This window comes from Oncorhynchus mykiss, chromosome 9 (genome assembly GCF_057628025.1).
Source record: "Oncorhynchus mykiss isolate SJ-2025 chromosome 9, ASM5762802v1, whole genome shotgun sequence".
In the NCBI taxonomy this organism is placed as follows: domain Eukaryota; kingdom Metazoa; phylum Chordata; class Actinopteri; order Salmoniformes; family Salmonidae; genus Oncorhynchus; species Oncorhynchus mykiss.
This window is the reverse complement of record NC_143030.1, coordinates 59,308,685-59,452,863: the sequence shown is the minus strand read 5'-3', so window position 1 is coordinate 59,452,863 and position 144,179 is coordinate 59,308,685. Positions and strand designations below refer to the sequence as shown.

Sequence of the window (144,179 nt, the reverse complement as noted above, 5' to 3'; positions counted from 1 at the left end):
TCACACAACTTTCCTAATCTCTTTATGTTAATTTTTAAACCTGCTGGAATGAGAGTACATAAAGCATCAGCGCCAGCGCTTCTAGGTTTGTTTTATAGTGAAATTAAAGTGTAAATAAATAATATTAATGAGCGAGCATCACCGGTTTAAGCCTGAAAGCTCTTCAGATTGTGACACAACCATAGGCCTCTCTGTTCTCACTTGTCAACCCATAGGCGTAATCCAGCCCCTCCACCTAAGAGCTTAGTTTTAGGTGTGATTCTGCCTCAGAATGATTTCGTCTAGGTTTGACTTAGCATACATCAGCCTCATTTTACACTACTCTTTTCGCTCTCTTTTTCACCCTTTCATCTTTTTCTGTAGATCCTGTTTTTCATGTTTTTGACACATTTTTCTTTACACATCGTTATTTAAACGTGGTACAGTAGGATATAGTTTGGTTTGACATATGCTTATCTTTTTGAACTGTTTGACTTGAGGCATAAAAGATTTTGTAATGGATCCCCATAATGCAATGTCCTTTGCCACTCACGTAAAGCAATTGTTCAGGTTAAGAGCTATCTAAGCTCATGGCTCTGGGTTTGAAATCCACCCAGGTGGTGTAACTCTCAGCTCAAGTTAGTGAATCAATTACATGTAAGGTTATCACCATGCAAACACTCAAAAGCCATTTCATATTGTCTTCAAATATCATTCCAAATACCATAACAACCATTTTTTTTGCTCATCCTCTGAAAGAAATGATGGAGGCAGAGGATCTTGCCAAGTGCTTTATTGTCTTCCTCAGAGTGCTAGGAGCGAACGAGTGTTGGGGACACAGTATTGATTTATAAACTCAATGTTCCTGCAGAAATAGAAAAGCTCAGAGTTGAAAAGCCCAAAAGTTTGTACATTTTGCTGTTTTATTATTATGGTATGTCACTACTGTACTGAGCATTTTGGGACAAATAAGGTAATGGACTATATTGGAATAATCTGTCAACACAACATCCCAAATGTTATAATGTAGACAATTTAGCATTACTGATTGGAATTTAATTACATTTCTATGATTAGCCTACAATAGAGGTATTCATGGGACCAGGGGGAACCAATATACCCGGGACCCGACCCAGGTCCGAGCTGACTACACTCTAGCCTACACCAACCTTTTTACTTCTTTAACTGCTGCAATACTTCTTTATCTTCTTTTTTTAAAATTTTTATAATAAACAAATCATATAACACACATTTATGAGACTTAGTTGGAATGACACCAATACATTAACATGATTGCCCCTAGTCATTTCAGTGTTCAGGGGAAGTTATTCTGAAAAGGTTTGATTCAACGCAAGCAACACCACTGAGAAAATATGTTTCATGGAGCAATGTCACAGCCACGTGGACATGAATAGTATTGATGAAACAACATCTCCTTCAGAATAGGCCCATGGGAGCTTCTCCAGGCGATAAATGAATTAATGAGGAAAAAGACAGGCATAGACATCCTCCCAACTTTATGACAAATGCAGTCTAATTACTTGAGCGTCATAAAGAGCACACTTGACTGTAGCGGCCCATCTCACCTAAACTCAGCAAAAAAAGAAACGTCCCTTTTTCAGGACCCTGTCTTTCAAAGATAATTAGTAAAAATCCAAATAACTTCACAGATATTCACTGTAAAGGATTTAAACACAGTTCCCATGCTTGTTCAATGAACCATAAACAATTAATGAACATGCACCCGTGGAACGGTCGTTAAGACACTAAGAACTTACAGACGGTTGGTTATTAAGGTCACAGTTCTGAAAACTTAGGACACTAAAGAGGCCTTTCTACTGACTCTGAAAAACACCAAAAGAAAGATGCCCAGGATCCCTGCTCATCTGCGTGAACGTGCCTTAGGCATGTTGCAAGGAGGCACGAGGACTGCAGATGTGGCCAGGGCAATAAATTGCAATGTCTGTACTGTGAGACGCCTAAGACAGAGCTACAGGGAGACAGGACAGAGGGCTGATCGTCCTCGCAGTGGCATGCCATGTGTAACAACACCTGCACAGGATCGGTACATCCGAACATCACACAGGCGGGACAGGTACAGGATGGCAACAACAACTGCCCGAGTTACACCAGGAATGCACAATCCCTCCATCAGTGCTCAGACTGTCCGCAATAGGCTGAGAGAGGCTGGACTGAGGGCTGTGGGCTGTTGCAAGGCAGGTCCTCACCAGACATCACCGGCAACAACATCGCCTATAGGCACAAACCCACCGTCGCTAGACCAGACAGGACTGTCAAAAAGTGCTCTTGACTGACGAGTCGTGATTTTGTCTCACCAGGGGTGATGGTCGGATTCGCTTTTATCGTTGAAGGAATGAGCATTACACCGAGGCCTGTACTCTGGAGCGGGATCGATTTGGAGGTGGAGGGTCAGTCATGGTCTGGGGCGGTGTGTCACAACATCATGAGCTTGTTGTCATTGCAGGCAATCTCAAACCTGTGCGTTACAGGGAAGACATCCTCCTCCCTCATGTGGTACCCTTCCTGCAGGCTCATCCTGACATGACCCTACAGCATGACAATGCCACCAGCCATACTGCTTGTTTTCTGCATGATTTTCTGCTAGACAGGAATGTCAGTGCTATGCCATGCCAGCGAAGAACCCGGATCTCAATCCCATTGAGCACGTCTGGGATCTATTGGATCGGAGGGTGAGGGCTAGGGCCATTCCCCCCAGAAATGTCTGGGAACCTTGGTGCCTTGGTGGAAGAGTGGTGAAACATCTCACAGCAAGAACAGTCAAATCTGGTGCAGTCCATGAGGAGGAGATGCACTGCAGTACTTAACGCAGCTGGTGGCCACACCAGATACTGACTGTTACTTTTGATTTTGACCCCCCATTTGTTCAGGGACACATTATTCCAATTATGTTACTGACATGTCTGTGGAACTTGTTCAGTTTATGTCTCAGTTGTTGAATCTTATGTTCATACAACTATTTACACATGTTAAGTTGGCTGAAAATAAACGCAGTTGACAGTGAGAGGACATTTTATTTTTTCTGAGATTAGATATAAACTCTCTCGCTGCTAAAAACACTCGGCCATTCACTACTAAATGTAAACTTTACAACCCACACTGAGAACATGTTGTTGAGTGTTTTTCAGTGTTTGTTGGCGGCTTGGTGTTATCCACTGGGTACAAACTGGTTCAATCAACATGGTTTCAACGTCATTTGAAACTGTACAGTGAGTGACATGGAATATACTTCGAAAATACATTGGATTTGAAAAAAGTAAATTTGGTAAAATTTAAACCACAGGATTAGAGTGGCTTGTGAAAGTATTCACCCCCTTGACATTTTTCCTATTATGTTGCCTTACAATCTGGAATTAAAATAGATTTTTGGGGGGTTTCATTTACAGAACATGCCTACCACTTTGAAGATGGAAAATATTTTTTATTTTTTATTAAAAAAATGAAAACTTGAGCGTGCTAACTATTCAACCCCCTCAAAGTCAATACTTTGTAGAGACACCTTTTGCAGCAATTACAGCTGCAAGTCTCTTGGGGTATCTCTCTATAAGCTTGGCACATCTAGCCACTGGGATTTTTGCCCATTCTTCAAGGCAAAACTGCTCCAGCTCCTTCAAGTTGGATGGGTTCCGCTGATGAACAGCAATCTTTAAGTCATACCACAGATTCTCAATTGGATTGAGGTCTGGGCTTTGACCAGGCCATTCCAAGACATGTAATTGTTTCCCCTTCAACCACTTGAGTGTTGCTTTAGAAGTATAATTAGGGTCACTGTCCTGTCTCAAATCTCTGGAAGACTGAAACAGGTTTCCCTGCAGAATTTGCCTGAATTTAGCATCATCCATCATTCCAGTTTCCCATTCCCTGCCGATGAAAAACATCCTCACAAAATTATGCTGCCACCACCATGCTTCACTTTGGGGATAGTGTTCTCAGGGTGATGAGAGGTGTTTTGTTTGCGCCAGACATATCGTTTTCCTTGATGGCCAAAAAGCTTAATTTCAGTCTCATCTGACCAGAGTACCTTCTTCCATATGTTTGGGGAGTCTCCCAATTGCCTTTTGGTGAACACCAAATGTGTTTGCTTATTTTTTTCTTTAAGCAATGGCTTTTTTTCTGGACACTCTTGTGTAAAGCCTAGCTCTGTGGAGTGTACGGCTTAAAGTGGTCCTATGGACAGATACTCCAAACTCCGCTGTGGAGCTTTGCAGCTCCTTCAGGGATATCTTTGGTCTCTTTGTTGCCTCTCTGATTAATGCCCTCCTTGCCTACAAAACAGGTGTACCCAATTACCCAATAACCAAAACAAACAGAAAGGGAATCGATGGCAGCTAATAGGCCGGCGACAACGACCGCCGAGCACCGCCCGAACAGGAAGAGGCACCATCTTCGGCGAGGTTCGTGACAGTACCACCCCCCCATGACGCGCGGCTCCCGCAGCGCGCCGACAGGCCTCGAGGACGACCCGGAGGACGAGGCGCAGGGCGATCCGGGTGGAGGCGGTGGAAATCCCTCAAGAGGGAAGGATCTAAAATGTCCCTCCCCGGTACCCAGCACCTCTCCTCCAGACCGTACCCCTCCCAGTCCACGAGGTACTGCAGGCCCCTCACCCGGCGTCTCGAGTCCAGAATAGCTCGTACTGTGTACGCCGGGGACCCCTCGATGTCCAGAGGGGGTGGAGGGACCTCCGGTACCTCACCGTCTTGTAGGGGATCAGCTACCACCGGCCTGAGGAGAGACACATGAAACGAGGGGTTAATACGATAATAAGAGGGAAGTTGCAATCTATAACACACCTTGTTTATCCTCCTCAGGACTTTAAATGGCCCCACACACTGCGGCCCCAGCTTCCGGCAGGGCAGGCGGAGGGGCAGGTTTCGGGTCGAGAGCCGGACCCTGTCCCCTGGTGCGAACACCGGGGCCTCATTGCAGTGGCGGTCAGCGTCTCTCTTCTGCCGTTCACTGGCCTGCCTGAGAGAATCCTGGACTGCCCGCCAGGTCTCTCTAGAGTGCTGTACCCACTCCTCCACCGCAGGAGCCTCGGTCTGACTCTGATGCCACGGAGCCAGGACCGGCTGGTAGCCCAGTACGCATTCGAATGGCGACATGTTCGTGGACGAATGCCGAAGAGAGTTCTGGGCCAACTCTGCCCACGGGACGTACCTCGCCCATTCTCCTGGCTGGTCCTGGCAATACGACCTCAGAAACCTACCCACTTCCTGGTTTACTCTCTCCACCTGCCCATTACTTTCGGGGTGATAACCAGAGGTAAGGACCGAGATCCCCAGACGCTCCATAAACGCCTTCCAAACCCGGGACGTGAACTGGGGACCCCGATCGGAGACGATATCCTCTGGAACCCCATAGTGCCGGAAGACGTGGGTAAATAGAGCCTCTGCAGTCTGTAGGGCCGTAGGGAGACCAGGCAATGGGAGGAGACGGCAGGACTTGGAGAACCGATCCACAACGACCAGAACGGTAGTGTTCCCCTGAGATGGGGGAAGATCAGTAAGGAAATCTACAGAGAGATGGGACCATGGCCGTTGTGGAACCGGGAGGGGCTGTAACTTCCCTCTAGGAAGGTGCCTAGGAGCCTTACTCTGAGCGCATACCGAACAGGAAGAGACATAGAGCCTCACATCCCTAGCTAAGGTGGGCCACCAGTATTTCCCCCTAAGACCCCGCACCGTCCTATCAATCCCCGGATGACCCGCAGACGGTAGTGTGTGGGCCCACCGAATGAACTTATCACGGACACCAAGCGGTACGTAACTTCGACCAGTCGGACACTGTGTAGGCGCAGGTTCAACCCTCAACGCCCGCTCGATGTTCACGTCCACCTCCCATACCACTGGGGCCACCAGCCGAGAGGCTGGAAGGATGGGAGTGGGTTCGATGGACCGGTCCTCGGTGTCATAGAGACGGGACAGCGCGTCGGCCTTAGTGTTGAAGGAACCTGGTCTGTAAGAGATCGTAAATCTAAAACGTGTAAAGAACATGGCCCACCTAGCCTGACGCGGATTCAGTCTCCTCGCTGCTCGAATATACTCCAGATTACGGTGGTCAGTCCAGATTAGAAAAGGGTGTTTAGCCCCCTCTAGCCAGTGTCTCCACACCTTCAGGGCCTTTACCATAGCTAGTAACTCCCGGTCCCCCACATCATAGTTCCGCTCCGCCGGACCCAGCTTCTTAGAAAAGAAAGCGCAGGGACGGAGCTTCGGTGGCGTGCCCGAGCGCTGAGACAGCACGGCTCCAACCCCAGCCTCGGACGCATCCACCTCCACTATGAATGCTAACGAACGGTCCGGATGCGCCAACACGGAAGCCCCAGTGAACAGTGCCTTCAACTGGTTGAAGGCTCCATCAGCTTCTGCTGACCACCGCAGACGCACCGACCCCCCCCCCCCCTTCAGCAGTGAGGTAATGGGCGCCGCTACTTGGCCAAAACCCCGGATAAACCTCCGGTAGTAATTGGCAAACCCTAAAAACCGCTGCACCTCCTTTACTGTGGTCGGAGTCGGACAATTACGCACGGCGTTAACGCGGTCACACTCCATCATCATCCCCGAGCTGGAAATGCGATAACCCAGGAAGGAAACGGCTGGTTTGGAGAACACACATTTCTCAGCCTTGACTTATAGGTCATGCTCCAGCAGTCGCCCAAGAACCTTGCGCACCAGGGAAACATGCGCGGCGCGTGTGGCAGAATAAATCAAGATGTCATCAATATAGACTACCACACCCTGCCCGTGCAAGTCCCTGAGAATCTCATCTACAAAGGATTGGAAGACGGCTGGAGCATTCTTCAACCCATACGGTATGACGAGGTACTCATAGTGGCCTGATGTGGTACTAAACACTGTTTTCCACTCGTCTCCTCCCCGAATACACACCAGATTATACGCGCTCCTGAGGTCCAGTTTTGTGAAGAAACGCGCTCCGTGGAATGATTCCACCGCCGTAGCGATGAGAGGTAGCGGATAACTAAAAGCCACTGTGATCGAATTGAGACCTCGATAATCAATGCACGGACGCAGACCTCCCTCCTTTTTCCTCACAAAAAAGAAACTCGAGGAGACGGGTGACATGGAGGGCCGAATGTACCCCTGTCCCAGAGCTTCCGTGACATATGTTTCCATAGCCAGCGTCTCCTCCTGTGACAGTGGGTACACATGTGTCCTCTCCGTCCACAATAGGAGCAGGAGGAGTCCCCTCTGATCTCCCTAGATGCAGCTCCTCCCAACTCCATAGTGGGAGTGGGAGAGCTGGAAGGTGGAATTAACAGGACCCCTTCTGAACGCCCGCGGGCAGCTAGCAGGTTGTCCAATCGAATAGACATGTCTATTAGTTCATCCAGGGAGAGAGTTGTGTCCCTGCAAGCTAGCTCCCGGCGGACGTCCTCCCGGAGACTACACCGGTAATGGTCCATCAGGGCCCTGTCATTCCACCCAGCACCAGCAGCGAGGGTCCTAAACTCCAACGCGAAGTCCTGCGCGCTCCTCGTCTCCTGTCTGAGGTGGAACAGTCGCTCACCCGCCGCTTTACCCTCTGGTGGATGATCGAACACAGCTCGGAAACGGCGGGTGAACTCAAGGTAGTTGTCCCGAGCCGCGTTAGCCCAGTCCAGGGCCCTGCCCGTTAAACAGGAGACGAGGAGGCTCACACTCTCCTCACCCGAGGGAGCCGGACGCACGGTAGCCAGGTAGAGCTCTAGCTGGAGCAAAAATCCCTGGCACCCAGCCGCCGCTCCATCTTACTCCCTCGGGGGGAGAGATGCAGTGCGCCGGACCCAGAGGACGACGTAGGTGGAGTAGGTGGTGTCGGCAGTGGGGGAGCTGGGGTAGACGTCGGTAGACCACTCCTCTCCCATCGCTCCATCCTCTCCATCATCTGATCCATCGCGGTACCAATCCGATGGAGGACAGCTGTGTGGTGACGGACGCGCTCCTCCATAGTGGGGAGAGGGGTGGTCGCTGCTCCTGCTGACTCCATTTCTGGTGGTGTGGGCTTCTGTTACGATCAACTAGGAGTAGTGGGTGGAATCAGGCGCAGAGAGCAGAGTTCTGTCGTTTGTCAAATTTATTCACCAGCGCAACAAAACAGTCACGCCAACACACAGGGCGTATATAAGTTGCCAGTCCAAACAACAGGACAAAAATAGTCCGGAGAATAAAGACTCAAATAAATCACACCATCAAACACAGAGTAACAAAAAACAAGCCCGCACAAATACCGAGCGGGCCTAGTGTCCTTAAATACCCTACAAACAAACCCTAATTCAAAACAGGTATACCCAATTACCCAATAACCAAAACAAACAGAAAGGGAATCGATGGCAGAGCCGAGCACCGCCCGAACAGGAAGAGGCACCATCTTCGGCGAGGTTCGTGACAGTAGCACCTCGTACTGGAGAATCCACAGCTATCCTTTGGTCTCCCATGCTGGGTTTTAACCAAGTCCAGCCATGTTTAGCTATGATGTTTGTCGCAGACTATTAAAATAAAATAAAATGTTATTGATCACATACAGCACATTCAAAAAGCATTCCTTCCTTTTTATTACATTTTATTACATTACAACCTTATTCTAAAATTGATTAAATTAAACAAATTCCTCATCAATCTACACACTATACAAAGAGAAAAACGGTTTTTAGAAATGTTTGCAAATTAGTAGAAAAACTAAAACTGAAATACCTTATTTATATAACTATTCAGACCCTTGCTACGAGACTCAAAATTGAGCTCAGATGCATCCTATTTCCATTGATCATCCTTGAGATGTTTCTACAACTTGATTGGAGTCCACCAGTGGAAAATGTAATTGATTAGACATGATTTGGAAAGGTACACACTTGTCTATATAAGGTTCCACAGTTGAGAGTGCATGTCAGAGCAAAAACCAAGCCATGAGGTCGAAGGAATTGTCCGTAGAGCTCCGAGACAGGATTATGTCAAAGCACAGATCTGGGGTAGGGTATGTCTGCAGCATTGAAGGTCCCCAAGAACACAGGGGCCTCCATTTTTCTCAAATGGAAGAAGTTTGGAACCACCAAGGCACTTCCTGGATGTAACAAAGACGCAGGGAGTCAAGCAGCAGGTGCAGATGGTGAGTTTAATAATAACGAACATGGAGAGTTACAAAACAAGTGATGCATCTGGACATAAAAACAGAACCAATAATGAGTGATGCTAGGGAGTGCTAGATAAAGGGGGAGAAATTAGGGTAGTAATGAATTCCTGGTGTGCCTCATGATGGTGTGTAGGTGTGCATAATGAGAGTTGCCAGGTGTGCGCAATGATTGGATTCCAGGACCGGTGGTTAGTAAACCGGCAAAGTTCTCTGGTCTGATGAAACTAAGAGTCTCTTTGGCCAAGCTTCATGTCTGGAGGAAATCTGGCACCATCCCTAAGATGAAGCCTGGTGGTGGCAGCATCATGCTGTGGGGCTGTTTTTCAGCGGCAGGGACTGGGATACTAGTCAGGATCGAGGGAAAGATTAACGGAGCAAAGTACAGAGAGATCCTTGATGAAAACCTACTCCAGAGAGCTTTTAACAGGACAACAACCCTAAGCACACAGCCAAAATAACGCAGGAGTGGCTTAGGGACAAGTCTCTGAATGTCCTTGAGTGGCGCAGCCAGAGCCCAGACTTGATCCCGATCAAACATTTCTGGAGAGACCTGAAAATAGCTGTGCAGCGACTCTCCCCATCCAACCTGACAGAGCTTGAGAGGATCTCCCGAGAATGGGAGAAACTCCCCAAATACAGGTGTACCAAGCTTGTAGCGTCATACCCAAGACGACTCGGGGCTGTAATCACTGCCAAAGGTGCTTCAACAAAGTACTGAGTAAAGGGTGTGAATATTTATGTAAATGTATTATATCATATTTTACATTTGCAAAAATGTCTAAAAACCTGATTTTGCTTTGTCATTATGGGGTATTTTCTGTAGATTGGTGAGAGAAAAAAAATATTTAATCCATTTCAGAAAGGCTGTAATGTAACAAAATGTGTAAAAAGTCAAGGGGTCTGAATTCTTCCTAATGGACTGTACATTGGGGTGGCAGGTAGCCTAGTGTGGTTAGAGCGTTGTGCCAGTATCAAATGTTTGCTAGATCGAATCCCCGAGCTGACAAGGTAAAAATCTGTCATTCTGTCCCTGAACAAGGCAGTTTCTAGGCTGTTATTGTAAATAAGAATTTGTTCTTAACTGACTTGCCTAGTTAAATAAAGGTAAAAAAAAATAATTGAAGTATTATTTGCAATTGTCACTATGACATTATACAATGGGTGGGTATAATCCTGAATGCTGATTGGTTAAAGCCGGTGTCTATTCCACGTTACCACTGGCTAAATCTATGACCTTAAACTGCCTATTTACTCTGTTCCATCTGACTGAGCAATCCACTGTCTCATCAGCCCAGCCAGGCAATTTGTTCACTTGATTTAAACTATATAAAACTATATCTCACATTTCTTTTAGACTACCATTTAGTTTTAAACAACGGAAATTTGTATAAACCTTGCTGTTTCTCTATCTGACATTTGCAACATTGTTTCAATATTCAAATTCAATCTCCAGCTGTCCCATAGTAATTAACGTGTCGGGATGAGGCAGACAGACAGGCAGCTTTTCTCAGCCAGTCAAAATCATGAATCAGCATCATTTCTATGGATATAGCTAGTTAGTTGTTTGCTGTCTTTGCAGCTTCAGTTTGAAGTGATTGTGTAAGTTGTGTTGTTGCCTAGCTCCTCTGAACAACAGTGTTCTGATGAGGGAGCATATTTACTATGCCATTAGCTCATTGTTATGTATGTATCCAAATAAATGTCACTAGAAAAGTTTAAACAAATGCAGCTATTTTGCTGTTATTCTGCCTGCACTGTTTGACATGATTGTAAATTAGCCATAGTTGGCTAACTAGCAAGCAAGGGATAAGAACGTTGCCAGCTAGCATGGAAATTGAACATTTAGAACAATATAGAACAGAAAGACTAGGACTGGGTCGTGTCTCTGGCAACTGAAAGGATAGAACGAATGACCAGCCGGCTTTGGTAGCGACCCTAGATTTGTGTCGGGACTATATCTTGTGGAAGGATAAAATAGTATGAATAAATTAATCAAAATAACGTTGTTAATGAAAATATGTCAACCATTATTTGAAAATATTGGCCACCCGTTGTTTAAATTGATAATGGTTGGTAACACCGGCACGTGCAATAGGGAAGTAAAGTGGAATTCGAACCCATCACCTCCATTGTTTGGCTGTGGCCATAGCAACGTTCTAAAATGAGGTGAACAGATAGTGGAGGGAAACTCACCTCAACTCCTCTAGGCCTACTTTGACACACATGCAAAACAGACTAGACTAAATGAGGTTTATTCTAGGGATACAAAATGGTTTGAACCAAACAATTCCAGTCCCGTTAAGTATTTCTGTAGCCTAATAACTGAGGAGCAGTTAATTTGAACATCCTGACATGTGCATCATTGAACCAACAGCTGGAGGCAAATGATGGAACACCTGTTGCTAAGCAACCACCAGTCCGTTCTTCAGAGAGGGCCACATATTTGACCACATATCTTGTTGAGAAACTAGACCCTGGCTTTGAAGCCAACCCGCTCACATTAATTTTGTCAACTGTAAGGTGTATACATAACATAAATATTTTGTTTAACCAGTCCAGCGAGTTTAGCTAGTAGCCTAGATCCATAGATAGCTATATCCAGCTTTGTTATGGATGTCGGAGATGTATACAGTCCTGGAATCGAGGGGCCTCATTCCAACACTAGGTCTCAAGACTGCGCTCCTCTCCTCGCCCCTACCTGGGCTCGAACCAGCCACCCTCAAAGCATCGTTACCCATCGCACCACAAAAGCCACAGCCCTTGCAGAGCAAGGGAAACAACTTCTTCAAGGTCTCAGAGCGAGTGACGTCACTGATTGGAACGCTATTAGCGCGCACCCCGCTAACTAGCTAGCCATTTCACACCAGTTACACTGGTTACACTCACTCCCCTTTTGAACTCCTCCTTTTCCACAGCAACCAGTGATCCGGGTCACAGTACCAATGTAACAGCATAGCTTCTGTCCCAACCTGGGCTCGAACCAGGGACCCTCTGCACACATAAACAACTGACACCAACGAAGCGTCATTACCCATCGCTCCACAAAAGCCGCGGCCCTTGCAGAGCAAGAGGAACAACTACTTCAAGGTCTCAGAGCAAGTGACGTCACCGATTGAAACGCTATTAGCGCGCACCCCGCTAACTAGCTAGCCATTTCACACCAGTTACACCAACAAGTTTCAATCAGCCTAATCACCGGACAGAGATCAGAGGAGGTGAGTTTGTTGCCTACGACCTTGCGAGAGCATGCACTCATCAACAGATCACTAGGGATGGGTCTGCTTTTTTGAACTGATCTTTTTGGTGAACGTGTTCATTTTTCTCCCTGATTTGCATAGCCTACTGCAACTACATTTTTGTTGTTACTAAAATAAACGTTTTTCTACAGATAAGTTACAACATAATCATTTTAAGAGGGTCCTCACTGTAGAATCAATAAATAGTCCTAGTGGGGAAAGCACGTCAGTCTGGTCCATGCTGATATTTTCAGTGCAGGCCATCTAATAATTTGGCCAGGTAAAAAATGATTTGATTTCACATTTCACGATCTGGTAGCCTACATTTAGGGCTTTACGTTGTAGATTAGAATTCATTTTATGGTTCTAGGTCGATTTTAAGGCGTTTTGAAAGAACAACTATTTGAGAGCCAAATAAGCCGGCTCTTTTAAGTGAATGAAGCAAAATGAGCCGGCTCACCGGAAAGAATCGGAATGCCCATCACTACAGACATCTGAAATTCAAACTGTTTTGACATTTTTGCAGGAATGTGGTGGTTTTCGTTGTGATTGTCCAGTTTCACATTCCTAACGTATCTGATATGATTGATTAAGTACAGTGACTTACAATGGCAGAAGCCAAAGGGTTATCATCCTGGATTCACTTGGATGCTCTAGCTGGTCTGTGTCTTGCAGTTGTCATTCGTGTGAGTGGCTTATGCAAATGTCATCATAATCATCATCATATAGAAATGTGCCAGAGGTGACCAGTATCTGCCCTTTACTGTTATTCTCCACTGTATAACATTTTCTTACTAACTTTTTCAGTGAAGAGAGAGTTAGCCTTCCCCAAGTACCACTTCAACATTATCATCATAATCCTCTGCTGTAAGAAAATGAATGTCTATTTTGGACTGGGAAAGGATTATGCACACAGGGTAGGTTTTACATCTTCAGCTAGAGTAGGAATGTGGTATTGAAACTACCTGACAGTAGTGAAACTACCTGACAGAGATTTACTACAGTGCATTTTCCTCATCCATGGTAAATGACAGGTGTACAACAAGGACTTTGAGGAGACAGAGAGGGCGACCATGGAGAGCTGCAGTCTGGTCACTCACCTGCTCTTCAACCCGGTCAAGAATGAGCTCATCACATGTGGTGACTGTGTCAGGGTAAACCAATCAGCTCTCTCTGTGTTCAGTTAGGGTTGAGTACAGAGACTCGGCCAGAATCACTGCATTATTGTATAGATAGCACCAGGGGCTGCATTCATAACCACAGATAATGGGAATACCATTTTTACCACCTGTATTTTTCACTCTAGTGTTGGAGTTACCAGCAAATGGAGACAAATATGTTCAATCAACATGTATCAATGGCAAATTATGGCCTCGTTCTCAGGTGAAAGGAAATATGTTGAGTTGTATTATTATCTCATGTAAATGGAATGCCATATTCTAAACCTCCTACTGTATTACCTCTATAAGATGAATTAAAGGATTTGGTTTTGAGGACCAATGTTAGTGTAACCTAAGGAACCCGCTCCCATCCCTTTTTTACATTTTTGTAAAAACTTTTTTACACCTTTTTCGTGACATCCAATTTGTAGTTACAATCTGTGTCTCATCGCTGCAACTCCCAAACGGACTCGGGAGAGGCGAAGGTCGAGAGCCATGCGTCCTCCGAAACATGACCCTGCCAAGCCGCACTGCTTCTTGACACACTGCTCGCTTAACCCGGATGCCAGCCGCACCAATGTGTCAGAGGAAACTCAGTACAACTGGCGACAGTGTCAGCATGCATGCGCCTGGCCCGCCAAGGAGTCACTAGAGGGCAATAGGACAAGGACATCCCAGCCGGCCAAACCCTCCCAGACCTGGACGACGCCAATTGTGCGCCGCCTCATGGGTCTTCTGGTCGCGGCCGGCTGCGACACAGCCCGCGATCAAACCCGTATCTGCAGTGACGCCTCAAGCACTGCGAAACAGTGCCTTAGACCGCTGCGCCATTCGTGAAGCGCTCCCATCCCTTTCTGACCTCTGATTCCTGCAGGCAGGAGTTTCTGCTGGCCCAGGGGTGCTGGTGTACCCGTATGGACCTGGACGTGGCCCACCAGCACCTCTACTGCTTCTCAGACCTTGGTCTGCTGTGCTAAGACATGGAGGGCATGACAATTAACATAGGAGTTGGGAAGAGAGCACAAACACATCTGGTACCAGGCTATAGCCTCAGCCCACCAACCAGGTCTGCTGTTCTCAAATGAGAGTGGAGTAAAGTTACAACATCAAATCAGATTTTATTGGTCACATACACATATTTAGCAGATGTTATTGCGGGTGTAGTGAAATGATAACACCGTAGTCAGTGATCTGTGGTTTGTAATCCATCGCTCTCCCACCCTGTTCTCTCTGTAGTCAAAGCGTGGAGCAAGGCCGCCCATCTCCTCCATGTGTTTGAGGGCCATAACCAACCTGTCACCAACCTGGTCCTGCACCCTGACACCCCCTCCATCTTCATCTCTGGCTCTCTGGACGGTACTATCCGCCTCTGGTGCCTGGACACCCTGACCCAGCTCTGCAGGTGACCCCCTGCTCCCTCTACCCTGATCCTCTCACTCATATAGACTCTGAATTGTAGTTCACTGAAAGGTTGGCATGTAGTATATTTTGTGAACACTTGAGGGCGGGCATTCATAAATGGACACAGTGTGAATAGTGAGGTCCCTTCAGCCTTCACTTTCTCTTCTCTTTCCGTCCACTCTCCCCCACATTTTTTTCAGATAACTTTCTATTTTCCATATTCCTCATCTTACTTTCTGTACTTCATGTTATCACCCCTCCATCTGCAGTGTAACATGTGTGAAGGGGGTTCTGGGACCGGGGCTAACAGAGGAGGGGCTGCTGAATGCCTGGTCTCTGAGGAACATGTAGCTCTACCAACCTAACTACTTCCTGGACTTCTGGAGCCACCTGCGCTGCCTAGCCCTCTCCTTCACACTGTGCAAGGCCCTGGACAAGACCACATGCCTTCTCACCCTGGGGGAGGGCAACAGGTCCGCTATGTTCACCAGGTTTTATCATCTTCAATCTTCTTCATACAGAGTGTATTGAAATGACATCTGTTTCCTTGTAAAGTGTTCCATTCCTGCATTTCATGTTTAGATGTTTAGATAGAACATAAAAGTGTGATATATTTTATTGAAGTCTTCCATAGATCTGCATCTGTCTACTATACAGCCTCCACATCTTCTCCTGTACAGATGGTAAGAAGCTGTGCATGATGCCCCCACACCCCTTCCACTCACTGCTGAAAGTCCTGCCTAACTTTGCCTATGGCCGGGCCAGTCGGGCCATCGCCCTCCTGCTCAGCTCAATGGGAAATCTGGGTCTACACAGCCAGGTAAGTGGGTCAGAACAGGTGCTGCTGGGAGTGGCTTGAGTCATTGTAGTTGTTTATATGACACTATGAAATCATATGATCAGATGTGATCAAAGGGTTTGAGCAAAGTATTTTCCCCTGTAATCTCTGCAGGACTGACCGAGTGTTCCGTGTGGCTAGGTTGGAAATCAGGGAGATGTAGCAGCTCATTGCTTACATCATGCCAAAGGACAGGGCATGTGTAAAGAGGTGAGGGATTGACGAGGGGCTCCGGCTTAAGCATGGTCAGGTTTTCAGTGGAAAAGTGTAGTAAATGCATGCATGTTGTTTATATGTTTATATAATGTTTATACACAAAAAGGGAAAAGGCATTTGCATTGGCACCGGAGGTGCACCTTGTGACTACAGCATCCAGTTTGGTGTTATTGTCCAGTGGTCAAGGGGTCTGTGCACCTTCATTAGACGTCTCCTGTGAGAAGAGACAAATCTGGGTGTGTTGTAGCCTGGGATTTCTCATCTCTCCTGTCTGCTACTGGACTGATGAGGGAATGGTCTGTGCAGATGCCATCAACTTCATACTGTGTGGCATGTAGGTATCTACACCCCAATTTCCATTTGTCTGCCTGCCTTTTTTATGTCTACTGTATCAGTGTGTCATTTCTCACCGTCCTTCGTGTATCCATATCTTTTGAAAATTGTCTTTTCAGGACGGAAGAATACTATTCATGGATGTCATCATTCGAAATCTGAAATTCTGTGAGATTAAAGTCCACAAAGATCCCGTAAGTATTCCACTACAAACTTCCCTTCAGTTACATATACCTTACCAGGGGGTTGACTTCACTAGCCAGTTCACTCTTCAGCCACTAAAGGGCCTATATTTCTCTGAGGAGGATGGGCAGGAGGTGGGGGAACTCGCTCTCTCTCAATTCAATTTCAATTTAAGGGGCTTTATTGGCATGGGAAACATGTTTACATTGTCAAAGCAATTGAAATTGATAATAAACAAAAGTGAAATAAACAATAAAAAATGAAAAGTAAACATTACACTCACAAAAGTTCAAAAATAAAGATATTTGAAATGTCATTTTATGTCTATTTACAGTGTTGTAATGATGTGCAAATACGTTTCTCTCTCTCTCAAAGCTATCTGTGTGTGTACACATTTATTTTTGTTTTTCTCTCTAGGACTCAAAGTCCAGTGTGGATGAGATGATACCAGCTCCCTCCCTAACCTACCAGTCCCTACCAGTCCCTGCCCAGTCTCATCTCCTCTCTGTCTGTCCTTCAGAACCCTGCTCCTCACACATGGACAGTGCACCACTGACCTCATACAGACCCTGGGTGAGACATAAGCCAAGGAGATCGTTCAATCATACTTTTTTTTTTTTATTGACCATCTACATTTTAGTCATTTAGCAGACGCTCTTATCCAGAGCGACATACAGTTGTTGCATTTATCTTAAGATAACTAGGTGGGACAACAACATGTCACAGTCGTAGTAAGTACACTTCTCAATAAAGTCAAAGTTGGTAAGAAAAAAAAAAGAAGAAATAAAAAAAGAAGTGTGTGTTAGTTCACAAAAGGGTGGGTTCGAAGAGGTAGGGTTTCTGATGTTTTTGGAAGATGGGCAGGGACTCGTCTGTCCTAGCTTCAGGGGGAAGCTGGTTCCACCATAGGGGTACCAGGACAGAGAACAGCTTGGACCTGGCTGAGCGGGAGCTGCCCTCCTGTAGGGGTGGGAGGGCCAAGAGACCAGAGGTGACAGAACGGAGTGCTCGGGTTGGGGTGTAGGGTTTGAGCATTGCCTGAAGGTAGGGAGGGGCAGTTCCTCTTGCTGTTCCGTAGGCAAGTACCATGGTTTTGTAGTGGATTCGACCTTCAACTGGAAGCCAGTGGAGTGTGCGGAGGAGCGGGGTGACATAGTGTTTTACATGTGTATCTTGTATTACAATTAGCTTCAATTCTCTTTCAGTAGTTTATTTAAAGGTATGTTTTAAAGCCGTGTTTCATCTTCACACACTATGGTCCAAAACATGAGCGCCAGTCCAATGCTGTCATTACAGTAAACCTCAGGAAGGCTTTCCAGACCTCCAGCATGTGGAACTACTCACTGACAGCACAACCATCTCTCCATCTGCAAAACAGCAATTAGATAGTCAAAGATGGGTGTTTGAGCAGGCTCAGCTGTGTACAGTATGCACGACTGTGGAGCTACAAACGTTTGAGTTGACATAAAAAGGATCTCTAAGGTCAGGGCATGACACGACTACAGTCATTCAGTGTATACCTTATCACTGACATTGTGTTTAAGGTTTAAGGCAGGTATTAAGATTTTCAAATTGGTTTTGAAATCGCTATCATCTGGTCAGGTTCCTCGGAAAGCTTGGCAGCCTGTGGTCTCCTGCCCACGTTCCTCACCAGGGACTGGCAGTGGGAGGCAGGCTGCTGTTGTCTCTAAGAGCAGGCCGGAGAGAGCACATCTGACCTGAGACGGCCCTCTCAGGGGCCTCAGAGGAGAGCAAGCTCTCATAGGCCACCTGCAGTCAAAAGTCAAAAGGTCAAGGTAGATAATAATAATAATGCTTACATTAGTTAATTGTTGTGATGACGTACAAGTAATAGTTACGCTTACAGGGTGTACCTTATCAACTGTAAATACAGTGCCTTGCGAAAGTGTCCCACTTGTTGTTGATTCTTCACAAAAAAATACAGTTTTATATCTTTATGTTTGAAGCCTGAAATGTGGCAAAAGGTCGCAAAGTTCAAGGGGGCCGAATACTTTCGCAAGGCACTGTATCAATTTATTTTCCAGGATAAGCCACAGCATCATTCTTCTTGTGCTGAAAAAAATGCTTGTTAGATGTGCTGTATGTGCCTGTTACCTTGATGTACATTTTGTTTTGTGAGCAGCAGAAGGAGAGTGGGGATAGGACTCCCAAAAAGACAACCTCTGCATCTAGAAGGGAGTCCAGCCACACCCCCAGCTCTGTACCTGACAGATGACCCAGCACTGTGACCAATAGATTACCCAGCCCTGTGACTGACCCACCCCCAAACGACACCCTTACCGCAGGTAAAGCACCCATCAAAGCTCACACTCGGTAAAGCACCCATCAAAGCTCACACGCAGACTCGGTCCCATGGATAGGCAGACCATTCCATAAAAATTGAGCTCTATAGGAGAAAGCCCTGCCTCCAGCTGTTTGCTTAGAAATTTTAGAGACAGTAAGGAGGCCTGCGTCTTGTGACCGTAGCGTACGTGCAGGTATGTACGGCAGGACCAAATTGGAAAGAAAGGTAGGCGCAAGCCCTTGTAATGCTTTCTAGGTTAGCGAAATCAGCCCTAGCCTTAACAGGAAGCCAGTGTAGAGAGGCTAGCACTGGAGTAATATGATCAAATTCTTTGGTTCTAGTCAAGATTCTAATAAACTGAAGTTTATTTAGTGCTTTATTCAGGTAGCCGGAAAGTAGAGCATTGCAGTAGTCTAATTTAGAAGTGACAAAAGCATGGATTAACAGAAGATCTCTTTGTTTCTTGGGACCTAGAACTAGCATCTCTGTTTTGTCAGAGTTTAAAAGTAAAACATTTGGCGCCATCCACTTCATTATGTCTGAAACACAGGCTTCCAGGAGGGCAATTTTGGGGCTTCACCATGTTTCATCAAAATGTACAGCTGTGTATTGTCCGCATAGCAGTGAAGGTTAACATTATGTTTCCGAATGACATCACCATGAGGTAAAATATATAGTGAAAACAATAGTGGACCTAAAACGGAACCTCGAGGAACACTGAAATTGACAGTTGATTTGTCAGAAGACAAACCATCCACAGAGAAACTGATATTTTTCTGACAGATAAGATCTAAACCAGGCCAGAACTTGTCCGTGTAGACCAATTTGAGTTTCCAATCTCTCCAAAAGAATGTGGTGATCAATGGTATCAAAAGCAGCACTAAGGTCTAGGAGCACGAGGACCGATGCAGAGCCTTGGTCTGATGCCAAAACTTCTTATGGCTGGGGGGCAGTATTGAGTAGCTTGGATGAATAAGGTGCCTAAAGTAAACGACCTGCTCCTCAGTCTCAGTTGTTAATATATGCAGAGTATTAGTATTGGATAGAAAACACTCTAAAGTTTCTAAAACTGTTTGAATGGTGTCTGTGAGTACAACAGAACTCATATGGCAGGCAAAATCCTGAGGAGAAATCAAAACAGGAACTGAGAAATCTGAGCTTCGTATGTATTCACCACAGTTCCCAATGAAATCCCCTTGAGATATGAATGATTTTGCACTTCCTAATGGTTCCACTAGATGTCAACCATCTATAGAAATTTGAATGAGACTTCTACTGTGTTGTGGGACTGAATGAGAGCAGAATCTATCAGGTGACTGGCAGTCAGCCATTTTCTGATCACGCTCATTCCTCATGGTATCCACTTGCGTTCCATTGCTCATCAAGACACAAAGGAATACTCCGGTTGGAACTTTATTGAAGCTATATGTTAAAAACATCCTTGATTCTGTACTTAGTTTGAAATGTTTCTTCGACCTGTAATATAACTTTTTGAAGTTTTTGTCCGACGTAACGCTGACCAGAATGAGTGTTTGGATATGTATACCAAATGCGCTAACAAACGGTTAAAAGGTATTTGGACATAAATAACGGACATTATCGAACAAAACAAACATTTATTGTGGACCTGAGATTCCTGGAATGCTTTCTGATGAAGATCATCAAAGGTAAGGGAATATTTATCATGTAATTTCTTGATTATGTTGACGACAACATGGCGGCTATTGTGACCTTTTCTTCTGAGTGCCGTCTCAGATTATTGCATGGTTTGCTTATTCTGTAAAGTTTTTTTGACACAGCGGTTGCATTAAGGAGAGGTATATCTATAATTCCATGTGTATATGTATTATCATGTATTATCGTCTACATTTATGATGAGTATTTCTGTTGAATGATGTGGCTGTGCAAAATCACTGGCTGTTTTTGGAACTAGTGAATGTAACGCGCCAATGTAAACTCATATTTTGATAAATATGAATTTTATAAAACAAAACATGTATTGTGTAACATGAAGTCCTATGAGTGTCATCTGATGAAGATCATCAAAGGTTAGTGATGAATTTTATCTCTATTTGTGCTTTTTATGACTCCTCTCTTTGGCTGGGAAAATGGCTGTTTTTATTGTGGTTTGGTGGTCACCTAACATAACCGTTTGTGGTGCTTTCACCATAAAGCCTATTTGAAACCGGACACTGTGGTGGGATTAACAACAAAACTACCTTTAAAACGGTATAAAATACATGTATGTTTGAGGACTTTTAATTATGAGATTTTTGATGTTTTGAATTTGGCGCCCTGCACTTTCACTGGCTGTTGTCATATCATCCCGTTAATGGGATTGCAGCCATAAGAAGTTTTAAAAGGTATTTTACCACCTTCACGAGTGCAGTGTCAGTGCTACGATGTGCGTTTGTTTCGAATACATTCTTTGTCTTCAGGAAGGCAGTGAGTTGCTGCGCAACAGATTTTTCTAACATTTTCGAGAGGAATGGGAGAGTCGATATAAGCCGTTAGTGTTTTATTACTGCCACTTTTAGTGAGTTTGGTACACATCCGATGGATAGGGAGCCGTTTATTATATTCAACATAGGATATGACTTGACCATGATAGCTGACTATCCAATATTACCCCTAGAAGTTCAACTTCTTCGACTTGTTCAGTGGTCACACCCTTTATGCACAACTCCAGTTGAGGTTTAGGTCTAAGAGAATGCTTTGAACCAAATACAGTGCTTTTGGTTTTAGATGTATTTAAGACCAGTTTATTAATTACCCATTCTGATACTGACTGTAACTCCTGGCTAAGAGTCTCAGTGAGTTCACTAGCTGTAGGTGCTGATGTGTAGAGTGTGCATATGTGGTCATTTTAGTTTCTTGTTGTAAGACAAGTGGCATATAATTTGTAAAAATAGAGAAGAGTAACGGCCCCAAGGAAACTGAGGGAGAACGAACTGTACATACAGTATCTGATGTTAGAGAAGCTTCCACCCAAGAGTTCTATTGGGTAGGTAACTCTCCAACCATTTTATGGCATGTGATGTAATACCATAACAAGTTAGTTTTTTCAATAACAAATTATGATTAACATCATCAAAGGCTGCACTGAAATCTAACAATACAGCTCCAACTATCATCTTATTATCCATGTATTTTAGCCGATCAGACATTTGAGTCAGTTCAGTACAAGTTGGGTGCCCTTCACTATATGCATGCTGAAAGTCAGTAGTTAGCTTGTTCTTTGAAAAATAGCATGGTATTTGTTCAAACACAATTTTGGGCTTTAGTTTACTAAGAACATGCAGCAAACTGATTGATCGGCTCTTAGAGCCAGCAAAGGGTGCTTTACTATTTTTAGGTAGTGGAATGACTTTTGCTTTTGGACACACACTCTTTGAGGCATAGTGACCTAGGTACTGTATGAATAACAACACACTGTACTTCAAAGCATTTCGACACACTCACTAGCATTTCGCTACACCCGCAATAACATCTGCTAGATATTTGTGTGACCAATAAAATGTGATTTGATTTGATTTAAATCCACACACAGAATGTAGCCAAGAGGTGAAGGAGCAGAAGAAGAATAAAGAACAACATCTAGTTTTCTTCACGCGACACTTGACAGGAAGAGTTTGAGGCATGGCGGACAAGTGTCCAGCAGAGGAATTGTGATTGTCTCGACAGCCTCAGTCAAGCAAGAAGAACAGAGGGACAGAAGGACACTTGGAAAAGCTGAGGATGGAGGGAGTGGAGAGGAAGAGGTAGAGCGAGTGGAAGAAGAATGTGATGGGAGGAATGAGGATGTGGTTAGGGTAGAGGACATGAATGGGAGGGACAATGAAGAGAACAAGGTATATGGAAAACCTGAAGAAGCATTGAAGAACGATGAAGTACAAGAAGAAGAATGGAAAGGAGAGGATATGTTTTACAATGGTGATGAGGGAGAATGGAACAAAGCTGAAGAGTGGGATGGTAGACCTAAGGGAGAGGGCAAGATAGAAGAAAGGCCCACAGATGGAGTGAAGAGAGGACAGATCAGATGATGAAACAAAAGGCATTGTCAACAGAGGGGGAAGAAGCTTGGAGCACAGATGCTTAGCCTGATGTAAGTTCACAAACTTAGTGTAAGATGTAAGTTCAGAAAAAACCATTAGAGAGATCTGCTTTAGAAAGTAGATGCAGTCAAACAGATTCAGTCAAAACACTCATATTGACTATTCAAAACCAAAACATGATTAGTCACACTTCAGTGAAATACGTCAGTGGAGAATTCATGGAGATATTAAGCATGTCTTGGGAATTGTATGCATGATACAGTATGTTTCAGTGCAGAGTTTAGTTGGCATCATTAGATGCTTAACAGCAGAAAGGGAGAATGATTCATTCTTGGTGCTGTTAATGGGTCAATAAAACAATTTTCACACTCCAGCAATCTATTGGTGGTTTACACGATAAAATGACTAATCATGACTAATCACGCTAAACAAGTGCTTCAGCTGTAACATTGAAACAAATGACAAAACTTTGTGTAAATATTTGAAAAGGCTATCCTTAGAAATGAACTATTTATCATGATTTTTATTATGCTGGATTATATATGAGATGCGTTTTCTGTTTTCCTCCAGCGTGCTGAAGTTTCCTCAGTCCAAGAGTCAGTGGATGTCAAAGCTCAGGACAGCTACAGTAAGCTTCATAACATGATCCATAAACATACTACCTCTGTCCATCATTTACTTAAAGAGATACTTCAGAATGTGGGCGATGAGGCCCTTTATCTACTTCAGATGAACCTGTGGATACCATTTGTATGTCTCTGTGTCCAGTATAAAGGAAGTTAGAGGTAGTTTCCTATAGACCAGAAGTCATTGCGCCAGTTGGCATTGGCTCGCGAAACTACCTCAAACTTTCAGACTGCACAGACATATAAATGGTATCCACAAGTTCATCTGACTTTGGGGAAGCAGATAAAGGACCTAATGAAAGGATCTATGTATTTGGTATTAGGCAGGAGTATCCGGATCCCAGGTCCCTCTGAAGGCCCAGATATGACCATAGCGGATGAGTCTTTACTCCCATCAATCACACAACATCAGTTGTCCTCTACTTTGGTGAAAGTCAACACAGATAAGGTTGGTGACAAAACCAATAGCTTTTACCACTATAATTATATCATAGATGTCTATTCTACATGTAATACATACTATTTCTCACCCTCAGAGTTCTGCCAAAGACTCAACCAAGAAAGGCAGGAGGACACGGAGGAACTCTGCTCTATGTCAGCTGGAGGACAGTGTTGAGAGCCAGGTGGAAAAATAGCTCCCGAGGTGAGGAGGCTGATGCATGTATTACAGTATTGTGTTTGTACAGTACATATCTCACAACAATTTAATCAGATACATGTAATAATCATTTACAAATATATACTATATTTCCCTCTAACTTGTTTCCCTGCTTGGCCAATCCTAGACATGAGTACCTGCAGAAGGTGCGGAGAGAGAGAACCCGGCGGGCCCATGAGAGGAGAGGGGACCTGGAGCCCCAGCGCCTCCAGCAGTGGGTCAACCAGCCCCACCACACCCGTTGTTGGAGTGCCCACCCTGGGGGCCACGGTGAGACAACATCCTGCTGAACCATGGTGCCTTTACAGCACTCCCACTTACAGTATTGCTCACATTTACACATAGTGGCCCAACACTGCCCTTTATGATCATCATGCAATGTAGCTATTCTAACACTATTATAAACACTCTCACATTGATTCTTATAACATATGTATCGTTTGGGTGTCCTGTCCTCTACCATTTTTTTGTCAGAGAGGCATGTATTTGACACTCTAGAATCTAGGCAATGTGAGCAGGGTAGGTACCTGAGGACATGCCCCGCCATCCAGCTCCATAATGGGGGTACCCCCCACAGTCACCTGCCTCCCCCCAGTCACGCTGCATCTCCATCCCTGGTCTCATTCTGCCACCCCACAGCCAAAACCCTGCATCAGGCCTGGGACTCGGAGGAAGATCAGCCTTACAGGTAAAAGCTTCCATATGGGCATGTGTTTAGCTCAGTAGGTGATGCAATGTGTATCACAGGCCTTGTGGCCAACGTCTCTTTTTCTTACTGTTATTTTATTAAGTAATGTACAGTATGTGAGTACAGTAATGTCACATAAGTAAGTGTTGGTGTGTGCTGTATGTGTGTGCTGAAATCTGCTGTGGTTCACCTTAGGCTCCCGATGTCTCCTACATCATGGGCAAGGCCTCTCTATACTTGTCAAGTATCCCAACTCACAACTTGAAGAAAGGCTACTGAGGGACCGCTTCCCTAAACACTACCGTGCTCTATTGGCCAAATCTACTTCCCTCACACTTCTAATGTGAAGACTCTGCACACTATCAGCCAAACCTACCTCACCTACATTATATGCCCCCAAAATATACATTGGATGCTTTAACCCAAACATGGTTAACACTTAGCAGACGCTCTTATCCAAAGCGACTTACAGTTAGTGCATTCATCTTAAGATAGCTAGGTGGAACAACCACATATCACAGGCCATAGTAAGTACATTTTTCTTCAATAAAGTAGCTATCAGCAAAGTCAGAGCTAGTAAGGGGGAAAAGAGTCAGGTACGAGTGAAAAAATAGGCATTTACATTAACAAGGCATTTACATAAAGCATTTTCCAAATCAATTCCACTGCTAGTGGATTCCTGTGGCAGCTGCAGTGCAGAGGATTACCATCAAGCTTGGTCTATGAAGCCTCCAGTGCCTTCTCCTCTACATACAGCTGCATCTAAACAAAGACAACATGTTGTTATATACATGCTATAATATACACAACATCAAATGATTCACATTTAAACAATATTACTGTCTATTACTATGGGCTTTCATACAAATGTTGTAATCTTCACAAAGAACCATGCAATTGTTGACCTCTGGCTTACTTTTACAATGACTGACGTCATGGTTTTCAGGGGTATGAGTTTGGGCTCCTGCATGTGTCCTTCCCACTCATCTGCAACTATCATGGAAAATCCTGGATAGAAAAGGACAACATCACATGTAGCCCACTCATAGAAATATACACTGCTCAAAAAAATAAAGGGAACACTAAAATAACACATCCTAGATCTGAATGAATGAAATATTCTTATTTAATACTTTTTTCTTTACATAGTTGAATGTGCTGACAACAAAATCACACAATAATTATCAATGGAAATCAAATTTATCAACCCATGGAGGTCTGGATTTGGAGTCACACTCAAAATTAAAGTGGAAAACCACACTACAGGCTGATCCAACTTTGATGTAATGTCCTTAAAACAAGTCAAAATGAGGCTCAGTAGTGTGTGTGGCCTCCACGTGCCTGTATGAACTCCCTACAACGCCTGGGCATGCTCCTGATGAGGTGGTGGATGGTCTCCTGAGGGATCTCCTCCCAGACATGGACTAAAGCATCCGCCAACTCCTGGACAGTCTGTGGTGCAACGTGGCGTTGGTGGATGGAGCGAGACATGATGTCCCAGATGTGCTCAATTGGATTCAGGTCTGGGGAACGGGCGGGCCAGTCCATAGCATCAATGCCTTCCTCTTGCAGGAACTGCTGACACACTCCAGCCACATGAGGTCTAGTATTGTCTTGCATTAGGAGGAACCTAGGGCCAACCGCAACAGCATATGGTCTCACAAGGGGTCTGAGGAGCTCATCTCGGTACCTAATGGCAGTCAGGCTACCTCTGGCGAGCACATGGATGGCTGTGCGTCCCCCCAAAGAAATGCCACCCCACACCATGACTGACCCACCGCCAAACCGGTCATGCTTGAGGATGTTGCAGGCAGCAGAACATTCTCCACGGCGTCTCCAGACTCTGTCACGTCTGTCACATGTGCTCAGTGTGAACCTGCTTACATCTGTGAAGAGCACAGGGTGCCAGCGGCGAATTTGCCAATCTTGGTGTTCCCTGGCAAATGCCAAACGTCCTGCACGGTGTTGGGCTGTAAGCACAACCCCCACCTGTGGATGTCGGGCTCTCATACCCTCATGGAGTCTGTTTCTGACCGTTTGAGCAGACACATGCACATTTGTGGCCTGCTGGAGGTCATTTTGCAGGGCTCTGGCAGTGCTCCTCCTGCTCCTCCTTGCACAAAGGTGGAGGTAGCGGTCCTGCTGCTGGGTTGTTGCCCTCCTACGGCCTCCTCCACGTGTCCTGATGTACTGGCCTGTCTCCTGGTAGCGCCTCCATGCTCTGGACACTACGCTGACAGACACAGCAAATCTTCTTGCCACAGCTCGCATTGATGTGCCATCCTGGATGAGCCGCACTATCTGAGCCACTTGTGTGGGTTGTAGACTCCGTCTCATGCTACCACTAGAGTGAAAGCACCGCCAGCATTCAAAAGTGACCAAAACATCAGCCAGGAAGCATAGGAACTGAGAAGTGGTCACCACCTGCAGAACCACTCCTTTTTTGGGGGTGTCTTGCTAATTGCCTATAATTTCCACCTGTTGTCTATTCCATTTGCACAACAGCATGTGAAATTTATGTTCAATCAGTGTTGCTTCCTCAGTGGACAGTTTGATTTCACAGAAGTGTCATTAACTTGGAGTTACATTGTGTTCCCTTTATTTTTTTGAGCAGTGTATTAATTAATTAATAGATTCACTCTATTTCTATGGACCCACACACTAGAATACAACAGATGTGATTGAATGTAGGAACACAAACAAGTCAGTGTATTACAATGATGATATACAGTATTGAAATGTCAGGATTGTGACAACACTGACCTTGATGACCTGTTGCGCGTGGCTGCCTCCCTGGTGTGGACCAGCACTGTAAACGTACATCCTGGGAAAATGGAGACTACATAGACGTGTGAGTATACTATAACCCCAGCTGGACAACAAGTTAATAACCACTATTGTACATTATGTCTCACCTTGTGTTTTGACCCAGATTAATTCATTTCCAGCATCAAATAACATGAGTAGATGGGATTAATTCAGAATTGTGCTATTTATTTAGTTTGATAGATATCTTGCCCATTACTTAGTGAGAAACATTAAGTTAATTCGGAAAGTATTCAGACCCCTTGACGTTTTCCACATTTTGTTACATTACAGCCTTATTCTAAAATGAATTTATGAATCTGAAATGAATCTAAAATGAATATTTAAAATATTTTTATCCTCATCAATCTAAACATAATACACCATTATAACAAAGCAAAAACTGGTTTTTAGAAATGTTTGCAAATGTATCAAATAAAAAAAAGGAAATATCACAAGTTTTCAGACCCTTTAGTCAGTACTTTGTTGAAGCACCTTTGGCAGTGATTACAGCCTCGAGTCTTCTTGGGTATGACACTACAAGCTTGGCACACATGTATTTAGGGAGTTTCTCCCATTCTTCTCTATAGATCCTCTCAAGCTCTGTCAGGTTGGATGGGGAGTGTCGCTGCACAGCTACAGTGGCTTGCGAAAGAATTCAACCCACTTGGCATTTTTCATATTTTGTTGCCTTACAACCCGGAATTAAAAAAGATTTTTGGGGGGTTTGTATCATTTGATTTACACAACATGCCTACCACTTTGAAGATACAACATATTTTTTATTGTGAAACAAACAAGAAATAAGACAAAAAAACAGAACTTGAGAGTGCATAACTATTCACCCCCCCAAAGTCTCTTTATGCTTGGCACATCTAGCCACTGGGATTTTTGCCCATTTTTCAAGGCAAAACTGCTCCAGCTCCTTCAAGTTGGATGGGTTCCACTGGTGTACAGCAATCTTTAAGTCATACCACAGATTCTCAATTGGATTGAAGTTTGGGCTTTGACTAGGCCATTCCAAGACATTTAAATGTTTCCCCTTAAACCACTCGAGTGTTGCTTTAGCAGTATGCTTAGGGTCATTGTCCTGCTGGAAGGTGAACCTCCATCCCATTCTCAAGTCTTCCGAAACAGGTTTCCCTCAATAATTACCCTGTATTTAGTGCCATCCATCATTCCTGACCAGTTTCCCAGTCCCTGCCGATGATGACGTTCTCAGGGTGATGAGAGGTGTTAGGTTTGCACCAGACATAGTGTTTTTCTTGATGGCCAAAAAGCAAAATGTTTGTCTAATCTGACCAGAGTACCTTCTTCCATATGTTTGGGGAGTATCTCACATGCCTTTTGGTGAACACCAAACGTGTTTGCTTATGTTTTTCTTTAAGCAATGGCTTCTTTTCCGGCCACTCTTCTGTAAAGCCCAGCTCTGTGGAGTGTACGGCTTAAAGTGGTCCTATGGACAGATACTCCAATCTCTGCTGTGGAACTTTGCAGCTCCTTCAGGGATATCTTTGGTCTCTTTGTTGCCTCTCTGATTAATGCCCTCCTTGCCTGGTCTGTGAGTTTTGGTGGACGGTTCCCTCTTGGCATGTTTGTTGTGGTGCCATATTATTTCATGTTTTTAATAATGGATTTAATGGTGCTCCGTGGGATGATTAAAGTTTCATATATTTTTTATAACCCAACTCTGATCAGTACTTCTCTACAACTTTGTCCCTGACCTGTTTGGAGAGCTCCTTGGTCTTCATGGTTCTGCTTGCTTGGTGGTGGTCCTTGCTTAGTGGGGTTGCAGACTCTGGGGCCTTTCAGAACAGATGTTTATATACTGAGATCATGTGACAGATCATGTGACACTTAAATAAAGTCCACCTGTGTGCAATCTAATTATGTGACTTCTGAAGGTAATTGGTTGCACCAGATCTTATTCAGGGGCTTCATAGCAAAGGGGATGAATACATATGCACGCACTACTTTTCAGTTTTTTTTTTCTTCATTTCACTTCAGCAATTTAGATTATTTTGTGTATGTCTGTTACATGCAATCCAAATCAAAAATCTATCTAAATTACAGGTTGTAATGCAACAAAATAGGAAAAATGCCATGTCATGCAGTTAATATACTTTTTGGGAGGAAATTGATCGAAAGGTCAAATCTGACCTTTAATCTTCTAGCCATGACCGTCCCGCTTAGCGGCTTGTGTTCGCATCAGCGAACTGTAAAAGTCATATCCAAGCGACGACAAAAAACAGTGGATGTAAACAAATATACAGACAGGGTAGGTATAATTAGCATGTTACTGTGTATTATGATTAAATCCAGAACCGATTTAGAAACAACAGGGTTTTGTTTTTCAGAGGTTGGAAGTGTTGCATGTCCGCAATTCTTTCTAATTATCTTATCAACTTGTTTTTTACGTTTGGAACTAACGAAGTGGTCGGCTTAGATCAGTGGTTCCCAACTCCGGTCCTCGAGTACCTCCAACAGTGCACCATTTTATTGTAGCCCCGGACAAGCCAACCTGATTCAACTAGTCAACTAATCATCAGGCCCTCAATGAGTTGAATCAGGTATGTTTGTGCAGAGCTGCAACAAAAATGTGTGCTGTTGGAGGTACTTTGTCAGAAGGTGAGTGTAACTGGTGCATGAAGTCAAGCGCAGGAGAGCAAAATGAGTGAGCAACGTACTTTACTCAAAAATTAAAGGCACAAGGTAAACAAATACTCTTGACCAAAAAATAAAACGGAAAATATTACTCACGGGTGAACACAGCACCCGTCGAAAAACCAGCCATCGTGAACCGAACTGAACATAGAAATAATCACGCACAACAAACATGGGGGAAACAGAGGGTTAAATACATGAACCAATGTAATTGAATAATGAACACCAGGTGTGTAGAAAATAAAGACAAAACCAATGGAAAATGAAAGATGGATCAGCGATGGCTAGAAGACCGGTGAACGCCGCCCGTACAAGGAGAGGGGCCGACCTCGGCGGAAGTTGTGACAGTAACCCCCCCTTGACGCGCGGCTCCAGCTGCGCGCTGACACCGGCCTCGGGGGCCCTGCGAGGCGCAGGGCGATCAGGATGGAGACGGTGGAACTCCGGCAGCATCGATGGGTCCACACGTCCTCCACCGGCACCCAGCATCTCTTCTCCGGACCATACCCCTCCCACTCCACGAGGTACTGAAGGCCCTCGCCCGACGCCTCGAATCCAGTATGGATCGAACTGCATACGCCGGGGCCCCCTCGATCCAGAGGGGGTGGAGGAACCTCCCGCACCTCAGACTCCTGGAATGGACCAGCCACCACCGGCCTGAGGAGAGACACATGGAACTAGGGGTTAATTCGATAATCGGGGGGAAGCTGTAACCTGTAACATACCTCGGCAGGGCAGGCGGAGGGGCAGGTTTCAGGTCGAGAGCCAGGCCCGGTCCCCTGGTGCGAACACTGGGGCCTCAATGCTGTGGCGATCTGCGCAGGTTTTCTGGTGCCTCACAGCCCGCTGAAGGTGCACATGAGCGGCATCCCAGGTCTCCTCAGCACGCCTAAACCAGTCATCCACCGCAGGAGCCACGATCTGGCTCTGATGCCAAGGCGCCTGGACCGGCTGGTACCCCAGTACGCACTGGAAGGGGGAGAGGTTAGTGGAGTGGTGGAACGAGTTCTGGGCCATCTCTGCCCAGGGCACGAATGCCGCCCACTCCCCCGACCGGTCCTGGCAATAGGGCCGCAGAAACCTACCCACATCCTGGTTCACTCTCTCCACCTGCCCATTACTCTTGGGGTGAAAACCCGAGGTAAGGCTGACCAAGACCCTCAGACGTTCCATGAACGCCCTCCAGACCGTTGACGTGAACTGGGGACCTCGATCAGATACTATGTCCTCAGGCACCTCTTAGTGCCGGAAGACGTGAGTAAACAGAGCCTCCGCAGTCTGTAGGGCTTTAGGGAGACCGGGCAAAGGGAGGAGACGACGGGACTTAGAAAACCGATCCACAACGACCAGGATCGTGGTGTTGCCTTGTGATGGAGGAGGATCTGTTAGGAAATCCACCGACAGGTGCGACCACGGCCGTTGTGGAACGGCTAAAGGTTGTAACTTCCCTCTGGGCAAGTGCCTAGGGGCCTTGCACTGGGCGCACACCGAGCAGGAGGAGACATAAACCCTCACGTCCTTAGCTAAAGTGGACCACCAGTACTTCCCACAAAGACAGCGCACTGTCCGACCGATGACCAGAGGAGGGTGACGTATGGGCCCAATAGATCAAGCGGTCGCGGACAGCAGACGGAACGTACAGACGCCCAGCTGGACATTGAGGGGGAGTGGGCTCTGTACGTAACGCTCGCTCGATGTCCGCGTCCAGCTCTCACACTACCGGTGCTACCAGGCACGAGGCCGGGAGTACAGGAGTGGGATCCATGGGCCGCTCCTCTGTGTCATACATCCGGTATAGTGCGTCTGCCTTCGCTTTCTGGGAACCTGGTCTGTGGGATAGGGTGAAAACAAAACAGGTCAAAAACATGGCCCACCTTGCCTCGCGAGGATTCAGTCTCCTCGCCGCCTGGATGTACTCCAGATTGCGATGGTCAGTCCAGATGAGAAAAGGGTGTTTAGCCCCCTCAAGCTCAAGGCAGGTGAAGTGGAGGGCCGAATGTACCCCTGCCCCACGGATTCGGAGACATATGTTTCCATAGCCGCCGTCTCGTCTTGTGACAGGGGATACACGTGACCTAATTAGGACCCTAATTATACTTCTAAAGCAACACTCGAGTGGTTTAAGGGGAAACATTTACATTTCTTGGAATGGCCTAGTCAAAGCCCAGACCTCAATCCAATTGAGAATCTGTGGTATGACTTAAAGATTGCTGTACACCAGTGGAACCCATCCAACTTGAAGGAGCTGGAGCAGTTTTGCCTTGAAGAATGGGCAAAAATCCCAGTGGCTAGATGTGCCAAGCTTATAGAGACATACCCCAAGAGACTTGCAGATTTAATTGCTGCAAACGGTAGCTCTACAAAGTATTGACTTAGGGGGGTTGAATAGTTATGCGCTCTCAAGTTCTGTTTTCTTCTCTTATTTCTTGTTTGTTTCACAATAAAAAATATTTAGCATCTTCAAAGTGGTAGGCATGTTGTGTAAATCAAATGATACAAACCTCCCAAAAATCTATTTTAATTCCGGGTTGTAAGGCAGCAAAGTAGTAAAAATGGCAAGGGGGTGATTACTTTCGCAAGCCACTGTGTTCGTCTAGAATATCTTCCAATGCTGCAGGGTAAGATTTCACCTTTGGATGGTGGATCATTCTTGATACCCCTGGGAAAATGTTGAGGTTGAAAAGAACGATGCGCCTGGCACCTACTACCATACCCCGTTCAAAGGCACTTAAATATAGTGTCTTGCCTATTCATCCTCTGAATCGCACACATACAGAATCCATGTCTCAATTGTCAAGACTTTAAAATCCTTCTTTAATCTGTCTACTCCCCTTCATCTGTAGGTTTCATCAAGTGACATCCTTAATAAGGGATCTTAGTTTTCACCTGGATTCACCTAGTCTATGTCATGGAAAGTACCAGTCAAAAGTTTAGACACACCTACTCATTCAAGGGTTTTACTATTTTCTACATTGTAGAATAATAGTGAAGACATCAAACTATGAAATAACACATATGGAATTATGTAGTAACCACAAGTGTTAAACAAATCAAAATATATTTTATATTTGAGATTCTTCAAAGAAGCCATTGCCCTTGATGACAAATTTGCACACAAAGAGAAACAACAGTCCATCATTACTAAGACATGAAGGTCAGTCAATCGGGAACATTTCAAGAACTTTGAAAGTTTCTTCAACTATAGTTGCAAAAACCATCAAGCGCTATGATTAACTGGCTCTCATGAGGACCGCCACAGGAAAGGAAGACCCAGAGTTACCTCTGCTGCAGAGGATAAGTTCATTACAGTTACCAGCCTCAGAAAGTACAACCCAAATAAATGCTTCACGGAGTTCAAGTAACAGACACATCTCAACATCAACTGTTAAGAGGAGACTGAGTGAATCAGGCTTTCATGGCTGAATTGCCTCAAAGAAACTACTACTAAAGGACAACAATAATAAGAAGATATTTGATTGGGCCAAGAAGCACAAGGAATGGACATTAGACCTGTGGAAATATGTCCTTTGGTCTGATGAGTCCAAATTTGAGATTTTTGGTTCCAACCACCGTGTCTTTGTGAGATGTAGAGTAGGTGAGCAGATGATCTCTGCATGTGTGGTTCCCACCATGAAGCATGGAGGAAGATGTGTGATGAGCTGGCAGGGTAGCCTACTGGATAGAGCGTTGGACTAGTAACTGAAAGGTTGCGAGATTGAATCCCCGAGCTGACAAGGTAAAAATCTGTTGTTCTGCCCCTGAACAAGGCAGTTAACCCACTGTTCCTAGGCTGTCATTGAAAATAAGAATTTGTTCTTAACGGACTTGCCTAGTTAAATAAAGGTAAAATAAAAATTGTGCTTTGCTGGTGACACTGTCAGTATTTTTTTGTTGTAAATAATTCAAGGCACACTAAACCAGCATGGCTACCACAGCATTCTACAGGGATATACCATCCCATCTGGTTTGCGCTTAGTGGAACTATCATTTGTTTTCAACAGGACAATGACCCAGCACACCTCCAGGCTCTAAGGGCTTTTTGACCAAGAACAAGAAGGAGAGTGATGGAGTGCTGCATCAGATGACCTGGCCTCCACAATCACCCAACCTCAACCCAATTCAGATGGTTTGGGATGAGTTGGACCGCAGAGTGAAGGAAAAGCAGCCAACAAGTGCTCAGGATATGTGGGAACTCCTTCAAGACTGTTGGAAAAGCATTCCTCATGAGGCTGGTTGAGAGTCAGAGTGTGCAAAAAGTGTGCAAAGCTGTCAAGGCAAAGGGTGGCTACTTTGAAAAATCTAAAATATATTTATATATTTGTTGAACACTATTTTCGCTTACTTCATGATTCCAAATGTGTTATTCCATAGTGTTGATGTCTTCTCTATTATTCTACAATGTATAAAATATTACAAATAAAGAAAAACCCTTGAATAAGTAGGTGTTCAAACGTTTGACTGGTCCTGTATATATATCTACAGACAATTCCTTCAACCTCATGGCTTGGTTTTTGCTTTGACATGCACTGTCAACTGTGGGACCTTATATAGGCAGAAGTGTGCCTTTCCAAATGATGTCCAATCAATTGAATTTATCACAGGTGGACTCCAATCAAGTTGTAAAAACATCTCAATGATGATCAATGGAAACAGGATGAACCTGAGCTCAATTTCGAGTCTCATAGCAAAGGATCTGAATACTTAAGTGAATAAGGTATTTCTGTTTTAAAATGTTAATATATATATATATATATAGGGGTCTCATCTTAATATTGAGGTAGAATAGTAGTTGTGCAGCAGTTTTTCTCTTGTTGCGTCAGTCACTGACATCCACTCAATTAGCCGATGTGAGCAAAAACATTTTTACTTCGGTAATATAGTCTAGCCATTGATTTTGTTAGTCAGTCTCACTCAGATATCATATTTAAAACTGCAACCATTTCTCTCCACCCTATGCAGAAGTAGTAGAATTGCAGAAAATTAGCTGTTGCACTGCAAATGTTTCTCTCTGCCCCATGGCAGAATTTGTAGAATTGCATGAAATTATTTAACAAATGGCAAAATCTTCTCTCCGCCCCATGGCATTTTTTAAAAATCTCTCCTCTGTCACGAGGGTGGTCATTAAAAATGATTTGCTCGCAACAAAATTTCACTTATGGCCCCCAAAAAACTAGGGCCGGCTCTGACTGCATGTGTCTATATGGATTTGGGTATTCACAGCCGCGAGCCACTGCAGCCTCATGATGAGTTCAGATTTTTTGTGGTCCCCACCCCAATAAAAGTTGTCCATCCCTGGGTTAAGGTTAGCTAAAATGCAAAAAATTTCAAATTTGGACATTCATTTGACAAAAGCTAGATCCCTTCTGTGTAAATGAATCTAACCTGCTACTAAAAAGTGACTTCCGGTCGTAGCTGTCAAAACAAGACCTAGTCAAAACAAGACACTTCGATACAGCTACAACCGGAAGTAACTTTCCGTAGCAGGTTAGGAGAGCATTTTTGCTAACCCAAGCCTGTTTCCTAACCTTACCTAATTCCCCTAACCTGCTGCAGAAGTTCTAACCTGTAACAAAAAAGTCACTTCCGGTCGTAGCTGTATTGAAGTGGCGTGTTTTTAGGGAATATCGTAGCAGGTTTTGACTAGTGGTATATGCGCACAGCAGCTACGACCGGAAGTTACTTTTTCGCAGCAGGTTAGATTAATTTAAGCAGCATGTCAAGATAATTAGGAAAAGGGTTAGTGTTAGCTAAAATGCTCTCCTAACCTGCTACGAGAAGTCACTTCCATCCGTAGCTGTACTCAATCTAGTTACAACTATGGTCGCAGGCTGGTTAGTGCTATCCGGATTCCTTGGGACGTCCCTACCCATAACACTAACCTTACCTAACCCTTACCGTAACCATTTTAAAATTCAACTTCAATGGGGTAATGTCAGAGTTGGGATGTCCCAAGGATCCCGTCGCAGGCCTGGTCACAGGTCAAGTAATCAATCCGTCGATGACATCGATAGGTGTCCCATACAGGCATACAAAATGGAATCTGTCAAAAATGATAAATGCATCCTCTCTTCGACTGTAGCCTGCTACATAAGAGTTGAATTGGGCCAGTTGGCCCACAGTAAAAGTCTACAACAAAAGTAAAAAAAAGCACAGAATATTCAGCAAACATTGCATGGAATGGTGTTGATTAATGTATGACGCATAGCCTTTGTCTGGCAATTGCAGTTAGCACTGTAGGCTATTTCAAAACAACCAAAATAGCTAAGTAGGGAAATGTATGTAAACAAAATTGAGGTTTTAACATAGTTTCTTTTTTTTTCTTCATTTCACCACATGGCTATGAGTAAACATGTTGAACATGCCTGTTGAATTATTGACCTTTGCGATGTGAATATTCTGTATGCAGTTATCAAGAAAGATCTGCAGTTACTGTATCTGTAACCGGAGGCAAACACAGAGCACATAATTTTAATTGTGCTTTTATCATTGGAAAGAGCCATAAAACTACTATGGCCTTCTCAATTTATGACCAGGTGATGAATGCTGACTGTGATGAACTCATATATAAAGAGGCATGCCTTCTTCAACACAATATGCCTTCAGTCCTCGAAAGAGCAGTGGTGAGTAGACTGCCAGTTATTTTCTGGTTAAGTTGGGTGATTAGCAATAGGATTTGTTTATAGTTTGAGCCAGTGGTTTTGGGCAAGCTGATCAATGTCCTACAGCTCTAGCCACCTGTTGAGTTTTAATGTGTCATATAAAGACTCATTGAATGATACAATGAGATATAATCAAATAAAACAAATTCAATCATTTATTGAAATTTAAGTAAGCCTATCTGGGGGACTGAATAGGTCTAAATTGATTGTGGTAAGAAAGACCAAATGTCTTTTCACGATATGACCTATTCTATATCCATATTGTGCAACTCCATATTGTGCATCTCTATCTCATCTTTACAGGTTGTTGAAGGAGTAAGTGGTTTCTGCAGTAAATAAAATTCAGGGAAGAATGGCTTCTGACATGGACTCCAATACTGCTGGTGTGCAATACAACCGCTGGAATGAAGACAACATCAATCTGAATGTGGCTGGGACAGGTGTAACGGGGTAAGCTCTGAGGAAGACTCATGACTGGGCGACAGAAGATACAATCAGTGTTCTTACTATTATACGGTACCCGTTTATTAATCACAGGGGATAGGCAATATATATTATAGTGAATGACAATGTTTTAGGCAGTTCAAGAAACACTTACTTTCAATTAAGGTATATGAAGTTGAAAATTGTATTCAGTGCAGTGTTTCCTACCTTTAATCCTAGTTTATTAACTTTCCCAAATGATGACCCCTTGAGTTTACTGATCGTGTATGGACTGACCCCAACCTGTAATCAGTGGTCATATTATGACATGTTCTGTTCCCCAAAGGCTCTACAACAGATTCTGCACTGGCACCTTGGGCATAGCTATCAAGGTGGCCGGAGCTTTGGCTGCACTGGTGGTTGTTTACGTCATTGGATACGTCACTGGATATTACGTCCACAAATGCTGACCGGCCACTGACCGAAGGACCCTCAACAGATGGAATTATGTTGGGATTGCAGTTTGCTTGTTGTAAAGTGATTTTACAGCTTCCCACAGCTTTGTCTTATATGTGAAAAGTCATTGCAATTAAGTCTAAAAACATGAACATAATGTTTGACTTACAGTGCTTGGTATTCAATATGTTCTTGTCACTAAGTGATATCTATTTCAATTGTTTTTTCAAGATTGTACTACAGGGCTTGTTATGTTAGCCTATTCAACTGTATATCAAGGCCATGTGGATTCAATATTTTAATGAAAGGACACAGGCAATACTAATAGTAATAAAAAAGCTGTTGAAAATATGTTAATTACCTGTGTTATTCAACAAACATGGTGTGGTAAATATGCTGTCAAACAAGAGGTTTGCCTCTCTTGACAAAGACTGGATTTAAAAAATTTTAGTTGTCATCTGCAAATATATCAAACCTAATCATCCTTACAAAAATACACTTTAATATTTATTTTCTCACCTCAAATCCTCAAGTCTGTAACGAGAAATAGCTTTATAATCAAACTGTCATAGGGATAAAAAAAAGTCTGTAAATTTGAGCCCTGGACCGGGGTGTAATTTATAGCGGGAAAGGGGGGACATGGCCACCGCTCCCAATATTAGAGGCAAATGTTGTTCTCTGCAATGTTCCCCTCCCCAATGTTGAAGTCAAACCTATGCCCACTGCCCATAGAGGCTGTAATGTCCACAATGTATACTGAACAAAAAAATGAGCTTAAATAAGAGCCCAGAAATGTACCATATGCACAAAAAGCTTATTTCATATTTTGTGCACAAATTTGTTTATATCCCTCTTAGTGAGCACCTTGTACTGGGTACAAAAGAAGGCCCTTTCAAATGTTCAGTTTTGTCACAGCACAATGCCACAGATGTCTCAAGTTGAGGGAGCATGCAATTGGCATGCTGACTGCAGGAATGTTCACCAGAGCTGTTGCCAGAGAATGTAATGTTAATTTCTCTACCATAAGCCACATCACAACTGCAGACCACGTGTAACCATGCCAGCCCAGGACCTCCACATCCGGCTTCTTCACCTGCAGGATCGTCTGAGACCAGCCACCCGATGAAACTGAAGAGTATTTCCGTCTGTAATAAAGCCCTTTTGTGAGGAAAAATAATAATTCCGATTGGCTGGTCCTGGCTCACTGTGCCCTCCCAGGCCCACCCATGGCTATACCCCTTCCCAGTCATGTGAAATCCATAAATTAGGGCATAATGAATTTCAATTGACTGATTTCCATATATGAACTATAACTATAATGCTTGAAATTGTTGCATGTTGGATTTATATTTTTGTTCAGTATAAATGACAGTGAAAAAGAAAATCTCACCTAGTTGCTCGACCTCATCAAATCAGCTTTTATTACTCTCCCTCATAGATTATTTTTATGGTGGAAATATCTTGCTCCTCAACAGAATTTACGTTATGCATTTCATCATCTGATGAGGAAAATAGGGTGGAGTTCACTTTCAAGACCCATTCTGCAATTCTCTGATCCGTATAATATTCTGCATCATTGGGACAAAGACAGTCTATGCCAGTCTTGATGGTATCTTTGTCTTCAGAGTACTGGGATTCTGTTTTAATAGCCGAGTCATCAGAGAAGAAATCTCTCTGCTGTTTTGTTTCACATAGACTGGCATCATGTTTAAGCCTCTCCGTCCTCGCCCCGCTGTAGTTGGCACTAGGGTTACTCACATCATTTCTCCGTTGCCTTACTAACGGGTCTGTTGGTGAGAAACTTGATGCCACAGCTGGCTGGGCCCCAAAGGTCCCCTTGGTGCAATCTAGTCTGGAGCGAGTGTCTGGGTTCTGGATGGAATCTTTCGTAGACCTAGTCAACATGGTTAGACTCCTACTAACTAACCCAGCTTTGTTAGACATTTGACAATTCTGAGCATGTTGAGCAACCAGTACCCGAAACACTGTATTTACACTCCTTACACCAGACGTTGACAAGTGTGTGTCTCTGTTGTCTTGTAGTGACCCGGCTGGTCTTGCAGAGAGAAACGGCACATTTGAGCCCTCCGCTTTACCAGCAATGATTCTTGATCCAGTGATGGGGGGCAGAAGGATACTCTGGGTGATAGCGGATGTGCTTGCACGGCCTAGTTTATTTTGAATCATTAAATGCCTAGGACAAGTAAGATATTCAATTGGGTTTGTTATCTTTGGAGCTGGTCTCTGGTTAGCATTCGCTTGAGCAGGGTCTCCTCGTGGAGCATTCGGCCTGTCAATCCGTTGCACATTAATCTCCAAGTACCGCATGTCCTTTTCACTAATGCTTCTCCACCGTGACTTTTTCTCCCTGTTTGTATCGGACCAGGCTTGCTTCTTCTGTACTCTGTAAGTACTTTTCATAGTTCCAATGAATGGGTTGCCTTAAATGGAAGCTTGCATCTTGTGTCGAGAAGTCCAACCCGGTCCTTAACGTATAGGACACCTAACTGAAACTCACTGGCTATTCTTTTATACTGTGTGTGTGTGTGTGTGTCTGAGACATCCCTCTACACACTCCCACCAGCCGTTAATAGACACTTGATATGTAACAGTACCCCACACTTTTTAGTTAACCTGTTAATACCCAAGCAGTTTTACAATTCAGTCAAAGGGCCGTTCACCATGCATACGCATTAACTGACCAATCTCTTTGGGGTTTCCTGTGTCATTGAGGCCAAGCATTCCTGAAATTATCAAGAAAATAGGAGAAATGTTTCTACCCAGAACAAAGCATTGGCTTTCAACATGTGCAATAAAGAAATGCATAACCACTGCGGCCCTCAAGGTTCAATTTATTTGAGAGATCTTTTAAAAATGAGACATTATACACATTCCCTGCTCTTCATTTATTAAAGTGGGTAATGGAAAAAGGTTTTATACTTGTTTCAGTTCACAAATGCTAAAATGTTGTCATTAACTATGTCTACACTCTACAGACCACACAGGCTTGCTACAGACTTTACAGTTATTGTGAGTTGCCTTTAGTGTGTAGCAATATAAAAAATAAGTATACAAAAACTGCAATATTTGAGGTTGGGTAGGTAGGTAGTTGAATTATTCTATACCTTAATACAGCAGAAGCTGTTTGTACGTGCCAAATAGTAATCAAGAACTTTAAGCAAGGGCATAATTACACTATTTCCATGTTTGAGAAATTAGTGGAAGTAATCGGCTTTGCATACCAAGGGAACCCGGCAAACCAAATACATTGAACAGTGGCAACTCAGATACAGTATTGTGATTAACTGTGTGAGACCGTAAGTGTATAAATCAAAAGGCTGGATGTTGCGCAACTACCAAATGACGTTCAGGTCGCCGACATCGGTGCAGAGGTCCGTTTTGGACGGGTAGACGACCTTGAGGTTCCCGTCGGGGTCCACGGTGCGAACCTGCTGGATGACCAGCTCTCCTGAGGTGGTATCATCCGAGGCAGGGACTGGGGGTGAATCAGACTCTCCCTCTGACCCAGCCTCCTCTCTGTGCTCAAATGTGAACTTGTTCAGCTCCGCCATTTTCTGAGAAGGAAACAGAGAGATGTGTTAATTGCTGACCATTGGGACCATATAGATGAAGTCTATTTGAGAAAGTAAACTAGAGCAGGGGTCGCCGCAAATGAGTCATTTTTTAAATGTTTTTTTGGGAGGGATTTTAGTGTTTGGTCAATTTTTTTTTTACTAAAATCACCAAGAATTCCACTAAAATAAAATCTAAATAGGAAATCTGTTCACCAAGTATCCCCACCCCCCACAAAAAAAATAGTCTCAATGTAATCAAGGTATGAAATTGCTATTATAGCCTCAATCTTTACATTCTCTTAATTTTATTTCTTAAGCAATGGCGGCAAATTTTGTTGAAGGTATTGTAAACTTCTCACTAACTTGCCCCACGTTTGTTGACGCAGTAAAATATATAGGGGGAAGTATACAATCCGTCAATGAGATTGTGGAAATATAGGACACGCACTTCCAGAACAGGAAGTCTCATCAACAGTGCAACCTATACTGTGTACAAAACATTAGGAGTGCCATTTCCATTACATATATTTCACCTGGTCAGTCTATGATCCCTTATTGATATCACCAGTTAAATCCATTTTAAATCAGTGTAGGTGAAGGGGAGACAGGTTAAAGAAGGATTTTTATGCCTTGAGACATGGATTGTTGAGGTGTGGCAACTCGAGCAGGAATTAAATCAATTCCAAACTCTCATGACCTGACCTGGATTAAACCCTTATCGGCTGCTATCTTACGACAAGGCTGTTATTGAAACGTGTCTGCTGCTGTGTGTACTGGTGGGTGTATGCAGCTCTAGGGTTGCAGTCGTATTGTGAGCTGTATGTTTAGGCGGTGACACCGTACACCGCCAGGCCACTCACCCCGGGCAGATGAGCTCACTTATTCCACTGAGGGCCAGGATCCAGACGTCAAACCAGCACAACACCCTGAGACTGAGCATGACACCCGGTGTCATGACACTTTTCTGCTCTCGCCAGCCCCCGTGTGTGTCTGACTGATGCATGCATGTGTAAATGTTTAATTCATGCAATCAACAGCTGTATGTGTTATGCATGTGCATTGTAATGTAGGATTCAGTCCTACTGCATGTCTCTTTGTATACAGGGAGAGAGCTGAGCTTACCACTATGAGAGCATCCATCACATCTTTACAGATCTGCAGGCTGGTAGAACTGGTCACTTCTAAGAAAAGCTCCTTAGTCGTCTTCCTGATCTATAATACGGGACAAAGACACAATACATCACTTGTATGTAATATTGTCCCCAGCTAAAGCTGACTATTTTTTATTATCAAATGAATTCAATCTGTAAAGAGGGATGACAGGATAGAGTTGACAGTACGATATCATATCCATCCGGCATTAGAAAATAAATACATTGAATAAATGCAGTGCATTGCCTCTAAACCTATTCCACGTCATATTCCCTTGAATTTATAAGCTACTATCTCGAAATTCAGAATAAGGGATCAGAACTACATTTTAGAATCAGGAAATGTCAGGTAAGACAACACCTAGTTGCGTCATCAACTAATAGTCTTAAAAAGTCAGCGGTTGATTTCAAGGCAAAGTACTATACTCAAGATGAATTTATTGCAACCCGGGTACAAGCATGTTCTCAATTAAGCAAGCAATAAAGATACAGATTTGTTTCTTTATCTGGTGTGGCTGCAATTTAAAGCTTCCAAAGTCAAAGTGCTGGAGGTGTGCAAAGTCTAAGGGAAAGTACAACTCAGCAAGGTTTTAGACTGGATTCTACACTGCTGGGCCTCTATAGGTTGGCTAAATGTAGATACTGAGAACAAATATTTATTATAAATCATAACATTATGACATTTCTATTGGTAGCTGTATTGTGAATTCACTGCTGGATCAGCAAGTGATAAGCGGATGAGTGTGACCTGTAAGAAAGGCACCTGTCTTTGGTCTGATAAAGATCACACACACACCTTGGTTTTCTCGCTGTTGGTGATTGGTGGAAATGAGATCACATGATCCTCTGCATCCACCAGACATGGGTAGAGTTCTTTTCCATCAAGAAGCTGCAGGTATCTGAGTCAAATAAAAAAGTCAAATAACTTTAGCTGAGAAACAATGGCTAGTGTAATATTGTGTAATATTGCCCTCATGCCAACGATGGCTACAATAGCCAACATAACCTTTTCATAAGAGCCCATTGAAAGGTCTACACCCACACTCATGGTGCAGATTGAAGTGGCATTTGAGCTCTTTGAAAACTCCCCAAAATACTGTGTCATGGTATTTAGGTCAACCTTAAAGTAAATTAAAATGAGGTAAGTTATCTAACCTAATCTTGCAAATAACAATGTAATCTTTATCACTTGCCTATATCATGGCAATATCTTTACAGAAAATGGGTGAACAAAACTCAGCTGGGCACAACCATGACACGTCCTAAAAACAACAGTCCACATATTCTCATACACATAAATAAAGGAGTACATCTATTTATTTCAACATGGTTTCTGCATCAAACAGCCTTATGGCGCCCTCCTGTGTTGAATGAGCAACCTAATCATTTTGCCTTTGTTTTGAGCTCCTGAAACTACTGAAGTGCTTGATAAAAACAATGCATTATTGCATAGGACACCACACCAACATACTGTAAATGGAAAATTAAATAGGAATGAATTTATTACTACACCATAACATTTAAAGGGGCAATCAGCAGTTGGTGACATTTTTGACCGATATGTACCCATTGATACATAAAGAATATAACTTATAAATGCCTCATTTTATTTCACCTTTATTTAACCAGGTAGGCCAGTTGAGAACAAGTTCTCATTTACAACTGACCTGGCCAAGATAAAGCAAAGCGGTACGACATAAACACAGAGTTACACATGGAATAAACAAATGTACAGTCAATAAAACAATAAAAACATCTATATACAGTGTGTGCAAATAAATAGGCCATAGTGGAAAAATAATTATAATTTAGCATTAACACTGGAGTGATAGATGTGCAGTTATGTGCAGTTATTACTGCATTGTCGGAACTAGAAGCACAAGCATTTCGCTACACTCACATTAACATCTGCTAACCATGTGTATGTGACAAATAAAATTTGATTTGATTTGAAGTAGAGATACTGGGGTGCAAAGGAGCAAAAAAAATGAATAATATGGGGATGAGGTAGTTGGGTGGGCTATTTACAGATGGGCTGTGTACAGGTGCAATGATCGGTAAGCTGCTCTGACAGCTGACGCTTAAAGATATAAGTCTCCAGCTTCAATGATTTTTGCAATTCATTCCAGTCATTGGCAGCAGAGAACTGGAAGGAAAGGCGGCCAAAGTAGGAGTTGGCTTTGGGGATGACCAGTAAAATATACCTGCTGGAGTGTGTACTACGGGTGGGTGTTGCTATGGTGACCAGTGAGCTGAGAGAAGGCTCTTAGTTTGCTTGTCGTACCCCATTAGAAATCAAAATATAAACTTGTTTTAGTCCAATGTTCGTAAACAAAGTAAATGTAAACAAACACTGTATAGCATCAAAACATGGTTAACTACACTGAACAAAAATATAAATGCAACAATTTCAAAGATTTTACTGAGTTACAGTTCATAAGGAAATCAGTCAATTTAAATAAATTATTTAGGCTCTAATCTATGGATTTCACTTGATTGGGAATACAAATATGCATCTGATGGTCACAGATACCTTAAAAAAAAAGGAAGGGACGTGGATCAGAAAACCAGTCAGTATCTGGCGTGACCACCATTTGCCTCATGCAGCGCAACACATTTCCTTCGCATAGAGTTGATTGTGGCATGTGGAATGTTGCCCCACTCTTGAATTGCAGTGCAAAGTTGCAGGATGTTGCCAGGAATGTGCTGACGTACACATCGATCCAGAACATCCCACACATGCTCAACGGGTGACGTTTCTGCTGCGTATGCAGGCCATGGAAGAACTGGGACATTTTCAGCTTCCAGGAATTGTACACAGATCCTTGCGACATGGGGCCATGTATTAAAGTGCTGAAACATGAGATTATAGCAGTGGATTTATGGCAGAACAATGGGCTTCAAGATCTCTTCACGGTATCTGTGTATTCAAACTGTCATCAATAAAATGCTATTGTGTTCGTTGTCCGTAGCTTATACCTGCCCATACCATAACCCCACCGTTCACAATGTTGACACCATACACGCTGTCTGCCTTCTGCCCGGTACAGTTAAAAACCGGGATTTATCCATGCCAGTGGCCATCGAAGGTGAGCATTTGCCCACTGAAGTCAGATTGCAGTCAGGTCAAGACTCTGGTGAGGATGACGAGCAGGCAGCTTCCCTGAGACGGTTTCTGCTAGTTTGTGCAGAAATCTCTGGTTGTGCAAACCCAAGGTTTCACCAGCTGTCCAGGTGGCTGGTCTCAGACGATTCCGCAGGTGAAGAAGCCAGATGTGGAGGTCCTTTGCTGGCGTGGTTACAGGTGATCTGTGGTTGAGGCCAGTTGGACGTACTGCCAAATTCTCTAAAATGACCTTGGAGGCGGCTTATGGTAGAGAAATTAACAAAATTCCCTGGCAACAGCTCTGGTGGACATTCCTGCAGTCAGCATGCCAATTGCACGCTCCCTCAAAACTTGAGACATCCATGGCATTGTGTTGTGTAACAAGACTGCACATTTTAGAGTGGCCTTTTATTGTCCCCAGCACAAGGTGTGCGTTTCTTTTTCTTCTAGATAGCATGTGTGTAATGGTCATGCTGTTTAATCAGCTTCTTGATATGCCACACCTGATGGATTAACATTATGAGAGAAATAAGCTTTTTGTGCATATAGACAATATCAGGGATCTTTTAATTTCAGCTCATGAAACCAACACGTTACATGTTGCATTTATATTTTTGTTCAGTATATGATTTTGATATCATGGATAGTCAGTCCTTGCATCCATAGCTCTGTCTATGAACTTGAGAGGGATTACATTTTACAATTGCCATCCCTTAGTTTAAAAAAAAAAAAATCACTTTGTTATCGTTTCAACTGCTGATTGGCCCTTTAAAAATGACATTTCACGAGCATCCCCGCATATATTGCGATGAACATGATGCAAGACTTCGCTCTCACACAGTCATACAACGTGGCAGCCACTTGGGGTGTAACGGTTTGACAAACCCACGGTTCAGTAGTATTGCGGTTTGGGGTCACTGTTCGGAAAAATTAAATGCCATTCACAATGTTCCTAGAATTGTCTGTTGTGACCAGATTGTTATGTTGGGCCTCAAGTTTTCAGTCGGATGCTGCGTTTGTAACCATGTGGGAGGTGGGAATTTACCAGCTATGAAGTCATAAACACCAGTTGGATACATTAATGTGATTTGAACTGGTTGATTAACGCAGATTGGCTAATGGCCAACAAGATGCATCCACCATAAACTAAAAGTACATCTATCATGCTTGTAAACAAATGACAGTTCAGAAACCACATTCATGGACCGCTTTTTATAAATAATGTGTTGCTGCATTCAATTGCCGAAAGTGCTGTTATAGAGGACGTTTCCTTAGTAGGTGATGTCAGATGTCACCATGTGGGAGAGGTGGGTGCTCTCGATGATAGACGAGTGTCCCACTAGTAATTACCAGCTGGATGGCCATTCAAGTGGATTTTACCTAGTCGTATGTGATAAATTCCCACTTCCATCTTGGTTACAAACACATGACACTGTTTCCTTCAGTGCCATATGAGTACTTGCCCCCGTTATGAGTGTCACGTGTCTACAGCACGATACATCCCCCCCCCCCCCCCGGGGAAATGTGATGGGCTGTCACTGTTAAGTAAGCGCAAAACAGGGTGCATTGGCTTATTCATTGAAAACATTGGCTTGGCTTATTTAGAGCGGGTATCGCTATGCTGAAATTGGTGCAAGAGGAAAATTCGTAACGTGGTTTGAGCAGTTTCACAAGGTGCTCCCTGAAACCCCCCATTTTTAACCACAGAATGGGCACATATCTACAGCTATAAACCAAAAACTGTAAGAGCCTACTTATCTCTCTTGTAATTTATTTGGTCCAGTCAGAATCAGCTGCCAAGGGCCGCTTGAATGCAGAGGGGAGACGTGTTGTGTTGTTGTTTCTTTGCGTTTCCGTCTTGCTCCGGTATACTGGGGTGATGTCGGCTTAAATGTGTCAACATATTTGAGGTGTTGGCAGCTGCATAGGTTATTCTCGTTGAGTGTGGCGACATACTGTCAACGTTTTATCCACAACTCTCTGTCCATCGCCATTGTTATCTACTGGGAAGCCAAAATGTTCCCAAACTGGAAATTTAAACGATGATGGAGGATCCTTCAATTCTGGTTTATTGACCCCACCACTCACCATCGTACAGAACTAGTTCCTGGCTGCGTCTCATAAAGGACCGTTTAGCCTATAGGCCTAGCTTTAATTGTGTTTTTTGTTTTGTTTTCATTCGGATTCACAGTGTGGACCGAACCGAGAACCCGTACAAAACGGTTTGGTACGAATACGTGTACCGTTACACTCCTAGTAACCACGGGACCAAAACAGTGGAGAAGTTTTGCCTCGCGCTCTTAGTTGTTGCGGAAATTGACTCACTATGCTGTTTATTTGTGCATCTACATATCGCTGACTCTACCTTTAAGAATGCTGGCATCAACCCAGAGGCCACTTAGCGATTTTTTTTTGCCCCCTCCTTTTAATAACAAAACAAAAAAGAATGGGCATCAAGCCGACTGCAGCTTTGGGCTGCGTTTCCGATTCTACATCCTCCAGAAGTGTGCACTTTTATACTTCCTGTCATGGATTTGTAATCATTTGCGGTATAGAGTTTCCATCATTGTTAAATCCATGAAGGGAAGTTTGCAAATATACACTTTGGAAGAAGAGTGCAGAATCTGGACTCACCTATACTTTCAGCTCTGCCTTAAAGACAGGTGTTTATACTCACTTGTGGAGGCCAGACACATTCTGCCTCTTCCTCTGTTTCCTCTGGTCCTCTGCCTCTAGCTGCAGCTGCCTCATCAGCTCCACCGCAGTCATCTCCTTACGGCCCAGAGGGACTATCTAGTAAACAACATTTTATGATAGGGAGTTTATGAGAAATGTATGCTCCTTTCAAAAGATAATTTGCTTGTTTAAATAACCGTGAATGTGACAGGAATGCATTGACACAAACCTGAATGCAATTTCTGAATATAATGATTTGTTCATATGCCAAGAGCGACAGGCAACAACCAGTAACAATTATTTTGTGTTCAAACTGTTGAGGTGAAGCCGCATGAAGGTCTTTCAATAACAGACTGATGTCACTATAACAGGCTTGTTGCCTGGCGTTGGCGTAAAATATGTTTAAAAGGATCATGAATTATTAAGAACGGAATAATGTTATGGATCACAGCTACTGATTAAAACTGTCCTTCAAAATACTGGATTCTACTCAAAACTGGATTCTACTCAAGAAAACCGAGGTATTATGTTTAATAGAAAGAGAGCCTTGTTATGTTCTCCAGAAACATTTGAGACTGCCTGCATAAACTACTTGAACGAAGACATGGAACAAGGTCTTGATAAATGTCATCATAAACCAATCAAGTGAGAAGAGTTTAAAAATACCTTGGAAAACACATAGAAGCTAGGAATGGGGGCGGGGGTAGCTGGGTAGTTAACGTTAACTAGCACTAGAGTAGGCTGTACCTGCGGCAAAACTCTGGCATTTCTCATCCTATTGTTTGTTCTCCATCTTCTTTTTAAAATGGTGAGCCAACATGTTTTGGGGCGCTTTGATCTCAAAATTCTCATGGCTCTCTTGTCTCTCTTCAGCAGACATACTGTAGTGAGCAATACATTTGAAATATATATTGAATCGCAATACATATTGTGTCGGCACCTAAGTATCGTGAGGTCCCTGACAATTCCCAGCCCTAATATAAGCTCAAGAAGTTAGTCATAGTAAATGTGTCAGATGTAAAAGTGTTTTTTTAATTCCATCTCAGAGCGACTTACATTTTGAGAATTTGTGGCCGTCTAACATTGTATGAGCAAAATGTCATGCAATGTGTCATACCTTTAACATAGGAGGTGTTCTGGCATCATACATGAGAGGTCCCTTGAGTAGCTGCATGTCGTGTGTTGCGATGGTCGCAGTTGTCCTTTTACCACATAGGTCATCGTGAAGTTTGGTCTAAAATACAATAGGTAAGAGAAAGAGTGGTGAAAACGGAATAATGCAAAAGAGACTTAACGATCATATATTATGTTACATAGCCTATCGAGGATGGTGTCAATTTATGAGCTTGCACAGTGGTGTAAAGTACTTAAGTAAAAATACTTTAAAGTACTAATTAAGTAGTTTTGGGGGGTATTCCTAAAGAAAATAATGTAGTTTTTACTTCATTCATTTTCCTTGACGCTGAAAAGTAAAATTTAACAAAAAGTTAAATTTTGACAGGAAAAACGACCAATTCATGCACTTATCAAGAGAACATCCCTGGTCATCCCTACTGCCTCTGATCTGGCAGACTCACTAAACACAAATGCTTAGTTTGTAAATTATGTTGGAGTGTGCCTCTGGCAATATGTAAATAAAACATTTACACATTGTGCCATCTGGTTTGCTTAATATAAGGATTTTGAAACGATTTATAATTTAATTTTTTACTAATGATACTTAAGTCAATTTAAAACAAAATACCCAGTAAAAGTTTAAAAGTAACTTTCACTCGAGTCATTTTCTATTAAGGCATCTTTACTTTTACTCAAGTATGACAATTGAGTACTTTTTCCACAACTGAGCTTGAGTTTATTTTGTAGCGTGTTCTTAGTCTGTTTCTGCATTCACAAACTACTAGCCTACATAGTTTCCTTGCCAAATATGACTGTCAAATACCGCAACACAGAAGTTGACTAACGCAGAAACAGTCTGGAACCAAGGCTAACGTGTTCTCATCTCTGAACAGCATTACCTGCGCAACCAGGAACCTCTTGAGCGCATTCCCGGACCTGAAGTTCATGCCTCTGACCACACAGCACACCAAGTACGGCCTCACGTCCTTCAGTTCATTGGCCACCTTTACAGTGAATGCCCCTGGGTTGTCAGACACATGAAGCACTTTCACCACCAGCCGGTTCATCTCATCCACCTCATCCTCCTCCTCCTCGGTCTTCTTCTTTTTCTGCTTGCGCTGCTTTTTGGTCTGGGTCTTCTCTGCGTTCCGGCCCCCGTCGGCCTTATCCCCATCGGCCTGCTTGCTGCCTTTGCCTTTCCCTCGGCCACCAGCCCGAAGGTAGTCCAGGATGGACTTGGTCTGGCAACCGTTGACCATCTTCTCCAGTCGCTTGTCTTTGAGTTTGTTTCCTTTGAAGTTGATCTCCTTCAGTTTGGAGCAGTCACTCAGCTCGTAGGGGATGTCACTGAGCTTGTTGTTGGATAGGTCCAAAACCTGAGGAAAATTGTATATTTGTTATCATAGTTGAAATAAGATGAAATAAGATTAATAACCAAATGGGGCTTATCCTGGTCTCAGGTGTCTCACCATCGGTGAGGCCTTGTGCCAGGAAAATGTTAAGACAGTCTCCGGTTTAATACAATGTCGATAAGATTAACTGAGAGCTACCCTGTCAATCACGACCATAATTCAGTAGGAATAGACAAGAGGTATTAATGAAGTCATGCACATTTTTGGTAGCAGTGGGATTATGGATTATTTCAGCTACAAACTTTTAGAGCAGATAGCTTGTGAACATCTCCACTCAGCTCTTCTATGGAATTCTCAGAGGCGATGACAGTGCTGAGGAGATCCAGGCGATAAAGGTCATCAGGGAACCGAGTGATGTCATTTTTGGAGATGTTGATGGTAGAGAGTTTCGTGCAACGACACAGTCCATCTGGTAGTGACTCGATGTTGTTGCAGCTCACGTTGAGTGTATTGAGATCGCTTAGCTGGGTTATCTCTTCAGGCAAAGCTTTCAGGTTGTTAACTGAAATGTCGAGGACTTTCAGGGACTTCAGATTTCCAATGGTTTTTGGAATAGAGGAGAGCTTATTCCTACAAAGAATCAAGCTCGTAAGGGTGGTCAGATTTTGTATGTCTCCGTGAATCTCTGTCAAACTCGGACATTGGATGATTTCTAGGTAATTTAGGAGCTTGAGAGAATAGATTGCGGAACACAGACCTCCATTCGAGGATATCTTTTCATCGATAACTGCACCTTGCAGGACCAATTCGCGTCTTTTCTCTTTTGAGGCTTTCTCAATTTCTGGCCAACTCTCTTGACTATCCATGCTGCTACACCAGACCCGGAAAAGGAAAACTCATGCCACCCGGTAACACTTGAGCACAGACGCTTGAAGCCACCCGGTAACACTTGAGCACAGACGCTTTAAACGACCCGGTAACACTTGAGCACATACACTTTAAAATGTCTATCTGCCGAATGGAAGACGCAGTGAAATATGCATCGAGCAGTGGAGATGATATGCGCAGTGCACGTGCAGACTGGATACTCAAAAATATTTTTTTAATTGATTAAAAACTTCATGGACCACAGTCCTTCGCGGTGAGACGATGGTCCGGCACATGCGCACCTTAGCTTACTAGTTGTTGTCAGCGGTGGTTATGGAGATGAAATGGGACTTGGGCAAGCTGTCAACATTTTTGTAATGTTCATGGTAAGATATCTTTGATATATTTGTGGTAACACTATACTTCAATAGGAAATACGTTGTATTCAAACGGTGGTTTTATTGTGCATCCGGTGTCACTACATTTATGTGAATTCAAGGTGTTTTACGTTACCATTCTAAGTAGGAACGAGTTAGCTAACGTTAGCTAGTTACAATGAGCTAGCTAGCCTGTCTTTTACTCGCGCTGTCATCGCTCCAAGTTCATTCCTTCCCACCCCAGGGACGTCAGAAGCAAGCAAGCAATGCGATTCCATATAGCTAAGACGGAGTATTGAAATGTATGCTATTGAACTCATTTGTTTAGGGGCATAAATTTGATATTAAATGCCAGAATGATATGAAAATGAAATGGCAGAATGATATCCCAAGTTCACCTACACATCTAATATTGTGTCCATTGTAGAGTAGTGTAGCTGTCAAGGTTTATCTCAATCCCAGGGTGAATATTGCTGTCAGTCTTCCATGGTTTATGAGTATAGGTAGCTAGCTAATTACTGTGCCAATCTATTTGATAGTGAAAGGTGCTTCAGATGATATTCAGTTGTAGATTGTTATGTTTCTCCATATTTGAAATTGTGCAGCAGCAGGATGCCCCGGAAGATAGGATTCACCCTGGTCAGTTCCTCTGGACACGAAGATAATTTCAGTGCCAAGGAGCTGATGGTCCATGCACCAACGGTCAATGGCTGGAGATCTGCCAGGTAGACACTCTCTCTCACACACACACTCTCTCATGTGCGCCTGCCATATGCAAGTGTCCCAAAGCCTCCGAAGGCCACTTCGACCAAGGCTGCAGGCTCCAGAGCGAAGTGTTATCCTAACACACACTGCAATATGTTTGGAGTTTGTGCAATTTCATACAAAAAATAGCAAGGATTGCCAAATTATATGACATGTGCGTTTGTTTGTCTGATTTCGAGGCTTGACGCATGAAACAAATGAAATACTTTCCGAATTAAATGTTTAACTGTTACTGACCTTTATATTTAGTTAAACAACAGGTGGAATTTCATACTTATTTTATTATTTAAATGTAGAACATGAATTGTGTCATTCAAGTCAGGAGTGTGTCCTGAAGTTGATGGGTTTATTGATCCCCTCACCACTCTTTTGAAGTTATCTTCTGAGTTTCGTCACCAACACGTGACAACTGAGGGTCCTCCAAACGAGTTTGTTGGGGCGAGGGGCTGGTTTGAGATTCACACACGCACACACTGCTTTTGGATCTGTTTTTCAGTAATGTACTGTAAGGGCAGTACTAGAACTACCAACCTCACTGTTTCTTTCCACAGGTTCTGTCCATACCCTCAGCAGGTCACTTTGCAGTTGCCAGAGCGGAGTCGGGTCCGTAAGCTGCAGCTGCTTGCCCACCAGTACCTGATCTCAGGCAAAATAGAGTTTCACATCGGGGACCGATTACTAGAGGCTGACTCACCTGGTCACTCTGGGCACCTCCGCAGGCTAGGGTGAGTCAGTAGAACCAGCCAAAAGAGATGTCTGACCGACACAGACAAGGCACCAAAAGCAAGAAACTGAGCTGAAACAGAGAGGGAGTATCTGAACTCTTCTGATAGAAAATGTGTTTTTTCTGTTGCAAAACATTTTGCTATGGTGTACCCTAATGTATATGAGTCTGGCTTAGTTGGTTGTCATGTTTCTATGGAGCATGGTGCTGTGAACAGAAAGGTTGTTGGTTCTACCTGACACACACATTGTAATGAATATAGATGCTGAACTTCATCATCTGTTATTTCTAAGTAACTATATTACTATTATGATATATAGGCCTACATTTTCATCATATTTACTGCTTTGTTGTTACAAGAAAGGTGCACAGTAATAGAAATTGATATGCAACCTTTGCCATAGGTATGTTTCTTTATCAGACAATGAGAAAACAGGCTTCAAAGCCCGGGAGCTGAAGTCTGTTCACGTGGATGCCATTGGAACATACCTCCGTATAACCTTTCACAGAAACCATGTCAACTGCTACAACCTTTACAACCAGGTACTCCACTATGAAGTCATAAAGTCATTCCCCTTAACCTGTTTATTTGACTTACATACTACCACATTCATATCATTTTATAGTTTATTTGATTTATTTTTTCATCAACTTTTGTTTATCATTTCAGGTTGCATTGGTTGCCATTAATGTTTTGGGAGATTCTGTGGATGGCACTGCTGTTGACACAATTGTAAGTGGTCGCTCTTTAACGTGTGTGAGTGTTCTGTCATGTTTAATGTTACTGTATATTTAAGGTGCAGTACTACTGTGAAACACCAGAATGCGCTGCTGTGCTAGTATTTGTGTGAGCCTGCCAACCTGAAGTAAATTTCTTGATAGGCTGCGCTACTAAAAACATCTATTTGATTTCATTACTTGTCCATAAGCATTTAACCCACAACGGTGAGTATGGCTACTGTAGAACCATATACACATTATATACCTACATTGTTCTGCAGATAATCATGGTCGATATTTCTGAATATTGTGGACTTGCCTAGTTAAATAAAGGTAAAATAATGGATAAAAGCGTCTGCTAAATGGCATATATTTTATTGGTGTTATGTGTTTCCACAATATGTATTTATGTATAGAGAGAATTTCCACTGTTTTATATATTCAAACTGTGTGTCAGTGTATGTTTACAAAATGCACACAGACTACAGTTTGCACACAAACACAGTGTTTGCATGGTGGTCACTGTGTGTGCCTGTATTGGCATCTGTGGTGTGTGTGCTGCTTGCCCTGACAGGCGTGGGGCAGGAATGTGGTAATCCGACTCCGAGGGCAGAGTAATCACAGAGGAGGCCTTAGCCACTGTAATCAGATAAACCTGCGGACGGACAGCCCCTGGAAGAGAGTGGCCCAGCTCCTGGGGGGGAAGTTTCCCCTAGCTGCAGATATAAGATCAGCTTCCCCTCCCCAGTCCTAACCTTAACCATTCATGTGGAAAATGCAAAGCTGACCAAAGATCAGCGTCTAGGGGCAACTTTCTCCTATACCAAGTGGCCCAGCCTTACCTCTCCAACACACAGATAGGCAGATTCCACGGTACAAGCTTCACATTGTCACTCTCTAATCCCACTCTTAGGCACCTCCACCCGGCCACAGTGTTAGCTTGCCTGGTTATCTCTCAGGGAGTTTAGTTTTCTTACTGCTGCATGTATGTTGTGATTGTACAGGGAAAGCCTATAGAGTGACTTTGAAGTATGTGGAGTGAGAACTGGTCGTATCATTGACATACTACTTGTGGTAGATCACCGAACTCTGTGGTGTTGTGGCACTGATGACTTGCCTCATCAAGTATTATACAGAGTTGAGTAGTCCTCTTATCAAGTCCATGTTACTAACTGTTCACTCTCTTGTTTACCACTAGACTATGCTCCATTCCTGTATCCATAATAATGACTCCGTTAACAGTGGTTGTGTGTTTTGCTGAGCAGATGACCTGTCTGGGCCTTATGGCTGTGTGTTTTGCAGCCTGTCATTGAGGGAGGTTAATTGTACCTCTGTTTGCCCTCAGCCTAGCAGAGAGCAACTGATTGAGCACTACCTCAACATTAGTCAACACGAGACCGCCTTGGATGGAACATACATGGGGTAAGGGTTGAAGGCTCAAGGCGTATTGTACTGTGAAGTGCTCTGTGACAATGCTGTTTAAACAAAACATTAGCCTTGAAGTTGATGTATGATTACCACTCAATTTGCCATTTCCATTTTACAGTTTTTCTCTTTAGCTTGGACTATAGTCTGTTAACAGTAGATCTGGCTAATGTAGAACCCAGGAACTGATGCATCAATTGGAATAGTTGTCAATTTGTCACTCTGAGACTCCAAGATGTCATTCACATTTTTAGAAAAACAAATCAATATCCCATAGATCAGGGGTAAGCATCTAGATTCAGCCTCGGGACAATTTTTTTCTTGGAGCCGATGGTCGGGGGACCGGAACATAATTATAATATTTTGTTCACTTTAAATTGACCACAACTACTGTAAGCCCAAAAAGAGAGAATTTCATACCTTGAATACATTGAGACAATCTTTTTTTTTTTTTTTTGTGGGAATACTTGGTGAACAGATTTCCTAAATTAAACACATTTTTTGCTGAATTCCTAGTGATTTTAGTTTTTGAAGAAAAACGAAAATCCTAAATATACTTCCTGACTTTATTGTCCCCATGTTTTTTTTTTTTTGCAGTGTCATGTACACGTTTAAATACAAAACAAAATTGACAATACAACTTTCATAAGTTACATACCAATAAAACATGTTTTTTTTTTTAAGACTAGCCTGCTGGCCTTACTGCGTCGATAGGAACATTAGCCTGAGCTATTTAAGAGGGATATCACACCTGGCACAAATGATTGTCTAGTTCTGTTTTTCCTGCTGAGGGGTGCCCTATACCTGCGCCCAGAGGAGAGTAGTTCAAAGTCCGGGTACAGGGGGTGGCTTGGGTCTAAAATGATTTTGTGAGGCTTGCGGTGGGCCCTGACCTTAAAGATCTCATCCAGGCCTGTCTGTTTGACTCCAACTACCTTGCTTGCTGTGGTAATAATCCTTCTCAGCATATTTCTCTGGCTGACAGTGGCATTGCCAGACCAACAAACAATACAAAAAGTTTAAATACTCTCAAGGAAAGATTTGTAAAACAGTATAGTACAGTCTACATTAAAAGATCCTAGCTTTTTGAGCAAGTACAGTCTCTGTTGGCTCGTTGTAGATCAGGTCTGTACATTTACTCCGCTGAAGCTTATTGTCCAAGAGGACACCCAGGTATTTCTATTCCTCTACAATCTCTATATTCTGACCTCTGATAGATGTTGCAGAGGTAGGTGTTGTACACTTCCTGAAGTCTATTCACATCTCTTTGGTCTATATATATACAGTACCAGTCAAAAGTTTGGAAACACATACTCATTCAAGGGTTTTTCTTTATTTTGACTATTTTCTACATTGTAGAATAACTATAAAATAACACATATGGAATCATGTAGTCACCAAAAAAGTATCCACCCTTTGCCTTGATGAAAGCTTTGCACACTCTTGGCATTCTCTCAACAAGCTTCATGAGGAATGCTTTTCCAACAGTCTTGAAGGTGTTCTCACATATGCTGAGCACTTGTTGGCTGCTTTTCCTTCACTCTGCGGTCCAACTCATCCCCCAAACCATCTCAATTGGGTTGAGGTTGGGTGATTGTTGATGCCAGGTCATCTGATGCAGCACTCCATCACTCTCCTTCTTGGTCAAATAGCCCTTAGCCTGGAGGTGTGTTGGGTCATTGTCCTGTTGAAAAACAAATGATAGTCCCACTAAGCGCAAACCAGATGGGATGGCGTATCGCTGCAGAATGGTGTGGTAGCCATGCTGGTTAAGTGTGCCTTGAATTCTAAACAAATCAGACAGTGTCACCAGCAAAGCACCATCACACCTCCTCCTCTATGCTTCACGGTGAGAAACACATGCCGAGATCATCCGTTCACCTACTCTGCGTCTCACAAATACACAGTGGTTTCAACCAAAAATTGCAAATTTGGACTCATCAGACCAATGGACAGATTTCCACTGGTCTAATGTAAATATCTCATGTTTCTTGGCCCAAGCAAGTTTTTATTCTTCTTACTGGTGTCCTTTAGTAGTGGGCTTGAGTTTATTTTGGGATGCAAAGAAACCAATACTAAAGGACACCAATAAGAAGAAGAAGAGACTTGCTTGGGTCATGAAACCAACCGCAGTTTCTTTGTGAGACGTGGTGTAGGTGAAGGAAAAACAGCCAACAAGTGCTCAGCATATGTGGGAACTCATTCAGAGAATGCCAAGAGTGTGTAAAGCAAAAGAAAAACGGCTCCCTGCCATAGATGTTAAAAATCATATTTTTTTAACAATACTGATGATCCTTGGGAGTCGTGTTGTGACTCAACATGTAAAGAATGTGTTTAACTAATCACTCACTTTCAGATAACATTTTGAATACCTAATTGGGGTACATTGTTATCTAAAAGTGTGAAATTAAGCTCTGGTCTCTGCATTAAAAGTGGCTCTATCCCATTGTTTTTGTTCAGTAAGTGTGACTCCATCTCTCCTCTGGATGACCTGGCTTTTGACATGTACCAGGACCCCGAGGTAGCCCACATCATCCGCCTGCTGGATGACAAGAAGCAGGAGATGGTCCGTCAGGAGAGATACGAGTTCGCCAAAACACTCAAGCAGGCAATCGCTGACCTGCAGAAGGTACTTCTAGGGTCTTCTGTGTGAAAATTGAGCAAAATACTCAATAGCCTGACCCCCCCCCCCCCCCCCCATTGGCCCATGTGTAGATCTGAAAAGATGTATTGCATAGTTAGATTCACGTAATATGACGGAAATTCCACCTAGCCTATCAGAGGTTGAGGTGGAGTGCCATATTGCCTATACAGTACCTACCTATTCATCTACATGAAGTGCTTAGGGGTAGGGAAGAAAAGTGTTGTTAGAAGCACAAGCAAGAAGTTTGACATTGAAACAGTACACAGATATGCTATCTTTGCATTACAAATGGACACATAAAGTATACTCCATATCACATCTTGTGAGTGAATTCAGACGCCACCCCGTAGCCAAAGAACTTCCCAAACCCAATTCCAATCCACTTGTACGCCTGGCCAATTAGCATTGCATGCTCTGCTGTTCCCAAGGTGGTCAAACCGAAACTCTTCTACCATAGCCTCTTGAGGGCATAACTCACACCAATGTAGGATTTATAGAAAAGGCAATTACTTATTACTTAATATTGTGCTTCCGAGTGGCGCAGCGGTCTAAGGCACTGCATGTCAATGCAAGAGGCGTCACTACAGTCCCTGGTTCGAATCCAGGCTGAATCACATCTGGCTGTGATTGGGAGTCCCATAGGGCGGCACACAATTCGCCCAGCGTTGTCCGGATTTGGCCGGGGTAGGCCGTCATTGTAAATAATAATTTGTTCTTAACTGGCTTGCCTAGTTAAATAACGGTTGAATATTGTCACATACTTCAAATATATCTACTACTAATTGTCTTTCACATCAGTAGCTGTGTTACCCATAGAATTATATATGTGTGTTACCTGGCACCGAACTAGCAAGCTTGCTCAGTTCTATGGAATTTCCCTGTAAAATGATGCATTGGACTGGAACCTCTGGTCTCTGTCCTAAGTGGCACCCTATTCCCTATGTACTGCACTACTTCCCTATGGGCCCTGGTCATAAGTAGTGTACTATAAAGTTATTAGGGTACCATTTTGGAAATTGACAACGGTAAAATATCCAGTTCGTAAATGTTAAAGATTCCATCCATGGAATACCATGATGCCCTGTGGGCATGGCAATGCCCCGTTGCATACTAACCACAATTGAAGGAGAATTTGCTCGACAATTATTTTATGCAGTCATGTTGAACAATAATAGATAGTTTGCCACTTCCTTCCAACATCTAGGCCTTTAGTTGTCCATTCATGGACATTAAAATATTTAATCACAAAAAAAGAATAAAACATACTCTGTTTCTCTTTCTCCATCCTCTCTCCTCTTTCTTCCTTCTGTCCTCCTGTGTGACTGGGCTAGGTAGGAGAACGTCTGGGCCGATATGACGTGGAGAAATGCTGTGCCATAGAAAAGGAGGACTATGACACAGCCAAGAAGAAGAAGGAGCAAATGGAGGAGTACAGGATGACGGTGTACCATCAACTAGAGGTCCACAACCTACTGGACATGGGCATGGTGAGTGGCTCAATGTGGCTTCTTCAGTCATTTGAATTGTTGTGACTGAAAATGTACACTATATATACAAAAGTATGTGGACACCCCATACCCGTTCCTGACAGGTGTATAAATTGAGCACACGGACATGCAATCTCCATAGACAAACATTGGCAGTAGAATGGCCTTACTGAAGAGCTCAGTGATTTACAACGTGGCACCGTCATAGGATGCCATCTTTCCAACAAGTCAGTTCGTTATAAATAGTCTGTCCTCGGTTGCAACACGCACTGCCGAGTTCCAAACTGCCTCTTTCAAGCACAAGCTTAAGATCACCATGCGCAATGCCAAGCATCGGCTGGAGTGGTGTAATGCTCGCTGTCATTGGACTCTGGAGCAGTGGAAACGCGTTCTCTGGAGTGATGAATCACGCTTCATCATCTGGCAGTCCGACGGATGAATCTGGTTTTGACGGATGCCAGGAGAACACTACCTGTCTGAATTCCTGGTGCCAACTGTAAAGTTTGGTGGAGGAGGAATAAGGGTCTAGGGCTGTTTTTCATGGTTTGGGCTAGGCCCCTTAGTTCCAGTGAAGGGAAATCTTAATGCTACAGCATGCAATGATATTCTAGACGATTCTGTGCTTCCAACTCTTGTGGAAATAGTTTGGGGAATACCCTTTCCTGTTTCAGCATATCAATGCCCCTGTGCACAAAGTGAGGTCCATACAGAAATGGTTTGTTGAGATCGGTGTGGAAGAACTTGACTGGCCTGCACAGAGCCCTGACCTCAACCCCATAGGACACCTTTGGGATAAATTGAAACACCCAACATCAATGTCCAACCTCACTAAAGCTCTTGTGGAAGCAGGTCCCCAGCAATGTTCCAACATCGAGTGGAAAGCCTCCAGTAGAGTGGAGTCTGTTATAGCAGCAAAGGTGAGACCAACTCCATATTCATGCCCATGATTTCGGATTGAGATGTTTGACGAGCAGGTGTCCAAATACTTTTGGTCATGTAGTGTATCTTAATGCCCTCATTTAACAATATTAATTGGGTTTTTGGATTAAACAGCATAAAAACAGTGCTGTGACAACATATCAACTGAAAACAAACATGACCTTATAATGGAAAAATACATTACAAGTTCGTTCACTATGGCAGCGGTTCCCAAACTTTTCCTTTCCGGGGACCACCAAGTCACAGTCAAAGGCTATTGAGGTCCACCATTTGCAGAGTCGCATAATTTTTTTACATAAAATATCTATCTTAGCGGACATGTTTTTTCTATTTTATCAGTGAATGTAACAGCTTAAAGGCCTATTATGTTTGTTATTCAATTTGCATTGTGAAAAGTAATGTAAAATTGCTTACAACTTCATTATAGGCCCAACTGTTATTATTTTTCACAAAAAAATGAAACCAGTTGAAAACCACTGCAATATGGTAATTAATGGTCTTTTTTATTATTTTGTAAACAAATTAACTAGCATTTCTACAAATATTCATATTTTTTGTCACTTTAGTAGACACTTTTATCCAGAGCACATCGACAGATTTTTCACCTAGTCTACTAGGGGATTTGAACCAGTGACCTTTCGATTACTGGCCCATTGTGCTTAAACGCTAGGCTACCTGGCTCCCCATATATCCCATCTTCCATCTTGCATTAAATTACATTTGGTCATCTTTCAACCTTGACACCCACCAACATTGCAAAGCCAAGCAGTTTGATGAGGACAGCCCTCCCTCTTCTCTCCTCATGTTGACTTTAGATAAAGGAGATGACGGAGTCACCATCTGAGGACTCTCCCGATGTGCCTTCCCCACGCCACCACCAAGTAGGACACAAGATGAGGGTTTTCACGGAAACGAGGAGGAGGAGAAACCAGGAACCTGTGATCACGGAGACTGTGGAACCTTTCCCCCCCAAACCTGTCAGTCCCCCCCAAACCCTGCTGCGCTCCCTCCCTCTGACACCACGCTCCTACCCAGCAGTGTCCAGGATAGATGTGAGTCCCACACTGAATCACACTATGTAGCACTATTGTTTCACTTGTGAAGCAAAGTATGATTCTGTTTGGATTTCAAGGCTAGCAAAGACTAACCTGCCAAGTTAAAAAGCTCTGATTGATGCCCATGTTTGATGATATAACATGATTTCCCATGTTATACTAAACACCAAAAGTTATTGAAAAATAGTTATTGTCACGATAAGAAACACACTGAGCCCCTCCTTATAATCTGCAGGGGTGTTTGAAACACTCAAATGTGAGATTATGACCAAGATGTTATATGGTTTACTCACTAGTGTGACTGCAGACAGGTTCAGTTTCACAATTTAATTAAAAGTGCGAAACAGTTGAGTGACTTTAGCACGAGCCAACCTGGCTGGAAGGCCCTACTTTTGGCCTTTTACAGGACAGGAGTATTGTGCCAGTTGGCTGGCAGTTAAACTTGGATTAGATATTATACCTGGGTTCTAAAACTCATTATACATACAACGACAGCATCGTCAATGAAAGCAACATTTGTTTTAGTAGATAATCTGATCAGTCAATCTTTTCACCAGTTTGTCTAGCTCAGTCTGTTTGGTTGGTTACATAGTCTTTTTCTCTTGAACACTGAAATGTTCAGTGTATCTCAACACTTGCGATATCTGGGTGTAAGAAATGTTAACCTGCTTAAATCTTCACTCATCAAGTCCAAACCAACCCAACAGGTAACTTTTGTTTATTTCAATCCTCAATTAGTGTTGCTGCAAGCAAAGTAATATTAGCGTTGTGAGGTAATCTTAAAGAAGGGAATTGATCTATATATAAACATGATCTAACCACAATAATTAAACAATAGTTTGATGCCCCATTGATCTCCCATTGAATGACTGTATGCACAGGTCACCGCCCTGCCTTATGATGAGAGACCCCTACCTGCCCTGCAGAGAAAGGGGGAGATGCCCCAGAGCCACCCTGAGGAGTCCGGTCTCCCTCCCTCTCCCCTAGCAACCATCATCCCCTGTAGCCCTGGTGTGACTGGGGAGCCTGAGCCTCTGACAGAGAGTGCCCAGAGAGAGGCCAGTTTCCCTATCGAGGTGTACGGAGATGGACTGGTGAGATAAATACACACAAGCATGTATGCACACACGCACACACATACACAGGAAAAACCCAGACTTCACATGATGTATCTCTCATAGTCAGTCCGTCATCCTCTGGACAGTTTGACTTTCTAATCCTCTCATCCGCCCTAGGTGGCTGGAGCTTATTCAAAGACGTGGTCCTACCGGGAAGATGCCCTGCTGGCTGTATACAAGAAGCTGACGGAAGTATCGGCCGGGACACCCAAGGAGAAACTGAGGAACATGATGAGGGCAGCAGTGTTTCTGGTCAAGAAGGCCCTCAAGGATAAAGTATCATCTGTGAGTTTTAAATGGCATCGCAATGTGTGTCCCAAATGGTATCGTATTCCCTATATGGTGCACTACTTTTGACCAGATCCCAATGGGACCTAGTCAAATTTATATAGGGAATAGGGTATCATTTTGGACACAGGCACTCCCAATTTAGCCTAGGTATGATAATTTACCGGTAGCTGTGATGCCAGGGGATCTTTTGGGGGTTGTGTTCTTTATTACTCAGAACAGTAGGTTAACATGTTTACCTTTTCGTGCCTTTAACCACACTTGGCCCAGATTGAAGTTACAAACAACATGTAGAACATAAAAAGAGCTAGCTACATGCCTTAGGCCACAATGACTAACCACTCTTGTTGCCTGGGGCTGATTTATGGAGGCCAACGTTCAATCTAACCCACGCTTGGGAAACCTGCACTGGGGGAAGTGATATGGTACTGTTTCACAGTAGTGTGTTGTAATGAACAGAAAAGTCTATGGAGTCCCATAGGGAGGTGCACACTTGGCCCAGCATCATCCATGTTAGGGAAGGGTTTGGCCGGGGTAGGACTTCATTGTAAAATAAGAATTTGTTTTTAACTGACTTGCCTAGTTAAATAAAGGTTAAATTAAAACGTATATATATACACACAGTTGAAGTCGGAAGTTTACATACACTTAGGTTGGAGTCATTAAAACTAGTTTTTCAACCTCTCCACAATTTTCTTGTTAACAAACTATAGTTTTGGCAAGTTGGTTAGGACATCTACTTTGTGCATGACAAGTCATTTTTCCAACAATTGTTTACAGACAGATTATTTCACTTATAATTCACTGTATCACAATTCCAGTGGGTCAGAAGTTTACATACACTAAGTTGACTGTGCCTTTAAACAGCTTGGAAAATTCCAGAACATTATGTCATGGCTTTAGAAGCTTCTGATAGGCTAATTGACATAATTTGAGTCAATTGGAGGTGTACCTGTGGATATATTTCAAGGCCTACCTTCAAAGTCAGTGCCTCTTTGCTTGACATAATGGGAAAATCAAAAGAAATCAGCCAAGACCCCAGAAAAGAAATTGTAGACATCCACAAGTCTGGTTCATCCTTGGGAGCAATTTCCAAATGCCTGAAGGTACCACGTTCATCTGTACAAACAATAGTACGCAAGTATAAACACCATGGGACCACGGCGTCATCATACTGCTCAGGAAGGAGACGCGTTCTGTCTCCTAGAGATGAACGTACTTTGGTGCGAAAAGTGCAAATCAATCCCAAAACAACAGCAAAGGACCTTGTGAAGATGCTGGAGGAAACAGGTAGAAAAGTATCTATATCCACAGTAAAACGAGTCCTATATCGACATAACCTGAAAGGTTTCTCAGCAAGGAAGAAGCCACTGCTCCAAAACCACCATGAAAAATCCAGACTACGGTTTGCAACTGCACATGGGGACAAAGATTGTACTTTTTGGAGAAATGCCCTCTGGTCTGATGAAACAAAAATAGAACTGTTTGGCCATAATGACCATCGTTATGTTTGGAGGAAAAGGGGGAGGCTTGCAAGCCGAAGAAAATGATGTGGATATATTGAAGCAACATCTCAAGACATCAGTCAGGAAGTTAAAGCTTGGTCGCAAATGGGTCTTCCAGATGGACAATGACCCCAAGCATACTTCCAAAGTTGTGGTAAAATGGCTTATGGACAACAAAGTCAAGGTATTGGAGTGGCCATCACAAAGCCCTGACCTCAACCCTATAGAAAATGTGTGGGCAGAATTGAAAAAGCGTGTGCGAACAAGGAGGCGAACAAGGAGGCCTACAAACCTGACTCAGTTACACCAGCTTTGTCAGGAGGAATGGGCCAAAATTCACTCAACGTTTTGTGGGATGCTTGTGGGAGGCTACCTGAAATGTTTGACCCAAGTTAAACAATTTAAAGGCAATGCTACCAAATACTAATTGAGTGAATGTAAACTTCTGACCCACTGGGAATGTGATGAAAGAAATAAAAGCTGAAAGAAATCATTCTCTCTACTATTATTCTGACATTTCACATTCTTAAAATGAGATGGTGATCCTTACTGACCTAAGACAGGGAATTTTTACTAGGAGTAAATGTCAGGAATTGTGAAAAACGGAGTTTAAATGTATTTGGCTAAGGTTTATGTAAACTTCCGACTTCAAGTGTGTGTGTGTGTATGTATATATATATATATATATATATGGGCCTAAAGGCAGAGACAATAAGAAGACACAGTGGCAGAATAAATTCGTTAAATTTAATTAATTTGTTATTAGTCTATACGAATTCGTTAAATTTAATTAATTTGTTATTAGTCTATACGAATTCGTTAAATTTAAATAAATTTGTTTCATCACAAAACCGGAGAGCAACATCTGTCCTGTGAGGTCCACAAAACGTATTACATGTAACAAACCATTACATGACCTACTACATGGTCAAGCAAGTTAATGATTTCATCATTTTCAGGCTACTAAACAACTATTGATTTAAAAACACGGAGAGTTGCCTCAAGTCTCAAAGAAAACCGGTGCTGCCTCCACTATTCCAGCACCCTTTCAACTTCAACATTTCAACATCATCTAATCACCTATGCTAGTCCAATACAGTGACAACTAAAAACATTTAAAAAACAATTTAGTTTTCTGTTATAATCTCCACCCGGCACAGCCAGAAGAGGACTGGCCACCCCTCATAGCCTGGTTCTTCTCTAGGTTTCTTCCTAGGTTTTGGCCTTTCTAGGTAGTTTTTCCTAGCCACCGTGCCTCTACACCTGCATTGCTTGCTGTTTGGGGTTTTAGGCTGGGTTTCTGTACAGCACTTTGAGATATCAGCTGATGTAAGAAGGGCTATATAAATACATTTGATTTGAATTTGATTTAGTCCAACGTCAGCTAAATATGATGTGGCTGTCCATTGTACTGATATCTGTGTTTGTGTGCAAGTCGAAAAAACATGTTGACTCGCCCTACTTGTAGTGAAACGCCAATGCCATCCTCCTCTTTCATGTTGCCTAAACGGTCTATGACTCTGTCATGATACAGTACACACTTTTAGTTTTTGTTGTCCTAGGCTACCTGGCTAAAATTCCATTCCAGCTAGTTAACATTAGCATACTACATCTAGCTACATGTTGAACTTGCATCCTCTCAGGCCAGGGACACAATGTCTGAATTTATAGTTGGATCAGAATCGGCGTTATAATCAATGGCCAGTACGGAAAATTAAGTAAAACCACAAGTCCAAATCATTATTTCCGTCCCTGGCTAATTTAGGAAAGTGTCCATGCTCGCTGGCTTCTCTTGTATTCAATGCTACGGGCGGTAACAATATCATATTATTTTTGACCAGACCGCATCAGATCGATGAGCTTCACATACAGAGACAGAGGGGCGCTGTTTCGCTCGCTCTGAATACTTTCTCTGCGAATTGAAGGAAAATTATGAAGCACAGAGACGAAAGATGCAATATTTAATGTCTTTTTTCCTTTTTTGGGGTGGGAAGCCTGGCTTATCTTGGCATCCATGAAGACACCACTGGAATGTGTAAGGTTTTGTTGTCAGTTGGAAAGCTTTAGGCTGTGTAAATTGAATTGAAAAGGGATCATTTGTTAGCAGTGACCCACACAGACACACATGAAGGCCAGATATGTTTATTCCTGTCACAGGCTCTTTGAGTGCTATACACACACATTCTACCCCCTCAACAATGTTATCCCAGTCCCACTCACATTCCCACTGCTCGCTGCTAGAGGTCTCTCCTTAAACAAATATTAGAGAGGATTGGTGACAATGCTGGCCTTGTAAGTTGCAACCACTTTCCCTGACTTGTCCTGCAATGAGAAAGATGGTCCTGAGGCATTGGGTCCACCGGGTTTCCAACCCCCAAAACTTCCAATCTCAGGGAGGACACTCAGCTGCTGAGTTGACTAATGTTATACAAACAAAAATAAAACTAGAGTAAGTAACTATGTTTAATAGGACATTACAGAATGCTGTAATGAGATTACTTTTTGGTTACTTCTAATGTGTGTTGTTGATGGTCCTGTCCTGTAGGTGTTCCAGGCATCTCTGAAGCTGCTGCGGCTGCTGCTGACCCAGCTGATCCCAGGCCAGGCCCTGGGCAGAGCCGAGGTGGTCCACTGCGTGGAGCAGACCTGGCCCAACCTACTCTCCAGGACCGGGGACTCGGCCACCAGACTTCGGGCCATGGCCACAGCTTTCATCCAGGTGGGTAGAGTTAGATCAGGGATGGGCAACTTTGATGGGGGTGGGGGCCACAGAAAAATCTGAACTCCTCATGAGGGGCCACAGTTGCTCGCGGGTCTGTGTACCCACATACACACACACACATTGTTTAGCAAAACATTTTAGCGGCACCCCTCTTGACAACGGAGATACATTTTTTTATGTTTTACAGTAAATTTCATGCAATACTACACAGGAATATTTGCAGTTTTTAAAATTATATCTGAGTGAGACTAACAAAATCAATAGGGTCCCCCCGGCCAGTAATTCGACCATGATATCAAGTTTAGATAGTTTAGCGGCCAGCTAACTTAGCAATCTAAAAAATGTTAGATGACATGGGGTAAATGACTGACTATCAGTGACTAACACACAAATAGAAACATTGCTGATGCACAACAACATTTTACTGTACTAACTCGCAACAGTAAGTAGAGACCCCGGAGGGGGTGATTGATCCGAGGGCATTCAAAAGGGGAGCTGCGGGCTGCATCATTGAAGACTTCAGCAAGGTGGGTTGATGCTCTATGGATGCACTTATCATGCTCTGGCCATATTCCCAACCTGGTCCCCTTCATTTGCAGACCTGATTTCTTGCTAGGCCTATACTGCTGTTCTAGTACGTTCCTAAACTACACTGTGATAGCAGGCCATTGTGTGGCAGGCGTTTGGCGTCTGCCACCGATCACCCAGGTGGGAACTACATGTTGGTAGTTGTGGATGAGATTAATTAGAGAATATTGCTGTACAATACATCACCATTCCATTACAAATGTCTCATTGACTGCATGCCATCGAGGCCCGCACCCGATCTAGAACGTTTAGACATTTAGTTAACACTTACTGTAGCTCTGTGTGTGTGTGTGTGTGTGTGCAAAACATTATTGGCCTCGGTCTATATAAACAACAATGGACACACAAATGAAACTTTACATTTTTAGTAGTGCCATAAAAATACACATAGCATGAAAGGGTCTTCTGGTCCATTCTAGGAGCAATAATACGTCCTTATCCATTATTGCATTCATCTCACTTTCCCAGAACATTATTGTGAGCAAAACATTGGTAGGGTACTGTAGGTTAGCATGCAATGACCTTTAAAGGCCCTTTACACATTATAGAACTTTAGCACAATGTTGCTTTAAAGGCTCTTGACTATGCACCTTTTAAAGATATTAACGAATAGAGAACAAGCTTGTATTGAAGCTTTTCATGAATGTGCTTTGCCAACATAAAAATCACGCTTATGATTTAAGCATATGCACTTTAGAAGGTGCCCAAATTTATGGTGTTCCTACATATCTGGATAAACGATAAGGTGTCTTTTTAAAAAGTATATTGATGAGTTAGGTTATTTTCATTCATTCCAGTACTTTTCTATGGTGCAATTGTTGTGCCTAAGGTCTGCATTCTAGAAAATGTAAAATGTATCGATATCATGTTCGTGTAGAGAATTAAAAATAAATAAAAAATTCAGCATGAAACATGATTTGAAGGGACATCCTGAACCTTTTTATATTCGCTTATGTCATCTCCAAGCACTGAGCACACATTCTGGGGTTTATTAAGTCTTTAAATTCCTGGTCGTAGCTCCCTCTCCAGCATTACTGCTTCTCCACTACTACCTCCTGGTTTCAAAATGGCTGCCTTGCCTCTTCCTCTCGCTCCTGTGCAGGATATGGCCCTGTTTAAAGAGGTGCAGGCCCTGCAGTTGGTCCCTGGGGAGCTGGTGAAGCCCATTAAATCCAACATCCCCACACGGCAGGCCCTGAGCAGGGCTGAACTACTGGAGAAGCTGCTGGGAGAACTGGGTACAGACAACTCAGGCTTCACTCTGGACAACGTCATGAAGGTAAACACTTAAGGCAACCATGATTGTCGTTACTCTCACTCCTGGAGGGTTGCAGTGTGTGCATGCTTTTTTTTAAGAACAGTGGATGTCCACTCCCCTTTCATATTTGTTTATTTATTGTATCATTCAGAATTACATGGAGAGACAGAATAGAAAGTTTCAGGGCAGGTTTTGAACCCATGTGTGGTCTAGAGTCAGCAACCCTACCACTGCACCAGACTCCAGCACGTTTTTGCTGGCTTTTGAGCATTGTCGTCACCCTAGTGCCACTTGCTGTCACACGTTTCTGGGCTCAGGCATAGATGGGAAGAAGAATCTGTAGTTCCACTATCCGGGCTCTTGAGAAGCAGTAAATGAAGACGCCCCAGAAGTCAATCAACACACTAGAGTAAAAATAGACTTTAGGCCTCCACTTATCTTTACTGTTGTCCATTTCTATGCAGTTCTATACCATAAGTTGATCAGTGGAATTGAAGGATGAGAGAGGATGGCCAAATAGATGATGTCCGTGTTTTGAATCAGTCATCCTAATTCACTCAACTCAAATAGGCGTTAGTCACCTCTGGTCAGCTGGGGGCATGCTGTCATTGGTGAATGCCACAGCACACCCCAACTCTCTCTAAAATATACTATTTTAGCTATGATGTACAATATAGCCTTCACATAAGGCTCAAAAGCATACACACATATGCATAAATGTGTTCCACAAATTAAACCACCAAATAAATAAATAACAAGCATATTGTGGCATACATTGCTTGAAATGCAATAAGCAGTACCCAATGAACATAGGGAATAGTTTATGTTTTTTCCATATAGACCAGGGCTCTCCAATCCTGTTTTTGGAGAGCTACTGTCCTGTAGATTTTCACTCCAACCCTAATCTTGTGGACCTGGTTCTAATAATTAGCTCGTTGATAAGCTAAATCAGGTTAGTTGGAGCGAAAACCTACAGGAGGGTAGCTCTCCAGGAAAATGGTAGAAGAGCCATGATATAGACAAATGTTAATGAGAACATGTTCATTATCTTCTTTCTTGCATGCATCAAAGGTTACTGTATCACATTTTATTTTCCCTCTCTCTTTTTTCACATTTAGAGAAGTATAGCTATGTTTGGTAGGAATCCAGGAGCCAGGTTTTCTGAGTGAGTAGGCCTCATTCCCTTCGTTCCACCTCAGTGCAGGGATGTACAGTACTTGATGCATTGCTTAGAGCGCAATAACAGGCTTGGGAAGAAGACAGACCTGGCTGCTAGGATGGTCAACATTGTCCCACGCAATTCTCTGTGTGGCAAAGTTCAGCAGGTAATCTGGTCTTTGAGATTTCTCTCCACTATCGAGATTCTGCAGTTGGGTCAGCGGCATGTCACCTCGTTTCCTGGGGAAAGCGATTAGCAAAGTCCCGGGGGTGCCCACTTTGATGTATTCATTCTCTCTCTCTCTCTTTCTTCTCTCTTCTCTCTCTCAACATTGACCTAGTATCTATGTGTCAACTATCCAAGTGTTGACAAAGTGGGCAGTGTGATTGTCTGTCCTCTAGTTGACGTCAGACTTCTTTTGGCCGGCCTCTGCTTCACCGCTGGCTTTATGGTAGGCGGGAGCAAATTGTTAAATTCTGCACCGGAGTCCCTCAAATTGAAGAACCCCAGACGGTACTCTCCTCGGTGGCGTTTGTTTGTGTGCTTGCAGACAGCTAGCACATGCACCAACTCCTTTATGTCAGCGCCTTTCAATGTTTGCTGAAAACCTTTGGGGTAAGCGTTGCATTCGGAGGCATTAGTGGGAGGGCATATAATGCTTGCTCGCTGCTTAAGGCTGGAATTGGTTTCAGTTGAAAACTGTTGGTGTTCATTGACAGCCCCTTCAGGAGTCTTGGTGCACCACTTGGCCTAAAAACACATAATATGTAAACCCTGTGGGTTCAGTCAGTGAGGTGTTGTATGAAAATTGGTGTCTCGGTCATAAACGTGAATTCCCAGACCCAGTTTTTCAGTTTTATCAACACACCAGTTTGCTATTGTGAGATGATGGCTTCATGTCCATCTTCAGGCCTGTGTCGTCTCACTGAAAAATGGGGGTTTATGCAACTGAGCCGTACTGCTTGAGTTTCACACCTTCCTCCTCTGGCTCCCTCTTACAGAGGACAGACTGATGGGCACAGCAGGGCAGCTTGGGACTACTGTAGCGTCTATAACACGTAGGAACAAACCTGAAGAGGTCTGGATTGTGCACCTGTTGTTTCTGGCTCAAATATATTTAAGATAGTAGCCTATAGCATAACTTCCTAGTGTAATGCTTGCCACACTGACCAGATTGGTACGAACCCTGAATTTGATGGTAATTGAGCCTACCATTTCCCCATTCTCTTTAGTGAGTATAATGAGCCTGCACCTAGGCAGGGTTCTCCAAAGAATGTAAGAGATTAGTATCAAATAAGGCAATTCTTTGCTCTAGATTGCATGAAATGGCAGTTACAGGTGTTAAAAAAACACAAAAATCTCTGAGGCCTCCCTCTTGGTAGTAGTCAGTAGCACCACCTTGTTATAAAATCCTTGGGAGAACCCTGCAAGGTTGCTCTTTGCTCAGTGCAGGGTCAGCCGGGTTATTTCCCCCTGGTCCGAGGACTGATACATTTCTCCCTTTCCCCTCCGGTTACCTGGGAGATAGGCCGGAGCAAAGAGGTGATTGAATTTCCTGTAATTAAAATGAGAAGCAGAGAGAGACAACAGAATAATGGCTGCCTGTCCCCAGCCCATTGACAGAGTATAGGTGCCCTTTGTACACAGTTTACCTTTTGAGGTAAATGCTCTCTCCGAATGTCCTCTAGCCGATATGCTATGACGGCTATTGAGCTATCATTCTCACCAGACTATCGTAATATAATGACTGTTGGTTTAAAAAAGCATTGATTAGTATCATGTTTCAATGAAATGTAGAACTTCTGCATATCAATCACATATGCAGGCTTTTTCAATCAGTCAAAAATAACTGTAATTTATAGATCTGAGTGGTGCAAGCATGCTTGCTTCTTTTTGGACATGCAACCTCCTTTTGTATTTCATCCTCTGTACAGGTACATCAGCTTTTTTAGCCTGCTACTGTATTCTCTTTGTTTTTGCTTAATTTCTGTTAAGGCTCTTATAGGCGGTTTCCCAGACTACAAATGAATCCTTGTTCTGGACTAAAAAACACTTTCAATGGAGATTCTCCATTAAGCAGGAGTTTTTTTTGTCCAGGATTAGACTTAATCTGTCTCTGGTAAACCAGTATTTTTGTTTCCGTTTCAGCTTTCTAAAAGCTCTTGTTCTCTCTTGTTCATCACCTCTGTGCCTCTGTATCAGTTCTGTACAGGTGCGCTGCAGCACAGTGCGTCAGAGGTGAGAGAGACGGTCGTGCTCATCATCCTGGCTATGTACCGCCTGCACAAGACCGCCATCCTCAGCTACCTCCCGGCCAACGATGCCGCCACTCGCAAGAACGTCCTCTATAAAAACATATTTGACGGCTTCGCCAGGATTGATGGGCGGCCGGTGGAGTCACAGGCAAGGCTCGGCCCATCTGTGTGTTTGAATGAGTCATGACTTAACATTGGACACGCTGTGATTCTGAACAAGTTCTCAGTTGTTTTGGATGGGTGACAAGCTGCTTCTTTTCTGTATTTCTTGTGTTCTCTCATCCCATTAGTCCCATTAAGTAATGACTGTGCTACTGTTAAGTAATGTTCCACTGCTAAAATTCTGTCCGTCTCCTTGGGTAAGTTAAGGACACATCGTCATCACTGCAGTAGAGTCTGTCTGGAAGGCTTCCAGACATGACTGGGTTGTTAGAGAAGCATGGGCAAACACAGAGGGAGAGGAAGAGCGATAGAGGAGAAGAAGAACGACAGAGGGAGAGGAGAAAAGGAATGAGTTTGTGAGAGACTTATACAGTACCATGCCATAAAGTGTGTCACTATACTTCTTTAATTTTGTTTCAGACGTCAAAGAAGGGAGGAGTACAGCAGGAGGGGGAGAAGGAGAAAGAGGAGATCCGTAGTCTTCGGGAGCAGCTGGCTGCCTTGAATGAGATCAGTGTAGGTGGAGCTGTCATCACTGCACTATTACCTCATTTCCTTCAACAGGCCAGCGTGTCTGTGTCACTCCTCCTTGTTGTGCACTCATTCCACTGTACTGTATGTCCACAGTATAGACCACTGAAGTAAATAGAACACACACGTAATAGTCTCTATGGTATTGATTATTTCCAAAAGACACTTAAACATATGTACCATTGGTATGGATACAAGCACATGTATATTGTTTTACAACACTTCTTAGACTGTATGTACTGTATCTCTGCAAGATGTTGATTTGCTTTTTTTAAATAAATTTTTTTAGAAGGGCAATTCCAAAGTGGAAAACGAGAAGGGAAATACCAAAGAACAGAAGAAAGAGGCTGTTAAAGTTGTAAAAACAGGTCGGTATGAACCCTATCCTCAACCACTGTTCACACGTATACTGACTTTGATAAACCCACCTGAAATACCACAAAAGGTTTTGGCCAAACCCATTGTGGTTCACGTTTTTGTTTTTACAGTGGAATGCTGGTTGCACCACTTTGAGGCATTATTTTAGGGACTACAATACACTGTACAGATGAAAAATACCTGTTGCTTTCCAGGTGTCAAAACTGCACCCCAAAGCAACCCGGAAGATGCAGGAGATAACCAGTCTTCAGTTGTCAACAACTTGGACAAGTGAGTGTTGATGCCCAGCAAAATCAGAAAGGAATCTCCAAAGCTGACTGAAATGCTGTAAAAAATTGTCTAACGCATAAAAGAGTGGAACACACCTAATTGTCAACATGGAATGCCTTTGAATATTATTTTCCAGCCTGTATTTATTCATAATGTGTTTCAGTCTGTGTATTCTTAATGTTATAGCGTATGTATATTCTGAATTGGTTTCAGCCTGTGCATATTCTCAATGTGTTTCGGTCGGTGTGTATATGCTCAATGTGTTTCAGCCTCTGTATATTCTGCAGTGAAAAAGATGAGTCCTTCACTGAGGATGGATTGGACCTGCACTACTGGAAGCACTGTCCTATGTTGCATTGCTGTGATCAATGTAGACAGGTACCCAAAGACCAGTAGGGCCACTTCAAGTAACTCCTATCAAAAAATATTACAAAATGACCCATTGCGGAAGCATAGGGTGGGGAACCAGCAGGAGCTTTGGGTGTAGTAAGGATATGACCGTGTAGTGCGTAGACACATTAAAGTGTAGTTTTGTGTGTTCTTGTGTTGGAGACCAGTGTGTTTTTGTGACTGACGTTGTCTCTCTCAGGTGGTTGAGATAGCCAGCCTCACAGAGCACCTGTTGGGGGAGTGTGAGAACAGGGCCAGGTTCAGTCAGTGCCCTCGCTGCTCAGAGGCCGTGTCCATTGACGAGCTCACCCACCACACCCAGAGCCCTGCCTGCAACCGTAAGACTCAACGTTCCTCTAGCACTAGCGAACTGCTAACTTCTTACCCTGCTAACTATGCTAACCTTGCCAAACGCTTGATCCCTTCTTTTAGTCTTTGTAAGCAAGTATATTCTTACAAGAATCCAACACAGCCAAGGATATTGAGTATTTTGTGCTTGTTACTATAAACACTCATCTACTCTTTCATTCATGTTTGTTGGGTTGTCGAGTAAGCTCATTAAAACAATACTTGTGTAAATGACTGATAGAAAGGAAACATTATCACTGAGAGGTAACATCACTGCATGGAGTATATACATTGGCGCTCAACCAAAATGTGGCCAATCAGTTGAATCTATAGCTTGAATAGTGCTGACTAAAATGTATAGACAACATCCTTTCGGTTTGCGAGGGAATGGGAACAGTTGTTTTAAAACAATACCATGGCAGTGTTATTATTAGAGCTAGCACGGTAAATGTATAACCGTGTAACTGTTTTAATACTTTCTAATCGGAACTGTTCTAATACTTCAATTTTATTGTATTTTTAAGCAGAGGTCCGTGTGGTGTAATGACTGAATGGTCAGACAGCTACCAACAATGACACGAAGCTTCCATGTGAGGAGTCATAGGTGGCTTGTTTTAGCTAAACAACCAACCTGTCAATACGTTTTGTCCGCTTTGTAAAGATTCAAAAACTATACTAAAAGCCACCATCTCTGCTGAAATGAACTACCAAATGTAATTCTTGGTGAGTATGGAAATGTATAGACTGGTTGGTTGTTTAGCAACAAAACCGACGCGTATGTGCAACTATGGTGCAAAACGGACTGGGTTGGCTTAGATTGTTGACAACATGTAAACTATATTTAGTGTCTGTTTATTGAAAACATAAATACATTTGCACAATGAGCACTTGTTGTCTCTCAAATATATTTTTACAGTTGTTGGTTAGCTAGCAAGCACATTTGAGCCATATTAGCATAAACATGACATCAGTCAAAACACCTCAAAACAAGACATGGTATCAATAACAAGATACAATGAGCTGAAACGAGCCATCTATGATTCCCCACATGGTAGCTTCTTGTCATTGTTGCTAGCTATCTGGCCATCCAGAATCACAACAACACACAGACTTCTGCCTCATTGAAGCGTGTGCATTGTTTTCGTGACATTGGCAGCTAACCCATCTATAAGTGAATGTAAATCCGAGACAAAGCAAACATTGCAAACTGCAAACAAAGATTTGTATAACTAACCCAAGACCACAGCCTGTCTTTTCCAATGGGAACAAATTAGTCATAGTGGGCAGAAGAAGCAAGGAGGTGGGCAGAGCCAAGCACAAGCTAGAGAGAATAATCCCAACAGGGTGGAACCTAACAGGGTGAACATTTGGAGCCTAAATTAGCCATAGCTCTGTGGGTTAAGGTTAGAATAATGGTAAACACTTGAAGATTTTAACATTTAGAAATGTTATCATTGTGGCAATGTAGGAGTGAGACAGGCTAACATAATGAAACATGGAAAAATAGATAAAACCAAGTGTTTATATTTATTTAGCTTTGCACAATTGCTTTCCCACCAAACAAATGATGACACTTCATGAACATGATGTCAATGTGGGAAGGGGCTGTTTTCTTAAAGGACTATCACTGCAAACTAACGGGGTGGAAAGTGACATCAGGGACACACAATGTTAAATACAATAATAATAAATACAATCATGAAAAAAAGTTATAAAGTAATGAAGAAAGATATTAAATGTTATTATTTTATGGCTTCTATTTCTCGTAGAAGTTGATGAATAACACCCAAGGACATGGCAAAAATGCCACTGAAAGAAAAGTTCAAAATCATGTGACCATGTGACCTTTTATATTTAAAGCCTTTTGCAATCCACATTTTAACCTACAAAATTATATTTCCTGGGGACAGAAAAGACACCGCATTGTAGGAACGACACAGCTAACTAATTCAGAACATCAACACATCACAAGCAGATGCAGAAAGGAAATAATTTTGGGCAATTTTGCTTTTGATGTGATTTGATTGTTGTGATGCCAAATCCAAACTGGCCTCTCTTGGGGGGGTGTTTTGGTGCGCAAGGGCCACCGACAGTTGCGCTCAGCTCAACACTGATTGGGTAATTATTTTATACTTTTTATGCTCACTGGGAACAATCAATCAAATGCTACTGCGGGAACATGTCATACTCTTTTTGTTCAGACAGCATTAGATACATGAGAGGGGCGCTGATTCCCTCGCTCTGAAGATTTCTCCGGTGAGATAGGTACTGTCAATTGCGAATTGAAGGGAAATGATAACACAGATTAAATAGTTTTATACTAAATTATTGGTCCATTTTTGGGGGGAAGCCTGGCTTCTCTTGGCATTCATGAATACATGCCACTGGTGATGTCATTTTCTGTGGGCATTTTGGGGTTCTGTGCAGGGTTGTGCTACTCATGTTTCTCTTTGTTTTCAGCTCCTGGGTCAGTCAAAGGCTCTAACCACTGTCCTTTGTGTCACAACAACTTTATGTCTGGAGAAGAGGTGAGATTCTGTTGCACTCCCACAGATTATATAATAAAGGACCGCAAATACTGGCCTTGGTCCTTTTCACTGTAGCCAGTCACTGTCAGACTCGGGCCACCTAAGCATTTGGAAGGGCCACCTATGCATTTTTTGGGGATGACTAAGTTCAAACCGTATAGTATGTATGTATGTATGTGTGTGTGTGTGTGTGTGTGTGTGTGTGTCACCAATTGTTTAAGTTCTCCCACTTAAAAAGATGAGAGAGGTCTTATTTTCATCATAGGTACACTTCAACTATGACAGACAATGAGAAGAAAAATCCAGAAAATCACATTGTAGGATTTTTAATGAATTTATTTGCAAATTATGGTGAAAAATAAGTATTTGGTCACCTACAAACAAGCAAGATTTCTGGCTCTCACAGACCTGTAACTTCTTCTTTAAGAGGCTCCTCTGTCCTCCACTCGTTACCTGTATTAATGGCACCTGTTTGAACTTGTTATCAGTATAAAAGACACCTGTCCACAACCTCACAGTCACACTCCAAACTCCACTATGGCCAAGACCAAATAGCCGTCAAAGGACATCAGAAACAAAATTGTAGACCTGCACCAGGCTGGGAAGACTGAATATGCATTAGGTAAGCAGCTTGGTTTGAAGAAATCAACTGTGGGAACAATTTATTAGGAAATGGAAGACATACAAGACCACTGATAATCTCCCTCGATCTGGGGCTCCACGCAAGATCTCACCCCGTGGGGTCAAAATTATCACAAGAACGGTGAGCAAAAATCCCAGAACCACACGGGGGGACCTAGTGAATGACCTGCAGAGAGCTGGGACCAAAGTAACAAAGCCTACCATCAGTAACACACTACGCCGCCAGGGACTCAAATCCTGCAGTGCCAGACGTGTCCCCCTGCTTAAGCCAGTACATATCCAGGCCCATCTGAAGTTTGCTAGAGAGCATTTGGATGATCCAGAAGAAGATTGGGAGAATGTCAGATGAAACCAAAATATAACTTTTTGGTAAAAACTCAACTCGTCGTGTTTGGAGGACAAAGAATGCTGAGTTGCATCCAAAGAACACCATACCTACTGTGAAGCATGGGGGTGGAAACATCATGCTTTGGGGCTGTTTTTCTGCAAAGGGACCAGGACGACTGATCCGTGTAAAGGAAAAAATGAATGGGGCCATGTATCGTGAGATTTTGAGTGAAAACCTCCTTCCATCAGCAAGGGCATTGAAGATGAAACGTGGCTGGGTCTTTCAGCATGACAATGATCCCAAACACACCGCCTGGGCAACGAAGGGAGTGGCTTCGTAAGAAGCATTTCAAGGTCCTGGACTGGCCTAGCCAGTCTCCAGATCTCAGCCCCATAGAAAATCTTTGGAGGGAGTTGAAAGTACGGGTTGCCCAGCAACAGCCCCAAAACATCACTGCTCTGGAGGAGATCTGCATGGAGGATTGGGCCAAAATACCAGCAACAGTGTGTGAAAACCTTGTGAAGACTTACAGAAAACGTTTTTGACCTCTGTCATTGCCAACAAAGGGTATATTACAAAGTATTTAGATAAACTTTTGTTATTGACCAAATACTTATTTTCCACCATAATCCTACAGTATGATTTTCTGGATTTTTTTTTCCTTCTCATTTTGTCTATGATGAAAATTACAGGCCTCATCTTTTTAAGTGGGAGAACTTGCACAATTGGTGGCTGACTAAATACTTTTTTGCCCCACTGTGTGTGTGTGTGTGTGTGTGTGTGTGTGTATATATACATACACACACATACACACAGTTGAAGTTTACATACACCTTAGCCAAATACATTTAAACTCAGTTTTTCACAATTCCTGACATTTAATCCCAGTAAGACTTCCCTGTTTTAGGTCAGTTAGGATCACCACTTTATTTTAAGAATGTGAAATGTCAGCTTTTATTTCTTTCATCACATTCCCAGTGGGTCAGAAGTTTACATACGCTCAATTAGTATTTGGTAGCATTGCCTTTAAATTGTTGAACTTCGGTCAATTATTTCGGGTAGCCTTCCACAAGCATCCCACAATAAGTTGGGTGATTTTTGGCCCATTCCTACTGATAGAGCTGGTGTAACTGAGTCAGGTTTGTAGGCCTCCTTGCTCGCACACGCTTTTTCAGTTCTGCCCACAAATTTTCTCTGGGATTGAGGTCAGGGCTTTGTGATGGCCACTCCAATAGCTTGACTTTGTTGTCCTTAAGCCAATTTTGCCATAACTTTGGATGTATGCTTGGGGTCATTGTCTATTTGGAAGACCCATTTGCGACTAAGCTTTAACTTCCTGACTGATGTCTTGAGATGTTGCTTCAATATATCCACACCATTTTCCCCTCTCATGATGCCATCTATTTTGTGAAGTGCACCAGTCCCTCTTGCAGCAAAGCACCCCCACAACATGATGCTGCCACCCCCGTGCTCCACGGTTGGGATGGTGTTCTTCGGCTTGCAAGCCTCCCTCTTTTTCCTCCAAACATAATGATTGCCAAATTTTGTTTCATCAGACCAGAGGACATTTCTCCAAAAAGGACGATCTTTGTCCCCATGTGCAGTTGCAAACCGTAGACTGCCGTTTTTAATGGTGGTTTTGGAGCAGTGGCTTCTTCCTTGCTGAGTGGGCTTTCAGGCTATGTCAATATAGGACTCGCTTTACTGTGGAACTATAGATAGTTTTGCACCGGTTTCCTCCAGCATCTTCACAAGGTCCTTTGCTGTTGTTCTGGGATTGATTTGCACTTATCGCACCAAAGTACTTTCATCTCTAGGAGACTGAATGCCTCTCCTTCCTGAGCGGCTTGACGGCTGCGTGGTCCCATGGTGTTTATATTTGCGTATTATTGTTTGTACAGATGAACCTGGTACCTTCAGGCATTTGGAAATTGCTCCCAAGGATGAACCAGACTTGTGGAGGTCTACAATATTTTTTTTCTGAGGTCTTGGCTGATTTCTTTTGATTTTCCCATGATGTAAAGCAAAGAGGCACTGAGTTTGAAGGTAGTCCTTGAAATACATCCACAGGTACACCTCCAGTTAACTCAGGCTAATTGACATAATTTATCAGAAGCTTCAAAAGCCATGACATAATGTTCTGGAATTTTCCAAGCTGTTTAAAGGCACAGTCAACTTAGTGTATGTAAACTTCTGACCCACTGGAATTGACCCACTGGATACAGTGAATTATAAGTGAAATACTCTGTCTGTAAACAATTGTTGGAAAAGTTACTTGTGTCACGCACAAAGTAGATGTCCTAACTGACTTGCCAAAACGATAGTTTTTGTGGAGTGGTTGAAAAATGAGTTTTAATGACTCCAACCTAAGTGTATGTAAACTTCTGACTTCAACTGTGTGTGTGTGTGTGATTTCGGGAAGGAAAAACAATTTCAGTGTAAACTTAAACGACTAAAACCAGATATAACGTATGTAGAAAAGATAAAAGGATTCATTTTATAGTATCTTTGAGAACTAATAATCACCAAAATAAAATCTAGACTGTCAGGGAGAATAGAACATTTCCAAAATAATTAATTTAGCAGTATTGATTTTGTTATAATTTGTTAGCAAAAGAACACATCATTAGGCAAAATGCATAGAATTGCAGGAAATTCACTTTAAAACTGCAATATTTTCTCTCAGCTACATTGCAAAATGTGTCGAATTTACAGGAAGTGTGCTTTAAAACTGAAACAAATGTCTTGCTAAAATCAAGCAGTTCCGACAGTCCAACCACTCCCATTGCCACACTCCATGCCACGCCCACCACCTATGCCCCTTTTTGATCCAGAAAAAAAACTGGGATTTCAACAGTACTTCTTGTCAAAACACAAAATATGCCTGCATTATTTCAAAAATGTAGTATATCAAATGTAGCAGTTTCAACTAAGGCAGGTGCATGTTGTTTAGGCTGGGATTTATTCCGATCGTGCTTTGTCGGCTATGCACCTTTCAAAAGGAATGTTTTCGCTAAAACCACATTCACGGCAAACTGCATATGTGGGCTCAATCGAAAATTACCTTTAAATGGCGCGTAGCCGACAATTTGATTGGATTCAAACCTCGCCTTAGTTTGGCTTGTGTCACCTTTTGAGATTAGGGGGGGAAAACGTGACACGTGTTTAAAGTGGAACGGACAGCATTTTAACTTCTTTGCAGATATGAAACAAACATACAATCATATCAGTAAAAAATATCAAATTCCCAGTTTATGCAACAACAACAAAAAATACTTCAAATATAGATACTATTTGACCCAACATTCCATGATGTTGGCAGAATAGATGGATTCGGTTCAATGCGTGATTAATATAACTCACATTTCTTCTTAGTCCAAAAAATATTGCTATCAGGTTGTAATTCACAGCTGGCCTGGTACATTGTTTGCTGCCTCTATTCGGGATGCACTGTTTCAGTGTCAATGACTCATTATTTTGGACAAAAACTGACGAATGTAATTAAGGTGGGGCATGTCAATAGAACCAAACTAGTGAGGGCAATGATCACAAGTCAGTCATAACGTGGCTAATATGCTAGTGTATCTATTTATGTAGCAAGCTACAAACACTAGCTAGCTAACTGCTAGGAGGATGTCATGTCATTGGAGGAGTGGTTGAGTGCCTGACCTTTTCCCCTTTTCTCGTTTTTTGGTGGCTACACAGCTACGGCAGAGATGCACGTGTCATTTAGTTTGAAATTGAATTGCTTTGCTAGCTATGTTACCATATCTCTCGCGTTCGTGAATTCACTGTGGCTAGCTACCTACTCTGATTTCAGAGCACTCTTGTGTGAGTGTGTCAGAGCGCAGAATAACTTAATTTACGAACACGCAACACCTGCTGAATTTGTGCCACATTGTGCAACTTCTGTTGTGCGTTTATTGTGAACACTGAGGCTGTAACCGCTCTAATTACAATTATAACAGTGGCCAAGTAGGCTGCTGTGGCTATTTGATTATAATGTAGGCCTATCAGTGGCCTAACATCAAAAACAATTGAAAAAATGTATCCCATAACATTTTAACATGAAAATAGCTGTTCTGTCTTCCAGCCTACAGTAGCAGCCAATGGGTGGTGTTTAATGTAGACCTACATTCCATGAGACTTTTGGAAAAATCATGCAGGGCTTGACATTAACCTGTTTTTCCACTTGACCTTCAGACAAGGAGGTGACTGAATGTGCTATTTGATGCAAGAAACCACTTTACAAAAGAAAGTTTATTATTCCCATACCATTATCACAGATAATCACACACATTATGCTACCCTCTGCCTATTGGCCACTTAGTTTATTGAAGCCTGTCTCAAAATACAGCACTGCCCCTTTAAGATAGGTAAAGAGCATTTTTTCTGACTCGCTTTTCAAAGATGGCTAGAAATGCACATGTTTTGTGCTCTTGTAGGAAGCAACAACTCCCCCATTGTTGACTAGAAATTAGCTATAACTAGGCTAATAACTCACTTACTAGCAAAAAATATTAACAAATGTGCACATGTGGCTATATCCAGCTCTCGCTTTGATTGCAAATCAAGCGCATCTACTCGCGACCACTCATGCTCTAAACACAGTCCAGTTCAAAGTGAATGGCACAGGTCCATATACGGCAATGGTCTATTTGCATATGTAACTCACCACTTGGATTCGGTCTTATGTAGCAAAATTTGAAATTGTGTTTTTACATTGGATAAAAATAGAGACTCGGAGCTACAAAATGGTATATCATACTGCATTGTTGAGGAGCAATGGGAAAGTAATTCTGCTTTGAAAGTTGATAAACGTGTTAACTCACTTTTGAGAAAATGGCCTTTGAAATGTTTTGGTATCTAGTGAAGAGCTCCACTTTGTTTACACCCATTCAGCATCGTTCACACCCTCTTAAGCTTTAGCCCCACCCATCTTGTTTCGCCCTCTGAGCTTTCAAAGCGCACACTTGAAGCTCTGGCCGATTATTTGTTTACCTATGGATAACATGAAAACAGCCTAACCAGCTCTGCTGGCAAAAATGTAATTACGCTTCTTTGCTCTAACTAGCAAAGCAAACAACTCTGGGATACAAATAACAACGTCCGCTACAGAGCCAGCCAGCTAACGTTAGCTAGCTAGCTAACAGTACACTTTAGCTTGAAATGAAACCACTTTCGGTCAAAATTAGAAACGTGTAATATCTGAAAATGTAGCTAGCTATCTTACCTGTATACATCATCATGCATGATGGACATGTCTCCCTGTCATGAATGTCATGCCACAGTTGCTCTTGTTTGAAGATGTAATCCAGAGACGGGTGTTTTCTCCATCTCTCTCCTCTCTCAGCATGTTCAGCCACTCATTATCTCAGCCAATCATGGCAATCATAATTTAACAATTTTATTTGTATTTACAGATGGCATACAAGTTTGTTATTAAGGTACATGAAAGTTCACATGTTCAAGAAGACATTTCTGCCCAAAAACATTTTATAAAAAAATTACGTTCAAACAGCTCTCCTGTGAAGTCGTGAATTGCGACATACGCCTAATTTCCTGAGTCGGGTCACATATAGGGATACTGCAGCTCTGATTGGTTATGCCGCACCGATCTGGTCTGTAGAGTATGGGCTGAGTTGTGATTGTCAATGCAATAGAATTCTACTCCGTTGTGTTCCGCCTACAAGAAAATCTCTTGCATATTTAGTTTTGTATGTTGCAATGGAAGTGGCTAATATTGGCAATTCCCACAGTAGAGGGAAAAATTGATAGTGTTAACTAAAGGGGAAAACTAGAAAGTCAGTCCCAGGGGAGCTGCGCGCCTGCGCGTAGTTTAGAGGGAACATTGCTCATGAACGATCTATATAACATGTAAACAGCCTAACCAGGTTAGTGAGGTGTTCTCTCATTTGTGTCTGGAAGTAGCAAGCTAGCCAACTTTAGCCAGTTAGCTTGGGTGCTTGGTTGGGACAACGCATGCAATGGCAGGCAAGCTGCAGAAGGATGAGCAGGCTATTCCCCATCGTTTATCAGTGCAATTTTAACGGCCAACCAGCTGAAAAAGTTTGAGAGGGTTTATCTAATGTTCCTTCGTTAGAGTAGCTCATCTTTCTCTGGCTTGCATTAGTTGTTGATCTTGTTGTTGAGATGCATATAGGGAAAGATAGCCAACCTTTTTATGATTGTATGATAAATAGAACTGTAACGTTCCCAAAATGTAAGAGGACTCCCGTGGTATTTAGGTACATATTTGCAGAAATCCATTCAAGTGTATTTTGAGGCTTTTGCCTAAATGCGTTCTAATGATCTAAAGTTGCGCTGTTGCAACTGCCTGTAAATACAGTCCAGTTCAAAGTGAATGAGGGCAGGCCCTTGTTTGCATGTAGGCCTACAGTACCTCTGATTGGCTATGGTGCACATGTCTGCGTAGACTCCGGTCCTGGACAAGACAAATGTTTTTATTCGGTTTTATTTACTACAGTGTCTAATTGTGCAAACGGCACGGCTGCTTTGCCACTATATTGCTATAGTATTGTCATAAATGCTTTAGTATACGTAATTCCCAAACATTTTAAGAATTTATGAAAACTTGAAAATGACCATATCTAAGCGCTCGTGTAATTCTTCCTGGGGGTGTATATTAACAGATTTTAATAAGATTTCATGTTGCTAAAATGCTGTCAGTTCCACTCACCCACTAAGGTGAATGAGACAGAAGGCTAAAATACTAAGTAGATAGATATAAAGGTGGTTTAAGACTTGTACGGGCATTCACTAGCACAAACACAGTTTTACCGTGCCTCTCTATTTTCCTCCCTCTGTCAATCTGCCACCACCCAGAGTGCTGTTAATGTTAGGCTTAAGGACCAAACAGCTGTATGGAAAACATTGTCTGTATTTAAAGTCACAGTGGACTCCAAAGCCCTCACTTCAAAATATAAATGTTGTTAATCCAAAGGGAAATAAAATGTGACAACTTTTCTTGCGTTATTATTTTCTTTTGGGCATGGCATTTTGGAAAAAAATCGAACTATTAAAGATGTAATCGCCTTTCAGTTTCCTGGAGTTGCCCATCCCTGACTAAAGTAATGAAATGCTCTTGTGTCCACGGGGCAAAAGAAACACTGGCAGCACCTCTAACCACCTCAAACCTTTCATCCTTCTGATGAAATGGCTCAAAACAAGGCTGACATGTTACAATACAATACTATTCAACTTTGTCCATATGTTACAGCGTACAACGTAAATTCGTCTTCTGCGCTGTACTCAATGATAACTTTTCTGCTTATGCTTTTGTTTCTCAATGTCTTACCCACCACTAGTGTGTGTGGCCAAAGAGGTCTATTTTCATGTCATCTGACCATAGCACCGGTTCCAATCCAAGTGCCAATGCTGTTTAGGTCTGCGGGTAGCACTCCCACCTCTATACTTTCTCTTCCTCTGTATCTGCTGCTAAAGCCATTTTCTGGCACTCTAAATGTCAAGCTTCTGCCTCTAACCCTATGAAACTTTTTTTCCACATTCTCCCTCTCTGCGGACGACTTTGTCAACCACTTTGGAGAAAAAAAGGTTAACGACATCCGCTCCTCATTCACTCAGCTTATTCATTCCACTGGTCCCAGTCACACAGAACTACCCTCCGCCTTGACCTATTTCTCCCCTCTCTCCAGATGAAAGCCAGTGACTAGTGGGGTCAGGCAACTCGACAACCTGCCTGCTCAACCCCCTCCCCTTCTCCAGACCAGCTCTGAAGACCTCCCATTCTTCACTCCCCTCCTCCCTCACTCGACTCCTCTCACGTCAAAAAATTACAGACACTTCAGCGTGCCGTTTCTGACGAACTCTCTTGCTATCACTCTCAGAATGATCTTCTTAACCCTAACCAGTCAGGCTTCAAGACGGGTCACTTAACCGAGACTGCTCTTCTCTGTGTCACGGAGGCTCTCCACACTGCCAAAGCTGACTCTTTCTCCTCTGCTCGCATCCTACTAGATCAATCTGCTGTCATCAACACCGTGAACCATCAGACCCTCCTCTCCACCCTCTTTGGGCTATGGGCGTCTCAGGGTCTGCACACTCTTGGATTGCATCCTACCTGGCAGGCCGGTCCTACCAGGTGACGTGGAGAGGATCTGTGCCAGCACCACTTACTCTCACTACTGGTGTCCCCCAGGGCTCAGATCTACGCCCTGTTCTCTCTATACACCAAGTCGTTCAGCTCTGTCACATCCTCACATGGTCTCTCCTATCATTGCTATGCGGATGACATTCAACTACTTTTCTCCTTTCCCCCCTTCTGACACCCAGGTGGCGACACGCATCTCTGCGTGCCTGGCAGATATCTCAGCTTGGATATCGGTCCACCAGCTCAAGCTCAACCTCGACAGGATGGAGCTGCTCTTCCTCCCGGGGAAGGTCGGCCCGCTCCAAGACCTCTCCATCACGTTTGACAACTCCATGGTTTCTCCCTCCCGGTGACCCTTGGCGTGAGTCTGGACACCCTGTCGTTCTCTGCAAACATCAAAGCAGTGACTCTGTCCTGCATGTTCATGCTACAACATATGTAGAGTACAACCCTACCTCACACAGGAAGCGGTGCAGGTCCTATTCCAGGCACTTGTCATCTCCCGTCTGGACTACTGCAACTCTGTTGGCTGGGCTTCACGCTTGTGTCATCAAACACCTACATCTTATCCAGAACGTTGCAGCCCGCCTGGTGTTCAACCTTCCCAATTTCTCCCATGTCACCCTGCTCCCCGAACACTCCACTGGCTTCCAGTTGAAGCTTGCAGCCACTACAAGACCATGGTACTTGCCTACGGAGTAGAAAGAGGAACTGCCCTTCCCTACTTTCAAGCTATGCTCAAACCCTACACCCCAACCTGAGCACTCCGTTCTGCCACCTCTGGTCTCTTGGCTCTCCCACCCCTACGGGAAGGCCGCTCCCGCTCAGCCCAGTCCAAGCTTCTCTGTCCTAGTACCCCAATGGTGGAACTAGCTTCCACCTGGATGGCAGAGTTTCTGCCCATCTTCCCGAAAACATTTGAAACCCTACCTCTTATTCAAATTATCACCCAATTGCCTTTGGTGAACTAACATTCACATTTGACTGTCACGAGAATTAGGTTCTCAATGTTCATAAACCAATTCATTTAAATTACTCAGTCTGTGGCCAGGATTTGTAAGATACTGTGTTATGTTAATGACTGTGTTATGTAGTTGTTCCACCTAGCTATATGAATGCACTAACTGTAAATCATTCTGGATAAGAGTGTCTGCTAAATTACTAAAATGTACTCCAGGAGGTGGTATGGTCAGATGACATGCAAATAGAGATTATTTGGCCACCACACCAGTGGAGGGTTTGGTGTTGAAGAACTGAAGCATATGCAGAAAAGTACCTCATACCTATGGTAAAATATGGTGGTGGAACTTTGATGTTATGGGGCTATTTTGCTTCCACTGGACTTTACCAAGGACCAGGACATTTTAGCCAAAAACCTGGTTGCCTCTGCCAGGAGGCTGACACTTGGCCGCAAGTGGATCTTCAAGAAAAACAGGAACCCTATCCACTAATCAAAAGCCACAAAGAAACCAACATTTTGCAATGGCCTTCTAAGTATAAAATAATGTAATTTCCAACTTTTGGAGCATACAATATAGCTCAGTATTTGTATTATTTATTTTGGTCGTTTTTGCTCATCTTTATCAAGGGTGCAAATAATTATGGGCCTAAGTATATATCATGATATTAAAAGGTCCAAAATGTATATAGCAATTGCAGATTACCCCTTTTAAATAGTAAGAAATATGTTCTTTATCAGGGCTGTTAAGTATCAGTCCTGGAGGGCCGAAACACTTCTGGTTTTCATCCTCTCCTTCTAATAAGGGACTAATTCAGAACTGGGATACCAGGTAAGTGCAATTAACTACCAGGTAGAAACAAAAACCTCCAGGACCGGAATTGAACAGCCCTGATCTTTTAAGGATGATGAGTATTATACAGTGGCAAGAAAAGGTATGTGAACCCTTTGGAATTACCTGGATTTCTGCGTAAATTGGTCATCAAATTTGATCTGATCTTCATCTAAGTCACAACAATAGACAAACATAGTGTGCTTAAACTTTTAAAACACAACTTATTGTATTTTTCTTGTCTATATTGAACACATAATTTAAACATTCACAGTGTAGGTTGGAAAAAGTATGTGAACCCCTTGGCTAATGACTTCACTAAAAGCTATTTGGAGTCAGGAGTCAGCTAACCTGGAGTCCAATCAATAAGACGAGATTGGAGATGTCGGTTAGAGCTGCCTTGCCCTATAAAAAACACTCAAAATTTGAATTGGCTATTGTGAACCATGCCATGCCTCGAACAAAAGAGAACTCAGAAGACCTAAGATTAAGAATTGTTGACTTGCATAAAGCTGGAAAGGGTTACAAAAGTATCTCTAAAAGCCTTGATGTTCAGCAGTCCAGGGTAAGCCAAATTGTCTATAAATGGAGAAAGTTCAGCACTGTTGCTACTCTCCCTAGGAATTCCGTCCTGCAAAGATGACTGCAAGAGCACAGTGCAGTATGCTCAATGAGGTCAAGAAGAATCCTAGAGTGACAACTAAAGACTTACAGAAATCTCTGGAACATGCTAACATCTCTGTTGATGAGTCTACGATACATAAAACACTAAACGAGAATGGTGTTCATAGGACACCATGGAAGAAGCCACTGCAGTCCAAAACAAACCCATTGCTGCACGTCTGAAATTTGCAAAAGTGCACCTGGATGTTCCACAGCACTACTGGCAAAATATTTTGTGGACAGATGAAACTAAAGTTTAGTTGTTTGGAAGGAACACACAACACTATGTGTGGAGAAAAGAAGGCACAGCACACCAACATCAAAACTTAATCCCAACTGTAAAGTATGGTGGAGGGAGCATCATGGTTTGGGGCTGCTTTGCTCTCTCAGGGCCTGGACAGCTTGCTATCATCGACGGAAAAATGAATTCCCAAGTTTATCAAGACATTTTGCAGGAGAATGTAAGACTATCTGTCCGCCAATTTAAGCTCAACAGAAGTTGTGTGATGCAACAGGACAACGACCCAAAACACAGAAGTAAACCAACAACAGAATGGCTTCAACAGAAGTCCTGACCTCAACCCGATTGAGATGCTGTGGTATGACCTCAAGAGAACAGTTCACACCAGACATCCCAAGACTATTGCTGAACTGAAACAGTTTTGTAAAGAGGAATGGTCCAAAATTCCTCCTGACTGTTGTGCAGGTCTGATCCGCAACTACAGAAAACATTTTGTTGAGGTTATTGCTACCAAAGGAGGGTCAACCAGTTATTAAATCCAAGGGTTCACATTTTTCCCACCCGGCACTGTGAATGTTTACACGGTGTGTTCAATAAAGACATAAAATTATACGTTTTCTTGTGTTATTAGTTTAAGCAGACTTTGTTTGTCTATTGTTGTGACCTAGAGGAATCAAATTTCATGACCGAATTATGCAGAAATCCAGGGTTCATATACTTTTTCTTGCCACTGTAAATAGAAATATTAGAATAGAATGTAAATGCTCTATTTGAGCTGCATTGTCAATGCATGTCGACACTAAGCCTCCTTTTGGGGGAAATTTGACAGAGTAACTCTTCCGTATATAACATCTGAAACCTGTTCATGCGTCAGTCAGACAAAGATTGAAAATGTCTTCCAGCGACTTTGGAGCTGTTGTCTGTGCCAAATAATGTTTGTATCATGCTTTGTGCTGCTGCCATGTTGTGTTGCTACTGTATTGTTGTCATGTTGTGTTGCTACCATGCTGTGTTGTCATGTGTTGCTGCCATGCTGTGTTGTCTTAGGTCTCTCTTTATGTAGTGTTGTGGGGTCTCTCTCGTTGTGATGTATGTTTTGTCCTACATTTTTATTTTTAATCCCCCATCCCCGCAGGAGGCCTTTTGGCTTTTGGTAGGCCGTCATTGTAAATAAAAATGTGTTCTTAACTTACTTGCCTTTTTAAATTCATAAAAACACACATGCAGTGTCCTTCTTAAGATGAACTGAGGAGGCACATTTTCAGGAAGCCCTCAAGCAGCGCTGCCGCATTCATTCTCCCTCGCACTTCTCCTTCTTACCTTCGACAAGGAAAACTCTCAGTAGCAGTTGAACCTCTGCGGCCCAAACCCTTGCCTGGTGTGCCAGAAAAACCCCTGTGTTGGAGCGCCAAGTCGGCCATTAGCCAGGCTCTGACACTTGCCCACAGTGCTGCTGCAAAGCAAAGGCATGCATGGAGTAAGAGGGAGAGAGTATATCATTTTATAGGCCAGCAGCAGACTGACTTGCTCTTTGTCCTCCAGGCCTGGAAGGCACACCTCATGGGCCGAGAGGGCTGTAAACAGAACTCACGGAGGACTGCGGTATTGCAGAGAGGCCAGCTGGCACAAGGTAAGTCATTCATACACCCACTTACCCCCCCCGCTCTTCCACCCAAGCCTGGGGGGTAGTGTTAGACCCATGGAACGGGCCCATGCTGCATATTGGTCAGCTATATAGCTGTGTTCCAGTCTCATGCCGAGAGATGCATTGAAATGTCAATTTGTTGTATGGTAAATAATGTGTTTTGCATTCTTGTGAATTCATAAAAACTGAAAAAGCCAGTAATGCTTTCAAAATGCAAAACCAATTAGTGCATGTGAATGATCAGTACAGTATGTGCTCAAGTGATAGTTCATTGGTTACGAATTTTGTCTGTTTATACCCTTTCACTGAAAGCTTATTTTTTGTTTGTATTTGTCATTTCCTGACCTTTGCCATCACAGGAACTTTCGTGTTTTTTCCTCTGTCCTTTGTGTGCGCATACATGCATGCCAGTCAGTGGAGGCTGCTGAGGGGAGGACGGCTCATAATAATGACTGGAATGGAGTAAATGGAATGTCATCAAGCGTTTGCTGTATTTGATACCATTCCACTCCAGCCATTACCTTGAGCCCGTCCTCCCCAATTAAGGTGCCACCAATCTCCTCTGATGCACATTCTGCAAACGTGTACACACACACACACAGCATTCAAACACTGTACAACCTTCTTGCCTTGCAGGTTACCTGTATACAATACACACAAGGCAATTCCAGACTGAAAATATTTTTGCTATCAGATTGTTCTGGCAATTCTCACATAGAAACTTAATTGGGAGGAAAGCTGTTTGGCATGCTTTTACATTTGTATTTTTATTTATTTTTTAACATCATGATGAAAAGTGGCCATTTTAGTCCCTTTTTAGACCTATAGTGCATTCGAAAAGTATTCAGACCCCTTGACTTTTTCCACATTTTGTTACGTTACAGCCTTATTCTAAAATTGATTGATTTGTTTCCCTCAATCTACACACAATACCCCATAATGACAAAACAAAAACAGGTTTTCAGAAAGGTTTGCAAATGTATAAAACAATGTACATAAGTATTCAGACCCTTTACTCAGTACTTTGTTGTAGCACCTTTTGGCAGCAATTACAACCTCAAGTCGTCTTGAGTATGATGCTACAAGCTTGGCACACCTGTATTTGGGGAGTTTCTCCCATTCTCTGCAGATCCTCTCAAGCTCTGTCAGGTTGGATGGGGAGTGTCGCTGCACAGCTATTTTCAGGTCTCTCCAGAGATGTTTGATCGGGTTCAAGTCTGGGCTCTGGCTGGGCCACTCAAGGACATGCAGGGACTTGTAGGTTTTCATCAAGGATCTCTCTGTACTTTGCTCCATTCATCTTTTCCTCGATCATGACTAGTCTTCCTGCTGCTGAAAAACATCCCCACAGCATGATGCTGCCACCACCATGCTTTACCGTAAGGATGATGCCAGGTTTCCTCCAGATGAGACACTTGGCATTCAGGACAAAGAGTTCAATCTTGGTTTCATCAGACCAGAGAATCATGTTTCTCATAGTCAGAGTCCTTTAGGTGCCTTTTTGCAAACTCCAAGCGGGCTGTCATGTGACTTTTACTGAGGAGTGGCTTCCGTCTGACCACTCTACCATAAAGGCCTGATTGGTGGAGTGCTGCAGAGATTGGAGAACCTTCCAGAAGGACAACCATTTCCACAGAGGAACTCTGGAACTCTGTCAGTGACCATCCCTTCTCACCCCGATTGCTCACTTTTGCCGGGCGGCCAGCTCGAGGAAGAGTCTTGGTGGTTCCAAACTTCTTCCATTTAAGAATGATGTAGGCCACTGTATTCTTGGGGACCTTCAATGCTGCAGAAATTGTTTTTTTGGTAACCTTGCCCAGATCTGTGCCTTGACACAATCCTGTCTTGGCGCTCTACGGATACTTCCTTCGAACTCATGGCTTGGTTTTTGCTCTGACATGCACTGTCAACTGTGGAACCTTATATAGACAGGTGTTTTCTTTCCAAATCACGTCCAATCAATTTTATTTACCACAGGTGGACTCCAATCAAGTTGTACAAACATCTCAAGGATGATCAATGAAAACAGGATGCACCTGAGCTCAATTTCAAGTTTCATAGCAAGGGGTCTGAATACTACATTAAATAACATATTTCTGTTTTATTTTAATTACATTTACAAACATTTCTACAAACCTGTTTTCAATTTGTCATTATGGGATATTTTGTGCGTGTGTGCATGTGCGTGTGTGTGCCTGTGTGGTTGAGGGGGGGGAGGGTGTATTGTAGAATAACACTCAGTACTTCCTAATGGTGGAGGAAGTCATTCTCTTCTTTTTCTCCTGTGTTCAGGGAAGCCTGGCAGTGTGGCTAAGCTTAAGCAGGTGTGGTCAGTGGGAAGTAGGGGCAGGGCAATGGGCAAAGGGAGCAGGATTCCGGCCTTGGCACCCAGAGCCAGCCGAACCCACACCAGCCGCCTCACCCCAGTCAAACGGTGAACCCACACCCAACCGTCCCTGCCCCAGTCTTCTCACACAAGAGCACCCTAGATTGTCCAAATGCTTGGAATGAGGAAGAACCATGGCACCGTCCCAACAGTATAAAATACATTCCTTTACAATCACTGATCTAAAATGACATGATCGGTTTCAATCATATGGCTTTATCCCAACCTATGTAGTCGCCTTACACCAATGGGAGAGGAAATGAGGGAAGAACATTTGTCCGTTTTGGGCTACAGTTTCATGTTGACACCCTGACTAGGGAGGACTGGATTAATCTCCCTTGCAACTGAGTCTGTCAGAACAGGGACCAAAATCTGGCTAAAATCAAAAGGGAGGGATACTGAACGATATTGCAATATATTATATATTAGTATACTACATACTAAGGTATTATAATATAGTAATAATACTATTCTAAGCTGTTTCTTGATTACTCCAAATCCAATAACAGCCTGAGTGTAGCTACAACAAGCTTTATGCAGGGCATCTGTTTACATTTCTCTTTACGTCTCTTTATGTCTCTCTGTGTGGCTTGTAATCTAATCAAATATGTTTTACATTGATACAGTAGTTGTGTAAATGTCTTTGTTTCTTACTGTAATTAATTTCCCTACTTAGTTATTATATAGCACCTTTTGCTTGTCAATGGAATTTATCATGCTTTTTACATTGTCACACTATTTATTGTTTCAATCTGGGTTTTTTTATATTTTGAGTGTTTAGACAATCAACACTAAGCACAGATATTTGGCCTAGCCAAAAAGCCATTTAAGGTAAAATAGGAATTATTAATTGCTAATTGAAATCGAAAATAAATGAGAACAAACTTTATCTTTTTTTCTTTAGGAGTAATGTACGTTAGTGGTAATTTTCCCAAACATCTAAGATTTGAGAATGGTCCCACTTGATGAAACTTCTTAGGCACTTAGTTCACTGTAATACTTTCTAGATATGGTAAGATGCACCCTTTTATAGGGTTGCATTTTTTTCCATATGTTACTTAACATGCTATTGCATTTTGTATAGGTAGCCTAAATCAGAGGGATTTTATACCAAATGTGTGAATCTTGACCTAAATCTACAAGTCATAATCTCCAAGGTACACCCTACATCAGTACAATGTGGACTGGAACTAATATAAAGGGTTCACTTAGCAGACGCAGACAATACTATTTTACTGCTTCATATGTTATATGGTGTGTTTCATTGTTATCTGCTGGTCCTTTGCCTTGAGTTACCAATCTTGATCAAATTATAGGACAATTTGACATTTTCTTACATCCCAATCTTTTTGTCTCTTTCAGCTTTTTCATATTTAGGAAATGACATAGGTGTATATTACAGGAGGCTGGTGGCACCTTAATTGGGGAGGACAGGCTCGTGGTAATGGATGGAGCAGAATCAGTGGAATGGTATCAACCACATGGTTTTACATGTATTTGATGCCATTCTATTTGCCCCGTTCCAGCCATTATTACAAGCCGTCCTCCTCTCAGCAGCCTCCACTGATGTATATATTTTCCTTGTGGATTTTCAGTACATATCAATCAGTATTGACTGTACATATTTGATTTACAACCATTCTGTGCAGAGATTGAAACATCTATGTTTGATTAAATAAAGTTAACAGCACTGTATAGATTCATTTGTCTCTTACTCTGGTGAGTTTGAGATGCCACATATGTATTTCACAGACAACTGTTGTAATATTTTACAACAACAATTACAGTATCTGTTATCCACCCAGCAGCCCTCAACTCTTACCCAGCACTCAGACACATTAAAACACTGATATAACAATATATATTTAATGAATCTGTTACAAACATCAACACAACTAGTTGTGACTCTTAAAATGTCATTAAATATGTGTTCTAGAATCTATGGCAAACATTTACCAAATTATATTTTCATCTAACCTTTTTAGTTACTAAAACATCCATAATCTCAAAAATCAAAGGCACTAAACTGGCATGAAAAAGGCTTTTCAGTGTTCAATGCTGCCATATATTTAGTTTGCTGAAAAAGTGGTTAATTTTGTATAGACAAGTCATGTACACTTACTAATTTGGTTTTCCTACCTATTGACATTACAATAAACATTACAAAAGTGAAACATTAAACAGGTCAGTGAGAATGAAAGAATGTCATTCTTTTCACATTGTCTTTGTTAGTTGGATATTTTAGTGCTGGATATTTTAGTGTTGTTGGATATGTTAGTTTATCAGTGTGTCCTACTAGGCCTACATACACATATAACAATTTAACAATATTTGTTGCATAACCTTTGTCACACTGAGCTTTAGCTTGACAATCATGGTGCAGTGTTTTTGGCACAAACCAGCTCCTTATTTTCCACTACACTCCACATCCTGAATAGCTCCTGAGGACTCAATTTATGGACTACGATGAGGTTTTTGAAAAAGCAAGGTTCTCTGTTCATTGGACTCACTCTGCGTTTCATGATGCCAAAGGTCCTGAAACCTATGTGCATCTCTGGAGTCAAGTGTAGCTTCTGGAGGCACATTCCCAAAAACACATCATCAATGGGATAGAGCTCCAAGTCCTCTGAAACCACAAACAGTCTATGCGCTAATTGTGAGGACATTAAAAACCCACCACCACCAACATAAGGTGGGTACGGTTTGTCAAACAGCTCTTTGGGGATGTAGTATTTACTTTGATGGTTTCTGATGGGGATGGCTTTGGATATGGTGTCCCCAACAAATAAGTTCAGCACTTTGCGGTCCTCAGTCTTGAAACCAATAAGTTCCAGTAAGTTCTTTGTATTCACGAAAACGTCGTCATCCCCTTTGAATATAAACTTGGCACTGGAGCAGTGAATATCAAACCATTTCAGAAAATTTACCTCTTTCAAGGTGAGGTTGAAAAATGTGTCCATAAAATCCCATTGAAGAATGTCTCCATATATAATGTCCTCATACTCAATCAACTTTTGAAGGTTTTTCATGTCTTTACCATTTGTAGGGCTTCCTAGAAGAAACAGCGTTTTTATTCTCTTACCATCAATGTCCTGTTCCCTACCCCAGGTATTACGCACGGCCTCTCGCCTATCATGCTGCTCTATAACGGATTTTACAACCATGAGCAAGTGTACGTCTCCATTCCTGCATTTATCCGGGTGATTTATTAACATTGGGAAATACCGACAATGTCTGTGTAACACAAATTGGTGGAACCTCGGATCCAAACGTCGAAACCAATCATTTTTCCTCACGGCTGAATCTTCACTGCAGTTCATAACGTGTACATCCCAAGTAGCTAGAGTAGCGTTGGACACCTTCACCCGTGGCGCATCCAAATCATCACCAAGAACAGGCGAGTAGTTTCCCAAACTGCTTTTCAATAGGCCTTTTCCTTTGTAGAAATCACACTCAGGTCCACACCAACTGGCTTCTTCCTGGCGTTTAACTTCCATATCATCCTTGATGCTGTTATCCACAAGCTTGAACTTTTGGATCATCAATAAAGACGCAAAAACTAGAGACAAGCTGAGGAGAGTTTTCAATGCCCTCTTTCTTCTGAAAAAAAATTCCATATCTATGGCGCAAAACGTGTAATGAATAAGAAATCCTTAAATTGAATAGGTACCCTTATTGTTAAAGCATCTCATCATTCATTTTGGCTACATCTTAGTGAGTCTATTCACTGTCCCGTGACCAGCTACCTTGAGAGTAGGTAGCTGGACGCCACCATGCTATTCCTTTAGCGTACAAAAAGACTAATCTATATTTCTTGGAAAGTAATCTCTGTTATATCATACAACAAAAAAACGTTATCGATGAGATTGTGGACTGGTCTTGAAAAGTTACTGTTGCCTACAAGCTTATCCACTTACTCAGTTCCCACTAAGCATGGACCGACTTCTTTTGTACATATTTTTTGGGGGTCCTGTCCAGACCGGCCTTCTTTGTTTGGTATTTTTTTGGTGTGGTTTGGACCAGCCACCGATTGTCGACTTTTGATCCGGTCCGAACCAATCACAGATGTCTATATTTGGTTCAGATTTCGTCCAGTCCGGAAAATATGTATTTTGAACTTTCATTCATAACCTAAAATTAACCTAACTTCGACGTCAGAAAATAGACGTATTTTCAAACATTATTTTGTTTACTGTTTTTTTTTTATCCTCTCCCCATTACACATATCTGTGACAATATGCAGGTTTCTTATTTCACATCACAGGTGGCTCACTAGACTGCGTCTCAGGTTGACTTACTCATCTTTTAGGCTTTAAATTAGATATCTAATGGCATAAGTTACTTGAAAAACTAAGGCTCAGGCTATATTGTCCATTTGATTGCACCTGCTATTTATTTATCAGCCATCAAGCAATACAGTGTATTGTCTTATTATAATGATAATAATACTGTATTATATAATAGGTTATTGTGCAATATTATATGCATTATAATATCACAGCCTACATACAATTGCCCATCAACGTAGCTAAGAAACTAAACTTAAGTCCCTTAGCTACCATCAACGTAGCTTCAGAAAACGTAATTATAAATTATAGGGTACATTTGTTTTGCAATAATCATCCATTAACACAAAAATATATTTATCACACACATACACACAGAGAGAAAGAGAGATCCACAGGGACAAAATCAGTGTAACTCTAGACGCCCAAGCACAGATGAAAGGGGAAACCGGTGTCTTTGGGCTGTGTGAGGAAATACATTACAAGCTTTTACCACCCCCGTGTGTCGGTTTTGGAAATTGTCAAATGTGCCGTGTTTTTCCACCTCAAACAACGACCTTATTTATGCCCTGAATAAACATGTATTAAGTGCAGTAAAACACGACACTCAAGTTTTAGTCGAAATAACAAAGGCAAACAGTAAGCACCATTGACTGGCACAAGGAATCAATTGTTTCTTGATCAATCAGCATCAAAGAGACCTCGACCTCTGATTGAACTGCACGTGACATCTAGACGTAGCTACATTTTTCGGAATTCGAGCGCTGTCTCGATTCACCACTCGGACCAGAAAACAACACGGTGTCTTTTTTTTTTTATCAGAACGACGATTTTACCGTTTGCCGACGACCTGTATTTAGAACAAAATTACTATTGGTTGAATTAGCTAGCGACGTCTACAGAAATTTGTGCAAAACCGACTGTTAACAAGCTTGCAATCCAGTGACTGACATGTAGCTAACTTCCGAAAATGAGGAAGAAACAGGTGAGTTTGTCCGAGTTAGTAGCTAGCAAACGTTAGCTAGTTAACCTCCCACAATATATACTATTATTTAACAGTATTTAGTTAGCGATTAAATTGTCCTACCTAGCAAAAAAAAATGCTACCTAGCAAGCGATTCAATTGTCCATTGTCTTTGGGAATCCTGATTAGTCTTTCTTTCATCGACTAACGGTAGTCTGTTAGCTAGCGGGGCAGTAGTTAGCTAGCTAACTGTTGGTTACGGTAGCCAGCTAAGAAGTGTTCGGTATTTAGCTAGTTAATGTCTGTGCAACTGTTGATTAACAAAATGTCTGAACTCATTTCAGATGTCGAGTCGAGTTAGCAACTTGAAGCGGCGAAAGGAGAAGTGCGCTGTTCCCTCAAGCGACCGAAACCTCAAGGTGAAGGGTTCAGATAAGGTGAATGCTGTTTTTAGTTCTCGGTTTAGATACGTTTGAAATTATGGCTGGTCCATCAGTGAAGCCTCTTAATATTTTGAATAATCTGTTTTGCCTACAGAGTTCAGTGAAGAGGATGGATGTTAAAAAAATGGAAGACTCAAAAACCGAAATTCCCCTGAATGACTGTATGGTTGGCGGTTGTATGGAGTCAACAACTACTTCTGAGAGGCTCATCTGTGACGGTTATAAATGGGATGAAAAGACAAGGTGTGGCGCACCACCAGACATGGATGAATTGTGGGAGGGTAAAGAGAATGGTCTGAGATTTGAGTTGAATTACCACAGAACAAACGTGTTACCAGAGAATATGGAGGGTGATGAAACTGAAGCGAGTGTTGTGATTGATAAGAGCATCTTCCTTGATGATGACAGCAACCAGGTTCTTCCTGTGGAAAAGTTCTTCGGAAACATGGAAGTTGTACAGGTGAGAGGAGAGTTTTACAAGAAGTGCTTGGTGTGATGGGTGAAATAATGGTCTGATGTTTGGAGTATGTGGCCTAATTTCAAATACTGTTATTTCCATTTGCCTTGTAGGATTGTCCACAGAGATCTGCAGCCTCCTTGACCTTCAGCAGGAGGGAGCACCGGAGACGACAGTACTACGCCAAAGAGGACAGTGATGAAGAGGGCTACACAGACATGCAGCAAGAGGACATAAATGGCACTTAGGATTTAGTTACTTCTATAAACTATCAATGGGATGGATTAAAACCTCTGTCCTTTTACTAGCCTAATGGCAGACAAGCCTGGGAAAGTGGATTTGTTCAATGGAACGAGGGTATCAAGTTAACTTTTTGCCAGCATGTACCCCAAAGTTTTTAAATTTGTATTGATGTTTAAAAAGCTATTTGCACTAACAAAGTAACTTCTTGCTTTTCAATTATCAGGACCTATAGTGTGCGTATATATTGTTTAATTGGTACAGGGTAAGCGCTCGTTCTATTTTTATTGAATGTGTCTTTTACTTTGTTACTGGTTGCCTTGTCAGTATGTATGCACAGTAATGTCTTTATTTGGTGTTTTTATATTGCTATGTAATAGCACGACTGAATGAATGCAACATAAAAATCATGTAGTCTTTAGGCAGGTTTCCATTGACCTGGGTTTATTAGACAAAAGCAATGTAGCGACAAAAAAAATGGTGATGTGTAACGGAAACTGCAGATATAGGAAACACTTTCTAAAGACACATAAATTACAACATTTATATCAGTTCAATGGGTGGGATTTTCCTTTCTTCAAACTTTCTTTGTAATAAATGATTGCTGAATACTTTGGCAGGTTCATGGGGAAAGTGTCATCATGAGCTCCATGCTACATTTAATTCTAAATGCCTACTGCTTGCAAAATCAATTTCTTCAACTGGTTGGCTGGCAACTTTCACCATTTAGTTATTTCTGATCTGCAGGAGTGTAAGTTTCACAGTGGCACGGACAGTGGTGATACATTGGCACAAAATTAGTCAAATATTGGATTATATCCATTCTGGCTTCCTCGGACTACCTGAGACATGAAACCGACGGGTGGGAGAGAATACAGTCTGTTGCCAGTTTCAGTGCAATTTGCCTAAACGGCTAATGGAAACTCATTCTGATTGGCTGGGCCTGGCTCCCCAGTGGGTAGGCATGGCTACACCTGCCCGGTCGTGACTTGATATGAATTTATTTCAATTGACTGATTTTCCTTATATGAACTGTTACTCAGTAAAAAAAAATGTTGCATGTTTTATATTTTTGTTCAGTATATTTTCAATGCCAACTTTGTAAATGTCGACAAAAATCACTAGAAGTTAAACATAGGTAATGTTACACTGCCAATACAAGGAGCAAGTAAACTTTTTTTAAATTTTCAATTACCTGTGTCTGTATTGTTCCACAAACACATTTACACTTGCCCAAATGAAAGCATAACTTTATCACATAATTATCTAATGACGGTTACAGGCCATGGAGCTGCAATCAGTTCTCAAGTCTAATTTTATTTGTCAAATGTGCCAAATACAACAGGTGGATTTTCAAACCTTAGTGAAATGCTTACTTACAAGCCCTTAACCAACAATGCTTTGAGAAGTTTTAAGAAAAACAAGTGTTAAGTAAAACATAGAAAATAAAAGTTACAAATAATTAAACAGCAGCAGTAAAATAACAATAGCGAGACTATATACAGGGGGTACCAGTACAGAGTCAATGTGCGAGGGCAACAGTTAGTCGAGGTAAAAGAGGGGTCTGGTTGGCCCTTTGATTAGCTGTTCAGGAGTCTTATGGCTTGGGTGTAGAAGCTGTTAAGAAGCCTTTTGGACCTAGACTTGGCGCTCTGGTACAGCTTTCCGTGCGGTAGCAGAGAGAACAGTCTATGACTAGGGTGGCTGGAGTCTGACAATTTTTAGGGCCTTCCAATGACACCGCCTGGTATTGAGGTCCTGAATGGCAGGAAGCTTGGCCCCAGTGATGTACTGGGCTGTATCCACTACCCTCTGTAGTGCCTTGCGGTCGGAGGCTGAGCAGTTGCCATACCAGGCAGTGATGCAACCAGTCAAGACTCTCGATGGTGCAGCTGTAGGACCTTTTGAGGATCTGACGACCCATGCCGAATCTTTTCAATCTCCTGATGGGGAGTAGGTTTTGTTGTGCCCTCTTCATGACTGTCTTAGTGTGTTTGGACCATGATAGTTTGTTGGTGATGTGGATACCAACCTGCTCCACTACAGCCCCGTCGATGAAAATGGGGGTGTGCTCGGTCCTCCTTTTCCTGTAGTCTACCATCATCTCCTTTGTCTTAATCACGATGAGGGAGAGGTTGTTGTCCTGGCACCACACGGCCAGGTCTCTGACCTCCCTTAGGCTGTGTCATCGTCTGTGATCAGGCCTACCACTATTGTGTCATCTGCAAACTTGATGATGGTGTTAAGAGTTGTGCCTGGCCATGCAGTCATGAGTGAACAGGGAATACAGGAGGGGACTGAGCACGCACCCCTGAGGGGCCCCCCGTGTTGAGGATCAGCGAGGCGGATGTGTTGTTACCTATCCTTACCACCTGGGGGTGGCCCGTCAGGTAGTTCAGGATCCAGTTTCAGTGGGAGGTGTTTAGTCCCAGGGTCCTTAGCTTAGTGATGAGCTTTGAGGGCACTATGGTGTTGAATGCTGAGCTGCAGTCAATGAATAGCATTCTCAATTAGGTGTTCCTTTTGTCCAGATGAGAAAGGGCAGTGTTGAGTGCAATAGAGATTGCATCATCTGTGGATCTGTTGGGGTGGTAAGCAAATTGGAGTGGGTCAAGGGTTTCTGGAATAATGGTGTTGATGTGAGCCATGACCAGCCTTTCAAAGCACTTTATGGCTACAGACGTGAGTGCTATGGGTCGGTATTCAATTAGGCATGATATTTTAGTGTTCTTGCGGAGAGCGTGATCACACAGTCATCCGAAACAGCTGATGCTCTCATGCATGTTTCAGTGTTACTTGACTCGAAGTGAGCAGAAGTAATTTAGCTTGCCTGGTATGCTCGTGTCACTGGGCAGCTCGCAGCTGTGCTTCCCTTTGTAGTCTGTAATTGTTTGCAAGTCCTGACACATCCAACGAGTGTCGGAGCCTGTGTAGTACGATTCAATCTTAGTCCTGTATTGACGCTTTGGTCTTACAAGCTTCCGGGTCAGAGTCCCGCTCCTTGAAGCGGCAGCTCTACCCTTTAGCTCAGTGCGGATGATGCCTGTAATCCATGGCTTCTGGTTGGGGTATGTACGTACGGTCACTGTGGAGACGACGTCATCGATGCACTTACTGATGAAGCCAGTGACTGATGTGGTGTACTCTATGCCATCGAAAGAATCCCGGAACATATTCCAGTCTGTGCTAGGAAAACAGTCCTGTAGTTTAGCATCTGCTTCATCTGACCACTTTTTTATTGACCGAGTCACTGGTGCTTCCTGCTTTAGTTTTTGATTGTAAGCAGGAATCAGGAGGATAGAGTTATGGTCAGATTTGCCAAATGGAGGGTGAGGGAGAGCTTTTTATACATATCTGTGTGGAGTAAAGGTGGTCTCGTTTTTTTCCCTTCTGGTTGCACATTTAACATGCTGGTAGAAATGATGTAAAATAAATGTAAGGTTCCCTGCATTAAAGTCCCCGGCCTCTAGGAGGTCCACCTCTGGATGAGCGTTTTCCTGTTTGCTTATGGCCGTAAACAGCTCTGCTGTAATAAAATCTGCGTGACTCCAAAACAATATAGTCAAACCTGAGACAACTTTCTTTCAATACTTTATTGGTTCACCCCACACAATTATCGTGGAAACAGTAATGAAATTAGAATATACATCCAAATATAATGAGAGCACATTAAAATTATAATATATATGAAAATGTCCAAACAAATCATTCTCTATGCATTGGAGTGGCAGGGTAGCCTTGTGGTTAGTGTTAGACTAGTAACCGAAAGGTTGCAAGATCCCTGAGCTGACAAGGTACAAATCTGTCGTTCTGCCCCTGAACAAGGCAGTTAACCCACTATTCTTAGGCCGTCATTGAAAATAATAATTTGTTCTTAACTGACTTGCCTAGTTAAATAAAGGTTAAAAAAAATAATAAATGGATTAGACAGGTGTAATCAATCTGGTAATAGCTCCACCTTGACATCTGATAGGAAAGGGGGGGGGGGGGGGGGGGGGGGGCGTCTTCAGTACAACAAAACAGTGTTTTGCATTTTAAATTCAACGGAAAAAGGTAGTGAACGACCAGTTGAAGAACATTGTGATTATGGCGTCCCAGAAGATTGTGCGGTGTGTGCTTCACGTGTTTCAAAATGTAAATAGTTACATCCATATTGATCAGGCCACAACCACCAAACGGGCACAAATTTACCTCAAAGGCTGTTGAAGCATGGTACGCACCATTTTGGGAGACACGTGTCTTTCAGTACAAACCGTCACACAATGTAGCAAGCATTGAATTACACTGAATGCACCCTGTGCATAGGGATTAGGGGACGATTTGGGATTGGCCCATTGACTACTACCCAATCAGTGGCTCATAATGGAGTTCTTTTTAATATCACTAGCACAAAATGATCAACAAATCAGCTGTTCTGAGAGCAGCAGAAAACAATGTTCCCTGCCCTGAATTACATTTAGTTCAATTTACCAGTAGTTATAAGTCTTGGTTATTCTTAAACAGATAATGTACAACAAACACTACAAAAGGCATCTGCACTGAAATGTAAAAAGCATTTTCCCTTTATAATCCCTTTCGTTTGCCCCATTTGTACATGTTTCTTTTATCACACAGCAAGTCATGGGCACTTTTCTTGTGGCATACAATATGCACCAGCTTTAGATTCTCCCGAGTGAACAGCAGTTTATAAAAATAGTCCAGGTTTATGTTGCTGCTCTTGCGGTTCTGCAGTGCTTCCACCAGGGCAGGAATGACCGTCCTCTTCTTCTCAATCCTGGGACAGATTTCTACAGATTTGATCCATAACTGACAGGACATACATAACATTCCAATTGATAATTAAGAAAGCTTTTTTGTAATACTGTTTCAAACACGATTGTGAGCCTGACATTCTGAATGATATTAATAACCGTTATTCACTAAACCCACCTGTGGTCCAAGTTCCAGGTGCTAAAGAGAATCCTGCTCTCTCGGTTGCCATAGGGGTTGATGGAGTGGAGGGAAATGCATTCATCCTGGTCAAACGCACCCTGAGGAAAGGAGAGGGATGAGGGAAGGACACAGGCTATAAGACAGGATGCTATGGAGCCAAACATGATCTGGAACTGTTGGTAACTATTCACATCTCCATCATGACTGTGACTATTGTACATCACATAATTAATTATGTTGTGTTTATGCTTTATTATAGTCAAATCCTGCATTACTAGCCACTTTCAGGTTCATAAATGTTACCTGACAGGAGAACCATCCATCCTTGGTGCATAGTCGATTGAGTTCCTTCTCTGTCCTGTTGAAGTAGCAGCCATTGTACTTGTCAGACTTCAGCTGCAGCATCAAGGACTCTGCAGTCTTCTTGTATTCTGCCTTGAGTTTAGGCTTTTGGATTGTTTGAGCATAACTATCCACCTGTGAATATGCAAACTATAAAATCAGTCATGAGTAAGTATATTCTTTCCCCTCAGAAAATAGAAGGGAAGATAACAATTTGGAGTAGATTTGTTATAATGAGGTACTCCTTGAGAATCACTTCTTGACAGTCCCAACCACTTTCAGTGTCAAACCAAAGCATCAGTAATACAGTTTTACCTCCTTCATGTATCCACGAATCCTGCTCTCACAGTTGTACTTCATGTAGGCCGATTTGGTCTTAAATCTGACATCAATTCCTGAAAGCACAGAAATGGAAGAGTGCAACTTTAAAAAGGCACAGTTTGGTTCATCTAAATATAAAAAGTGTCTCATACTTTGCTCCATCTTGCTTTTGGCTATTGCATTGTTCCCTGCATGATTTCTTTCCATCCCAAGATAAAGGAATTTTTACCTTGGAACCAGTCTTCATCATCTTCTCTGTTTTCAGTGTCAGAGCTGTCCTTCAAATGCAGCAGCAGTTCCCCCAGGAGTTTGCGTCTCTTTGGAGACCGCTCGTCAGAGAGAAGCCCCTTAGCCGCATCAATCAGAAGATCTAAGTTCCTGTCGGTGTCCAGCAACCGGCTTATGTCACAGACAACTGGAATAATAACAAATCATACCTGTTATTTAAATTGATTCACAGAACAACTTTTGTTAGCTACACATCTAAGCCATGGCACCAATGTGACCAACTGGGTTTGAAGCCCAGACAGCCTAACTGGCCAACCTGGACTCCGATGTAGACGTAACATAGTGAATGTAAATCTGGAACACTCCAATTAGTATGATATGTTGCGTTTCTTATGGTATGTATTAATTTGTGGATGTCCATCATCCATTTCGTATGATACGTTACAAATTAAAATTCATATTAATACTGTATGTAACAAATTGCAATTCGTACAATATGTTTCTAATTCCAATTTGTTGTGGCTAATGTTGGCTAGGTGGCTAACTTTAGCTAGGGTTAGAATCAAGATGAGTAGTTAGGTTAAAGGGTTAAGGTTAGGGCAGTGTTTCCCAGGACCAAGTTTGGGAAATACTGGGTTTGGGGAAGGGTTAGCTAACATGCTAAGTAATTGTAAAGTAGAAGGTAGTCGCAAAGTTGCTAAAGCTGTCCGTGATGAGATTCAAACACGCAACATTTAGGTTGCTAGATGTTTGCGTTATCCACCCTACTTTTTGCTTAAGTAACCTTCTGTCTTATGCAACCATACCAAACATATCATACTAATTTGGGTGTCCCGGATTTACATGTACTCTGTTATGTCTAGTCTATGAGACCAGGCTGCACTAGCAAGCATCACTGGCAGGTAAAGTTAAGCCACATATTAGTGAGTGTGGTTAACTGCTCTTCCTACAAGTGAAAGCATGGCTAATCCATCCTTTTCAAATCAATTAATGCAATTATTTGCCTACATAAAGTATTTGAAGTGCATATTTAAATTAGTATTGTTATCATATATTTACCATGCACAGCTACATAAAGTAGGTCTCATCAATATATATATATATATATATATATATATATATATATGTGTGTGCATGTAACCAAGTCTGAGGTGGTTAGTTGGCTAGCTGTTTGTCACAGTTATAATATTTAACTCACATCCGCTCCATCTCTCACCCATGGCAAGAAGGACAAGTTCAGCATTGTCTGGAAGACTTCGGAAATAGTCCTCTGACAACTCTGTTCCATCTTCATACAAGCAAATATGCGAACCGACGAGTGGAACCTATAAGAAAAGGATTCACATAATTTAAACAAAATAACAATGTAACTGTAACTATCGCCATTTCCTTATTGCAGGTGTTGCTGTTTCGATCTGGTAGTAGTAGAATGTACTAAATATTGCTAAACTACTGGGCGAAATCGTACCTGTAGGAGTTTACTCCCCTTTTTGAGAAGCTCTTGCAGACTTGTTGCAGCCACCCCATGTTTTGTAGTTTCATTCAGACTTCTTATTTTGACAAGTTTGTTTTTTCTGAAAAGTCCAAACATCGCGCCTTTTCTTCTATGAAGACCATTGTGCGAAAACATGCAAAGAAAGGACTCATACTGCCAACTACTGGACAGGCTGTAAAATTATCCAATATTCTTCTTCTTCTATGGTATAATTGGCGATCACACAATGTAATGTGATTTTCGGATGGAAACAGGATTCCCCCCCAAAATTTAACAAATTACCATCATTGAAAAATAATACCAATCTGGTCCCTACACAGGGGAGGGTGGGTCTTCCGGCACCAGTACCCGTTGCAAGTCTTCTGATGAAAAATCCTTAAATCCTGAAAACTTTTCTGCCGCAGCCACAATTATGTCCAGTTTCATGTTTTCTCAATTATTTTAATCGCCTCTGCATAGGATATTCGATTAACAGCTCAAATGTTTGCCATCGCAATCTCGTTCACCCGTAAAGGGCACTTCAGGAACTCAGGATCATGATCCCCACCACAATTGCAACACGGTCGTCTTTCTACACACCGTTCTTCAGTTTACTCTGTTCGTCTGCATACACTTGAAAGATCGCCAAATCATTTCAAGTCTTACACTACAGTGGTTTGGGGACGAAAGCTCTTACGGCGTATCTTACATAACCAAGATTCACATGCGTAGGTATTTCATCTTTATCAAAAAACAACAGGACCAACAGACTTACTTATTTTTCCCCATTCACCCAGCGGTCAGACGCCGGGCACCAATCACACCAGGAATTATCTTCTTGTATTCAACCTGAACATCCGTTGTCACCCCTGAGATGACTCTGTGCTCTACTCCGAAGTTCAAAACATAAAACTCCTGTTGTCTGGATTCTTCTGAGCCCCACTGCAATATTCCTCTGCTCTTCATAAATACATTTAATCAAAATAAGACCACTCCTGGTCACTCTGACGGACTCCACTTTTCCAAGCGCATTCTTCACCATTTTCGACACCTCAAATGGATTTCCCACATATGCATCCTTACTCAACAAACGCATCTCAACAAGATGCGATTCATTATCATTCACACACATATATTCCATTCTAATTTTAGACATTTTCCTTTTTGTTCCAGTTTTTGATACTACTGTTGTCTATTCAGAACATTTGTCTCTTATGCAATTTTCTGCCATCTATTGGAAAGGAATCCTAACCACTGGGCAGCTAGTTGGCAGAGTCAAAGTAGACTTTAATAATATATGCCATTTAGCAGATGCCTTTATCCAAAGCGAACTGGGTACATGGTCGTGGAAACAGATCATAGAAACATGATTACAATTTTGATTTCATGGATGGTCAGTCCGTGCATCTATCGCTCGGTCTATGAATTTGAGAGTGGTTACATTTCTCCAGCCCCATCCCTCAGCTTTTTACTGAAAGAGGAGCAGGGAGACACTTTATTGTTTCTACTGCTGATTGCCACTTTAAAAGTTAAGATGGAGATTAAATACACACAAATATGTTAGACACTAAAAATGGACCATCACTCAGAGAGTTAGTGAATACACAACATCTAGCACAGCAAACAATCAATCAAATGTATTTTACAAAAGCCCTTTTTACATCAAAATAATAACCACTGCGGTTATAGAGGGTGCAACAGTTCAACACCTCAGGAGCAAATGTCAGTTGTCTTTTTGTAGCTGAGCATTAGGTTGAGAGAGAGAGAAAATTGAAACAGCAGAACTGGGACAAGGTAGCACATCCATTGAAACGGGTAAAAAAAAACTGCGTTAAAACAATTCCACTCCGATTCCCTTTATGGATGGGTGTATCTTTTTGAATGGCCTGCTCTTTCTCCATTTTCGGAACAACATCCCGCTCCCCCAAAGTGATTGATAGTATATCTTGGCTCGGACTGTGATGATTGTGATTCTGAGCTCTCAGGTTCATACAGCGAGTTTATGGTCTTCACAGATCTCACTCTCATTCAGCTCCATCTGTGGCGTATAGGGGCAGGACCCGGTGGAATACTGATGGTTGTGAGCGCAATCTAGCTGGGCCCTGAGCTCTTTAGTGATGGTCCCGGTGGACCTCTTCTCCACCGCAGCACGGGAACACTGGCACCCAGGAGTCAGTTTGGCATGCTGTACTAACTGTTCTTTCCTGTTGGTAGAAAACAATGAAGGCATCTATTAGGCTGTAGTAATATTCAAGAATCACTGCATATACTTGAAATAAACAATAGCCTTAGAAATAGCATGGATTTGCATGTACCACCTCTGCCTTCTGCACAGTCTCCTCCAGGATGAAAACATTTTCAGGGATGAAGATGTCATCCTGAAAACAATAAAATGTTTTGTTAAGACAACTCAACCCAAATATATCAGTTTGCATTAACAAGCTACTCGTCTTGTATGCTTTGTCCCCACACACACAGCAAACACAGGGACATGTGTTTTTCAGCAAACATTAGCTATGTCAACTTCAGTCTAGCTAAATGAGGTGGAGCTAACAAAACATTACAAAAACAAATCTGTCAACAAAATGTGTTACAGTACTTGACTATCTGAGGTGGAAGCTAGCTACAACTAGTAACGTTGCCTAATAACGGGTACACGAAACTGTGTTGCAATTTTAGTTGCAGTTGAGTTGCTTGCTGACGTTATTTGCTGGGGAGTGTTACACAAAACACTTCAGACGCAATTAGCTAGTTACCTTCAGCTAGAGTTGCAATAAAGTTGTCCAGTGTCTAACACTAGCCTAGTCAACAACAGTCATGACCGGTTAACGTTACTTCAGGTTCCATTGAATTTACTCACGTCGCCTCCTCCATTCAGTTGCTTTTGCTTGACTCCAAAAATCAGTGATGTTCATGATGGTCGGTTGGTAACCCCTACACCATAACCCTCAATTTCAAATGGAGGCGCAAGCAGAGGGCTTCAACGTAGGCCTATGACTCCTTTCCATTCGGAAACTCCCAGTTTCCTCATCGAAAGTGCCCTTCATTGCGAAGTCTGCCTCCGCAAAGTGCTGTCTGCAGATCCTGCTAGGTCAAGCTGGCATGTCCTTCCTTTTCAGGCCATGGAGCCACTTCTTCTAAAGTTGTAGGTCCATGGGAAGCCGATGGTAGTTTACAGAGGGATTTTTGGGGGCCAATTCATACAGCCTGGCGCTATACAGTTCATATTTGAATTACAACTTGCTGTTGCCATCTTCGTTGTTCGCCCCTAACCTCACTCTCTTCATTCACTCTCAGCACAAAAACTCAATACCACAGACAATTTGCTGATGCCTGCCAGTGAGCACTGGCATCAGTCGTTACTATGGCAATTTAAAATGGCGCTGACCGTAGCTCAAATAAACCTCGTCGGCGATCAAAATACTAAATATAGATATGTTTTTATGTTAAATGCACATGCTTTTAGTATAAGTGGATAAAATACATCTCTTTGCTTAGATTTACTTCCTAAAGTGTGTCCATTCCCCTTTAACAGGTTAAAATTCCCAACGAATGTGCATTGACACGAAAATAGAGATCTACAGGGGCACGGGCTAGGCTAATAGTTTTTGGACTGGGCTAGAGTGTCCAAAGAAATGGAAGTCAATTCTTAAGACGGCTTCCATTGGTCAGCAGTCTTTAGATTAGTTATAAGGAATTTGTTCAAGGGAGAGGTGACCCTCAATTGGCTGTTAAATGGGCTCAGTTGCTAAATAGCTATTGGCCAAAATTGTTTTGATGCAAAATTAGCCAGCAACATACCACCCTGCATCCCACTGCTGGCTTGCTTCTGAAGCTAAGCAGGGTTGGTCCTGGTCAGTCCCTGGATGGGAGACCAGATGCTTCTGGAAGTGGTGTTGGAGAGCCTATAGGAGGCACTTTCCTCTGGTCTAATATCCCAAAGCCCCAGGCCAGTGCCCTGTGTAGGGTGCTATCTTTCGGATGGGACGTTAAACGGGTGCCCTGACTCTCTGCGGTCATTAAAGATCCCATGGCACTTATTGTAAGAGTAGGGGTGTTAACCCTGGTGTCCTGGCTAAATTGCCAATCTGGCCATCAAACCATCATGGTCACCTAATAATCCCCAGTTTACAATTGGCTCATTTATCCCCCTCCTCTCCCCTGTAACTATTCCCCAGGTTGTTGCTGCAAATGAGAATGTTGTTCTCAGTCAACTTACCTGGTAAAATAACAGATAAATAAAATAATATGCCATTATGCATTTCACATTAGACAAGCTATTAAGAATGTTGCAATGTTTGAGCACTAAGAATTTGTCAGCTGCTTAATAAAAGTGAGTAAATAGATTTCTTCACAAAGGTTGGGGTCAATTCCAGTAAGGCAGTCAATTTAGGATTTGTGCTCAAATTAAATGGCCATTTTCAGTTAATTAAGGTATTTTTCAAATTATCCTGAATTGACTGAATACAATTTAATTAACCCCATGCCTGTTATATTTTAGTCACTTAGCAGATGCTCTTATCCAGAGCAACTTGGGTTAAGTGCCTTGCTCAAGGGCACATCAACCTATTTCTCACCTAGTCAGCTCGGGGCTTCAAACCAGCGACCTTATGCTTACTGGTCCAACACTCTTAACCGCTAAGCTACCTGCCACGGCTGTTGTGCACAAACACCATTGAGCAGCAGAAATACTGCATTCACAGACGCATACTGTAGGCCTTCATTAATTCCACATTTCAGATCCCATTAGCCCCAGGCGGTCGTAACACGTCATAAATCTTATAAGGATTATTAAGTGACTACGGTCTGGTTTCTGTCAGCCTGCAAGAGACATATCCATTTTTGTTTTGATTTGGGCCGATGCATTGCATTCATGTTGGTGTTTATGAGTGGCAAGTTGCTGTTTGATCTCCAAATAAAGTCTCAGGGATTCTAGCCGAACAGCGGGGGAGCTCAGTGAAATTGCATAGGTCCCGATGGATTGGTTTTAATATCAGGCAAAGAGAATGACTCACAAACAATCAAAGCTATTAAGGCAGAAAGAAAAGGCTCCTATTAAGTCTTCTCTCTCTCTCACTCACTCACACTCTCACTGTCTCTCTCGCTCTCTTTCTCTTTCTCGCTTTTTTTGTATTTTATTAGGATCCCCATTCACTGTTGAAAAAGCAGCAGCTACTCTTTAGCTACTCTTCCTGGGGCTCACAGAGAGAACCCCAAGGCTTTCCCACTGCACCAAAACATAAAATCCATGTGCCTACCTTTTCAGTCCTCTCTCTCTCTCTTTTTTATATTTCTTAGAGATGTATGGTTATCGCATATCATGTCACAAAATGATTGGTTGAGGCTTCTTGGATGCGTGACGTCACTCTGAACCCTTACCAAAACACCAAACATGGCAGACAGTTTCTCTCACAATCTGAAACCAGTAGTAACCACCAACTTTAATGGCAGTTAAGTTCAAATTAGAAGACTAATCTAACTTTCCGTGCCCCAATAACATTGTCGCAAAGGAGGGCATGCTAGATATGTACAGTGTTTGAGTCATCTCAACCCATTTCTTGTAAAACAGAATTAGCATTTTGCTAGATCTCTGATTACTACGTTGTTTCCTTTTCGGTCTCCCTCTCCTCCAAACCTACCCACTCAGCCCCTACCCAGATGGTCATATACCGTCGCAATCTTTGCTCTCTCTCTCCCACTACTCTCTCCTCTTCTATCCTATAATCTCTTCCTTCTGCTAAATCCTTCTCCCTCCTGTCTCCTGATTCTGCCTCTTTGACCCTACTCTCCTCTCTTCTACATCCTTTGACTCGCAATGTCCCCTTTCCTACCGGCTGGCTCGGCCCTCCCCTCCTGCTCCATGGCTGAGTGACGCGTTGCGAATTTACAGAACAGGGCTGCAGGCAGCTGAGCGAAAATGGAGGAAAACGAAACTTCTGAGGGCCTATCATCCTTCCTCTCTACATTCTCTTCTTCTGTATCTGCTGCTAAAGCCACTTTCTATCACTTTAAATGTAAATATTTCGCCAATAAGCCTAGGAAACTCTATCCCTCTGAGCAGTATCACTTCTGTATTTTCTTTCCAAAACACCTGTGGGCTGTCTCTGACCAAGTCTCTTGCTATCTCTCTCAGAAAGATCTTCTTGACCCTAACCAGTCAGGCTCAACCGAGACTGCTGTCCTCTGTCAAGGAGGCTCTCCGCACTGCCAAATCTGACTCTCTCTCTGTTCTCATTCTCCTAAATCTATCCGCTGTGAACCATCAGATCCTCCTCTCCATCCAACAGGGCTGGAAATCGCAGGCTCTTCACACCCTTGGATTGCATCCTACCTGGCGGGTTGCTCCTACCAGGTGACATGGAGAGGATCTGTGTCTGCACCACATACTCTCAATACTGGTGTCCCGCAAGGCTCGGTTCTAGGCCCTCAACTTTTCTCTCTATAAATCAAGTCACTCAGCTCCATCCTATCTTCACATGGTCTCTCCTATCATTGCTATGTGGATGACACTCAACTACTTTTCTCATTTTCTCCTTCTGACACCCAGGTAGCAACACGCATCTCTGCATGCCTGGCAGATATCTCAGCTTGGATGTAGGTCCACCACCTCAAGCTCAACCTTCCTCCCTGGGAAGGTTGGCCAGCTCCGAGACCTCTTCATCACATTTGACAACTCCATATTGTCCCCCTGCCCAGAGTGCATAGATCCTTGGCGTGACCCTGGACACCCAACATAACATGGTTGTCACTCATTCCAGAGGGCCGAGTGTTTGTAGGTTTCTGTTTTTTCCTTTCAATTAAGTACTAGACAACCAGGTGAGCAGAGTTCCTTACTAATTAGGGACCATAATTCATCAATTATGTACAAGGGAGGAGTGAAAACCCCACAGGCACTTGGGCCTCCGTGGAATGAGTTTGACACATGCTCTACAACATCCGTACAGTATCAGTATGACCCTACTTCACACAGGAAGCGGCGCAGGTCCTAATCTCCCATCTGAACTACTGCAACTCGCTATGCCTACTATATTTATTTCTCAACTTTCCTGACATTTAAGGCTAGGGGGCAGTATTCGGAAGTTTGGATGACTGAGGTGCCCAAAGTAAACTGCCTGTTACTCAGGCCCAGAAATTAGGATATAGAAAACACTCTAAGGTTTCTAAAACTGCTAAAATAATGTCTGTGTATAACAGAACTGATTTGGCAGGCGAAACCCCGAGGACAATCCATCCATGAATTTTTGTTGTTGTTGAGGTCATTGGACTTTTCAATGCTTTTCTATGGGAAAGCCTAATTATTAGTACCCAGATTGCAGTTCCTATGGCTTCCACTAGATGTCAACAGTCTTTAGAAATTGTATAATGTTTTTTTTTTTAATGAAGAAGTATTCGTATTCTTTCAAAGTGTCACTCAGAAGGACTCTAGTCTTTTGGTGCATGTCAACGCTTCTCGTTGTTTTTCTCCGGTATTGAAAACAGTTTATTCCGTCTTAAATTTGATTATTTACATATTAAGGTACCTGAGGTTGGATTAGAAACATTGTTTGAAATGTTTGGACCAAGTTTACAGGTAACTTTTTAGTTTCCTTTGTAGGCATGTTGGGCGAGTTGGAACAGGTGTATTTCTGAATCAAACGCGCCAAATAAACAGACATTTTTGGGATATAAAGAAGGACTTTATCGAACAAAACGACCATTCATTGTGTAACTGGGAGTCTTGGGATTGCAAAAAGATGAAGATCTTCAAAGGTAAGTGATATATTTTGCGAAAATGTTTGACGCGCTCCGGTGAGGGTGCACACTTGATTATTTATCTCCGGTATTGAATATACTATTTTCCGTCTTAAATTGGATCGTTTATTACATATTAGGGTACCTGAGGATTGATTGGGAACATTGTTTGACATGTTTGGACCAAGTTTATTGATAACGTTTGGGATTCATTTTGTATGCATTTTGAACTAGGGGAAACGTGGATTATTGAATGAAGCGTGCCAAATAAACTTACTTTTTTGGGATATAAAGAAGGACTTTATCAAACAAAATGACTATTTGTTATGTAACTGGGACCCTTGTGATTGCAACCAGATGAAGATCTTCAAAGGTAAGGGATTTATTTTATCGCTATTTCTGACTTTCGCGATGCATCTGCTTGGTTGGAAAATGTTTTTAATGCTTTTGTATGCGGGGCGCTGTCCTCAGATAATCGCATGGAGTGCTTTCGCCATAAAGCCTTTTTGAAATCTGATAACGTTGCTGGATTAACAAAAAATGTATCTTATAAATGATGTATGACACTTGTATTTTCATGAATGTTTACTATTACGATTTCTGTAATTTGGATTCGGTGCTCTGCAATTTCACCGGATGTTGTCGAGGTGGGTTGCTTGAGGCACGTCTAGCCCAAAGAGTACATTGTTACAACAGGAGTATAGCCTACCAGGCTGGCATGAAAATGAACCATGGGAAAAGTGTCCTCCATTCACAATTTCAGTACATTGATAATGTTACGGATTTCTTCCGTCGAAGGAGAGGAGGACCAAAATGCAGCGTGGTTATTTTGATTCATCTTTAATAAAAGATAAACACAAACAATACAAAACAAGAAACCTAACGTGAAAACCTAAACAGCCTTATCTGGTGCAAACAAACACTAAGACAGGAACAATCACCCACGAAACACTCAAAGAATATGGCTGCCTAAATATGGTTCCCAATCAGAGACAACAATAAACACCTGCCTCTGATTGAGAACCACTCCAGGCAGCCATAGACTATTCTAGACAACCCCACTAACCACTATCCCATAACCTACAACAAACCCCTAGACAAAACACACCACATAAATAACCCATGTCACACCCTGGCCTGACCAAAATAATAAAGAAAACACAAAATACTAAGACCAGGGCGTGACAGATAACATGTATTTTTCCCGCTGCCCGTTTTGATACAGGTGTATGATAATGGTCCATTCTAAATCAAAACAAATTTCACACATATAATATTTAGTATATGTAAAGACAAGATTAAATCAAGTATCGTGTCATGGGTGACAATATTAGCTTGTGAATTCTATATTATCACTTGTGAATGATGCCCAGTTTAAGTCAAGAAAGGCGCAGGCTTTTTTTGCGATTTTATTATTATTATTTTTTCAAATCATAGTCGCACGTAGCCTAGCCCATAGGCCTATATATTTTGATAAGGTTTGTATCACAACTAAAGTGGCCAAATAACTTCTTTAAGGGAAGCACATGAATTCACTTTACAACGGGTGTAGAGTTCCAAGTTTGTGAGAAAAAAAATCACCATAAAAAATGCACATTTATAATAAAAGCATTGCATTCATAATCACATTTGTGGGCACGTTTGAGAATGGTGTTTTCCTGCTAATGGAACATTTGCGCTTATCGCCTACTGCTGTGTGCACATTGCTGCACTTCTAATGTGAAGATATAGCCTAATAGTTTATTAACATTTTAAGCTAAACGTTCTCATCTGCTGCGTCAGGCTAATTGCTTAAAACACGTTTTTTTATGCTAGTGGTTGTATTCATTTGGGATCTATCGCATCCCACCACTGTCTCAGACTATGTTTGGAATATTTATTTCTGGTACAAAATAGAATAGGTAAACTTTTGTACTATGGGGGAAAATAGATTGACATAGGCTAGTGCTTTTGCTGTTCGTTAGGCCTACCCATCTTGTTGGCTGATGAAAAGTAAATGTGAACAGTTCTTCCAATATCTTCAATAATTTGGAATTGGATAAGGACGCACACAGTTGCGTCCCCAATGTGTCTGTCTTCATCTGTAGCCTGTGAGAAAGACCTGATCACATGACGGAGAGCCGTGTAAGTGAGGGGTGCTTCGCCACGCAGCCGGGAGACGGGAATTATAATGATTATATTCAGCCGCTAAAGGCATGGATTTGTTTTAGGGGGCATTACGGCCACACAAAGGGGATGCAGCTGGGAAATTCAAGGCATTATCAAGTGCTTGTAAAATTGTGAATGAGAGACTGATGAAGTGTGTACAGCCTGCGCAAAAAAATCTAGCAGAGCTCATGCCTTTCATGCAACCTTTTTAAAATCATCATTAGTCGTATCATGCAGCCTTAGAATGTATAAAAAAATCTAAACATATAGCCCAAACTTTGTATCACAACCAAAGTTACATAAATAACTCCAGATTAAGCATATAGGAGTACTTGTTTCTTTGGTAGTCGCTCAACACAGAATAGCCGCATGTGCACACTCCGTCAAATCGTTTCGAGAAAATATCCTTTATATTTTATCCAGCTATGTTAAATGATATTCTTCATCCTAAATAATGCCACGGAAGTCTAAGCAAATCTTTTCTGCTAAATGAACTAGTGTAGTGTTATGAGAATTATGTTATCAATGTTCATAAACAGAACTTCAATTAAACTACTCAGTCTGCAACCCCGAATTTGTAAGATTCTGGTTGAATGAAACAGACAGAGTCCCAGCTTAGAATAGTCAAAAGGTTTATTCACAAGAGCTCTAAAAAAATCATACAATGCACATAGCCTTTTATACCTCACATTTGGTCATATAAATGCCCCTCCTCTTCTCCTAACACTGTCAATACGGTTTATAAGTCTTCTCCTACAGATACATTGCTTATCATATCCTGCCGCATGTTACACAATCTACTGCAAATCTAACGGTTTCGGGTGGGGAGACCTCTTTCCCTGTCATCAGTTGCACTGTGGTCACAAGTGGTCTGCCACAGCTCCTTGTCTGTTAACAGTTCCTCTTTTCCTATGCACATACATTCAAGAATTCTAGTCTTATGATTCAAAAACATTTCACTCCATTATACGAACTGATGTCGCTCTTGCTGCTGGTGAGTCTCTGATCCACCTCTATGCAGACGACACCATTCTCTATACTTCTGGCCCTTCCTTGGACACTGTGTTAACAACCCTCCAGGCAAGCTTCAATGCCATACAACTCTCCTTCCGTGGCCTCCAATTGCTCTTAAATACAAGTAAAACTAAATGCATGCTCTTCAACCGATCGCTGCCTGCACCTGCCCGCCTGTCCAACATCACTACTCTGGACGGCTCTGACTTAGAATACGTGGACAACTACAAATACCTAGGTGTCTGGTTAGACTGTAAACTCTCCTTCCAGACCCACATCAAACATCTCCAATCCAAAGTTAAATCTAGAATTGGCTTCCTATTTCGCAACAAAGCATCCTTCACTCATGCTGCCAAACATACCCTTGTAAAACTGACCATCCTACCAATCCTCGACTTCGGCAATGTCCTTTACAAAATAGCCTCCAACACCCTACTCAACAAATTGGATGCAGTCTATCACAGTGCAATCCGTTTTGTCACCAAAGCCCCATATACTACCCACCATTGCGACCTGTACGCTCTCGTTGGCTGGCCCTCGCTTCATACTCGTCGCCAAACCCACTGGCTCCATGTCATCTACAAGACCCTGCTAGGTAAAGTCCCCCCTTATCTCAGCTCGCTGGTCACCATTGCATCTCCCACCTGTAGCACACGCTCCAGCAGGTATATCTCTCTAGTCACCCCCAAAACCAATTCTTTCTTTGGCCGCCTCTCCTTCCAGTTCTCTGCTGCCAATGACTGGAACGAACTACAAAAATCTCTGAAACTGGAAACACTTATCTCCCTCACTAGCTTTAAGCACCAACTGTCAGAGCAGCTCACAGATTATAGCCCACCTATAATTTAGCCCAAACAACTACCTCTTTCCCTACTGTATTTATTTTATTTATTTATTTTGCTCCTTTGCACCCCATTATGTTTATTTCTACTTTGCACATTCTTCCACTGCAAATCTACCATTCCAGTGTTTTACTTGCTATATTGTATTTACTTTGCCACCATGGCCTTTTTGCCTTTACCTCCCTTATCTCACCTCATTTGCTCACATCGTATATAGACTTGTTTATACTGTATTATTGACTGTATGTTTGTTTTACTCCATGTGACACGTTCTGACCTTTATTTCCTTTGTTTTGTATTTAGTTAGTATGGTCAGGGCGTGAGTTGGGTGGGCAGTCTATGTTTGTTTTTCTATGATTTGGGTATTTCTATGTTTCGGCCTAGTATGGTTCTCAATCAGAGGCAGGTGTCATTAGTTGTCTCTGATTGAGAATAATACTTAGGTAGCCAGGGTGTCACTGTGTGTTTGTGGGTGATTGTTCCTGTCTCTGTGTGTTTGCACCAGATAGGACTGTTTTGCGTTTTCACATTTCTTGTTTTTGTTAGTTTGTTCATCTGAAGTGATTTATTAAAACATGAATAACCACCACGCTGCGCTTTGGTCCGCCTCTCCGTCAATGGAAGAAATCCCTTACACCATGTGTAACTCTGTGTCGTTGTATGTGTCGAACTGCTTTGCTTTATCTTGGCCAGGTCTCAGTTGTAAATGAGAACTTGTTCTCAACTTGCCTACCTGGTTAAATAAAGGTGAAATAAAAAAATAAAAAAATACAGTGACAGGGTGGAATACTGTTATTGTCTTAACATTACTTCAAACGTATAAATAATTTAGTCATTATCATGCTATTACTTTAAACATATAAATCATATGAATTTCTATAACATGTAGCCCACAGCCATATGGCAAAGCCAGATCAGGGCCTAACATAAGGACAACTCAGAGTATGTTATTCTGTTCTTCTGAAATAGACTACATTTTCATCATATCATGTTTCTTTAGACCGGTCTAAAATAAACAATGGATTTATTGTGATGGTGTAGGCTATGTTACATGAATTTATTAGACTTTTTAAAATGTAGATGTTCAAAAGGTCTTTATCAGTGGCTTGTAGGCTATGCATCGAAGCAAGGAGATACTAAATGTGTTTGTTAATTAACGGTCAATTACCATGAGACCGGCAGTTATTTGCTTGACAATCACAGGCTGACAAAATTGAATGCCTGCCACAGCCCTAAGTGTACCAACTGTTATTTAAATCAACATGGTAGTGCTTTCACTGATTGCACATAAAGGAACGTAGTTCCTACATGATAGAGTGCTTGCTTTGTTATCCAACAAAAGCTGTCCTTTCTGTCAACCTGTGAGCCCTTTTCATTGCTCCACACAGCTATATTTTGTTTAGATTTGAAATCTAGGCCATTGTTGCTGAATTGCCCATTCATGAGCAGAGAAAACAGAAATAATGTTGTGTTGAATGCTCTCATGAAATACTATATTGTTCGGCAGGCCTGCAATTGAATTTGCAACAGCCTAAATTCATTGGGGCATGGACTCTTCAAGGTGTCGAATGCGTTCCAAGGGATGCTGGCCCTTGTTGACTCCAATGCTTCTCATAGTTGTGTCAAGTTGGCTGGTTGACCATTATTGATACAAATGGAAAACTGTTCTGCATGAAAAACTAAGCAGCATTGCAGTTCTTGACACAAACTAGTGCACCTGGCTCTTACTACCATACCTCGTTCAAAGACAATTCAATATTTTGTCTTGCCCATTCACCCTCTGCATGGCACACATACACAATCCATGTCTCAATTATCTCAAGGCTTAAAAATCATTCTTTAACCTGTGTCCTTCCTTTCATCTACACTGATTTGAAGTGGATTTAACAAGTGACATCAATAAAGGATCACAGGATGACCAGGTGAAACCAGGTGAAAGCATGGAAAGAGCAGGCGTTCTTAATGTTTTGTATTCTTGGTGTATATTTTTTTCAATAAGCTATATTTCACATTCAAACCTTACTGTGTTCTTTAGGCATTGTATGTCCACATCCAGTGAAATTTTCCAGTTGCTGACAAAGACCTATTGTGGTTCGAAACATTGTCATTATTGAAAACAAATCAAATAGAAGAATACAACAGATTGCAGGTTAATATTTTAACCATGAGGCTTTGGTTCTGTGTATTTTGTTAGTCAGAATGATAAAAAATGATAAATATAGCACCTCTTTTAGTCTCTTAAAAAATGTGTGTTTAGCACAATTCACACACAATTAAGGACTTGGAAATGAATAGTTTTGGAATGAAGCTGGAAGTTGTCCCCTTCACTACTTCGACTTTCTAAGTAGTACGGGATGTCATCTGGTTCCTCAGGTGTTCCAATAATGTCAACCAGCTCCATTCATTCTCTGTCAGTAGGCCTAATTAATAGTACCTGTTGAGCTTATTGGTCAAACTTGACATTTTAAGTTGTGTTGGTGATAGTAATAGTTCTCTCATTCTCCACCCTCACTGTGAGTTTGAGGCAATGCCAGTTTTGGTCAGTAGATGGCTCTGTTGTGCCATAGGTGGCCTGAAAAGAGAGCTAGCCTCATGGAGGTGGAAGTATGTAGCTCTGCTCTGGAGTTCATGCTCTCATTCTGATCACTCCATTTTGTTACATCGTTAATAAGAACCTATGGTGCCATCTCTTTCCAAAAGCATGCCCAGGTTTGTTGATGCACTTGGTACTTTATGTGTGAGTGATACAGGTAAGGCATTTTTGTTCTGAACACGCATGCCATTACGTAGCTTCTAAATGGTACTTATTGAAAGGCAGTAAGTCACTACTGGGAAAACATTTGAACATCCTTGAGTAGAGCAATTTTGCAATTTTGCTTTTGCATATGCGCTCTAAAGAGCACAGTGGTTTCAAACTGAGAAATCCTCCCTGCGCTTAGCCTACAATAGCAAATGTGTGGCAATGTTAGACATCACACGTTTGTCCATTTTAAAACTCCTGTTTTCAACAGTGACTAAACTTTTCCCAGGACCAAAATACACTGAACAAAAATATAAACGTAACATGTAACAATTTCAAAGATTTTACTGAGTTACAGTTTATATAAGGAAATCAGTCAATTTAAATAAATTCATTAGGCCCTAATCTATGGATTTCTCATAACTGGGAATACAAATATGCATCAGTTGGTCACAGATACACACCCCTACTTTTTTTTTTAAAGAGAACCAGTCAGTATCTGGTATGACCACCATTTGCCTCATGCAGCGTGACACATCTCCTCAGAATAGAGTTGATCGAGCTTTTGATTGTGGCCTGTGGAATGTTGTCCCACTTCTCTTCAATGGCTGTGCGAAGTTGCTGGATTGGCAGGAACTGGAACATGCTATCGTACACGTCGATCCAGGGCATCTCAAATACTCAATGTCTGATGAGTATGCAGGCCATGGAAGAACATTTTGAGCTTACAGGAATGGTGTACAGATCCTTGCGACATGGGGCCGTGCATTATCATGGTGAAACATGAGGTGATGGCGGCAGATGAATACCACGACAATGGGCCTCAGGATCTTGTGACGGTATCGCTGTGCATTCAAATTGCCATCGATAAAATGCAATTGTGTTCGTTGTCCGTAGCTTATGCCTGCCCAACCCCAGCACCACCATGGGACACTATTCACAATGTTAACATCAGCAAACTGCTCGGCCACACATTGCCATACACCGCCATCTGCCCTGTACTTGAGGTCGACCGATTAATCGGAATGGCCGATTAATTAGGGCCGATTTCAAGTTTTCATAACAATTGGAAATCTGTATTTTTGGGCGCCAATTTGAATTATTATTATTATTTTTATACCTTTATTTAACTAGGCAAGTCAGTTAAGAACACATTCGTATTTTCAATTACGGCCTAGGAACGGTGGGTTAACTGCCTTGTTCAGGGGCAGAATGACAGATTTTCACCTTGTCAGCCCGGGGGATCCACTCTTGCAACCTTACAGTTAACTTGTCCAATGCTATAACCACCTGCTTCTCGTTGCACTCCACAAGGAGATTGCCTGTTACGCGAATGCAGTAAGCCAAGGTAAGTTGCTAGCTAGCATTAAACTTATCTTATAAAAAACAATCAATCAATCATAATCACTATTTATAACTACACATGGTTGATGATATTACTAGTTTATCTAGCATGTCCTGCGTTGCATATAATCGATGCAACGCAAGGGGGATGATTTAACAAAAGCGTATTTGCGAAAAAAGCACAATCGTTGTACGACTGTACCTAACCATAAACACCAGTGCCTTTCTTAAAATCAATACACAGAAGTATATATTTTTAAACCTGCATATTTAGCTAAACAAAATCCAGGTTAGCAGGCAATATTAACCGGGGTGGCTGGTCTCAGACGATCCCGCAGGTGAAGAAGCCGGATGTGGAGGCTTATGGTAGAGAAATAAACATGACATTATCTGGCAACAGCTCTGGTGGACATTCCTGCATTTAGCATAATTGCATCAAAATCTTCAAAACTTGAGACATCTCTGGCATTGTGTTGTGTACCAGAACATCACATTTTAGAGTGGCCTTTTATTGTCCCCAGCACAAGGTGTGTAACGATCATGCTCTTTCATCAGTTTCTCGTTTTGCCACAACTGTCCGGTGGATGGATTATCTTGGTAAAAGAGACATGCTCACTAACAGGGATGTAAACACATTTGTGCATGAAATTTGAGAGAAATAAGCTTTTTGTGCAAATGGAAAGTTTCTGGGATCTTTTATTTCAGCTCATGAAACGTGGAACCAACACCTTTACATGTTGAGTTTATATTCTTGTTCAGTGTAGATGAAACATAATTAAACATAGAAAAAGGGAACTGGTCGGCCTTTGGGTTTTGCCGGGTAACTCCCTTTTTGACAGCTATGCTTGGAAATCCCACTTCAATTTATACATGGAGCTGGCTCGGTCCTGTGCTTTGTCTGGCTGGGAGCGATCAATATTTCAGCTCCTGTGGGAGTAAACATCTTGTGGAGCAGCTGCTCCTTAAAGGCTTTACACACTCCAGCTGTGTTCTAGGTAATCTACCGCTGTGTGACCATTGAGAGCATTTCAGACTCTGCCACCACCACCAGACCAGAGCAGCTAGGACAGAGATGAGGTGTCTCTTTCACTCTCCCCCACTCTCACTGACATATACAGAACGTGCGTGCACACACACACAAGCTCCTATGTGCTTGACCCATAATTCTGCTATTAGCTCTCCCAGGGGTCTGCTCTGTGTGGGGATAAAAAAAGACTGAAAATTGAGGGAGAACGAGAGAGATTCGTTCCGCGCTGGACAGAGAGAGCATAGGGTTTCATAACGCAAGACAAGATGGAGGAGATCCTATTCTCTCGTCAGAGTTTATTTTTATTTTGGGAGATTGCAAAATATGACGTTTTCATTCAAGATAGGAGAAACATATTGTGTCAGGTGATAATGAAACATGTTTAGTTATTTTTTCCTCAACTTGTTTCTCTAAATTCTAGCATATCAAACTAGCTTTTCAGAGCAGCTAGCTTGATACAAGCTAGGCTAGGTTGAAGATACTGTATCTAGTGACCTCCACCTAATAATTAACATAAAGAAACAAAATCATTACCATCACAATAAACTAAAACGAGAGGTAACAGTCATAATATAATTGGCTTAACAGCCAATGTGTATTATTTAACATTACTATTAAAATACTACTCACTTATAGGAATCCCATAAAGCCATAGCCGAAAACCACGCTTTAGTCATGTTCAGTAGTTTGCTAACTTTCTGTTCTATTGACAGACCGTCTGCACTGAAGCGCACTGAAGACAACGCAAAGTATGCACCACCCGTTTCGCAACAGAGCCCTGAACTGCAAAGGGGCGCTGTGATATCACTGCGTTCTGGACAGTCCCTATTGAAATGAATGACATCCAGCACAACGCAATGGACTGCTCGGATGTAACGTGAATAAGGCATGAGATCTTGTTTCATTGTGATGGAGCTGCAGGCGTTTAAAGACCTGGTTCTTGTCAGGGAATGACGGATAGAGACGATATCAGAGGCACAGGTGAAGAGAACTGTTTTGGGAGTACTTTACTAGGTTAATTCAGTTGGTATAACAACATATAGGCCTGTCCATTTAAAATAACATCTAGTTGATCAAATACAGTGTAGACTTTGTTAATTTTGTAAATGACTACTGTAGCTGAAACATTTTTTTTTTTTTAACGGAATATCTACATAGGCCCATTATCAGCAACCATCACTCCTGTGTTCCAAAGGCACGTTGTGTTAGCTAATCCAAGTTTATCATTTTAAAAGGCTAGTTGAACATTAGAAAACCCTTTTGCGGTTGTTAGCACAGTTGAAAACTGTTGTGCTGATGAACCTTTTCACACATACCAACACAAAGGTGTGATCATTCTACAGTGGTCCCTTTAGTGTATGATCAAACCGGTGTGATTAGAATGTGTATTTAGAATGTCCAGTTTCGACTAATGATGCAACAATCAGCATTTGAGCTGGCCACACAGTTTTTTTCAGAAACATTTTGCACAAACAAAGTCCTTACAAAGTTATGTCCAGAATCTGAGCAGTTTATTATTAGAGTAGCTACAACTACAGCATAATACAATCATCCAAACTGGAAAGATGTAGGCTACATTTGTCCTAGACTAACTGAGGAAAGATTGACATAACCATGCGGTCATATTTTTATAACTCTCGGCTGATAGAAACTACAATATGAATTAGCTAACAGCAATTACTATTTATGATTGATCAAAATCATTGAGTAAAACAATCGAAAGTAATCCGTTTGTGCACGGCACCATGCTTGTTTTTTCTGCATCAACCAAAGATAATAAGAGACGACAAGATGAGTTTGGTCTGTTTATAGTATGCATGTTGAAGGGGGTGTGTCGTCTACGATCATTCACTTCCCGGAAGTTTACCCGGAACTTTACACCTCATTATAACATCTTTGGTCTGGCAGATTACGTGACACCCAGAATGCATTGTATAATGTCAACAAACAAGGCGCCACACATAGCTGTCAGATAGCTTAGCTAATTATAATTTGTGCAACTTTCCAAAAAGTATTTTACACACATCATAGGTGTCATTACAATATATTCAATAATTGGAGTGCATTATTTGTCACCAGTAACTGAAAACATGAATAAAACTGTAAATACATTATGCTCCATACATACATGTATACTGTATACGCCTACAGTAGAAACGACAACACAATATACAGAAAATATGGAACTTTGATAGGAATGTGCACATGTCCAAAGTTAAGTGTAAGGAAAACAACAAGGAAGGCAAAGCGAGCACCAGCAATAAAATGTCACGATTCTTGCAAGATTCCTCAAATATATGCATACTTGACCTGCGCAAACATGAGTGAAGTGCGGTGTGTTCTCCTGGATGGGAGAAGTTGCAACACTGGAATGGACTACTTCTATGTGAATTAATGAGGTGAAACACACCTCAATTCAAAGTGTTGTTAGAAAATACAACTTGTTAGAAAATCATTTCAAATTGACAAGTTGAAACAGCCTATAGATAATTTGCAGGCAGAGCGCGTGTTAACTGTCCTGTTGCGTAATAATCACATTTTGGAAAATTAGAGATATTTGGAACTCACCTGTGAAAAGGTTAAAGAAGCAATACAACTGGCCTTTAGACTACTTGAGTATCTGGAGCATTTGTGGTTTCGATTACAAGCTCAAAATGTCCAGAAACAAAGAACTTTCTTCTGAAACTTGTCAGTCTATTCTTGTTCTGAGAAATGAATGTTATTCCATGCAAGACATTGCCAAGATCTTTTGCCAAGAAACTGAAGATCTCATACAACGCTGTGTACTACTCCCTTCACAGAACAGCGCAAACTGGCTTTAACCAGAATAGATTGAGGAGTGGGAGGCCCGCGTGCACAACTGAGCAAGAGGACAGGTACATTAGTGTCTAATTTGACAAACAGACGCCTCACAAGTCCTCAACTGGCATCTTCATTAAATAGTACCCGCAAAACACCAGTCTCAACGTCAACAGTGAAGAGGCGACTCCGGGATGCTGGCCTTGTAGACAGAGTTGCAAAGAAAAAGCCATATCTCAGACTGGCCAATAAAAAGAAAAGATTAAGATGGGCAAAAGAACACAGACACTGGACAGAGGAAGATTGGAAAAAAGTGTTATGGACAGACGGATCTAAGTCTGAGGTGTTTGGATCACAAAGAAGAACATTCGTGAGACGCAGAAAAAATGACAAATTGCAGGAGGAGTGCTTGACGCCATCTGTCAAACATGGTGGAGGCAATGTAATGGTCTGGGGGTGCTTTGGTGGTGGTAAAGTGGGAGATTTGTACAGGGTAAAAGGGATCTTGAAGAAGGAAGGCTATCACTCCATTTTGCAACACCATGCCATACCACCCTGTGGACGGCGCCAATTTCCTCCTACAACAGGACAATGACCCAAAGCACAGCTCCAAGCTATGCAATAACTATTTAGTGAAGAAGCAGTCAGCTGGTATTTTGTCTATAATGGAGTGGGCTGCACTGTCACTGGATCTCAAAACCAGTGAGCTGTTGTGGGAGCCAATCCAATTTGTGGGAGGTGCTTTGGGAAGCATGGGGTGAAATCTCTTCAGATTACCTCAACAAATTGATAACTAGAATGCCAAAGGTCTGCAAGGCTGTAATTGCTGCAAATGCAGAGGACACAATTAATATTTAAATTAAAAATCATTATTTATGACCTCGTCAATGTCTTAACTATATTCCCTATTCATTTTGAAACTCATTTCATGTATGTTTTCATGGAAAGCAAGGACATTTCTAAGTGACCCCAAACTTTAGTGTATATATATATATATATATATATATATATATATATATATATATATATATATATATACATTGTGTAATAAGAGTGAAGACATCAAATATATGAAATAACACATGGAATCATGTAGTAACCAAAAAAGTGTTAAACAAATCTAAATATATTTGAGATTCTTCAAAGTAGCCACCCTTTGCCTTGATGACAGCTTTACACACTCTTGGCATTCTCTCAACCAGCTTTATGAGGTAGTCACCTGGAATGCATTTCAATTAACAGGTGTGCCCTGTTTAAAGTACATTTGTGGAATTTCTTTCCTTTCTAATGCGTTTGAGCCAATCAGTTGTGTTGTGACAAGGTCAGGGTGGTGTTCAGACGATAGCCCCGTTTGGTAAAAGACCAAGTCCATATTATGGAAAGAACAGCTCGAATAAGGAAAGAGAAACGGCAGTCCACCATTACTTTAAGACATGATGGTCAGTCAATCCGGAACATTTCAAGAACTTTAAGTTTCTTCGAGTGCAGTTGCAAAAACAATCAAGCGCTATGATGAAACTGGGTCTCATGAGGACCGCCACAGGAAAGGAAGAGCCAGAGTTACCTCTGCTGCAGAGGATACGTTCATTAGAGTTACCAGCCTCAGAAATTGCAGCCCAAATAAATGCTTCACAGAGTTCAAGTAACAAACACATCTCAACATCAACTGTTCAGAGGAAACTGCATGAATCAGGCCTTCATGGTTGAATTGCTGCAAAGAAACCACTACTAAAGTACACCAATGAGAAGAAGGGACTTGCTTTGGCAAAGAAACACAAGCAATGGAAATCTGTCCTTTGGTCTGATGAGTCCAAATTTTAGATTTCTGGTTCCAACCGCTGTGTCTTTGTGAGAAGCAGAGTAGGTGAACGGATTATCTCTGCATGTGTGGTTCCCACTGTGAAGCGTGGAAGAGGAGGTGTGATGTGGGGGTGCTTTGCTGGTGACACTGTCAGTGATTTATTTAGAATTCAAGGCACACTTAACCAGCATGGCTACCACAGCATTCTGCAGCGATACGCCATCCCATCTAGTTTGCACTTAATTTTACCTTTATTTAACTAGGCAAGTCAGTTAAGAACAAATTCTTATTTTCAATGACGGCCTAGGAACAGTGGGTTAACTTCCTGTTCAGGGGCAGAACGACAGATTTGTACCTTGTCAGCTTGGGGATTTGAACCTTCCGGTTACTAGTCCAACGCTCTAACCACTAGGCTAACCTGCCGCCCCAAAACTTAGTGGGACTATGAGTTGTTTTTCAACAGGATAATGACCCAAAACACACCTCTAGGCTGTGTAAAGGCTATTTGACCAAGGAGAGTGATGGAGTGCTGCATCAGATGACCTAGCCTCCACAATCACCCGACCTCAACCCAATTGAGACGGTTTGGGATAAGTTGGACCGCAGACTGAAAGAAAAGCAGTCAACAAATGCTCAGCATATGTGGGAACTCCTTCAAGACTGTTGGAAAAGCATTCCAGGTAAAGCTGGTTGAGAGAATGCCAAGAGTGTGCATCATCAAGGCAAAGGGTGGCTACTTTGAAGAACTCAAATATATAATATTTTTTAAATGATTCCATACGAGTTATTTCGTAGTTTTGATATCTTTACTATTATTCTACAATGTAGAAAATAGTGAAACTAAAGGTGTGTCCAAACTTTGGACTGGTACTGTACATACATACTGTATATTGTTACTCATTGTATTAATCCAATTCCTACTTTGGTCGTCTTTCCTTTCAGTTCTCTGTTGCCAATGACTAGAACGAACTGCAAAAATCTCTGAAGCTGGAACGGAAAAATCACTAGCTTTAAGCACCAGCTGTCAGAGCAGCTCACAGATCACTGCATCTGTACATAGCCCATCTGTAAACAGCCCATCTATCTACCTACCTCATCCCCATACAGTATTTATTCATTTATCTTGCTCCTTTGCACCCCAGTATCTCTACATTCATCTTCTGCACATCTACCATTCCAGTGTTTAAATTAATATATTGTAATTACTTCGCCACCATGGCATATTTATTGCCTTACCTCCCTTATCTTACCTCATTTGCACTCACTGTACATAGACTTTTTGCCAGGTCGCAGTTGCAAATGAGAACTTGTTCTCAACTAGCCTACCTGGTTAAATAAAAGTGAAGTATTATACATTAATCAATATTATTTCTCTATTTTATTTCACTCTGCATTGTTGGGAAGGACCCGTAAGTAAGCATTTCACTGTTAGTCTACACCTGTTGTTTACAAAGCATGTGACAAATACAATTTGATTTGAAATGTATTGTGTGATAAAGACAGTCTGAGAATTTCACATGAAGAGGATTTGGCGCTCTGACATACCCACTGGTTATATGCCTGTCAAATGATTTATCTCCCACCAAACGCATCCTCTGTGCTGCCAAAAAAACAGTATTAAAACAGTACAACTGAGCATCTGCCTGAAAGCATGCGCTTAGCTTCACAAAATGTCATGCACCAAGCGACGAGTTTGTTGTTTTAAGTTATTCCCTTTAACAAGAAGTCATTGGCTCAGTCACGTGGCAGGAGGTTGACTTAAGGAGCTAGTGAATATTATAGAACAGTATGCCGTTTCAGTTGTATTCATTAGGGTGCATCGTAGCAAAACTTTGCAACAGAAAAAAAACAAGCATTTCTTATTAGACAGATTCAGGTAGTCCCTCCATGTTTCAGTCCATTTGTTTCCGTTTGTTGCCTAATGAATACGACCCAGCTCTCGCATATTCAACCATTCTCTCGTAGCTCACTTGCTCATTCAGGTTACATAGGAGTGTTTTAGTGCTGTGTGTTCAAAGGGCAGCATGTGTACATGTTAGGTCCAGATGAACAGATGATTCCTGCCCTGCTCATTGAGCAGGTAGCTGACTCGTGTTGCCAGTGCCTGTCTCTCCGTGTCCTGCATATGTAAATGCCCTCTGCTCGCCTTTCTCTCTCTCGTTCTCTTTCTCTCTCTTTTTTGTTGAAAAAATGGTGCTGAAGAGGATGGCTGACGTTTTACGTTCCCGTAATCAATTGTGTTATTTTGTTCGTTTTTTTTAATGCAACTTATTTTTTGTACTTATTTTGTACATAATGTTGCTGCTACCGTGTCTTATGATAAAATAACTTCTGGACATCAGAACTGGTATTACACACCACGGACTGGAAGAAGCTTTTTCCTTTAACGAATCCGATGAGAAAGATATACAGCTCTCCTGGGAACAGGCCCAGATCCATGTCATTTGTGTGAGGAAAAGAGGACGCAGATCAGGTTGCCTTTTGAGAATCCGTAGGCGAGCGAGTAAGCTCCATTGCCATCAATTCTACTTGCTAACATGCAATCATTGAAAAATAAAATGGGATGACTTACGATTATCCTACCATTAAGAACTGTAATATCCTATGTTTCACCGAGTCGTAGCTGAATGACGACACAGACAATATAGAGCTGGGGGGATTTTCAATGCACCGGCAGAACAGAGAAGCTACGTCTGTTAAGACGATGGGTGGGGGTGTGTGTCTTTTTGTCAATAACAGCTGGTGTGCGATGTCTAACATTAAAAACATCTCGAGGTATTGCTCTCCTGAGGTAGAGTACCTTATGATAAACTGTAGACCATACTATCTACCAAGAGAGTTCTCATTTATATTATTCGTAGCAATCTATTTACCACCACAGACAGATGCTGGCACTAAGAGTGCACTCAAATAACTTTATAAGGCCATAAGCAAACAAGAAAATGATCATCCAGAAGCGGCGCTCCTAGTGGCCGGGGACTTTAATGCAGGCAAACTTAAATCAGTTAACATAATTTCTACCAGCGCGTCACAAGTGCAACCCCCCAAAATATCTAGACATCATTTACTCCACACACAGAAATGCATATAAAGCTCTCCCCGTCCTCCATTTGGCAAATATGACCATAATTATATCCTCCTGATTCCTGCTTACAAGCAGAAACTAAAGCAGGAAGTCCCAGCGACTCGCTCAATACGGAAGTAGTCAGATAGATGCTACATGACTGTTTTGCTAGCACAGACTGGAATATGTTCCATGATTCATCCAATGACATTGAGGAGTATACCACCTCAGTCATCTGCTTCATCAATAAGTGCATCGATGACGTCGTCCCCACAGTGACCGAATGTACATTTCCCAACCAGAAGCCATGGATTACAGGTAACATCCACATCGAACTAAAGTCTAGAGCTGCCACTTTCAAGGAGCGGGACACTAATCCAGAGGCCTATAAGAAATCCTGCTATGCCCTTAGACGAACCATCAAACAAACAATACGTCAATACAGGATTAAGATTCAAGCCTACCACACTGGCTCTGACGCGCGTCGGATGTGACAGGGCTTGAAAACTATTACAGGCTACAAAGAAAAACCCAGACGCGACCTGGCCAGTGACGCGAGCCTACCAGACGAGCTAAATGCCTTTTTATGCTCGCTTCAAGACAAGCAACACTGAAGCATGCACGAGAGCACCAGCTGTTCTGGAGTACTGTGTGATAACGATCTCGGTAGCCGATGTGAGCAAGACCTTTAAACAGGTCAACATTCACAAAGCCGCTGGGCCAGACGGATTACCAGGACGTTTACTCAAAGCATGCGCGGACCAACTGGCAAGTGTCTTCACTGTAATTTTCAACCTCTCCCTGACTGAGTCTGTAATACCTACATGTTTCAAGCAGACCACCATAGTCCCTGTGCCAAAGGAAGCAAAGGTAACCTGCCTAAATGATTATCGCCCCGTAGTACTCACGTTGGTAGCCAGGAAGTGCTTTGAAAGGCTGGTCATGGCTCACATCAACAGCATCCTCCCGGATACTCTAGACCCACTCCAATTCCCATACCACCCCAACAGATCCACAGATGACGCAATCTCAATCGCACTCCACACTTCCCTTTCCCACCTGGACGAAAGGAACATCTTTGTGAGAATGTTGTTCATTGACTACAGCTCAGCGCTCAACACCATCGTGCCCACGAAGCTCATCACTAAGCTAAGGACCCTGGGACTAAACACCTCCCTCTGCAACTGGATCCTGGACTTCCTGACGGACTGTCCCAGGTGGTAAGGGTAGGCAACAACATGTCTGCCACGCTGATCCTCAACACTGGGGCCCCTCAGGGGTTTGTACTTAGTCCCCTCCTGTACTCCCTGTTCACCCATGACTGCATAGCCAAACACGACTCCAACACCATCATTAAGTTTGCTGAGACACAACAGTGGTAGGCCTGATCACCGACAACGATGAGACAGCCTATAGGGACCATCCTCGTCTGCAGGACAGTTTGAAGAGGTGTGCACTGCACCATTACTGTCCCAGACATGTACACATTGACAGAGGTTGTTTCAATTACATCAATGTCTAGTGTTCCGAGTTTCCACCCTGTGCCAATACTCTTTCACTTGACACAGGGGTAGTGTGCTCTTATAGCACTGTGCATGGCAGGGGTGTGGAAAATTAAGTTGCTTACTTTCCCCTCTTTGTAGCAGTCAGCAAATAGTGTCTCTAGGAGCTTTGTTTTGGTACTACTTCAGTGCAGTATTTTTTAAATGTTTTATCTATGGGGTACTGTATTGTAATGACCTCTGCACAGGGATAAGCCATGGGGGCTTCAAAGGTCTCTGCATTTGGGCGGGGGGGTCTGAAACTCTCCTGCCATTGTTGGGCTCAAGAGTTTTCATACCTCTCACTTCACACTTCAGTGCTAATTGAAGTTGCAGCAAGGTCAGTTCTGTCCTAGCAGCTAGGTAGCTTAGGAGCCTTAGTTATTAAGCTTTATATAACAAAATTACCTAGAGATTATTGTATTTTACTTTTTGGCTTCAGAAGTAGGTTTAGACTGAACATTACTCACTCATTTTGTGTTGGATGGTATTTCCAGGTTCCGCAGTGCTTCCTCTGTAGGTTTTGGTTTGTTAGAAGTTTTTTCTTGATAGTACTTGGTAATAATAGTCCATTCTGGTAATTTTGTCAAAAATCAACGTGTTAGGTATGGAATTTGGATTTGGATTGAAGGTTTTGATGTTGAGATTAGTATCTTGTTTAAGTTTTATCCAACTGTAATTCTATCTTTTTGCAGAACAACTCAGGAGCCCATGAGCTCACTACCTGTCTCTCTCTCTCTCTCTCTCTCTCTCTCTCTCAGCTCGGAATCTCTCTCTTGGAATCTCTTGGGTTTGATGACAAGTCTCTGTCAGTTAGAGAGTTTCCTTAGAAAGAGCCCTCCATGCTAAAAGACAGTTTATTGTATTTTTACTAAGACTTTAGTCCTCCAGGTGTTCAGCCTGGGAGGTATTTATTCAGGCACCAAACAGAATAGACTGAAACAGGGAGGGACTACCTGAACTTGTCCAATAAGAAATGTTTGTTTTGCCGTTGCTTACCCTAATGAATATGACCCTGGTGAACTTGTGAGTTGAGTGGTTGATCTTGACAAAATGATCAAATAATGTATATGTTGAAAGATAATGGTAAAATAATTCCACTCTGAAACCTTATAATTGTATGAAATTGATTAGAATCATAAAATTATAATCTGATGATGTGTGTAGTTTTAGTCAGAATTAGATTAAACAATGTATTTGTATAGTGGAAAAACACAGACTGTCTGAGCAAGGTGTAGCTCAGGATTTGAACTTGTATGTGTGTGCCGAAGAAAAAAACAGAGAACAGTTAAACTGTGTTTGGACCGACCTGGCTAGGTCTCTGAGGAATTTATGATAGCATAGGGAGTACTTCTCAAGGTTTCCCTAATCTCGGGGAGAATGGAACTGTCGGCTGGGCAGTGATACACAGTGGTGAGAACTATAGAGAAGGATAAAACTCACCTACTGTTTGTGTGGAAGTATGTGCATAGGAAACCTACTGTTTGTGTGGAAGTGTGTGCGTAGGATACCTACTGTTTGTGTGGAAGTATGTGCGTAGGATACCTACTGTTTGTGTGGAAGTATGTGCGTAGGATACCTACTGTTTGTGTGGAAGTGTGTGCGTAGGATACCTACTGTTTGTGTGGAAGTGTGTGCGTAGGATACCTACTGTTTGTGTGGAAGTGTGTGCGTAGGATACCTACTGTTTGTGTGGAAGTGTGTGCGTAGGATACCTACTGTTTGTGTGGAAGTATGTGCGTAGGATACCTACTGTTTGTGTGGAAGTGTGTGCGTAGGATACCTACTGTTTGTGTGGAAGTGTGTGCGTAGGATACCTACTGTTTGTGTGGAAGTGTGTGCGTAGGATACCTACTGTTTGTGTGGAAGTGTGTGCATAGGATACCTACTGTTTGTGTGGATGTATGTGCGTAGGATACCTACTGTTTGTGTGGAAGTATGTGCGCAGCTATGAAATGGATGTCTTTGTATAATGGACTTTAGAACGTTCTCTGAATAAATGGTTCTAATTTTTTACATAAGCTGAGTCTTTGCCTAATTATTATTACACCCGTGGTCTTACAAACCTCGGGGATTGGTCAAAGCTATTGATTGATAGTTATTATCAGTGGGATTGAAAATTCTCGTGACACAAAATATTTTCCGAGCCCATCACCAAATTAGCCAGTTAGCCTACGATATGTGTGTTTGGTATTAGCAACGGGAAATTGATAGTTACATATCGGGATATTATATTTGCTCTAATTTGTTATACCTGCACCAAAACTCCAGTGTTTTTTCTCCATCTTCTTTTTAAATAGGGAGCCAATTTTGTTTTCATCACTTTTATTTCCATGACTGAACTTTGTCATGTCTCTCTCTCTTGTTTCTCTGCAGCAGACATATGGTGAGCAATATGTTTGGAACATTGAATTGCAATAAAATCACAGTATTGAACCGCAATACATATAGACTCATGAAAATGGCAAAATATCATATCAGCACCTAAGTATCGTGATATAATATCGTACTGTGAGGTCCCTGGCAATTCCCAGCCCTATTTACTATGAGTTGGACAGCTTAGGAAAGCATTGGGGAATACAAGGTCTAATAACATTCTGAACAATAATACCAAGGGGATAGGACATATATACCAATTGAATGAGTAAATACCCCAAAGTCCTACCGGAAATGTGCAGGGGATGAATTTGAAATGTCAGTGAAGTAGGCTCACGTACAGTAGAAGCTGTAGTTTAGGGCCCACCCGGAGACACGATGAGTCCAATCCTACCCAGCCATGTTGTTCTGGAATTTATTCTCTCCAAACACTGCACATTAACAATGATGGCAGACACTATATAAAATTGTCCCACACAACAGTAAAAAGCACCGGGTTGTTTTAACGCTGCAAGCCTCAATGATGTGTGCTCATTGTTGTATAACAAACCCCCTCTCGCACATAGGGCCTTGTTAATTTATCTGTCACCCTCAGCGCAGCGACTGACTATAATCCCCTATCTGCTGACACTGACAGGGTGCTGCTTCTGTTACTGCTGGTGCTACTGCTGGTGCTGTCTGGGCTATAGAGCTATATCCTGGATGATGATGTTTTAATGTAGCCCCATTACAGCTCTTTTTGCCTTTGTCATATTCACAGGAATATTTACCCCTTTGACACACGATTAATGGTTTGTTGACTAAGTTGCTTGAGAATACCCTCTCATTAGGTAAAGCATGTGTTATCCCTGGCATTGCCGGCGCGCAAACTGTTTTCTCATTGACATCCTTACACTCCCGTGGCGACAGGAAAGAGCAAGATGTCAAACAGCTTTTCTACAAGGTTCTCAGTATGTGACTGCACTGTACTAGTGGGCCTATTTGCAATGCGCTGCCCCTGTTTGTTGCATAGACAATGATCGTGATTTTAAGTGTCGCTGAAGTGAATTAGAATGTAATTCAAGTGTCAGCATCTGCGATTTGAGGGTGGGCGTGTGGCGTGCCCCTGACAAGAAGAGCCTGCAGATAATCAGTGAGGGAGTGAAGAAGATTCCAACAAATGACTGATGACATTGGGATTGGGAAACTGTGGTTGTGACTAGATGGAGTAAAGCTATGACTGGAAGAGACTTTTCGTAGCATGTTAGGAAAGCATTTTAGCTAACCCTAACCCCTTTCCTAACCTGAACCTAATTCTCCTAACCTGCTACATTAATTATCCTAACCTGCTGCGTAAGTTGTCCTAACCTGTTAAGAAAAAGTCCCGGTTGTAGCTGTATTCCACCTAGTCAGAACAGGAAACGGTGCCTTTTTGTTTTGAAGGGGTCAGTCAAAGTCTCTGGTTTTGAGTTGGCTTCATACCTTTGTTTTAAGACCTTAATCATGTTCAGAGTTTGCATTTTCTTGTTAAACACTCAGTCCTCCAGGAATTGAAATCCCTGCAAATTGAGAAAGGATATTTGGATAAGAGCAGTTGATTTTAGAGGAATTGGAAGGGAATCAATTTGGAGGAGAATCAAAGAGAAGCTCTAAAAAAAGGAGGACTCTGTCTTTGCAATCCATGTTCTGAACAACATCCATTGCGGATAGCCTGGAGACTAGGGTCAGTGTCTCTAAACACAATTTTTATTTTACCTTTATTTAACTAGGCAAGTCAGTTAAGAATAAATTCTTATTTTCAATGACGGCCTAGGAACAGTGGGTTAACTACCTGGCATCCATTTTTTCTATCATGGTTCGATATTGATTTGCATTGGGGTGGCAGGGTAGCCTAGTGGTTAGAGCGTTGGATGTAATTCACTTCAGCGACACTTAAAATCACGATCATTGTCTATGCAACAAACAGGGGCAGCACATTGCAAATAGGCCCACTAGTACAGTGCAGTCACATAATGAGAACCTTGCAGAAAACGCTCTAACCAGTCCAACACTCAGATTTGTACCTTGTCAGCTCGGGGATTTGAACTTGCAACCTTCCGGTTACTAGTCCAACGCTCTAACCACTAGATGCAAATGCAAATCAATATCGCAGGGGAGTAAATATAGGTGAACCATGATAGAAAAAATGGTTCCCATAACTCTGTTTATTCAACGCCGAGTGGTTCAAATTCAGTTCACTTTAAATTACGCCTTTGATTTGGGAGTTAAGGTAATATGTTTTTTTAATAAAAACTATTGGAAGGAAAGTTTTCAATCTGTGAATATTGAATGAAATGCATTTTTGGAGGATGCATTTCATTTCCTAAGCCAAGCCGTTATTTGTGTTTGCCAACACATTTCCCTGTGCTTTCAATGCACATATGCATACACACGATGGCCATTCCCAAAACAAATTTTCTGTCCATTATCATTTCTAATCAGACTCTTCCATGGTGTTCAGTATTGGATTTCTGCATAGTAATTCAGTCAGCCATGCAGAATTCTAAGACATTGTCACCCATCACTTTCTGTCACATTGAATTGTTCTTGACAAGGTCGAGTGCTTAATGTGGTAATGATGACTCATGTACCAAGTGGGGATTTTCAAACTGCAAGGCTCAATGAACTTGATGCTATCGTCTTTGAATGGCCAAGGCCTGGCTGACAAGGCAGCCTCGCACACACATACAGTACACACACACTTACAGTACACACACACATACAGTACACACACACATACAGTACACACACACATACAGTACACACACACACATACAGTACACACACACATGGCACGCAGAGCCTCTGCTGTCCCTTTTCTATCTCCCATTTCTCTCCATTTACATGTAGCGGTATTTGAGAAACTTCCAGGATGTGATTTAGAGTTAAAACATGTTGTGCACGAAATGCAGATGATAAAAGATTGATGTGGCTAAAATGCGGTGCCCCTGTGGTTTTGAATTTGAAAACACCTTTGCATACTTGGAGCAGCCAACAGAGTAAAAATGAACAGGCAGAGACACGGGTGCCATCAGAAATTGCCTCTGTATTTCAAGGTGCCTCTTGATAACTTTCACTCAATTTAAAAAAAAATAATGTTGGGGGGGAGGGGACGTTACCAACAAATGGCTTGGCTGTGCTTACAGGACAAATATATCTTAAATGTGTGGGCTAGTTTCTCACGTTCAACATCTAAAGAAATGCACATGTAGGCTACCATGTGTGGCTTTGCAAATGGTGAATATTACCTGTATAATTGTATACTGCTTGTCTAATGTGGTATGAAGGTATCTCATTGTGTCAAAGTCATTCAATTGGCTTTGAGATGAACACTCACTCTGTTCACTGTTACTCTGTCTTAGTATCTTGTGTCCTTTGCAGGTGGTGTAGTAGTTCATGATCAATTGTTTAAAACCCAATCTTTCTTTTCACACCCTACTGTTTAACCCCACTACTAATCCTACTAATACTAATGATCTTGGCACACACACATTTAGTCATCTCACTCACTCACTCACTCACTCACTCACTCACTCACTCACTCACTCACTCACTCACGTCTTGTCCTGTGTGTGTGTTCCATTGCAGGAGGTGTACTTCCACAACTCTCTTTCTGCCAATCGTGGTGGCTGTGGTGGAGCTGGTGGAGTTACAGCCCAGGGCAGATGGCTCCCAGCAAGCACTGGGGTGCTGCTAAGACATCCTGCACCTCTTCTCAGCAGGACAGAACCTCAGGCAGGTGAGGGGGACAGAAGGTGATTGGCCCTGTACTGATACACAACACACACCTTAATTACAGTCTTACAGTTTTCCCATCAAGAGCCATGTGATGGATTTTCATAGATTATCAACTCCTCGTTACAGTGCCTTCAAAAAGTATTCAGACCCCTTGACTTTTTCCACATTTGGTTGTGTTACAGCCTGAATTTAATTACATTTATATTTTTGGTCACTGGCCTACACAGTACTCCATAATGAAAAAAAAATGGAATTATATTTTTTACAAATGAATTACAAATGGAAAGATAAAATGTATTGAGTTAATAAGTATTCAACCCCTTTGTTATAGCAAGACTAAATTAGTTCAGGAGTTAAACTTTGCGTAACAAGTCACAAGTTGTATGGACTTTAAGCAATAATAGTGTTTAGCATGATACCCTACACATATACAATTAATTATATGTAAGGTCCCTCAGTCTAGCAGTGAATGTCGAAACACAGATTCAACCGCAAAGACCAGTTCTGTCTTAAATGTACTTGAAAATCTGCAGCATGACCTGAAAATTGTTGTCTAGCAATGATCAACAACCAATTTGATGGAGCTTGAAGAATTTTGTAAGGAATAACTGGCAAATGTTGCACAATAAAGTGTGAAAGCTCTTAGAGACTTACCCAGAAAACTCACAGCTGTAAGCGCTGCCAAAGATGCTTCTGAAAAGTATTGACTCTGCGATGTGAATTTCTGAATTTCATTTCCAGTATTCTTGAAGATTTTTCTAAAAACATGTTTTCACTTTGTCTTTATAGGGTATTGTAGAAGAGTATTAGAGCCAAGTGAATATAAAAACAAAAATAAACAGCGATGGGTGGTGGTACTTGGATTTTCATGGATAGTACTTTAAAATAATGGCAATATGTCGAGAATAGTGGCAATATTTAGAGAATGAACAAACCATGGCAAGTCATGGTGCCTTTCGAATTTGCTACAATGTTATCCTCAATCCCCTCTTGGGCTGTACCCAAACCCCTGTCATGGATATTGTAAAGCCAGGGGCAGGAGTTTGGTTAAAGTCCCATCTGAGACAGCAATTTTCAGTCCATTACTATAACCTAACAGGTCTAGCCACTAGACTCTATAAGGTGAACAAGTGGTAACCTGAGTTAGCAGTATAGCTGAGACAAATAGCTGTAATGAACACGATGGGAGACAGAGAGCTGGTTTCAAGCGCAGGGCACAGCAGGTGTTTATTTGTAAAGGACCACAGGAGGAGGCAGGTAGCTGGGTCCAGGGGCAGGCAGAAGGTCACACACAGGGGGTCCAAAAGGGAAATAGTACAGGCAGGGAAAAGGCTAGTAACGTCGTCCGGGAGATCAGGCAATAGGTTGATAACAGGAAATCCAATAGGCTAAAGTACAGGCAGGGAATAGGCAAAAGGCGTCGTTAGTGAGGCAGGCCAAAAGGATCATACATGGTTGGATTAAATTATTGGAAACAGATCTCCGAATAGAAGTGTGTCACAAAACAAACAATACCTCACAACGATGTGGTGCAAAGAACTGAACTAAATAGTGTGTGATAATGACATGCAGGTGCGTGAACAGGTGATCAGAATTCAGGTGATTGGGATCTAGAGATGAGCTGCGTTGAGGGGATCTACGTGTTTGAGAATGTGAGTTGGAAGCAGACGTCACAATAACAGAGACGATGCCCCTGACTGTTTTAGGATAACCTATGCATCCTTCATTCCTCCCATCCTTGAAGACATCACTGATAGATGGATAATGAAAGGAGATATTACACTAGGCTACCAACTAAGTCAAGTCAGATCAGTGATTATTTCTTTATAGCCTATATAGCCTATCATTTATCTAATAGGCCTACTGTATATTTATATTAAAGATTATTTAAAGAAAGTGAGATTCAATCCATGGATATATACAAACAGCTCCTCAGATGAGCTGCTTTGCCTGTGCAGGAGTTGTCCTTGAGTTGCCTCTCCTCCCACAGACATGTTTGCGTAAAACCCCTGCTTCATTATTCAGTCCTCCCGCAGCCGTTGGATAGGCTTATAATTTACTTTAGCTTGCCCACTAGTATGATTAGTATGATTAGCTTACAGGTTAGGTTACTTCAATCTAGTGGGCAGCTATAGGTATAATGGGCTGCAACATAGCGGTGTTGTAGTGTATTTGGAGAGCAGCTTGACATGGGACATGCACATGCATAGCCCCCAGTCTCCAGGATCCCAAGATAATTTGTTTTATTGAGTAGCCTACTTGCCCAGCCAGGTCACACTTGATACAAGTCAGTATTCGACGTCCATCGATTGGAACAACTTCAAAATGTGATGTTTGAGAAACATGGATGAACGTCTAAGTCTGACGTGAGACTGAAAGCTGGTAGCAGAGCTTCTAGTTGTTAGAAAGATAGTTGTTATATGGGGGAAAAACTACCCGTACTAAAGCACTAAGGATAAGGTAATTAATTACAAGTTGCCATTATGCACAGGTCTTTTGCGAGATGTTCACCTAGGCTATGCAGCAGAACTTGTAGCGAATTTGGAGGGCAGACTGACGGGGACTCAACCCCAGTTCTCTTCTCATTCAGTGACAAGAAAGTTTTTTGGTTTGTGCTCATAACGCACCATGGCCTTTAGAAGAGAGTATGTCTATAGTCCTGAAATTACTAGGGGGAAACTGTGTGCGTGCGAGTAATTAGATCATTAGATTGATAAGCATGAATGCGCAGTGACGCCTGTTGGAACGAATGTATTAGATCATTAGATTTGATGGTCATTTGTTTTTACCCCCTGCCCCCCCACACACACAACCCTCTTATCTCTACCCACAGTGCATTCGGAAACCCCTTGACTTTTTCCATATTTTGATACGTTACAGCCTTATTCTAAAATGGATTAAATCGTTTTTCCCCCTCATCAATCTACACACAATACCCCATAATGACAAAGCAAAAACATGTTTTTAGAATTGTTTGCACATTTATAAAAATGTTACTGAAATTCTACATTTACATAAGTATTCCGACCCTTTACTCAGTACTTTGTTGAAGCACCTATGGCAGCCTTATCGCCTCAGGTCTTCTTGGGTATGACACTACAAGCTTGGCACACCTGCATTTGGGCAGTTTCTCCCATTCTTCTCTGCAGATCTTCTCAAGCTTTGTCAGGTAGAATGGGGAGCATCGCTGCACAGCTATTTTCAGGCCTATCCAGAGATGTTCAATCGGGTTCAAGTCCTGGCTCTGGCTGGGCCACTCAAGGATATTCAGAGACTTGTCCTGAAGCCACTCCTGCATTGTTTTGGCTGTGGGCTTAGGGTCGTTGTCCTGTTGGAAGGTGAACCTTCACTCTAGTCGGTTAATCTTTCCCTCGATCCTGACTAGTCTCCCAGTTTATGCCGCTGAAAAACATCCCCACAGCATGATGCTGCCACCCACCGTGCTTCACCGTAGGAATGGGGCCAAGTTTCCTTCAGACGTGACTACTTGCATTCAGGCCAGAGAGTTCAATATTGGTTTCATCAGACCAGAGAATCTTGTTTCTCATGGTCTGAGATTCCTTTAGGTGCCTTTTGGCAAACTCCAAGCAAGCTGTCGGGACTTTTACTCAGGAGTGGCTTCCGTCTGGCCACTCTACCATAAGGGCTGCAGAGATGGTTGTCCTTCTGGAAGGTTCTCCTATCTCCACAGAGGAACTCTGGAGCTCTGTCAGAGTGACAGTCGGGTTCTTGGTCACCTCCCTGACCAAGGCCCTTCTCCCCAATTTCTCAGTTTGGCCAGGCAGCCAGCTCTAGGAAGAGTATTGGTGGTTCTAAACTTCTTCCATTTAAGAATGATGGAGGCCGCTGTGTTATTGGGGACCTTCAATGCTGGTACAGTTCCCCAGATCTGTGCCTCGACACAATCCTGTCTCTGAGCTCTACGGACAATTCCTTCGACCTCATGGCCTGGTTTTTGCTCTGACATGCACTGTCAACTGTGGGACCTTCTATAGACAGGTGTGTTCCTTTCCAAATCATGTCCAATCAATTGAATTTACCAGAGGTGTACTCCAATCAAGTTGTAGAAACATCTCAAGGATGATCAATGGAAACAGGAAGCGCACCTGAGCTCAATTTCGAGTCTTAAAGCAAATGGTCTGAATACTTATGTAAATGTCATTTCTGTTTTTTATTTTAATTACATTTTGATTTGTCATTTTGGGGTGTTGTGTGTAGTTGGATGAGGGGAAGAAATAATTGTATACATTTTAGAATAAGGCTGTAATGTAACTAAATGTGGAAAAAGTCGAGGGGTCTGAATACTTTCTGAATGCACTGCACTGAATGCACAGTTCCTTCTGAAAATAATATGTGGCACAACCTCTTCCAGGTCCTAATAATTATTATAATATGGTTATTATGTGCTATAAGAGCAAGGATTTCCTTGTTACTAAGTATAGTTTCACCAGTGGCTCGTATAGCAACAGGCAGCCAGGGAGACATGCAATTAACCAATTACCTTAATCTTGAAATTTAACTGTGACTTTATTCTCAACGGTTTTAGTTTATTCTCAAAATATTGCCTCTTTATTCTCAAAATCCTGCCTCTTATTCTCAAAATATTGCCTCTTTATTCTCAAAATCCTGCCTCTTATTCTCAAAATATTGCCCATTTATTCTTGAAATATTGCCACTTTTTTTAAAGTACCATCCTGCAGTTTTTTTTTTTATCCAAGTACCACTTGGCCCTAATACTCATCCTTAGTATTGTGTGTAGATGGGTGAGATTTTTTAACACAACAAAATGTGGAATACATCTAGGGGTTGAGATCAATTCACAATCAATTTAGCACAGAAAGGAGGATAAATTGAAATTTCAATTCAACAATAGAAAAATCTTTGCTTCATGAATTGATACTGAATCAAGACCCCAACTCATTGAGGGAAGGAATAATGTAACTGTTTTGGAATAGAAAAAACCCGGTGTACTTTCCCTTTTAGGAAATAGGTCTATTGAATGTTGTGTAACACTTAAAACGAACATGTGTAATACTTTAAAACCTATTATTATTGTGAACGTGTACCTCTATTAGCCTAGTAGGGTGTTTCACATTACATTTGCAAAAACTGCATTGGGCCAGCCATTGTTTTTCCCGTGGAAGAGGAGGA

General features: G+C 42.3%; 6 protein-coding genes, 1 long non-coding RNA gene and 1 pseudogene across 19 annotated transcripts; 4 read left to right on the top strand and 4 right to left on the bottom strand.

Annotated features, from left to right (window-relative positions):
* The first annotated feature begins 16,456 nt into the window (after positions 1–16,456).
* On the top strand, positions 16,457–18,820 carry LOC149981280 (uncharacterized). The gene is made up of 3 exons (XM_090185754.1): positions 16,457–16,525; positions 16,932–17,087; positions 18,658–18,820. The coding sequence occupies exons 1-3, from the start codon at positions 16,469–16,471 to the stop codon at positions 18,748–18,750; spliced, it is 306 nt and encodes a 101-aa protein (XP_090041880.1). The 5' UTR covers positions 16,457–16,468; the 3' UTR covers positions 18,751–18,820.
* An 18,026-nt stretch (positions 18,821–36,846) lies between these two features.
* Positions 36,847–38,204, top strand: LOC110532397 (small integral membrane protein 1). The gene is made up of 3 exons (XM_021616272.3): positions 36,847–36,935; positions 37,278–37,424; positions 37,744–38,204. Exons 2-3 carry the CDS (start codon positions 37,327–37,329, stop codon positions 37,865–37,867), a joined length of 222 nt encoding a protein of 73 aa, XP_021471947.1. The 5' UTR covers positions 36,847–36,935; positions 37,278–37,326; the 3' UTR covers positions 37,868–38,204.
* A 2,485-nt stretch (positions 38,205–40,689) lies between these two features.
* LOC110532395 (leucine-rich repeat-containing protein 47) lies at positions 40,690–51,937 on the bottom strand. The gene is made up of 7 exons (XM_021616270.3): positions 51,132–51,937; positions 50,377–50,853; positions 49,479–49,595; positions 48,363–48,478; positions 43,376–43,478; positions 42,551–42,640; positions 40,690–41,428 (listed from the first exon to the last, which is right to left on the bottom strand). The coding sequence occupies exons 1-7, from the start codon at positions 51,693–51,695 to the stop codon at positions 41,207–41,209; spliced, it is 1,689 nt and encodes a 562-aa protein (XP_021471945.2). The 5' UTR covers positions 51,696–51,937; the 3' UTR covers positions 40,690–41,206.
* On the top strand, positions 51,781–94,853 carry LOC110531204 (centrosomal protein of 104 kDa). Of its 2 annotated transcripts, none has more exons than XM_090185746.1 (22): positions 51,781–52,082; positions 52,679–52,798; positions 53,390–53,563; positions 53,984–54,105; positions 54,233–54,295; positions 55,628–55,704; positions 58,168–58,336; positions 59,683–59,838; positions 61,593–61,829; positions 62,714–62,926; positions 63,068–63,235; positions 67,289–67,462; positions 69,156–69,332; positions 72,673–72,873; positions 73,308–73,403; positions 73,708–73,786; positions 73,991–74,066; positions 74,336–74,444; positions 74,656–74,794; positions 77,265–77,332; positions 90,670–90,757; positions 93,065–94,853. In XM_090185746.1, exons 6-22 carry the CDS (start codon positions 55,700–55,702, stop codon positions 93,208–93,210), a joined length of 2,301 nt encoding a protein of 766 aa, XP_090041872.1. In that variant the 5' UTR covers positions 51,781–52,082; positions 52,679–52,798; positions 53,390–53,563; positions 53,984–54,105; positions 54,233–54,295; positions 55,628–55,699; the 3' UTR covers positions 93,211–94,853. The 2 variants fall into 2 exon arrangements, with proteins under 2 accessions (XP_090041872.1, XP_036844229.2); XM_036988334.2 differs by having other exon boundaries at positions 51,916–52,082; positions 53,967–54,105.
* A 157-nt stretch (positions 94,854–95,010) lies between these two features.
* On the bottom strand, positions 95,011–96,888 carry LOC110532396 (UDP-GlcNAc:betaGal beta-1,3-N-acetylglucosaminyltransferase 7 pseudogene; annotated as a pseudogene). Its single transcript, XR_016483526.1, has one exon. The product of XR_016483526.1 is annotated as a UDP-GlcNAc:betaGal beta-1,3-N-acetylglucosaminyltransferase 7 pseudogene (transcript).
* Positions 96,889–97,875: 987 nt separating this feature from the next.
* Positions 97,876–100,739, top strand: LOC110532394 (UPF0688 protein C1orf174 homolog). Its single transcript, XM_021616268.3, has 4 exons — positions 97,876–98,429; positions 98,753–98,845; positions 98,946–99,311; positions 99,422–100,739. The coding sequence occupies exons 1-4, from the start codon at positions 98,415–98,417 to the stop codon at positions 99,554–99,556; spliced, it is 609 nt and encodes a 202-aa protein (XP_021471943.1). The 5' UTR covers positions 97,876–98,414; the 3' UTR covers positions 99,557–100,739.
* Positions 100,740–103,126: 2,387 nt separating this feature from the next.
* Positions 103,127–108,474, bottom strand: LOC110532392 (DNA fragmentation factor subunit beta). 11 transcript variants are annotated; one of them, XM_021616265.3, is made up of 7 exons: positions 106,840–108,474; positions 106,570–106,696; positions 105,373–105,558; positions 105,138–105,217; positions 104,784–104,957; positions 104,478–104,578; positions 103,127–104,322 (listed from the first exon to the last, which is right to left on the bottom strand). In XM_021616265.3, the coding sequence occupies exons 1-7, from the start codon at positions 106,999–107,001 to the stop codon at positions 104,112–104,114; spliced, it is 1,041 nt and encodes a 346-aa protein (XP_021471940.2). In that variant the 5' UTR covers positions 107,002–108,474; the 3' UTR covers positions 103,127–104,111. The 11 variants fall into 11 exon arrangements, with proteins under 11 accessions (XP_021471940.2, XP_090041875.1, XP_021471939.3 ...); XM_090185749.1 differs by having other exon boundaries at positions 106,588–106,696; positions 106,840–107,691; XM_021616264.3 differs by having other exon boundaries at positions 103,127–104,335; positions 106,840–107,647.
* Positions 108,475–109,162: 688 nt separating this feature from the next.
* On the bottom strand, positions 109,163–110,193 carry LOC118966073 (uncharacterized). The gene is made up of 2 exons (XR_005053294.2): positions 109,706–110,193; positions 109,163–109,223 (listed from the first exon to the last, which is right to left on the bottom strand). It is a non-coding gene; the product is annotated as an uncharacterized LOC118966073 (long non-coding RNA).
* Positions 110,194–144,179: the final 33,986 nt, after the last annotated feature.

Bases quoted from the DNA above. Each gene is read 5' to 3' on its own strand.
- LOC110532392 (XM_090185747.1), bottom strand. From the start codon at position 107,001: ATGTTTTCGCACAATGGTCTTCATAGAAGAAAAGGCGCGATGTTTGGA. The intron at 104,973-105,137 runs GTAAAACTGTAT...CTGATTTTATAG, and splicing joins TTCGTGGATACATGAAGGAG to TTTGCATATTCACAGGTGGA. The intron at 104,323-104,477 runs GTGGGTTTAGTG...AATCTGTCCCAG, and splicing joins ACCTGGAACTTGGACCACAG to GATTGAGAAGAAGAGGACGG.
- LOC110532394 (XM_021616268.3), top strand. The intron at 98,846-98,945 runs GTGAATGCTGTT...TTTTGCCTACAG, and splicing joins AGGTGAAGGGTTCAGATAAG to AGTTCAGTGAAGAGGATGGA. The intron at 99,312-99,421 runs GTGAGAGGAGAG...TTTGCCTTGTAG, and splicing joins GAAACATGGAAGTTGTACAG to GATTGTCCACAGAGATCTGC.
- LOC110532395 (XM_021616270.3), bottom strand. From the start codon at position 51,695: ATGGATAGTCAAGAGAGTTGGCCAGAAATTGAGAAAGCCTCAAAAGAG. The intron at 49,596-50,376 runs GTAATGCTGTTC...ATTGTATTTTAG, and splicing joins AGAGGTTCCTGGTTGCGCAG to ACCAAACTTCACGATGACCT. The intron at 48,479-49,478 runs GTATGACACATT...GTTGTTTACTAG, and splicing joins GAACACCTCCTATGTTAAAG to ATAGTCCCTCTGGGCCGTAA.
- LOC110532397 (XM_021616272.3), top strand. From the start codon at position 37,327: ATGGCTTCTGACATGGACTCCAATACTGCTGGTGTGCAATACAACCGC. The intron at 37,425-37,743 runs GTAAGCTCTGAG...TGTTCCCCAAAG, and splicing joins GCTGGGACAGGTGTAACGGG to GCTCTACAACAGATTCTGCA.
- LOC149981280 (XM_090185754.1), top strand. From the start codon at position 16,469: ATGGATGTCATCATTCGAAATCTGAAATTCTGTGAGATTAAAGTCCAC. The intron at 16,526-16,931 runs GTAAGTATTCCA...TTTTCTCTCTAG, and splicing joins TTAAAGTCCACAAAGATCCC to GACTCAAAGTCCAGTGTGGA. The intron at 17,088-18,657 runs GTGAGACATAAG...TTTTGTGAGCAG, and splicing joins TGACCTCATACAGACCCTGG to CAGAAGGAGAGTGGGGATAG.
- LOC110531204 (XM_036988334.2), top strand. From the start codon at position 52,686: ATGCCCCGGAAGATAGGATTCACCCTGGTCAGTTCCTCTGGACACGAA. The intron at 59,839-61,592 runs GTGAGTGGCTCA...TGTTGACTTTAG, and splicing joins ACCTACTGGACATGGGCATG to ATAAAGGAGATGACGGAGTC. The intron at 77,333-90,669 runs GTGAGATTCTGT...TTTGTCCTCCAG, and splicing joins ACTTTATGTCTGGAGAAGAG to GCCTGGAAGGCACACCTCAT.